Genomic DNA, 139,022 nt, shown 5'->3' on the forward strand with positions numbered 1-139,022 from the left:
ATACCTAGGTCTACTGTGCATCTATTTATAAATATGATGTTCGAAGCACGTCTGCATCTGCTACTGACTGTAACTGTGACATGACATGTAACTGTTAAGAATTCTAAGATACTGTTGGCAGCCCTTACTGACTGTAAGACTCGTATCTACTTTTGTAACAATTATGCCCTATAAAATAACATGTACCGAAAGTTATACAGGTCATGTTTCTATTACTGAATTTTAGATAACACATGTATATGTTCCTATAAGACACCACATGTATATGTTCCTGTAAGACACCACCATATGTATGTGTTCCTGTAAGACACCGCCACATGTATATGTTCCTGTAAGACACCACCACATGTATGTGTTCCTTTAAGACACCACATGTATATGTTACTGATTAAAGATCCTCAGTTTATCTGTTATCTATTACTGATTAAAGATATTCCATGTATCTGTTACTGACAGATATCTATACACGATGTGAATAAATTACTGATTAAAGATTCCCTGTGCATCTGTTACTGTAATAGACCGTGTGTAACTGTTATTGACTGTAAGTCAATGTTTTGATAAATCACCCCTCGAGCCTGTTACACTTTGTATACTTGTGACCGTAGGACACAGCATGCACCTGTTACTACTGATTGTAAGATTGTAACCGTGTTATAATTTGTAAGACACCCTGTGTACTTGTATCTGTTACTATTCATACAACACAACATGTAAGTGCTGTAACTGTCACATGACATGTAACTGCTACAAATTCTAAGATATTGTTGGCAGCCATTGCTGACTGTAAGAAATGCATCTGTTGCTTACTGTGATACACGACATGTGTATGTTACTCCGTTTATCTGTTACTAACTGACGCATCTATTACTAAGTCCCTGATACAGATTGTAAAACATCACGTGTATCTGTTATTGTAAGACAACATGTTTATATCTGTTACTGATAAACACAGCATGCATATATATTCATAAGTCACGAGGTGTATCTGTTACTGACTGTAAGACACAGCATTTATTACTAGGAACCAAAACATGTATCTGTTAGTGATTGTAAGACACTATGTACCATGAATATTATGTTGTATTCGTTTTCACTTACTATCCAAAGTGGCGTACGTCACTCTGTGAACTGACAGTCAAGTGACCATTTGTGTGTGTGTTGTGTAACCATTAACCGAGGACCTTGTATTAATTGGCATAAATGAAGACACGACAATTTTTCTTGATAAAAAAAACGCCAAAGACACCGATACACCCTGACGGTACAGAACCGCTTTATCGAAGTATGAATTATAATCAAGTGATTTTTACAGATATATCTATTTTGGGGCTTCTGAGCATGCCTGGATAGCCATGTCCGCAAATAGAAGGTTTAAATCCTTATGTATGACACACACATAAACACACATGCATGCACACGCAAACACACAGAGAGGGGCGAAGGCATTATGAATGTGGACATATAAAAATCAATTGTGGATAATTTTCCTTCTAGGAATTCAATTGGATCAAAAATAGGCTCTGGCTGCAGTGGATGCTCAATGTATTTTCAATTCATCATATGTTTGTTAACACTGAATGCTGAAAGGAACAGCACCCTTTTTGGACTGACATATTTTCTTTTAGAAATTTAATTTTCACAACTGTAGTTTGCAAAAGATTCATTAATAATCTCTATCATGATGATCAGAGACTATAATGACTTGTTGAATATAGCAATTTTAAGATTAAGGATAGACTGATGTTAATATAAAATACAGAATAAACAAATGTATATGTATGTATTCTGAATACCAATCTGGGTGTCTCCATAAGCCCAAAGCACATAGGGGATGCTCGATTGAACGTTCCGGAATTGAATTCTCTCAATCCCAAAAATAGTGTCAATCGAGTGAACAGGAGAATTTCGGAATACAACGCATGTGCCGACTGCACAAAAAATATCTCAACCAATCATGGCAGCTGAAACATATTTGCTATTTAAAATACGTCACGATTCTACTCACACCACCTCAGCTGTTGGGACTGGCAGAACTGTGACAGGACTTAATTCCGTATCACTTGATTGCGATTCTGTCAATTCGGGACGTTCCGGACTGACAATCGAGCACCCACATAGTTAACCAACCAATTTTCAACTGTTAAATTTTACAATACCTGACTGAACCATTAAATAAAACTGGATCTTGAGATATTATAGATAACCTTGACCTCAGATCATTTAAATGAACATCTCGTATATCTAGTCCATCTATTAAGATTTGACCTTTAGCTATTTCTAATGCACGGAATAAAGCCAGTGTTAGAGATGATTTACCACTTCCAGTTCTTCCACAAATACCAACCTGAAATAAACAATCTATTTATTTCGGTATACATCAACTGTAATCAGTCCATACAGTCCATTCTTTAGCTATTTAAAAATAAAACATGTTTACTTATTCATAACTTTTGTCGAATATAGCAATACTGAGATACAACACCTTTTTTCGGTAAAATATATGTAGTAAATCCTTATTAACTTGCTCAGTATGTCAGAAACAATAGGTGAATTAACGAACAATTTACAGGTATTAAACATAACAGACCGAAACTTGTTGCAATGCATTTTAACCTTGCAGTACACATGAGCAGAAAAGTTAGGATAAAAATGACTGAGATTTTCAAATTCAAGACAATTTCCTCATAGTGATGTGGCAAAAACGATGCCACTAGAAAAGCCTATGAATTCAAATTGATCTGACGATGGAGAAAATTCATTTTTTACACCACTGAAATGTTACTTTACACTAACCTTTTGTGATGCTTCAATAATTAAGTTGATATTTTTAACAACTGGTTCTAATGTAATATCATAAGTTAATGTAACATCTTTATATTCTATACAGCCTTTATCTGGCCAGTTATTCTCCATACTCTTACATTTATCTACAATTATACAAAGCAAATTTACAATTATACTTTTACATTTATCTACAATTATACAAAACAAATGTAGTTATACTTTTACACTTATCAACTAATACAAAAGAAATATTTTATTTCCACACCTAGCTACGATCAAATGAGATGATGATTAATGTCCTACTGTTCTGCACCAACTAGACAAATGCACTACAATCAAACAAATAATATATTTACATAGTTGCTATCAAAAATCACAGAAAAAGGAATGAACACAAAAAATGGATGTGAAAAAGTAACATACCTTCATCTTTAAATTCTGTGGGTATTTCTGTATATTCTAAAACTCTTTCTACAGCATTCATAGCCATTTCTACTTCAGCTGATGTACGTACTATCCAGTTTAATAAACCTGACATCTGATATACAAATAAACTACATTTAATTTATTGCTATCCTTGGCTGTACTCATAATTAATGTATTCAATACAAGAAAATGAATATCCACTTTATTGTGAACAAACTTCTTAATAAATGGTAATTATTATATGACAATTTCTTTTATCCTTGCAAGATAAAATTATATGCAACTTATACCTTTCTAAGAAACAATCTATGTAAATCAAAAGAACTTTTATAAAATGGCATACATCCACACTAAATAGACAACAATTACATGCCATATTTTAGAGTCCACAGTGTGTCCACACTGAATCAAAATAACACACTGTGCATACTACATGTATATTATCTAACTTTATACAACATATGGAGGTTACAATCTGTCCACAGATATATCATCAAAAGTCTTTCATCTTTATATTTATTCCTTACAATAAAATATTTCCACTTCTGCTTATAATTCACAGAAGGCATTTCTTACAACAAACAAATACCATGGACGTATAGAATGTATTATTTTCAATGTAGGTCTTAAAATTTTGACTAAGATTCTTGTGGGTGTTTATTTAAACTCGGTCACTAACGAATAACTTCAAAGTAAAAAATGCTGTTAGTTGATTGTATGATGTCCCCCGCTAAAATCCCAAAATAAATAGATAACACATATTAATTAATTGCACATTTTTAAACAGTATCGAGCAATCAAACTGATCATCTATAGTTAGTCTACGAGCAGAAAATGTTCACAATCAAACTCAGTCAGGTTTCAAAGTACCTTGTAGTGAAACTACACACTAAGTTTCATCACTCTCCATTAGTTAGAATCAAAGATATCTTATCCCAAAGCATCGACAAATGTAATTGCTTAGCTCTGGTTAGCTTCAACGGGAAATATTAATCACTGAACTCAGTCAAGACATTCGCCTAATAAACATCTATACCTCAATTAAAACCAGAGTTGTTATGTTCCAAAGTATTGACCAATCAAATTGCTTATCGCTACATAGCCTACGCAGAAAATTCTCATCATCGAACTTAGTCAATGTATTAATATAATGAATCTATACTCAAGAGTTTCATCGCTCTCACCCAATTAGAACCAAAGTTCCTAAGTCTCAACCAATCAAATTGCTTATCTCTGCTTAGCCCTAGTGGAAAATGCACATGATCGAACACTGTCAAGGTATTCACCTAATAGACACCTACACCAGAGAGAGAGAGAGAGAGAAATGGGGTTTAACGTCCACGTCATAATCCAGGTCATTTCGGGACAAACATATGGTACAATTTTATTTCAATAATTCGCTTGCACATAGGGGTCTTTAGCAGTGGGAGGAAACCAGAGGACCCAGAGAAAACCCACGAGGTTGGACAGGCGACCCTACCCCTTGAAACATACAACCCGGGAATCAAAACCACGCCAGTCAGTTGACTTGATGACAGACCTTATGATACAACACACACCTGCTAACCATTCGGCCCTCCAACCCCCCACACCTACACCAATTTTGAACATTCTACCTCAATTAGAAGGAGAGTTATTGTGTTCCAAAGTCTCGACCAATCCGATTGAAACCTCTACTTTGTTAAGGTATTGGTTTTGTGACTATCCCTCAATTAGAATCAAAGCTGTTGAGCTCCAAAGTTTCGACCAATCAAATTGCTTATGGCTCTGCTTACCCTGAGCAGAAAATACTCATTATCGAACTTGGTCAAGGTATTGATGTAATGAAACTATACACCAAGTTTCATCACTCACTTAATTAGAACTAAAATTATCGTGTCCCAAAGCATCAACCAATCAAATTGCTTATCCCTGTTTACTAAGTAGAAAATTCTCATCTTCGAACTCCATCAAGGCATTCACCTAATGAATGCCGACACCTTGTTTGAACATTCCAGCTCCATTAGAAGGAAAGTTATTGTGTCCCCAAGAGTGTGACGGACAGACCTATTTTAATAGTCCCCTGCTTTGTTCGAAAGGTGGGGGACAATAAATCACATATATAAAGTGCTATTCCACAAAAGAATTCTGACTATTTAACGATTCAGAGACAAAAGATAAGCTGAAAATGCTTCTTCATTATCATATTTGATCTGCCTGATTTATGACCTGTATAGAGTATCAACATCCAGGGTATTCCAAAATGCTAATTACTAATTGAACAATTTAATTAGAGAATATGATGAATAAAAGGGTAAAATAGATGACCAGAATTTTTTGATGAATGGTTTTATTACAAGTGCTAAAAACTACACATACCAATAATGAATAGGTAATAGATAAACCTATAAATGCTGGATTGGTATTTCCTAGTATACCTGATGTCAAACTGGCTATAGAAGATACAAACACAAGTAAACAGCCTAAATAATCCTACAAATAATAATATATTATAAATTATAACAATATCTTTTGTCTAGATCGCTACAGCCATAATTGTATCCACTTTGACTTGCAATGATTATTTGTCTGGACAAAAAAGCATCAAATGTGTATAAAGTAACTAGCCGTCTGACCAGCTAACAATAATTCTGCATATTTCTAGCACAAGATAATGGTCATTTTCCTCTCGACTGATCGTAGGATGTACAGAAATCTCTGTACAAACTTTGACATAGACATTATTTTATTCCATTACCCAGATCAATATTTGTTGTCATCAGATGGATAGAGACTTGGGGCTGCAGTGACAAAAACAACATAAATTGTCTATTGATATATTTTCAGTTATTTGTACATATCAGTCACTTGAAAACCAAATTTGGTGTCTCATCATCCAAGCTGATTAAATACAGAGTGTTAAACTCTATATCTCCCACTAAGATTATGAATAAAGTACTTACTAATCTGATACCAAGCCATCTATTAGTTGTATGTAAAAATAGAAATGGTATAACGTTATGATCTATTGAAGTCATAGCGCGTTGTTGAAATTCCCCTTGAGCTCTGAAATTATAATTTCATAACATTTTACATATAGAGATTTATTATGTTCATGTGAATCATGAGTATTAAATTAATGTCTGTGGTAATATTTATTCCTCACATTAAAATCAATTTGTCCATTCAATGTAGAATGACCATATTCAATATAGAAATACAATGATCTTTTTCGATAGAGAATGATCATTTTCAATATAGAATGATCATTTTCAATACAGAATAATCATTTTATATGAGAATGACCCTATTTAGCACAGAATGACAGTGTCCAGGATAGAAGATCGTACCTGTCAAAATAGAATTAACCTTTTCACTACAGATTGACTTGATCTGTCATAGATGAACCTTTTCAATACAAAATGACCCTATTCACCATAGAATATCATGTATCTCTGTATCACTGTAAAGCTACATTAAAAGATCTAGAAGTAATGTATTGCAACTTACTTGTATGCTCGAATAGTTTGAAGGCCAGATAAAGTTTCAGAAAAATGAGCAAAAATGGGTGACTTTGAAACACTATCTAATCGTTGAAGTTCTCTGGAAAAAGAAAGTAAGTTCTGATCAAGTTTGGCTGATGTGAAGCATACAAGGTCAGTATTTTTCAAATAGAGAAGTCTAGATTTGTACTAATTTCAACACATTAAAGATACATTGTCCCTAAAGTATTTATCGGGTGGTTATTTCCAATAAAAGTATGGAAAATTTGGTATATATGGAAAATATAGACCCCCCATCTTACTGGAAAAGGAGGGGGGGTTGGGGGGTTGGATGGTCGAATGGTTAGCACGTGCGTGCTGTATCATAAGGCCTGTCATTGAGTCAACTGGCGTGGTTTCGAATCCCCAGTTGTACGTGACAAGGAGTAGGGTCGTCTGTCCAACCTTGTGGGTTTTCTCAGGGAATTATTGAAATAAAATTAAACCATGTTAGTCCCAAAATGACTTGGTTTGTGTCGAGTGGACGTTAAACCCCATTTCTCTCTCTCTTACTGGAAAAATACTGGACTACCCGAAAAACACCCACGGGGTAAGCACAAATGTCAAGGTATCACTAACTGGCCTCCCGACTGTTGTCTGTCAGCTTATTGTGTGCTGGCTTGACTGAGGGAGCGGTTGTTATTTCTTTATCAAATGGTTAGGTGGTTTTGGGAACATTGAGGGGTGTCAACGTACAAAAGACTCTGCAATTAAACCAAGGAAAATAATTAAGAATTCACTTAAGTCTCAATATGTATGATAAATCGATAGTAAGAAACGAAAAATACATTCTGAAACACGGACCCTCCCTAAATGAATTGAGCTGATTGACATGGTGCCTAACAACAGTTTATTTATAGCATGAAGTATCTCAAGATGAATACAATGTTTTGAGAGGGATTTGAAGCAAATTTTTGATAGATTGATTAGTTTGAATATGGTTTTAGTCCAAATATATCATTAAATCGCACGGTTTATAAGTGGGAAAGTATCTTTAAGTTTAAGGTGATCTTTGAAAATGTGTAACTTTAATATTGCTCATAGGCTGAAGCATGATCAAGCTAGGGTTGTCACGATTAATCAGTTTAGTCGAAGTCGATTCAGTTTCTAGCTCAAACCGATTCACATTTTGAAAAATCGATAGTCGTTTCATCCAATTTATATTGATACAATTACATATATTATATATAATGTTTGACTTTTACTGTCTGCTAAACACACTGCTGAATTGCTGCCTATTAAAACTGTATTGAAACTACATCTTTTAAGACTCAATACAGCAATTTCACACAATCTAGATATAGCATGTAATTCTTCACCTACCATATTAGGCATGACTTGCTACGAAATGTGTAAAATAGTTGATTTTGGCACCGATAGCTTTAAACGGTCATGTCCAACGATAACATGGACTGAATGCATGCCAGACAAGACAGGGAAGTTGGCTATGCCTTTTTACCAGTGATTAAACTACCAATGTAATTTTAATAAAATACCATTTAATAAAGAAGAAAACATTGTGCCAACAATATAATGAAAAGATCCTCTCAGACATTCCTCCTGTATAAATTAATTTTAAAACCAGTTGTAATATATTATTCAATTCACAGTCAGAATGTGTTGTTACTGTGTACTAGGCAACGAATATACGAGTTCCCAAACCTGACATTACCAGTCAGGAGACTCTTCTATTCATCTCACTTCGGCATATGTTGTTGCCTTTTTAAGTGACACAAGTTTTTTTTCTATTTGTAACGTCTTCTCTTGTTGCTTTCCGTCAATATGATTATCGCTATATATATTTTAAAATATTATGTACAGGAATTTTTATACTAGTGAATTGTAATCTATTGCCAGTATTGGATTTTTAATTAGCAGTTAAAGCTGTAGGGGTAAGTCTGAACACGAGAATGTCTTACTCAGCTCAACCGTGTAACTAATATCAAAACTAATGACTTAGTGTTGTTTATTGCCAATTTAAACGATTTATTCTAACATCTCTTTAGCACAAACTCAAAGACATGTCCTAAAAAAATATACAATCAGCTATTCACACATCATTTTATAATTTACTTATCAACAAACAATCAAACGAGAAAAACCTCATAACTCAGTACAGACAATGACATTATTAGCCAATGAAAGAACCATTTATTTTACATTATTATAGAATTTATACAGCATCTGATAAAATCCACAACGATACGATTTTTGGCTAGCCGATTCAAGAATTTTGTGATCGTGACAACACTAGATCAAACAGATAATATACTTACCGAGCTGAACTTCTAAAGAAACGTTGAAGACAATAATATAGAAATATTAATGGAATGGCAGCTAACAGGAAATACGGTGTGGCAATAGAATTGACAACAATAGCAGAGAAAGTATATAACAATGTTCTTAATACTCCTTCAATATTAGCTGCTAATTTCTGAAAATATAAGAGATAATGTAAAATTAATTTTATCCATTCCTTTTCAACAGTTGAATATAAAAAAAACAATGCTTAACCATTACAATAGCATTTTGTCAGTGAACATATTCGAAAAAATTTGAATTCTCTACATTACATACAGATATGTTTTAAGGTTTTTATCTTACCTGATCAATATTTGTAACATCACCAGAAAATCGGTTTAAAACTCTACCACTGGGATTGGTATCAAAAAACCTATAAATATAGATCAAACTTATAAATATAGATCATACTTATCAACCTAAAAATATAGATCAAACTTATCAACAATAAAAACATCTTTTAACTCATGCATGCTATTATGATAACAGATGAGATTTTGAGATGAAATGAAATGGTGTTTAACGTACTACTTTCTGCTCCGACCGGCCAATTGAAGACGGGCAAATGCCATACAGTGTGCTATGAGGGGAATTTTGCCCGGACATTGGCACTATGCCCGACTCATATTCTGAAATTCCAACTGTTAAGGGTTCTTGTAAGTGCACCCAATATGAACATGGGACTTCAGTTTTTGAGACAAGTATGTTTACCTGGATACATGATACTAAATCACAAAATGAAATGATTGGGTATCATTGACAGGTTCCCATTTAGGAAGTCCATTTACTATTTACTCAAATTTACCATTTTTATTGTATGGACTCCCTGTCTTTGATTCCCCATTAGAATTTATTACGGACAGTTTTAGTATACATATTATTTTTCTGTTTTTTAAACCAGCGGCTGCCAGGTAGGATACGCCCACATTTTGGAGAGACGGATAGAAATGAAATGAAATGGAGTTTAACGTCCTACTGTTCTGCTCCTAACCTGGGCTAATGAAGACTGGAGATGGATAGAGAACAAGCTAAAAAGAAAGTGATTTTTCCTACAATCAAGGGCCATAATTCAGGAAATTACAATTCGATATGCGCAAATATCAAAAGGAACCGAGGTCTTTGGGTTATAAACTTACATTTTAAGTTTCAACAAAATATGATAAAAATTGTGAACTCTATAGGGTCCACAACCTTGATATACCATATTTTTACGCTATTTGAGAACGAAGGGCGGCCATTTTGTCTGTTAGTTTTGGGCCGAGTAACGGTGACATAATAATACATTTTTTTAAATCGGATAAAAATTATGACCTCTATAGGGTCCACAAGCTAAAAACGTGATTTTTCGTACAATCAGGGGCCATAATTCAGGAAGTTATGTTCCGATATGCGCAAATATCGACACTAACTGAGATCTTTGGATTATAAACTTACATTTCAAGTTTCAACAAAATCGGATAAAAATTGTGACCTCTATAGGGTCCACAAGCTAAAAACGTGATTTTTCGTACAATCAGGGGCCATAATCCATGAAGTTACAGTCGGATACATGCCAAAATCGAAAGGAACCGAGATCTTAGGGTGATAAACCTATATTTCAAGTTTCATTGAAATCAGATAAAAATTGTGACCTGTAGACTGTTCACAAACAATTGTGGACGGACGGACGGACGGACGGACAGGGGCGACGACAATATACGCCCACATGAAAATGTGGGTGTATAAAAAAACTTTTTAATTCAAATCCATCATAAATTCCCACATTGTTATATATGATATTGAAATGATGTTGGTGACAATGGTAATGGTGAATATAATGATGATATGATCATATGACTATGATAGCAAGGATCACAACAGAATATAATACTTTTACTTCAAAGTATGATGTTTTAAATTATATATCTGATAACACCATATGCAATAAAGTATCATATGGAAACTGATTTGCATAGGCTTTGCTTTAAAGGAGCTAATTCGCTAATATTTGGGACCTAGAAATTGACACAAATAGGTTGCAATGCATATGATAATGTAATGTGAATGTACATGCATATAAAATGATTTACATTCAATCGTTATGTTCAGTTATATTCAGCGAAATACGCCAGAATTCTCAAACGAATGGCTATCTCTAGCGTATGGTTACTCCAGTCTACACCAAAAGTATTTACTGCACATGCTCTCCAGATAAGAATATGGTGTCGCGGTTTGACATGACATGTCTAGCCTTTTTCTTCGAGTCCCTTGTTACAAATGGCGGTGAAACGCATTATGGTACACGATTCATGTACCAATGGTAAAATGTTTATTTTGTCTTAAATATTGGATATCAGAAGCCCATCTATTCCCAGTAAGATCACAACATCAATGTTGATTTAAATTGACAAATAATTCGTGTTTTCAATGTCGAAGACAATACATGATATTAAGTTAGAGACTTAGCTACTTTAAAACTTGTTTCCGAATCTATAACATTTATTATGCACTTTATAATGTACAAAGACAAATCAATGTTCTATGGTAATAAATATTTTTTAAATCAAGATATATCTCACATATACACAGTCATTTCACCTGATTTTGTGTTGCTTGTTTTGGTATCTGTATATTTATCTTATAATAATGTATATAGATATAAATATAATACTGTATATATACAAACCTAATTGGCAAACTGACAACATTCTGTAACATGCCATTATATAATACTCTAGCTCCAAACAAGCATGCATAATGTAATACTAATGTTGAGATCAAGGCAACACCAATAGAACTCATTGATAATGCAGCATATAATTTTACATATGGACCATTATCAAAATGCTGTGGAGAAAAGAAAAGTAATTTCAACAATCATTATTAAAAGAATCATATTTCAGCAAGAAAAATACTGTTAAACAAAAAATTAAAGCTTACTGAAATTAATCCTACCTACGCCAGTAATAACATCGCATAATTTTTAAAAAAAACCTACAAGGACCATTTATCACAACTTTTACTTATCAATTTGTTTTAAGGGGTGTTAAAGATGGGTTCCCACAAAAGTATTTATCGGGTGGTTATTTCCAATAAAAGTATGGAAAGTAGAGATATCCAATCTTACTAGAAAAATACTGGATTCCTCGAAAAACACTCATGGAGCGTATACAGGACAAAAATGCAAGGGTTCCCCTAATCGACAGCCCGACGATTAGGAATTTCTGCACGCGTGATGTCAAAGGTCATAAGTAAACACTGAACGCTTGATGTACAAGTTGATAAACTTTATGAAGAGTTAGACGTACAACACTTTCTGAGATAAAAATGACGGAAAAAGACGTAGGTAGTGGATAATCCGAGAATTTAATTAGGATTCAATATTTGTAATAAATAGTAAGCGATTAAAGACAACATTGTCTTATGTATACAATGAATTCTCCTCTGACTTCCAAGAGAGGTAAGTCACGTGATGTAAACATGACCTGGTTTGATCGAATTTTTATAGCAGGGCATTCATTCGCAATTACAATGTTTGAGAAGGATTTGAAGCAAAATTATGACAAATTAATTAGTTTGAATATGTTTTTAGTCCATATATACCATTAAATCACCCAGTTTGTACGCGGGAATGTATCTTTAAGTTTAATAATACTGTTGTTCTGTGGTTAATCGCATGCATCTAATTCATTTTGTTGCGTTATAGAACAGAAATACATGCGATTGGTAGTGACAACATAATATGGTTTTGAATCGACATATCGCCACTTTTCACCTTCCCGCAATACACACATAGAAATGTGTGAGGTTGAATCAGTATTTATTGTACAAAAACGACTCACAATGCGCTGAAACACTCTCATGACACATATTCCAGTTCTATTAACACCCAAAAATACCTATATTCATGTATTCAGTACTTAAATTACATTTTTGCATTGCAGAAAAGTAGGACATTAAACCCCATTTCATTTCCTTTAAATTTGTGCAATGTGAAATAATTCGTATCGTGACACCTATATAATGCAATACATATTGTATCATAACTATAATCACAATAAATAAACTTTCTGTTTTACAGTAGAAGGCTGATTACAAAATTAAGTATCAGTCACCCAGAGAAAATATTAAAGTTAAATTTACCGTTATATTGGTATTATTTGTACCAGAATATTTTGATGATTTTATTCGATGTAATTCACCTTCACTTGACCACACACTTAGCCAAAAGTTGGAACCAACAAGAATACCATGATATAGAAGACTCAATACTAGTGATAAAATACACATTGTTATGGTACATGCTTTTAAATAACTCAAATAAACACTAGCACGAACAGCTCCTGTTTCTTTATGTTCTTTCTTTACTAGAAGTCCCTTCTCATTCTCTTTTATACCATTCACTGACAGAACAAAAATAAGACAATACAAACAATCACTTATAATATATCCATAATTAATTTCACATGTTAAATAAAAAAAATAGTCTCACAAGGTTTTTTGGCAGTAGATGAGAATTATGGCTTAAAACAGGGTTCTTGATCCATTAGGTCAAATGATGTCCCGGTAGGAACTGGGTTTTAAAATTTTAAGCTTCCATTCCCTTTAATATAACCAGACTTCAACAAAAATAATTCTTGGTAATTTGTTTTGAGGAATGTGGTAATTCTACTGTATGTAATTACCACAAAAATAACAACAAATAGGTACACCGTTCGGAAAAAGCAATTCCTAAGACCTCTACCTTTGGTATGGTTTGTAGTTGTATTGAGGAGAGATTACATATATTATATTATGACTGATATTTAAGAAACCAAACAACTTTATTGCAAACAATATTATAGACCGGGAGCCCAGGGGGTCAATCCAGCTGAAAAGTGTACCAATTTTCTCCTATATGGTATCAATGTATGTATATCTGGTATCATCAGAATGTAAGTCTGTCAGGTTTCTGGTGGTGGGTGGGATATTCCACGCCCTAAATGCCATGATCCCAAACTAGGCTAGATTAGCTCAAAAGTGTACCACCAAAAATCTTACTGCAGTGTACCGTACATCTTCAGGTATTACAAAAACACTCTGACAGACATTTCTAGTGGTGGGGTACCCTTGACAGAGCTATGTAATTGCCAGACATTTGTAGTGGTGGAGTATCCCTGACAAGAGTTATCTAATATTTAGACCAAAGCTAGGCTAGATTAGCTGAAATCTGTACCACAGGTGTCATGAATGACCACTGCCAGACATTGGCACAAGTTTATTTCTAAGGATCTGGATAAGTTCATGGATGTTAAAATCTATTCTTGGTATTGCAAGGAATTCACCTACCCATTTTATCACCATCACCCTTATCTTCATCTGAACCCGATTCATTTTCATTTGTAGCTTCTGTCATTACGGACATCTGTGATACTTGTCTACTCATGGCTGGTGGACATAATGTCTGCAATATACAAAACAAATTCTCAAAATCAACAAGTATACACTCAGTCGACAGTGCAGTAAAACCCTTTAAATACATTCAAATATATTGTTACAAATAGCTTATTTGGGCGAAAGAAACACCAGTAGAAGATGGAGAAACATTAGCAGAAGAAGGAGATACACTGTTAGAAGATGGAGAAACACTAGTAGAAGAAGGAGAAACACTAGAAGAAGATGGAGATACACTAGCTGAAGGAGAAACACTAGTAGAAGATGGAGATACACTAGTAGAAGGAGAAACATTATTAGAAGATGGAGATATACACTAGTAGAAGAAGGGATATAGATACACTATGTAGAAACACTAGTAGCAGATGTGTAGATGATGGTAGAAATATAAATACCTGCGATTTACCATCATTTGATAATGTTCCAGTACTTTGTCTTCTTTCTATGTCTTCTTCAACAGATTCTTTTAGTTTGTGTCTGAAGTAAAATATATTACATACATTATACATGTATTCAAATATGGCATACACATCAATTAAATATGTTTCCTTGGTGATTTTTAAAATAAAAATAGCTACAGTACGTCATAATCATTATCCTTTTAAAGACTAGCTAATAACAATTGTTCTTTTACCGTCAAAGTCCAACTTATCACTTATCAGAAAAGTAAATTATGTATTTTTTAAATCCAACGAAGTTTTTATAAATCGTCAATGGGGAGTTTGCGTAATATAATACAGTAATATACATTAACATACAAGTACATAAAAAGAAAGCGATTATAAACATATTCAACATTACAATCTGTTCATACTGTTTGTAAACTTAACAAGCTCAACAGTTCGAGGGGGATCAGTGAATTTCCACTTTGCAGAATTGTCCTTATTTACTTGTGAGTCTATCTTTGCGTTTGACTTTTGATTCTTTAGAATTTCTTTACACATATTTTCATCCAGTTGTCAAATTTTCAAGCCATTGTTACGAAATTGGAATTTTCAACCGCACGTTACCATTGTTTCTGATAGGTCATTTAAAAAAAGGATCTGAGAAGGCCTGAAGTGTCATTATTACTTCAAATGATATATGTGGGAATTTCCACATTGTTTATTACATTATGTATAGTCACACCAAGAGATAGCGATCCAATGAATGCAATAATTACCATTGGTCTGCATATAATATAATTAGTCCAATGCTTACTACCTTTTACACAAAAAGTCTGAATTACCCGCCAAAGAATGGTGATGTTTCCTTTCTCAGTCATATTAGAATATTATCGCGTGCTGACGTCATAACTCATTCTGCCTAACAGTTGGTTAGTTGTGTTAAAAAGAAATAGCTGTTTGAATAAGCAGACGTTGAGTTTACAAGGTGGTAAAGGGAAATCCATCATGTCATCAGTATGTTTACATTAGGCCTAATTTAAGTGGGCTGTGATGGTTTGTAGCGTTATTCATTTATTAATTATTCAATTGCTAGTAATTGTTCCTCATTCACGTTGATAGAGGGCTGTTTGGCATTTTTTTTTTAGGCTATCCCATATTTGTTGAGTTTTAATGACTTGTGATTGCCTGAACTTAGCGAGTTTTCCCATGACCAAGTAGATCTAATTGGAAGTAAAAAGCTTCACCGGACAGGAGACATAGTACCATTATAAATAAGCTTTTCTGACTAAATAATAACAGATAGCAAGGCCTTAGCCCTTAATTACTATTGTTATAAATAGGCCTGAATTAAACTAATTATAATATTAGGATTAGTTTTGCCCGTGATAATTAGGCCTATTATTCTTATGCCTAATATTAGTACTATTATAAATAGTAAGTCTATAGATTAATTAAATTGATTGCAGAGCAGTGTTGGGATTTCGCCCATATATTTTGGACATGTCCTACACTGTTTTTCAAACATCCAAAAACATCCGACCAGGAATATGCTCAATCGGACATCAAGATATGGTGAATAATATTAAAAATTCCAAAATTAATATAGTGTACTGAGTGTATAGCTACCACTCAACGTATTTATCGTATTATACCGCCTATACACCTACCTTGATTAACTACTTAATCTGCCTTGATTGGCTGACTTAATCCTTTGTCGGACAATTCATCAATCCAATCCTGAACAGAAGTCATTGCTTCTCTTTTGTTGGACAATGTATCAATCCAATAAGAGTGATTATAAACTTAATCTACGTGATTAACCTGTGATTTCTCAATTGTTGGACATTTTAATCTCCTTGATGTCAGCGACAACACGTAGAAGCTAGTCATACGATGTCACACCCCAAATCAATATACATTGTATCCAATAACTTGTCTGTGATATCACTTTGGTGGAAGCAAGCATTAAATAAAGCTATTGGAATAGTGTAAGTAGTTAATTGTTTTAGACGATAGAACGTGCAAGAGTTGATTGCGATTATTTAGCAGATGATGTCACTAGCTCGTTGTGGTAGAGCAACGGTTACTGCCCAAAAAATTTCAGGATGTCATTTTTTTTTACGGAGTATAACAGACTTATACCCTGAAAAATGTACGGGATTGGCAGTAGTCGGCACTTTTATTCTATCATATTACGACAAACAACACGTAATTTTGTAGGAATATTACTGACATACTGACATAAATTCGAATACTGCACAGGAATTAAATATGAAAAATAGCGAGGTGCACCTATTTTTCTTTACGTACGAATTTGAATATTTTATCGAAACATGATTTTTAATTGTGGCCTGAATCCGTCACTCAAGACTCATTATTCACCCGAAGATCACCCGTCAATCAAGTCTCACCCAGGACCAAAGACTCACACGTCACCCAAAACTGATTCATCACCCAAAGATCACTCATCACCCAAGACTCATTCTTCACCTGAAGATCACCCGTCACCCGAGTCTCAACCATTACTCAAGATTCACCTGCCACCCGATTACAAGTCACTCGCTCTTCAACCGAAGATCACCCGTCACCCAAGGTTCACCTGAAGATTACCAGTCACCTTGAGGTTCATCCATAGTGACTTGTTGAAAGTTATAGACCCCCTATTAACATGTGCTGTAACCCATTATATAACCTGTTATGCAGGACTAGTTGACCATTTTATAAGTAATCACCAAGTAGTTATTACCTTACACTTACCTTAATTACTAAAAGGAAGAGTGGAAATCACGCCTTTTATATAACAAAGGGGAATAATTCCCGTTCGGTACATTTATTAACGTAAATAACTATTTCTATTAATCATATATTATATAAATATATGACCTATAATTGAACAGATATTGTACAAAGTATTAATATATTTATTCATTGTATTACGTAAGTATTAATTATAAATTTTTGTTGAATAAAGTTTATGTAATTTATTATTGATTCTGTTATTCTTTTGATTCATGTATTAGACTTAGACAGAGACGAGGCAAAAACGCAACACCATCAAATAAAAGGGGTTTTAAAAAAGATATTACCTTATTTCTGATACTTTTGCTTCTTTTATTGCTTTTCTCCACGATTCGTACAACTCTAGATTAATTTTCTTTACTTCACTTACTCTACTCTGGAGTTGCACTCGACCTTCTTTCATTACAATAACCTGCAAATATCGTCTACATATTATACACATGAAAGTGATAAATCTGCTTATTGCAGGTCCTTTTTTTTGGCTTCAAATATTACATAAACTATTATTTAGACATTTATTCACTTGCCAAGAATATAATCAACTCTCTAGACCAGTAGTGTTAAGCATGCGGCCCGTGGGCCAGATCTGGATCGCCAAGGGGTTAAATGTGGCCCGTGGACATGTCGATAGTTCTTAGAAACCAACGATGGAAATCATTTATGATTGTTTTCTGGTTTCAGTAAAACTCTGACATCTGTACTGTATGTCCTAGATATGTAATACAAGCGCACTTTGTGTTCAATATTACACCTTATTCCATTATAATATGTAACGATTTTAGTCAAATATTAATAAATCAATAAAATTTTCTTTATCTTGACATTTTTGTATAATTTTAGTTCATGTGACCCCTGAATCGAGTTTGACACCCCTGCTCTAAAACATTGGATGGCCGCAACTTTAACAGATTGAAACACGATTGCCATTTAATAATTCAATTTTAAATGGCAAGTACCATTGCTACGATAATAAAAACCTATACTACAACTTTAAACACTGATAACTTTGATAAGAATAAACTAATTTGAATGATATTTTCAATATATTCATCTTTTATTGTCTATTTTTGAACTAGTACAGCAAGAACAGACAGGTCTTTGTCTAATCTTATATAATGCAACCTTAATGTAAAACTACCGGATTATTTACACACCAAGTATATGCAGCAAGCAACAGCCAATGTTTACTATTTCTATAAAACTAGGTAGCATTCTACATAGGAACTCAAAAAGATTGTATATGTATTTGTTTAGTGTTTTGTAGGTGAGTAATGCTCTTATCAATAAAAATATCAGAAAGTCCACAAAATTGTGACTGTTTTTTCTGATTCCAATATGTCTATTGAACAATTGAGACTAATGAACTTACCTGATTAGCATAACTTAAATACTGTAAATGGTGAGTAACAAGTATAACAGTACGCTTACGACGTATTAAACGATTCAAAATGGCTTCATCAAATACATGTCGAGATACATGTGCATCTAACCCTGACAGAGGACTGTCCTGTTAAAATAAAATATAACATTTAAAACATACAAACTGTCATTCCACTTTTAAGTGAGTTAAGCCAGTTTGAAGATATTTTTCACATAAAATATATTTTAATTAATGTGTTGTATTATAGAGATTTCTATAGGAAAATAAAATAAAGTAACGTACCAGTATGACAATTTCAGCTTCAGAATAAAGAGCTCTAGCTAGACTTACACGTTGTTTTTGTCCTCCAGATAATGTTATACCCTAAAAATATACAAGAATACACTATATTAATACACTAGTATATGTTTTTAATTTATACTTGGACACCATGCAGATGGAAGGTTAGCCTAGCAAGCAGGATAAGTTACTTTTTCTTCATTAAGATTTAGAACTGGATAATCCTTGATACATAAACAATCTATAAGCTTTGTATAGTTCGAAGAAATGTCATTCATCTATTATACTACTTTAGGCTTGGCTTGAAAGAAGTTAGATTCAATTCTTTATACCTACATAGGCTTATACCAGTATACAAAAACCTTATTAATTTTATTTAAATGGGAATGCTTCTTAACCATTGTCATCCAGTAGTCACTGATATATTGTAATTCAACCTCTGCAATATATATTGTAATTCAACCTCTGCAATATATATTGTAATTCAACCTCTGCAATATCATGGTAGGATATAATCGGCAAACAACATGCTGTTTCACAAACCAAGAGTGTTCATATTAATTTGAAAAGTTGAACTATTTTTATATTGAGATATATCTAGATATATTTTTTACCTTTTCACCTATTTCTGTTAAATCACCAGCAGGGAATGATTCTATATCATGATTTAAACTACAAGCATGTAAAACTTTACGATATCTACACAAACAAATAAAAAAAAACATACAGAAATTATAAAATATCCTCTCTCTAAATGCTGATGAGATGTGGGTACCAAAATAATGAATTGAATTGAGAAAGCAGATGGCAAGTATGCCTGATTTTGCAACAATTTAACACTTTTAGTGTGATGCTGAGATAGTACTATCATTCCTGGTGTATTACTTATTATACTATCATTCCTGGTGTATTACTTATTATATCACCAGTCCACTCTGTATTTAGTTGTACATGACCTCTAATCAGTTGTCAAGTGTATATTGTTGTTGCATATGCTATATATATTATTAGTCTCCACATATTTGTATTACTTGCTTGATATAGATGACAGTAACCGTGATAAAACTTCAACATTGCAAAGTAATAAATCCAGTAATTGTGTATCTATAACATTGTCTAATATACTTACTTTCTCCAGATGTACGGTTGACCAAATGTAATATTATCTCTAATAGTAGCATGTAACAACCATGGTGACTGAGCACAATAAGCTATATTACTATCTCTGAAATTTTACAACAGAATAAACTCATACATTTAAATATAACATTTTTATAACTTACTATTTTGTACAAATATATGGATGATATCAGGTTTAAAAGTGAATAATCACTGCTCCTAAATTTAACAAGACAATATAATAAACAAGATATTCCTTACACAATATATTGTCATGAACCAAGACCAAGATTAGGCATATTTCGATTTGACATCATATCAGAAACCTGACTCGGTCAGTCGATGCATATGACTTCTATGGTAGGGTGACCCACCATAAATAAATATCTCCATATATCTCCATATATCTCGACAACTACGCCACAATATTTATATATATGCCAAGCCTCAAATCAGTTTCACACAATTATAGTCACTAAATAAACGATCATGTTGTACTTAATAAGCTATGACCATTAATCATCTATATATAATAGACTGAAAACTGGTTCCAAGTGTCGTCCATAACATCCAGACACTTTTGAGTAAAAGATAGGTTACGTGCCCTTGTTTTGAAATTAGTCTCGCTTAACCAGTCTATCGACCATTCTACGTCTGATTGACAGGTCGGGATAATCAAGACTACTTTTTTTACGAAACATAACAGAAAGCTAGAACAAGAAATTGAATTTAGAAATAAGCACGTTAGGTAACTCAACAATCGTTTTAAGAACCTTGTAAAAGTAAAATGAAACTACTGCTAGTATCATGTTCCTGTCTAACCCGAGTGATTCAGAGATATTATTTGTACTAAACCAAAAGATGCCGCTCTTAACGGTACAGTTAATGATAAAGCGATTTAAAAAATGAAACGAACGTAATTTCTAAATCTGCTGTAATAACCAAGAAGCTTAATTTCACTGCTATTCAAAATCGTCAACAATAAATTTTTTACGGCTGTAATAGTTGATAGATTTGTAGAGAATTGCACGTGCCATGGCTATTTATAGTATCATACTGTCAGAAAGTTGGTCTCGGCACGGCGAATGTGCACGCTTCAGTGGTAGTCTCGAACTATCAGCGGTGGACTGTATTTCTGTAGAGTACATGGGTCACCCTATCTATGGAGCATTCATTAGTCATGGTCCATGACGTCATTGTAGCCATCTTGAAATTGTGACATATCCAGCATTGATGCACAATTGTCCAAAGAACAAGCATACAAAATTTCATACTGGTTGTAAATTATTTGGCAGAGCCTTAGGTTTGTTTTTTTTACTAGAGCATCACTCCATCAACAAGACGATGCTATTTCAAAAACTATCATTACATTATATAAATATTATGATATCTTACCTTGCCCATTCTACATGTCCTGATAACTTCACCATTTCTCCTAACATTGCTGCTATCAACGAAGACTTACCACTACCCACAGGTCCAACAATAGCTGTTAATTTACCTACAATCATATATTATTATTACACCACAGTAAAAAGTAAGTAAATTTACTTTAACATACATTCAATACCAATTTATATTTCTACCAATAAAAAAAAACTCACTCGTACATCTCAGAAATGTACCGTGTATAAAAACTTAAAGGGATATCAGTGTTGTGCAGGTCTTCACTGGTTGCATACATAATTACATCAGACGTGTTTACAATATATATTATTAGATTGCATGTAAATTTTGAGATATCGCTCTGATACACATGTTTTATTTTTATATATAAATATACCATTCACTCTACTAGTAAGTAGGTTGCTTGTGAGCAGAATCAAAGGTTCTTTTGAAATGAAATGGGGTTTAACAGTACTGTTCTGCACCAAGAAGATTGGCATATGGGTCATTCAATGCCAACTGGACCAGTGCTTGTAAAGTGACCCCCTCAGAATATTATGAAACAAGCGGCTGCCAGACAGGATACACCCACATTTTGCAAGTGATGGATAGAGAATAACCTAAAAACAAACACAATTTTTTGTACAATCAGGGGCAATAATCCAGAAATTTATGCTCTGAGATGTGAAAATATCAAAAGGAACTGAGATCTTTGGGATATATAAATGCGATTTTTTGAACAATCAGGGGCCATGATCCAGGAGGTTACGTTCGGATATGCGCGATTATCAAAAGGAACCAAGATCTTATTGTGCAACGGTGATATATTCATACGTTTTTTTTTAAATCAGATAAAAATTGTCACCTCTAGAGAGACCACAAGCTAAAAACATGATGTTTTGTACAATATGGGGCCATAATTAAGGAAGTTACGATCCGATATGCTCGAATATCGAAAGGAACCAAGATCTTTGGGATATAAACATGCATTTCAAGTTTCATCAAAATCGGATCAAAATTTTGAGCTCTAGAGGGTCCACAACCTTGATTTACACTATTTGCGTACAAGGGGCAGCCATTTTGTCTGGCAGTTTTGGTCCAATGTTCACGAAATTCGAACTCAACCAAAATTACGGTGTAACGGTGATATAGAGGGATCACAAGCTAAAAACATGATTTTTTGTACAATCAGGGGCCATAATTCAGCAAGTTCCAATCCGATATGCGCAAATATCGAAAAGAACCAAGATCATTGGGTTATAAACATGCATTTCAAGTTTCATCAAAATCGGGTGAAAATTGTGACCCCAGAGTGTCCACAAGCTAAAAACGTGATTTTTCGCACAATCAGGGGTGACGGCATAATATGTCCACATGAAAATATGATGGCGCGAGGTTGTTAATAATTTTATACATTAATTTTGATTTATGATGTTGATGTCTTTCCGAGAGTGGAAAAAACACAGTCTCTTTATAGAGTAAGGCATGGCTGGTACCTGTAACCGCCCCACAGATAGTGCGTATTGCATCTAATTGTAGGGATTCTAGTTTGTTAGATAAATAATCACTGCACCCATCCCAGATAATATCGGCATAATCAAAGTGTGGAAGGATAAAAGAACAGTATATTGTGTTTAAAGATTTTCTATTCAGTCAATATATTAGAGAGCGAAGGCAATTTACTAGTTTAGATACTTTGCTTACAATGCTATCTATATGATTATTACATTTACAGTTAGTTTGATAGATTAGACCTAGATGTTTATGTTCACTTACGAGCGTACTTCTTTGATTTTTACCTGGTTCATAAATAATTGTGGTTTAACTATGTGGGATTTAGTAGTAATAGTCAGTGTCTCTGTTTTAGGGGTTTAGTAGTAATAGTCAGTGTCTCTGTTTTAGGGGGTTAAAAGTTACCAGCCATGTCTCTGCCCAATTTCTGTTTCGATTTAAGTCATCGTTGATGGTAGCAGCACTTGCCTCTGGGTCTCAATTTTTTAGTATAAAGAGGTATTGTCGGCAAATAATCTGATGTTTAAATTTATATTGTTCACAATGTCATTTATGTATATTAAGAATAAAAGAGGGCCTAGTACAGATCTCTGTGGTACACCAGCAGGGATGATTCTGGGGTCCGAGGAGGTGCCATTGATGGTTATACATTGTTGTCTATTTTTTAAATAATCTTTGAACCAGAGCAGCAGTCTTCCTCGAACCCCGCAGCATCCAGCTTGTGACAGCGTTCGGCAGGCCAAAGCCTGTCAAAGGCCTTGCTGATATCACAGAAGACTATTCTAGTATACTGATGTTGATCGATGGCTCGACAGAAGATTGGTTGGAATATGGTAGAATCATTAGGAAGAAAGTCACTCTGGACAGGTGTTAGTATGGTGTTATCTCTAAGAAAGTTAAAGTCATGTTTGTGGATGATTTTTTCAAAAATTTCGACTATTATACTTAAGAGGGAGATTGGTCTATAATTACTACAATTGTTTGGAGAGCCTTTTTTGAATATAGCGACCATGTTTGCAAATTTGCAAATTTTTGGTACAATGTGTAGATCTAATGATAGTGTTAATTTCGTCAGGTCCTGAGGCTTTTGTGGTATCTAGGCTGTCAATTATGTGTGGTAGAGATTTATTGGTGTCATCTAGTTGTGATTGTTTGATAAAGAATGAGTTTAAGGCATTTGCTTTTTCGGATTGAGTAAACAAAGTGTTACCGTTAACTGTTAATGGTGGTGGTTCGTTTGTAGAAGCAGCATGTGTTTTGGTATATGAATTAATAAGTTTCCACCAGGTTTTTGTTCCAAAGTTTTCTGTGTCACTAATTTGTTTGTCTATTTTGTCAAAGTAATGGTTTTTGCTTTTTCTAATTAAGTCTATGTAATCACAATCTGATTAAAATACAGATCTATATTTCGTTTCGTTTTTTTATACTTTCGATGGCCTACACTACATGAAGATCTGACAAGTTATAGCGATATGTCGCGTCAGGGGTCAAAAGACTGACTTATGACCCTATGACGTCAGACATTTGATTAACCAATCAGCATTAGTGTTACTAGTTGATTACCCACAGTTCCGTGAAACACACGCCTAAATCTCGCTGTAACAGACCGTTTCATTGACTTATCCCTGACACCATTCAGAACACGAGTTAAATAACAACTCTTCCAGACCCAAGTGTAGTAAAGACAAGTAAAACGAAATTTTGAACTATAAAAACGAAACGAAATAGGATCTGTGTTTTAACCAGATTGATGTTATCATTTTTAATTTTCCGGAAGTTATGACAATCAGTCTAAATTCCTATTCACCGCTTTTTTGTGTAATCTATTTTTCTTCTTTTTCATACGTCTTATTGCGCCATTCATCCAGGGTTTATCATGTTGCCTAATTGTCACTATTTTGCAAGGTATATTTGCTTTTGCTATATTGATCAATGAGCTTGTAAATTGGACACACGATGCTTAGACTATATTTGAACTATTGATAAGATTGTACCATTTAGTAGCTATAACGTTTCTTTTTATGGCCCAAGGTCTACGTTTTCGCACTTCCATACGTTCGCTTAAAGCTGCGGTTTTTTTGTACGTTAAATGCCAATTTGCAATATACCGGACAGTGGTCACTACAGAAGTTGTCAAGTACACCATTTTCTGTTGTTCGTAATGTAGAACTGGTTAATATCCAGTCTATTTTAAAGAAGTGTGGTTTTTGCTAGAATAATGAGTAGGTTTATTTATCAGCTGAGTATGGTCAAATATATTCTCTTCAAAAAAAAAAGTAGGGGATATTCAGAAACAATACAAAACTGCGGAAATGCACTGCTGTTTTTATTAGAGGTAACCAGTGTATGTTAATAACTATAATAAGGGCAGAACTATCGGTGCCAGGATGTGGTCACGGTAGTACACACCAGTGACCGTTCCTTCAACAATATGCAAGTCCGTTCTGCCATGGTGATTCCTCCCAACACCATAACAGACCCACGCCCGAATCTGTCATGCTGTCTGACGTTAACGTTAGCATGATGCTCATTTACACGCCTCCAAACGCGAGCACGTCTATCGGTGAAATCCAGAGTAAATCTGGACTCATCTGAGAACATTACATGTGCCCATCGATGATTACACCAATTTCTACGCTGCCTACACAATTGACACCGGTTTGCCATGTGCTGGCGAATTAATGGAGGCACAACATGCGTTCGTCGCGCATGCAAATGGGCTGCATGTAGCCGATTTTTAATCGTTTGGGGTGTAACTCAAATTCCTGTAACCTGGTACAAGTTAACAGAAAGCTGATTGGCCATTTGTCCTCTATTTCACAGGACCTGTGTACAAATGTATCGATCCTGGGCTGGTGTAGTGGCTCTAGGACGACCTGAACGAGGTCTATCATTAACATTGTGTTTGTTGGTACCGGTTCCACAGTCTGCTGATCACAGACTGTGACACATTAAGCATGTTGGCTATTGCTCGCTGTGTAGAACCCATTTGAAGCATACCAATAGCACATACTGACGTAGACGTTCATCACGTTGAAGACGTCTCATTGCAAATTAAACATAACACACTAAAGCAAAGATACACTAAACAGTAAATCTTATGCAAGAACCGATAGGAAAGCAAACATGGATAGGATAAACCAGCGCGCGGCTGTTTTCATCAACCCTTCCTTGAAGTGTCAAATTTGACAATGAACCCCTCCCACGTGTATGGCGCTATTGCGTGTTGCATGTGCAGCTCAGTGGTTCTGTTGGGGCGATAAGCTCTTCATCTGTGAACATACTCTCAAAGCATTTCAAGTGTCCATGACTATTTATCATATCACAACCTGCATTTCAATATCCCCTACTTTTTTTGAAGAGTATATTTAGATTTTTTTAACATCAATATTGAAATCACCTAAAACTATGCATTTGTCCAAGGGGTCGGTTACAGTGTTTTGAAGAGATAGTGAAGTAATATTAATCTCCATTAACCACATGTTTTGAATTTGACTATTGCTCACAAGTGCACTAATCTTTATTATGTTTGTGTAAGTCAGATAACAACCTATGTCCGTAGCTGTTATTTGAAATAAAACCTGTAGACTACAAATAACAAACTTGAAAGCAATCGCAATCTACTACACAATTTGTAATTATATAGTTGAATTAGTTTTACCTGCTCTTATTTTGATGTTAATGTCAGACAAATATGCTGTTTTTGATTCCAAATTCCACGAAAAATTGCTGTCTGCTATTTCTAGTACTAGTCTTGGTTCTATTAATAAAATTTCTTCTGTTCCCTCATCTTCATCTTCTGTTGACACCCCACTGTGATGACGGCGCCTCATTTTATTATCATTATTTTCACCATAGCCTAGTGAAGGGGCACTGGATTTTCTTGCCAAAGGAGCATGCTTAACATCAAGATAGTGATCACTGGAGTTACGACCCAAACTATGACGTTTGTTATCAAACATTTCAAAAATTGAAGCCCCGCTGTTTTGACGACTATGGGTAGGGGTTCGTGATTCTACTGTACTATGGCTACCATATCTATCATCATTCAGCACGCTTTTCTTGCCCAATAATCCATGAGCTGTATCATCTGTTGACATGTCTTCTAGTACGATATCCTGTAACATTTAACAACATTTAGTACAATAATACTTCATTCTCTGTCTCATGGATGGATGGTATGAGCTTTAACGTTTAAGTTAGGTCATTTTATGGGTAATTTGTGGTTATAAAACTTATATGTGCAATGAGAGGAGGAAACATTCTGTATTATTGACGATGCACCATAACTGTTCAGCAACACACAACAGTACGTGAACATAGCCCAGACATAACAAAATGTTCAAGAGGGTGACTTAGCCCTTTACAATCCACACAGTACCAGAATAAATAAATTCTTAAAGCTTATTTTTTAGACCTCTGCCCTATACACAAACCATTCTACTTGGGTCTTAAGAATAATGTCCAAGTGATATACAGGTTACCTAGAGCTAGATCTGGGTAATATTTCGTTTTTTCAATATAACACCGTCACAGAAATAAAAACCGTCAAAAATACTGCCTTCAGAAAAATATTGAAAAACGGATTTTTGGGATTCTAATCCAGTAAATATCGCAGGCTAGCGATGACATCGAGAGTTGATTATGGTCTGGATAAGTTAATTAATGTCTAATAATTTAGATAACATTTTAGGCCTAAAGAAAAACCTGCAATAGGCAGATTTAGCTCTTGCATAATGTATGTTTAATAAAGGAGAAATATAAATAATGCCAACTATATAGAGAGTACCGGTAGACTGATTATCATTCAGCGTCGGAAATGTTATGGCAGTCCGTGATCCCAAAAATCGCTATTTGACTAAATCAATCGATACTTTTTGACATAGTTTTTATACGCCCACATTTTCATGTGGACGTATCTATGCCGTCGCCCCTGTCTTATCCGATTTTAACGAAACTTGAAATATAGGTGTATCTCCAAAAGATCTCGGCTGCTTTCGATATTGGCATGTATCGGATCGAAACTTCATGGATTATGGCCCCTGTTTGTACGAAAAATTATGACCTCTATAGGGTCCACAAGCTAAAAACGCGATTTTTTGTACAATCAGGGGCCATAATTCAGGAAATTACGGTCCGATATGCGAGAATAACGAAAGGAACCGAGATCTTTGGGTTATAAAAATACATTTCAAGTTTCAACAAAATCGGATAAAAATTGTGACCTCTATGGACTATAGGGTCCACAACCTTGATATACCATTTTCTTACGCTATTTAAGAACGAACGGCGGCCATTTTGTCTGTCAATTTTGGGCCGATTTTCACGAAATTCGAACTCAGTCATCCTTAGGGTGTAACAGTGATATAATAAAACGTTTTTTTAAATCGGATAAAAATTATGACTTCTATAGGGTCCACAAGCTAAAAACGTGATTTTTCATACAATCAGGGGCCATAATTCAGGAAGTTACTGTCCGATATGCGCGAATATCGAAAGGAACTGAGATCTTTGGGTTATAAACTTACATTTCAAGTTTCAACAAAATCGGATCAAAATTGTGACCTCTATAGGGTCCACAAGCTACAAACGTGATTTTTCGTACAAACAGGGACCATAATCCATGAAGTTTCGATCCGATACATGCCAATATCGAAAGCAGCCGAGATCTTTTGGGGATACACAATTGTGGACGGACGGACGGACGGACGGACAGGGGCGACGGCATAATACGTCCACATGATTTTGTTGAAAATTGAAATTTAAGTTTATAACCCAAAGATCTCGGTTCCTGTCGATATTCGCACATATCGGACCGTAACTTCCGGAATTATGGCCCCTGATTGTACGAAACATCACGTTTTTAGCTTGTGGACCCTATAGAGGTCAACATTTTTATCCGATTTAAAAAACCGTATTATTATATCACCGTTACACCATAAGGACGACTGAGTTCGAATTTTGTGAAAATCGGCCAAAAATTGACGGATAAAATGACCGCCGTTCGTTCTCAAATAGCGTAAAAATATGGTATATCTAGGTCGTGGACCCTATAAAGGTCACAATTTTTATCCGATTTTGTTGAAACTTGAAATGTAAGTTTATAACCCAAAGATCTCGGTTTCTTTCGATATTCGCGCATATTGGACCGTAACTTCCTGAATTATGGCCCCTGATTGTCTGAAAAATCGCGTTTTTACCTTGTGGACCCTATAGAGGTCATAATTTTTATCCGATTTAAAAAACCGTATTATTATATCACCGTTACACCATAAGGACGACTGAGTTCGAATTTTGTGAAAATCGGCCAAAAATTGACGGATAAAATGACCGCCGTTCGTTCTCAAATAGCGTAAAAATATGGTATATCTAGGTCGTGGACCCTATAAAGGTCACAATTTTTATCCGATTTTGTTGAAACTTGAAATGTAAGTTTATAACACAAAGATCTCGGTTTCTTTCGATATTCGCGCATATTGGACCGTAACTTCCTGAATTATGGCCCCTGATTGTCTGAAAAATCGCGTTTTTACCTTGTGGACCCTATAGAGGTCATAATTTTTATCCAATTTAAAAGATAGGTTGCCAGGCAACGAAACATACGCCCACAGCAGCTAAATCGTCCGGGCAGTCAACAAGAGTTGTCGCATATTTTTACTTTTTTCGGTAATGAAACATTTATCATAAACTAAAATCTGATTAAGAGCAACAACTCAGAAAACCATTAGAATTTGTTTGGTTTTTATAAAGTTCTGCCTCATGCTAACGTTTTGTATACAAAACTTTTAATACCGTATCATGGATTTAGCTGTTCCAAGTCATAAAAATTCATTGAAAATCAATATACTTGTTCGTCTCAAGATCTTAAACTCTGTGTATCAATCTGAAGTCAATCGGATATTAACTTTGGCCTCTAGAGCGTGCACAAGAGTTTTCAAAGTGATCAAGGGCCATAACTCTGGCAGTAATTATCGAAAATCACTGAAAATGAATAGACTTCTTCGTCTCATGACCTTAAACACTGTGTATAAATTTAAAGTCAATCGGATATTATCTTTGGCCTCTAGAGCGTCCACAAGATTTTTTGAAGTGATCAAGGGCCATAACTCTGGCAGTAATTTTCGGAAATCACTGAAAATCAATAGGCGTCTTCGTCTCATGACCTTAAACACTGTGTATAAATTTAAAGTCAATCGGATATTAACTTTGGCTTCTAGAGCGTCCACAAGATTTTTTGAAGTGATCAAGGGCCACAACTCTGGCAGTAATTATCGGAAATCACTGAAAATGAATAGACTTCTTCGTCTCAAGACCTTAATCACTGTGTATAAATTTAAAGTCAATCGGATATTAATTTTGGCCTCTAGAGCGTCCACAAGATTTTTTGAAGTGATCAAGGGCCATAACTCTGGCAGTAATTATCGGAAATCACTAAAAATCAATAGGCTTCTTCGTCTCATGGCCTTAAACACTGTATATAAATTTAAAGTCAATCGGATATAAACTTTAGCCTCTAGAGCGTCCACAAGCAATTGTGGACGCCGGACCGACGGACGTCCGGACCGACGAAAATATACGACCACATTTCAATGTGGGTGTATAAAAACTGTATTATTATATCACTGTTACATCCTAAGAACGACTGAATTCGAATTTCGTGAAAATCAACCCAAAATCGACAGACAAAATGGCCGCCAAGTGTTCTCAAATAGCGTAAAAATATGGTATATCGACCCTATAGAGGTCACAATTTTTATCCGATTTTGTTGAAACTTGAAATATAAGTTTATAACACAAAGATCTCAGTTCCTTTCGATTTTCGCGCATATTGAATTGTAATTTCTTGAATTATGGCCCTTGATAGTAGGAAAAATCACTTTCTTGTTAGCTTGTTCTCTATCCATCTCTCGAAAATGTGGGCAAATATCAAAAGGAACCAAGATCTTTGAGTTATAAACTTACATTTCAAGTTTCAACAAAATCGGATAAAAATTTTACGCAATTTGAGAACGAGGGTCGTACTTAGGGTGTAACGGTGATATAATAATACATTTTTTTAAATCGTATATAAATTATAACCTCTATAGGGTCCACAAGCTAAAAACGTGATTTTTCGTACAATCAGGGGCAATAATTCAGTAAGTTACGGTCCGATATGCGCGAATATCGAAAGAAACCAAGATCTTTGGGTTATAAACTTACATTTCCAGTTTCAACAAAATCGGATCAAAATTATAACCTCTATAGGGTCCACAACCTTGATATACCATATTTTTACGCTATTTGAGAATGAAGGGCAGCCATTTTATCTGTCAGTTTTGGGCTGATTTTCATGAAATTCGAACTCAGTCGTCCTTAGGGTGTAACGGTGATATAATAATATGATTTTTTAAATCGGATAATAATTATGACCTCTATAGGGTCCACAAGCTAAAAACGCGATTTGTCATACAATAAGGGGCCATAATTCATGAAGTTACGGTCCGATATGCGCGAATATCAAAAGGAACCGAGATCTTTGTCTTATAAACTTACATTTCAAGTTTCAACAAAATCGGATAAAAATTGTGACCTCTATAGGGTCCACAACCTTGATATACCATATTTTTATGCTATTTGAGAACGAAGGGCGGCCATTTTGTCTGTCAGTTTTGGGCTGATTTTCACGAAATTCGAACTCAGCTGTCCTTAGGGTGTAACGGTGATATATTAACACAGTTTTTTTAAATCGGATAAAAATTATGATCTTTATAGGGTCCACAAGCCAAAAAACGCGTTTTTGCGTACAATCAGGGGCCATAATTCATGAAGTTACGGTCTGATATGCGCGAATATCGAATGGAACCAAGATCTTTGTGTTATAAACTTACATTTCAAGTTTCAACAAAATCGGATAAAAATTGTGACCTCTATAGGGTCTACAACCTTGATATACCATATTTTTACACTATTTGAGAACGAACGGCGGCCATTTTGTCTGTCAGTTTTGGGCTGATTTTCACGAAATTCAAACTCAACCGTCCTTAGGGTTTAACGGTGATATAATAATATGTTTTTTTAAATCGGATAAAAATTATGACCTCTATAGGGTCCACAAGCCAAAAAACGCGTTTTTACGTACAATCGGGGGCCATAATTCAGGAAGTTATGGTCCGATATGCGCAAATATCGAAAGGAACCAAGATCTGTGGGTTATAAACTTACATTTTAAGTTTCAACAAAATCGGATAAAAATTGTGACCTCTACAGTGTTCACAAGCCAAAAACGTGATTTTTGGTCCAATCAGGGGCCATAATCCATGAAGTTAAGGTCCGATAGATGCCAATATCGAAAGGAACCGAGATCTTAGGGTGATAAACCTATATTTCAAGTTTCATTGAAATCGGATAAAAATTGTGACCTGTAGACTGTTCACAAACAACTGTGGACGGACGGACAGGGGCGACGACAATATACATCCACATGAAAATGTGGGCGTATAAAAATGTTTTAGTGATATTGACTAGAAAGTGTCAAGTGAATACGCCTGGGGTATTTCCAACTTTTAGAACATGTTTATTTACATTCAAAAGGTGATAAACTGAAATTATTGACATTTTATAAAATATCGTAATATAGTGATTATATCGCAATATTTTTAAAAAATATCACAGTATCTGTTTCCAGGGACATTGCTCTACCTAGAGCATTGATATTGCATGGAACTTTTTAAAAAATTTTCCAAAGAGTAACACAAGCAGTTCAATCAGTTCAATATTTTAAAATAGATGAGAGAGTATCAATGTTATCAGATTTGTAAAACTTTGTTTTAAATACCCACATAAAGCCATTGTTTGTGTCAGAACCCTTTCCAACCTTGGGAAAGGTTGGGACATTTTTGAATAAAGTGAGGATAAAGTACAACTACCTCATTTTCTGTTTCAACAGCAACACTTTTTTTATCAGGTTCTTCTTGAGCTTCAACTTCTGTGGCAATAAGAAATGGTATTAGACGTTTGGCGCTGACCTTGGCATTAGCTATCGCATTTGAGCAGACTGTCAACAGTTGAAGAGGTTGTGACAGTAGATTAAACAGAGCCAAAGCTGACAGAGCTTTACCAGCAGAAAGAGGTTCATTCTCAATGTATGGATAGGACAAAAATGTCTGAAAAAAACACAACATATATCAAAGGCTTATAATTCCTGCAAGAAATCATGTCTAGAAAATCTTGTAAATAAAAAAATTGTTCTATATTCAAAAGTACATTATAAATCAGAAATTGGTTTAATTTAAAGACAAGTATGTTTCTAGCTTTAGTCAATTCCATTATATTTACTTCAATTAGTAGAAATACTTTATCTGGGGTCTGGGAAATGAAATGAAATGAAATGGGGTTTAACGTCCTAGTCCAAACTGGGCTAATGAAGACGGGCATATGCCATACAGTGTGCTATGAGGGAAATTTTGCCCGGACAGCGGCACTACAGCCTACTCTTATATCGAATTCCAACTGTCAAGGGATCTTTTACGTGTACGCCAATGTGTACACGGGACCTCGGTTTTTCGTCCCCTCAGAACGACAAGACAGCTGTCCTTGTCAGGCCCTCCATCCTGCATTGGGGTCTGGGAACATCACAAACAATTTGTTACTTCTAACAGTACAGATACATAGTTAATCCTTACATAATGCTTTGCAGATTTTGTTACCATAATTAGAAATAATTGTATTAGGTATATACAGATTTTCAGTCTTACCACCATAGCTCCAATAGCTGGTGTTGCCATACCAACAAAACCCATGAGTCCACGAACACAGGATTGTGGGTAGAGATAACCAATTTCTGTTTTTCTTGCATCCTCTATTTTATTTACAAATGTTTTTTCCCATGCTAATAATTTAACACCTCGGATACAGTGTATTAATTCATTTACCATCTTTACTCGTATATCAGATTGTCTCTGAAAATGTATAATAAGAGTTACATCTCTTTGTACCATACTAAATTTCTAAGAGACTTAGTTAAACGACAGCTTTTTTTTTTTGGAGGGGGCCAACTAACCGGAAAAGTGTGTATTACTTTTTATGGCCTTAGAGAATCCTTCCACCAATCAAGAGCACTGAATGAAGTCAACTTAACGGAGAAAAGATAGTGCATGCCAGTTCTAAAATAAATAATCTATTTGACGGTTTAATGATGTTTATAACAATACAAATGTTAGGCTACTTACCATAACCCGTTTTTGTAGCTTGGACATAGCCAGCCCCAGTCCATACATGATAGGTGCCGCCAATATAACTACTGATCCTCCTATCAATGCACTAATACCTAGTTTATAATATAGAAATCCTAACGCTAATATTACCTGAAAATATATCACAAAATAAATATTAATAAAAATATTCAGACCAGCACTCTAGGATTATGGCTGAAGCAATACATGTGCCCTACACTAAAATTAGTCAGGTGTCTTCATTAGCCGAGTTGGTGAAGAAAAGTAGGACATAAAACCCTATTTCATTTCATTTTTTTAAAAAGATGTATTTCATATCAAAGACCGGGAACAAGGTGAAAATCGGTCAACTATTTTTCATCGGAATCAGTAAACTCAATTAATGATAGAGTGGTTCAGTGGTCAATTAATTGTCCTTATATAAACATACACAGTTATCTGCCTGACTGCCCCGTCCGTGAGGAAATAAATATTTGCTAGCTCTAAATATGCAGAACTATTTGAGACCAGAAAATAACCGAAACAAACTTTTTATTGGTAGTCTTTATTTTCCAGACACTTTTCAATAACTTGGTGTAAATTATTTTCATAATCATAGTATCTTATTTAATTATTCTGTAGCCATAAGCCTTGATCGACGGACTTAGTTTTTTTTCTAGATCTGAGACTGAGTCCTGCAAGATGACGTCCACCGATGATTTGCTATCAAGCATTGGATTTGACAAGTACCCCTATGATTTGAGCACTGTAACCCAACTACCTATGGCAAAAATCACAAATAGGCTTATACTAGGCATTGTTGGTAAATTCCCGACAACTACGGAGCATCAGTCTATCATAACTGCTTTACATAACGACTGTGTGACGTTTGGTGACAATTACATTCAAAATAGACCGGTCAGACTGAAGACTAGGAAGCTGGGTAAAAGTAAGGCTAAGTCCAATAAATGTATGAAATCATACAACAATTTTCTTAACACCCCATTGTTTCCAGGAATAGTGGACGAGACTCCATCGGCAGATACAAGTGAAATTAATTTAATAAATAGAGAGACTCAGACATCTGCCAATGCGACCTTGACTGATTTAAATAGGAAAAATAGGTAATTGCGGCCTAGTTAAAAAATCGACTTCGGAAGACTAAAAAAGAAATGATTCGCATGAAGGCTAATAATGAAAAACCAGCGGCTGCCAGGCAGGATACGCCCACATTTTCGAGAGATGGATAGAGAACAAGCTAAGAAGAAAGTGATTTTTCCTACAATCAAGGGCCATAATTCAGGAAATTACAATTCGATATGCGCAAATATCGAAAGGAACCGAGATCTTTGGGTTATAAACTTACATTTCAAGTTTCAACAAAATCGGATAAAAATTGTGACTTCTATAGGGTTCACAACTTTGATATACCCTATTTTTACGCTATTTGAGAACGAAGGACGGCCATTTTATCTGTCAGTTTTGGGCCGATTTTCACGAAATTCGAACTCAGTCGTGCTTAGGGTGTAACGGTGATATAACAATACGGTTTTTTAAATCGGATAAAATTTATGACCTCTATAGGGTCCACAATCTAAAAACGTGATTTTTCATACAATCAGGGGCCATAATTCAGGAAGTTAAGGTCCGATATGCGCGAATATCGAAAGGAACCAAGATCTTTGGGCTATAAACTTACATTTTAAGTTTCAACAAAATCGGATTTAAATTGTGACCTCCATAGGGTCCACAACCTTGATATTCTATATTTTTACGCTATTTGAGAACGAAGGGCGACCATTCTGTCTGTCAGTTTTGGGCCGATTTTCACGAAATTCGAACTCAGCCGTCCTTAGGGTGTAACGGTGATATAATAATACGGTTTTTTAAATCGGATAAAAATTATGACCTCTATAGGGTCCACAGGCTAAAAACGCGTATTTTCGTACAATCAGGAGCCATATATCAGGAAGTTACGGTCCGATATGCGCAAATATCAAAAGGAACCGAGATCTTTGGGTTATAAACTTACATTTCCAGTTTCAACAAAATCAGATAAAAATTGTGACCTCTATAGGGTCCACAACCTTGATATACCATATTTTTACGCTATTTGAGAATGAAGGGCAGCCATTTTATCTGTCAGTTTTTGGCTGATTTTCACGAAATTCGAACTCAGTCGTCCTTAGGGTGTAACGGTGATATTATAATATGATTTTTTAAATCGGATAATAATTATGACCTCTATAGGGTCCACAAGCTAAAAACGCGATTTGTCATACAATCAGGGGCCATAATGCAGGAAGTTACGGTCTGATATGCGCAAATATCGAAAGGAACCGAGATCTTTGGGTTATAAACTTACATTTCAAGTTTCAACAAAACCGGATAAAAATTGTGACCTCTATAGGGTCCACAACCTTGATTTATCATATTTTTACACTATTCGCGTACAAACGGCGGGCATTTTGTCTGTCAATTTTGGGCCGATTTTCTCGAAATTCGAATTCAACCTTCCTTAGGGTGTAACATGGATATACCAATACGGGATTTTAAATCGGATAAAAATTATGACCTCTATAGGGTCCACAAGCTAAAAACGCGATTTTTCGTACAATCAGGGGCCATAATTCAGGAAGTTACGGTCCGATATGCGCGAATATCGAAAAGAACCGAGATCTTTGGGTTATAAACTTACATTTCAATTTTCAACAAAATCGGATAAAAATTGTGACCTCTATAGGGTCCACAACCTTGATATACCATATTTTTATGCTATTTGAGACGAACGGCGGCCATTTTGTCTGTCAATTTTGGGCCGATTTTCACGAAATTCAAACTCAGCCATCCTTAGGGTGTAACAGTGATATAATAATACGTTTTTTTAAATCGGATAAAAATTATGACCTCTATAGGGTCCACAAGCTAAAAACGCGATTTTTCGTACAATCAGGGCCCATAATTCAGGAAGTTATGGTCCGATATGCGCGAATATCGAAAGAATCCGAGATCTTTGGGTTATAAACTTACATTTCAAGTTTCAAAAAAATCGGATAAAAATTGTGACCTCTATAGGGTCCACAAGCTAAAAACGTGATTTTTCGTACAATCAGGGGCCATAATCCATGAAGTTTCGATCCGATAAACCTATATTTCAAGTTTCGTCAAAATCGGATAAGAATTGTGACCTGTAGAGAGTCCACAAACAATTGTGGACGGACGTCCGGACGGACAGGGGCGACGGCATAATACGTCCACATGAAAATGTGGGCGTATAAAAAACAATTGGCAGGTAAAAAAAATGGTTGCAAGTCCAACCCTTTTAGGAAGAACAAAGTAATTTTGTATGATTTCGAAAATCAAAGATACACAGCAGAATGCCATCATTTGGTCATGGAACTTAAAAATCTAAACGTTTCGAATGGTAACATAGCTGCGGTTATAACCGCATGTTTGGCTGTAGCGGGACTAAAATCTAATTACACTCCTTCAATATCTACAGTTCAAAGAATATCATGTTATCGTGTCCGTGTATCTTTAAAACATGTTTCTGAAACCTTAAAGTAGGCGAAAATACCACCCTTTATACAGACGAAACTACAAAATTTGGCTCTAAATATACGCAATGTCCGCTGACTCGACACATATGCCACTTATTCTTGGTCTTCGTGAAATGGCTGATAAATCTGCGCAAACTATATTTAGTAAATCCGTTATTTTCAAAATTAAAAATACCATGTCAGACAGAGCCAGCACAGAAAAGCTTTTGAATTCTTTATTTACACAATACAGAGGCAGTATTTGCGCTAAATTAGTAGAAAACTGGTCAAATTTATCAGATTCAGAGCGAAATATTCATATGAATATTAATCATTTCTTTTGTGGTCTTCATTTATTAACTGGTTTATCCTACAATGTGTTCTTTTTTCATAACAAACATCATACGGCACAATATATTTATTTATCTGTGGGACAAGAAATAAAGTCTTAAATTAATATATATTTATAGAGGTATTTATCCCTCACTCTCCATATTACAAGCCATTATATTTTCCTCGTACTATATCCGACAATTTATTTTTCATAACAAACATCATACTGCACAATATTTATTTATCTTTGGGACTTACATTAAAGTGTTACATTATTAGATTTATAGACGTCTCTCTCCCTCTCTCTTTCGCTCCCTCTGTTTAACATGCCATTATAAACAGACCCGGTGTCTGTGGGTATACAGAAATGAAAGCACTGTCCTTTTTAATACATGTATTAGGCTAATCTTTAAACAATTCAAGTCAAACGTCGATCTTTTCATATCCAGCTAAAGTGTGTTTTAATTTCCACAGTAGCATTATAAACAGTTATAAAGACATTGAAAGGCGTGGGTATATTGTTAAAACAACTAAGCTTTTGCGCATGCGCACACATGTCAAATTCAATCGTCTCGAGTGTATTCCGTTACTTTGCAGCAAGGAAATAAACAATGTTTTCCGACTGCGATAAATAAATTTTGTTTCAGGGGCGTGCGTTACAGTTTTACGGCGACCAAGGGACATAACTCATATTCTCACTAAGAGTTATCTGCATTGATTATGGAAGCCGGGTAGATTTTGAAGCATTTATAACATATTTCCAAATGGTTATATCCTCAAAAATCAAATGTGGTCAGACTTCCATTGTTGATGAATGAAGTTTTTTACAGTAAGTCTTATCACATAATGTTAAAAAATAAGCCTGAAATAGTGTCTGTTTGTTGTAAAAAAAATCGAGCATGAACCACTCTATTAATGAGTAACATTTAATTATACGATTTAAACTAACCTGTATAGGTATTGCCCATAGATAATGTATAAAGAAGAATAATAACATAAGAAATAAAGAATCTACAGCTAGATGATTTATAATCTGTCCTACAGTCATCTTTCCACCACTTAATACTAACGTAGACATCTTTAACGCTTTATCATATACCATATTCTAAAATATATAATAAAAATTAATATTTATAATATAATGGCACAAAATACTACTTTTACCTCAATCACATAGTTTTCAACAATTTATATTTCATCTTGATGGTTCCAAATTTCTACTCAAGATCTAAGTGGGCCATTAAGAAAAGTTGTTACCAGCTGTTTTATGCTTCAAGACTTTAGTGAATTTATTAATAGATTAGGAGACGATGTCTTGGTGTGATTTTTTTTGATTTTTCCAATATTGTTGGATCTGGATAAGTTTTTAAATAAACAGTGTTCTGTTTGATGTGCAGGATTAGGCAATCAAGTGGTCTGTTTAGTCAAGCTTTGTGCAAACTGTGTTACACAATTCAGGTGGTAAGCTTTTGAGTGGGTGAAAACAAAATTCAAATAGTTTAGGTCTTTCTGTCATAGTTCTACTATTTCACCCCTAATGTGACCTCCTACGCAAACCGGTTAGATCTTCATTTTAAACAGATTGAGAATGATTGAAAGAGCAGCATTTTTAAATGATAAAACTTGTCACATTATGTAAAACGGAGTTTAGTCAAATATAAAAATAAAATACAGAATATAATAAAATAAAAAAAAAATAAAAAAGACTTGAAAAACATATGATTGGTACGTTTTTTTACCATGTTAATGGTCTAACAAAACAATCAGAATATTACTTCAGCTTTCTTCGCAAGAAAGAAGCTGGTACAAAGACTGTCACAAACAAATATAGCAACAGATACTTTATACGGATATAAAATGTACAGTTTAGTAAAAATTGAAGATTACCTGAACAGCTGTTCTTAGTCGTATACCCTCTCTAATTACTAGATAATGATGATTCTGTAATAATGTATTCTGTATAACTAATGCTAGGAACATGATAACAGTTAATACGTAACCATTCCAAATGAACTCACTAACTTTTACATGTGGTGATACCTGAAATAACAGAATATTTAAAAATATTACATCTCCTTATGATGATTTGTCTTTGAGTTTTATAAATAGTTTATTCAATGTTCGCTATAGTTCCTCTTATATTACATCACTTTGTCAAAATTTATCTTGATACAAAATCATTTGCATGTATTTACCTACCCTTTTCATTGTAGAATTGGGGTTACTTATGATCTCTCTAATATCATATGCATAATCTACGATATATTCTACAGAAACAGGTCCAACAAATGCTAACAGATCACCAATCAAACGATAAACTGCTGCCAGCAATAACATTTTCCAAAATGCTCTCAGGTAACTTTTGGTAATAGATGGCACGGCTCCCGGTTTTTGGCTGGCTTTAAACTAAAATAGATATTAAGAATTATTATAGATACATCACCATCTAATCTCAATAACGATTTTTCTCATAAAAGAATTACTAAGAAATGTCTTCAATGAATACAAAATAATTTGTGGCTGTCTTAATGTCACATTATAGATACTATATGTCTCTTTTTCAACAAGTGATTGTAAAGTATCATGTCAACATTAATACACTCACTATTATAAATATGTTCAGTAAATGGTAATCATATGAAAAAACAGATTTTGATAAATAGTAACAACTAATATTACTAGCCTTCTCTTGTTCAAAAGCATCTTTTAATTTCTTCAGTTGTGTTTCTGACCGTTCACTCTAAAATATTCAAATATTAAAAATATAGTATATATGTCTATATATTTATCAATTTACACAGTCAACTAACATTGTTATTGGAAACATATGGTACATGTATTAACAGCCATTAAATTGTATGATCAATTTAATTGTATGGGGACAATGTTCTGTAACAAAGGGCATCCGCCATAGTGTGCCATTGGAAAATTTTGCATGGACAGAGGCGCTATGACTTACTCTAATATTGAATTCGAACTGCAAAGGGTTCTTTTATGTGCATGTAAATGTGTACATGAGACCTTGTATTTCGTCCTATCTAACTGACTATATGTTGCCCCTTGGAGGCTCTCTGTTCTGCACAACTGACAAGGGGGAACCACGCCTGAAAGTCCTGATGAACTTTCTCTGCCAACACCAGGATCGAACACGGGACCTCCAGGTTAGCAAACCAACGTCCTACTCAAAGACCAATGCGGCTCCCCTTGATATCCATACAGCCTTAATATACATATAGACCGGAGGCTCAGAGCGCGGGGGTGTCCATCCAATGGGCACAAAACCAGACCCAACTTAACTATAGTAAAATTTTGCGTAGAATACGATGCCGAGTGGTAATCAGTCTGTCTTGGGCATTTTCGAGATATTCGGGTTAAAGGTCAAATAAGGTCATTTGCACTGAAAGTGAGTGCACAGCCATTCTTGTATCATGAAAATATGCTGAAAATGATCGAAAGTAATCACTCTTTCAATAAAAATGTAAACTTGCTAAATTCACCTTTGGTCTTAGTGACCCTGGAGGTCAAAAGGTGAAATTTACCATTTTTGCACTAGGAAGATTTAAAGCAATTAAATGTAAACGTAAAATATAAAAACTAATGAAGTTTTACTATAAAAATGTTGGGTCTGGTTTTGTGCCCATTTGATGGACACCCCTCCGCACTGCGCCTCCAGACTAATACGGTATGTATAAAGTGTATCTGAAATATGTATTATGCTGTTATATATATATATGATAAAGTGAAAGTGATGAGAGGTAGAATTAATGTTATAGATATTTAATGTACTATAAAGAGGTTGATAACATTCCTACTCTATCACAAGGTACATTAACAAGATAATAATTCATGGATGATGTATAATTTGACAGCTATGTTTTCACTTTCTTCAACATCTTACCTTAGTTAACATACAATTTTAAAAAAATAAAAATTATAAACAAACAAATTAATTACCACACATAAATATTTTACTCAGGTTACAGAAAGTAGTTCTATAAAAAAAACTTTGAATGAATCCAGAAATGCAGCATAAGCACATTTATCAAGTTCACATCCCTGATAAATGTCACTGACAATAATAAATGATACTGAATAATCATACATTCTTGTACATAATTAGATAAATGTAGTGAATTGAAATTTGATGTTTATAAGAAGTCATTTAGCCTTGACATAATAAAAACACAAAAATAAAAACCTCCCATCCCCATCAGATTTTTGGTAAGGATTATCTGAGAATCAGAATATTTTTTTTGTATGGTCTAACTAATCAGAATTATCTGTTTGTTTCAATGTATTTGATAGAAGTACTTTACTTAGCCTTAGCAACCATTAAGAAAATCAATATCATCTAATTATTCCACACTATATCATGTAATCTGTCAATATTTCTATACAAATAAATTGGTGTGAAAAAAGATTATCTTGGAATTGATAGTGACTTGGTCAGACAGTAGTGATACAACGTTATTTATTACCTTAAACATACATTATGCAAGATAGGTTCCCAGAAAAGTATTTATCGGGTGGTTATTTCCAATAAAAGTATGGCAATTTTGGTATATATGGCAAGTAGAGATATCCAATCTTACTAGAAAAATACTGGATTCCCTGAAAAACACCCATGGAGCGTATACAGGACAAAAATGTCAGGGTTCCCCTAATCGACAGCCCGACGATTAGGAATATCTGCACGCGTGATGTCAAACTTTATGAAGAGTTAGACGTACAACACTTTCTGAGATAAAAATCACGGAAAAAGACGCGGGCAGTGGATAATCCGAGAATTTAATTAGGATACGATATTTGTAATAAATAGTCAGCGATTAAAGACAACATCGTCTTGTGTATGCAATGAATACTCCTCCGACTTCGCACCCGTAAGTCACGTGACACAAACATGACCTCTTTTGATCGATTTTTTATAGCAAGGGTATTCCTTGAAAATTACAATGTTTTGAGAAGGATTTGAAGCAAATTTATGATAAATTAATTAGTTTGAATGTGCTTTAGGCCAAATATATCATCAAATCACCCAGTTTGTATGCGGGAATGTATCTTTAAGTAGATACTTTCAACTAAACATTGGTGAACATCTTGAATCACAGCATTTAAATTTAATTATAGTTGTCTTCATTCTCGGTATAGTCAGTGGTATTGTTCTGTTCTACTCCACTAACCTCTGGGTCCATCCACAGGGTTTTCACGAAATCAAATTATCTGCCTTGATCGTAGCTTGATTCTACAAACCAATCAAAAAACAGTTTACATACCAGTCTTAATGTCATTGTTTACGTTCACCACAATAATCTTAGTTGCAATAAAATGCACGTCACTTCCTTTCGCCCACTTGATTGGTCGATAAAATTAGCAGAAGTATCAAGGGTGGATAATCTGACTATGTGTCTCCCCCATGGATGGACCCAGAGTCCAGAGGTTAGTGGAGTAGAAGGAATGATACCACTGTGGATACCAGAATGAATTGTCTTTTGATTTATTTAACCATGTATCTCATTTAACCAGAGTAGATGATAATTATCAATGATGGTATGTTCTGTTGTAATTATTCTCTAGAGTGTAATACCTCTGGTAATTCTCCTAAATCTTCTATCTCTATAGGACGTTTATAACCTTCTATCATAATATCTGTTACCCACCAAAAAACAGCTTTAGATAATAAATTAGCATATGATTGAATATATCGTGTGTTTTCCAAATCTTCTGGAGCTTTCCTTCTTCTGGGATTTTTAAAGAGCGCATATCTCTGGAAAAAAAGAGAAAGCATTTCATGATTCTATGTGCATGAATCAATATCCAGTACAAAGAGAACAGTATTAATGACATTAAGGGTGTGGTCATGGCTAATGTGTCACAGATCACTTTTGATTTAAATGAAACAAAGTAGATTTAGTTTGGCAGGAATCAACAAGATACTTATCTAAGCCAGGTTTTGGTTTATTGCAACCATGAATGTTTGGGAATTGGATAGTTTTGTCACACTCACAGTCATGGATTTTAGTAAAAGCTTACATTAGGAATTTTGATCTTTTCACAAGTAGCATATATGAAATTGTTTATCATAATTAGCTTTCTTAAGCAGATATATAACAATTCCTAGTGTATGATTGAAGAGATGCAATTTGTCTGCAGAATTGAGACCAAGAAGCTGAGTTATATTGTCCCAAAAAGTGTGACGGAATGATGGACTGACAATTAAATATTTCTCTGCTCTCTTTGTAAGGCAGCAGAAAATAAAAGATATCAGCTAACTTACACAATGATGTTATTTGTGATTACTGTTTCTTAACTAAATCAAAACTACTGTAAAACATATAGTTAATGCTACATGAAATGAATGTGACCAACATGTTTAACATAAAGAATGGAATGGGCTTTAATTTTAATGACTTTAGTTTAATGTCTAGTCAACTTAATACTTCAGTCATTTGGTTGACAAAAGTTACGTTTTTATTTCTATGATTAAGTTGAGCATTCTACTTGCTACATGTAGCTTGAATAGTTACAGATTATATTAGTTTATGTCTTTTGAAGTGAATACAACTCAAACTTAAAGCATTTTTTTTGCATGTATTAATTTCGTACATGTAATCACAGCACTATCACAATATTTTTAAATTCACTAATTCAAATCTTGCAATATTAATTATGTGAAGATTACAAAGGAAAGGAACAAAATATTTAACATACTATTATGCATGTGAAAGTGACAACTTAAACTTTGAACTTCTATTATAACAGGGAAGGAAGAAGATCTATTTAAGCAATAAAACTCCACCCAAGAGATACATGTAATGAATAATTATTGATTTTAATGGTAGATCATATCAGTTTATTAAAAGGTCATCAACAAATTTATTTAGATTAACCTGTATTAAATTCCAACTGATCATTATACTGTATACCAGTACTTAAAATGTTGCATTTAACATTTACATACTGTATGTCATAAAATCAATACCAATACCAGTACAACTGGAAGTGTAACACTCACCATACATGTTCAGTATAATATATTGAATTGTTCATTGTTATTGAATTATTATTAAAAACTATTTGAGAACATAACACATTTAATTCTTATATTACATCAGTAATGTTTTAAAGGGTTGCCAAGAAACAATACATACACCCACAGTAGTTCAGTGTTTGAAACAGTCAATCAAATAATAACTTATAGGCCTATATGTTTCAAGGTGATCAAGGCAAGGGCAATAACACAAAAATCACTGAAAATAAATAGGCATTTATGTCTCATGGACATAAACACTATGCACAAATTTCAAGTCAAATCAGAGATAACTAGCTCTAAAGTGTCCACAGGCAATTCAGGACTATTTCTTATGTATGAAAGGGGGAAGCGAAAACATATCAATGGAGCATTAAAAGTCAGAAATAAAATATTACCTGAGCTCTTAGTACATTGAGTTCTACAAGAAACAGCAAGGCATATCCAATTATAACCATCCAACACAACCATAATCGTAGATCTTCTAACGTCATATTGTTACGATACACTGACATCAGTTTCAAGACTTTCAGGGCCATGGCGCCAGGCCAGTATACCATCAAAATGAGTAAGAATCGTGGAGAATTCCACATTTCCACATTGTGATAATAAACAATAGATATAATGGTTCCAGTAAAGGCGACACATTGAGGCACAAATGAGTGGTAGTTGACGGTATCCGGATCGTAGGAATCGGACACAAAACCTTCTCCAATTTCCACAATATTTATTAGCATAAGAGTTAGTGTCAACAACCACCTGACATTATGACCCTGAAAGTGCACCCATGTTTTGACATTAAGTTCTCCAATAATAGAATGATTCCACACAGTTACCACAAAAATACAAATCAGCAGTAATAAGGCATGGGGTATAATATTCATAACATCCACAAAACATTCATTGTGCACAACCCCTTTCTCCACGCTAAATGCATCTGAATCAGAACCACAGAAACCCATGATCAACTTCAGCTAACTTTACCTCATTGAGCTCCTACAACTCACAAATGTGCAGTGGTAGCATGGAGTCAATAACAAGATTACCAATATCGTATTTCACTTTATCTTATTTAATACATGTATATACAAGGCTATTTTAATGAGATTGATGTATAAAGTGATTCACATTGATGACAACTAATATCACAATAAACAGATAATAGAAGATGGATGTCACATGATAGATGAAAGTACTTCAGTTCATTTATAGTTCATGTCTATATTTCCTGAACAAAGTTTAATTCCATAGTCTGGATGGTGCAAAATTTTAATAATACATTGTCACCAATAAAACATCTGGTTACCGGTATCTGAAAGAAATATATAATATTATACATTGTATTACATCATTGACACTTGTAATTACTGGAGATGATCAATTGCAACAAGAAATACTAGACCAAGTCAATTTCATCAGCTGATGATTTCATGGCTTGGAACAAGAACAAGAGACATCTATGGTGGCCCATGGTCGCAATAGCGTTTTTTGGGTTACTTTTGGTATTTCATTTAAAATAATAAAAATATTAGTACAAAAAAAAAAAAAAGAAACATTTTTTTTTTTTTTACAAAATAAAAAAAAAATAATCTTTTAAAATTTAAAAAAAAAAATCTTTTTAAAAATTTAAAAAAAAAAAAAATCTTTTTAAAATGAAAAAAAAATAATCTATATATAAAAAAAATAATAAAATATATTTTAAAAAAAATAAAAAAGAAATAATATTAAAAAAAAAATTAAATGAAAAAAACAAATTGAAAAAGAAAAGATAAAAAATAATTCTCGACGTGGCCCATCGTCGCAATAGTGTCTTGAGTATCCAGACCCAGTATACAGCTATCATTAGACTAGAGCGACCAGAAACATTTTGTGGCCCATTGTTGCAGTAGTATCTCGATTATCATGTGTGGGATCTATGAAGAACGTATAAACTCGAACGACAAGAAACGAGTCTGTAGTTATCTCACGTCAACATAATTGTAGATACTTCAATTTTGATTGGCTAAGCACTAAAATAAATCTAATATTATGTATTATCCAATCAAATACTAAAATTTGAATTTTATCTTAGTAAAACAGGCCCCAGACGAAGTCCACGTAGGCTATCATGCTCTATTTTGTCTTTGAAATTGATGTTGTGTGCCATCGCACTTTCGCACCTCTTACCCGTTCCTGTGGTCGTAGCGGGGGACTAGCGATGACCTCAGGGAGAGCAGGGGTTTCACAAAAACTGAAGCTAAAATCACTAACATAGATTTTAAAATCAAAGTGAAATTTTAAATTTATGCGTTTCACGAAGATCGATTGTAACTTAAAATTTAATTTTAATAGATTTTAGTTAAAATTACTTGTGCCTTGATGTGAGGTAACTATAGACTCGTTTCTTGTCGCTCGAGTCTATACCATACGTTCTTCATAGATCCCACACAGGGTAATCTGAACGACAGACCCACGATGTTTGACAGGTCACCCTACTCCTTGTCACGTACAACCGGGGATTCAAAATCACGCCAGTTGACTCAATGACGGGCTTTATGATATGACAGGCTTTATGATACAGCGCGCACGTGCTAACCATTCGCCTCCCCCCCCCCCCCGGCTACTTAGTAGTAGTAGGCCTATACTTCGAGGATTAGTTTCAAAGTTGTTAACTACTTTTGAAATTCAACCTCAGGGAGACCAAGTGTTTTAAAAACATTACATAACCTTTTGGGGGGGGAATAGGCCTTGCGCACTAGTAGGCCGAATGGTGTCATTAAAGTCAATGACTTTAAACGTCATTATGTATGTAGGCCTAGTTCTAGTTAGACTGGATAAACTAGTCTAAATGACGCTAGGCTTCTATAGTCTATTAATTATACATTTCTATTGACTTGCATATGTATAAATACATATATCCAAGTCCATAGACGTCATGGGTGGAAAAATTGTGTTTCACGTGTTGATGTCTGTTTACCTTTTTCCTTTCGGAAGGGGAGATAACTACAAACTCGTTTCTTGTTGCTTGAGTTATGCCACATAGGATAATCGAGACACTATAGCAACAATGGGCCACGAGATATTTCTGGTCACTCGAGTCTAATGATAGCTGTCGTAGGCTGATTTTATACTGAGTCTGGATAATCAAGACTCTATTACGACGATGGGCCACGTGCAGAATTCTTTTTTTGATTTTTTCTATTTCACTTATTTTTTTTTTTTAATTAAAATGTTATTTTTTCTATAGATTTTTTTAATCTTAAATATTTTATTAATTTTTTTTATATAGATTTTTTTTTATTTTAAAAAGTTTTTTTTTTCTTAAATTTTAAAAAGATTTTTTTTTCTTTTTAATTTTAAAAAGATTTTTTTTTCTTTTTAATTTAAAAAGATTTTTTTTTCTTTTTAATTTAAAAAGATTTTTTTTCTTAAATTTTAAAAAGATTTTTTTTTTATTTTGTAAAACAAAAGAAAAAAAAAATGTTTCTTTTTTTTTACTTTTATTTTTTATGATTTTAAATGAAATACAAAAAATAGCCCCAAAAACGCTATTGCGACCATGGGCCACCATAGACATCAGTTCAAGGATTATTTGATTAAATTTGCCGCTGAGATTCAGTTATTTTGAATTTGAACAAGTGATTTGGCTTGATCTAGCTGTCTTCATACGTGTATATTATCATCAAATGCTAATAGAACAACATATATTTTCTTGACAGTCATGATCTTTAATACAATACTAAATTCATTTCAGCTGAAAAACATATCCAAACTACCAAGAAAAATGGCCAAAAACACAATATCTTTCAAGATACTGTGTGTAAAACTTTAACAATCAACAATTTTAATATAGCTGCCATTATGTATTACACTTACAAAACAATGAATGGACAAGTGCCTGGTAAATTATATGTTATACATAACTAGTAAACTAGCAACATCAGACTTAGTGGACGTACATCAGGCTTAAGTTAAGAATTTACTCAACTTTCAATCACCGTTTATGAGAAATACATGTATCTTTGATCCAGAAAAACAAAACTTTGCACATAGTTTCTTATTAATGTATTTGATACATTGAAACAACACAAGTTTTATAAAGGGCTATACTTTAGTTAAAATAAGGCGAACAATTTTGAGTAAATTCTTAACTTAAGTCTGAGAATACTTTGTGAACTCTGGGCCAGGACTTTAATAAACATACCCAGTCAAATGTTGAGACACAACTTTTGCCTAACTATAATTATTATTGGTTAAATTAATTAATCAAGCATTAAGCTGTATATTTCACTGATTTTGACAGTTCATTCAGATAGTTATGATGCACTATACATGTACCAACCAACCAGAGACAGAAATACTGTTACTGACGATAAGTCAATGCACCTCCTTCAATTTGGACTAGTTATGAAAATTGAACTGGACATTGAATGGCTAATATATACAAACAAAACAAAAACGAAAAAATCTGGAAAATTCTGAAAAAAACATTCCTGAATCTAATTACCAAAAAAATCTGAAAAACTCTTAACCGAAAAATTACAAAATACCGAAAAACCAATACTAATTACTAAAATATTAGGGACCCTAACCCATGACCCACAATGAGTCCCCCTCAACTTTTATAAGTGGCTTAGCCTGACACATGACCTATCTACAGTGCCCCACAAATCTTATGTGTGATCTAGCATGATCCATGACCATCCTAGAGTGTCCCACTGTATTTACGTGTGTCCTACATGTAGCATGACCCATTACCCACCTAGTCTAACAATGACCCACATACATGTACAGTGCCCCACAAGTCTTATGTGTGACCTAGCATGATCCATGACCATCCTAGAGTGTCTCATTATATTTATGCGTGTACTAGCATGACCTATTACCCACCTAGAGTGTCCTACAATTTTTGGCGCTAATGCACTTTCGTACATGTAGTACTTGCCATGGTCGTAGAGACTTGAAATTTGCTGAGGGTGTTCAGGATGTCCAATTGTGATCTCACACCAAATTTCAGACCAATCGGTCAATAACTTTTGATTTTACACAACTTTTACTTCTCCCATTTTCTGACACACAGAGCTTGTCGTGCGGCCATGTTGTTTACTATTGAGACTCGAATACCAAGACACTAAATTAATATGACTTGCTGAACACCAAGCAGGCTTCTACCATCACTGATCATAAATATTAATATTAATAATACTAATAATAATAATACCGTAATAATAATAATAATAATAATAATAACAATAATAATTTTTGTCATTTTGTTAAAGCGATAATTTCATATTTTCTAAGAAAATCAAAACATAATTATTTCTATGTCTTTTGCTCAATAGGTTATCAACTCACTATTATACGACCATGGGCATTATTTCCCACCCTTAAAAATCATTGACACAGGAAATAATAACACAATTACCTCCCTTGTTTTCCTATTGCCTCCATGCATTAGCTACCTTCAAATGTTGGAATTTGAAGTTGAAAATGATAATTTTGCCAATTTCTCAGCTGGCAATAGTGACTTATAGGATTAATAGGATTATTCTTTAACAAGGTAGGACGGTTTATGGATACCATCTATTTTAAGGCTTTATTTTAATAAATTTTAAAAATATAACTTAAAAATATGAAATTGCAGCTTTAAGTAGCTGTTCTTTACGAATATAACTAGCCGCAGTAGCTCAATGACAAAGTGCTGGTTCAATAATCAGACGGTTCGATCCTGATTTTTGATGAAAACAGTTGTTATGCATGAGACCATGTCACATACCTCGATGGTCTCTTTATCAGGTGTAATGCATGAAATTATGTTGTATACCTCGATGGGCTCTTTAACAATTTTAATACATGAGACCATAATATAGCACCTTGATGGTCTCTTTAACAGTTGTAATAGATGAGAACATGTATTGCTAATGCACTTTCGTACACCTAATATTTCCCGTGATCGTAGAGTCTTAAGATTTGCTGAGGGTGTTCAGAGTCACTGATTATGAACTCGCACCAAATTTCAGACGAATCAGTCAATAACTGTTGATTTCACACAACTTTTCTTAACTGTTTGAAGGTGTACCTTGATGATGGTTTCTATACCATTTAATGCATGAGACCGTAATATATCACCTTGATGGTCTCTTTAACAGTTTTTATATATGAGACCATATATTGCTAATGCACTTTCGTACACCTAGTACTTCCTGTGATCGCAGAGACTTTGCTGATGGTGTTTAGGGTCACTCATTATGAATTCACACCAAATTTTTGACGAATCGGTAAATAACTTTTGATTTTACTCAACTATTCTTTAACAGTATGAATGCGTACATGTACCTAAGGTACCTTGGTGGTCTTTATGACAGTTTTAATAAACATGAGACCATAATATATCACCGAGATGGTCCCTTTAACAATTTCGATACATAAGACCATAATATAGCACCATGATAGTCTCTTTAACAGGTTTAATAGATGAGACCATATATTGATAATGCAATTTCGTATACCTAGTCGGTCAATAACTTTTGATTTTACATAACTTTTCTTTAACAGTTTGAATGCATAACTTGGTGGTGTCTATACCATTTTTAATGCATAAGACAATGTCATACCCTATCTTGACGGTCTCTTTATGTATTATACGATACGGTCCAATGTAATTAAAACTGATGAAGGGACCACAAACTTATAAAATATTCCTGTTTATTACACGATGTGGTCTCATGCAATTAAAACTTTTAAACAGACCACTACAAGGTACAACAATATGGTCTCCTATTTTAGGGCATGGTAGGGTCTCGTGTATTAGAACAGTCATGAGATATGGTCCCATGTAATTAAAACTTTGAAAGAGACCATACAGGACAATGTGGTCCCTTGTCTTATAGCATATGGTCCCATGAAATGAAAATTGTTTAATAGACCATCAACATACATAATTATCCTGTGTATTCAAAGTTATGCATTAAAATTGTGAAGGGTCCATGAAGGTACATTACGGTCTCTTTATTTCATCGGATATTTTTCAGGTTTTTTGTATTGAGATATGCAGAACGCATCTGTGAAAAGGAAAGTGTTTAGCTTAGCTTTAAATGTATTTCAGGAGTAAATGGTTTGTAATGTTTTAAGACAATGAATTCCCCAAGAGAATAGGAAAGAATGTAAAAGATCCGTTTGTAATTCAAGATTCACTTATCCTTGATGCAAAAATAACCATTCACAAGTTCTCATGTGAGATTACACTTAATAGACGGAGAGATATAAAAAAAAATACCAAGAACAAATTGCAAAAGAATTTCTTTCACTGGAATCTAGTAAAGAGATTTCTAAAGGACTTCCAACTCAAAATTGTCCGCTGAAACCCTGTAGTGTTTTTCATAATTAGCATAAATCCAAGATGGCCACCAATTGGACTTTCTGGCCTCCATATCTTGGAAATGGCTCGTTTAGGTAACCCTTTACTAAATTCCAGTGAAAGAAATTATTTTGCAATTTGCTCTCGGTACTTAAACATACATTATGCAAGAGCTAAATTTGTCTATTTTAGGTGTTTCTTTAGGCCTGAAATGTTATCTAAATTATTAATTAGACATTAATTAACCTATCCAGACAATAATCAAGTCTAGATGGCATTGATAGCCTGCGATCTTTAGTGGATTATGAGCCGATTTACTGCATAACTTTCCTTCACAATTTAACGATTAAATGGATAATCGAGACTATGCTGTTTATCATACTGACTTTAGTAATGATGATCGAGGCTAGGCGGAAATTTCAATAGCTTAGTTCTCAGTTCATAGTGGATCAATTTGAATGAAATTTTCAGCAAATTGCCTTTACATGTACATTAACTGCCAACTCGTTATCGAATCTCCCATAATGTTTCTTTAACAAACAGAAACGATATCTCTCCGTCTATAAGTGTTTAATTATAATGGTGGTATGGTATATATATATATTATTACAAACTAATGTCTTGTATAGTTTATGCCATTATCTTTGATAATACGTGCATTTAATGAAGAGATACATGTAGTCTATATTTTCAACTATAGCATTACAAAAATCACAGTAAATTATATGATGGATATATCTAAAACGAAATGTTACTATTTTTTAATCTTTCGTTATTCTTGTATCAGTGTAAAAAATATGTTGTACTTGATCTTCTTACAGTAATCTTTTTTTTTCCATTTGGCAATAGCTATACGTTTTGTGTAGTTATTTTGTATAAGCGTTTCATAAATATCTCTGAAGGCCAATGTCCGATATATAAGGAAAAAAATAAAATATTATCATTAATTAATGTATTCATAATTTTGGATTTAATTGTAATTTTTAAATTATGATTATTTCAGATCAATTGATTTTTGAAGGGAAACAATTTTTCAATATAACATGTGTATGTTATTACCAATTCTGAAATATGTTTGTGTAGAAAGGGTTGAGACAATGTCCCTAATATTAAAATTAGATTGGTATTAAATGTTGATTACAATTTTGTGGAATATATTCATAAATAATTTTCCATGGTTATTTTTGTTATGAGTGTAATTTCTTTATCCAAAAGACAATTCGGCTCTTCAACATTTCATGGAAATCTACCATAATGACATTTTGTTAATTTTTACAAGGGCCTGACCACGAGTGGTTGAATATAATCTTATTAAACTATGAAATAATAATCTGGATTAGTTATCGGTAACGTTGGGTAAAATATTAAATTTAGAGATACAGAATGCTTTTGTAACCAGGCTACGTTTCCCTACTAATGTCAGATTTCGTTTTGTCCACCTGTTCATTGTGTTCATACAAAATTCTTTATGAAATCGATTCCCAACCCAAAATCTTAATATTTTCTTTCTGTAAAATTATTCCCAAATTCATTACTGCTATTTTAGTCTGCTATCTCACTATCTCAGTTTTGATTGCATTAATTACATTAAAATTTCAAATAGGTGTGGTGTTGAAATCATTCAATAAACAAGTTATAGTCATTTGATGATTTTTTTTCCAAATTCTATGCCATCAATATATTTACAATTTCTAATATTCCTACATAATGTTTCTAGAAAAAGATTAAAATGTTTGAACTGAATGGACATAGGCAAATCTTAGGGGGCAGAATCTGAATGCCTGAAAAAGCATCTTCATAGCCTAGTTCGGGCAGAAAAGCAGGACGTTAAACTGTTCTAATGCATGAGGCCCTACTGTGGCCTAAATCAAAAGTCATTGACCTATTCATCTGAAATTTTGGGTCAGTTCATAATTAGTGACCCCAAACACCCTCAGCAAATTTCAGGTCTCTGCGATCACCGGAAGCACTAGGTGTACGAAAGTGCAATTAGCAATATATGGTCTCATAAATTACAATTGTTAAAGAGACTGTCACGGTGCTATATTATGCAATCTAATTAAAGATACATTATGGGAGATAAGATAAAGAGATGGCAGTTCTCGCTATAATAGTTAAAAACTAGATAGTGTAAAGGTAATTTGCTGAAAATTTCAGTCAAATTGATCCACTATGAGCCGAGAAAGAAGCGGCTGAAATTTTTGCATTGTCTCGGTCATCATTACTAAAATCATTAATATAAACAGCATAGTCTCGATTATTCATTTTTATTGATTAATTATCAATAGCCGTTAGCGGCATATAGGAATCTAATCCAGCCAACATCGAAGGCTAGCCTTCACATCGAGAGTTTATTATGGCCTGGATAAGTTAATTAATGTCTAATTGATAATTTAGATAACATATCAGGCCTAAAGAAAGACTTGTAATAAGCAGATTTTGCTCTTGCATAATACATGTTTAAAATATAGATCTATATTTCGTTTCGTTTTTTTATACTTTCGATGGCCTTACACTACATGTAGATCTAACAAGTTATAGTGGGAGTTCAAGTTCTATGACGTCAGGTACCAAGCAAGTGACATTTGACCCGATTACGTCAGTCATTCGATTAACCAACTAGCGATCGCCATGTATTTTTTTATCTACTTTTGCTTTGTTTTGATCTCTATTGCCGCTAATGTCTACCCACAGTTCCGCGCAAAAACAGGTTAAACGCCCGATTCGACAGACCATTTGATTGGCTGACCCCTCATTTCAAGCAGAACACGAGTTAAATAACAACGCTTCTAAATCCAAGTAAAATTGAAATTTTGAACTATAAAAACGAAATGAAATTGGATCTGTGTTTTATTCAGATTGTATATTATGGTCCCATATCAAAATTGTTAAAGAGACCATCGAGGTATACGGCATTGTCTCGTGCATTACAAAAGTTATAGAGACCACCCAGGTATGCTTTCAAACTGTTAAAGAAAAGTTGTGAAAAATCAAAAGTTATTGACTGATTCGTCTGAAATTTGGTGCGAGTTCATTTTATTAGTGACTCTAAAACCCTCAGCAAATCTTAAGACTCTACGATCACATCACATCATAGGAAGTACTAGGTGTACGAAAGTGCATTAGTAATATATGGTCTCATATATTACAACTGTTAAAGAGACCATCAAGGTGCTATATTATGGTCTCATGCATTAAAACTGTTAAAGAGACATGGTCTCATGCATTAAGGATGTTATAGAGACCACCAAGGTACGATTTCCAAATGTTAAAGAAAAAAAAAGTTGTGTAAAATCAAAAGTTATTGACCTATTGATCTGAAATTTGGTGTGTGTGAAGTCATAAGTAGTAACCCTGAACACCCTCATCAAATCTGAAGTCTCTACGATCACGGGGAGTACTAGGTGTACAAATTATTATAGTCTCATGTATTAAAATTGTGACATGGTCTCATTTCTCATGCATTTACAACTGATAAAGAGACCATTGGTCGTATAACCGTTGACCATTTTCATCAAAAATCGAAATCAAACCATCTGATTATCCAGCCAGCACTTTTTCACTGATCTACCGCAGCTAGTTACAGTCGTAAGGAACAGCTACTTAAAAAAATGACGAAAATTGTTATTATTATTATTTTTGATCAGTGATGGTAGAAGTTTGCTTGCGTTCAGCAAGTCATATTAATTTAGTGTCTTGGTATTCGAGTCTCAATAGTAAACAACATGGCCGCACGACAAGCTCTGTGTGTCAGAAAATGGGAGAAGTAAAAGTTGTGTAAAATCAAAAGTTATTGACTGATTGGTCTGAAATTTGGTGTGAGATCCCAATTGGACACCCCACAGCAAATACTAGCACCCAATTTTCATGCGTGACTTACATGTATAGTTCCCCCCAATTTTTATGCATGGTCTAGTCTGAGTGGCCTAGGCTAGGGTTTTCTTTTCAGTAATTAGTGTTTCTTTTTCGGTAAATATTAATTTAGTGATTTTTCAGTAGTTTTGTTAGATTTCTTCGTTAATTTCGATCAAAAAATTTTGTTCAGTATATTTCGGTACTTTTTGGATTTTTTTCGGTATATTGTACAGCCACATTGATTGAACAATATAGATCTACGATTGAAAAAAACAATTTTCAATCGTTGACAATATGAGACAATTGATTTGATACAAACTATGCAGTGTCTGATTCGAGGTAAAAAAAAAAAAAAATGAAAGAAGGTGGTGTAATGTCACTAGCCTATCACTAGCCTATCACTAGCCTACTGTACTGTGTCTGTAGTACTGCTATTAGTGCTATGACAAATTAATCATTAAACCAGACACAAAACAATGCCACAGTAAAACAATAATAACCATTGCATTGCCATAACGGCATTAGTCCGATAGGCCTACCGTAATAAAGCATTTCACACACACAAAATAATGATATTTAAAATTACCGGGTGTCAATGAAATAGATATCAAGGAACGGTCACGTGTATTTATAGGTAATCATACTAATCTGTGCGTAGACGGTCGTCTTGAGATAAATAGTAAACAATATAGGCCTAGAAGCCCATAATCCAGTCAAGCGCGACTGAACCAAACAACTGCCTTATAGCAATAGTAACTTCCGGTAAGAAGTGCGTTATAAATTACTATATTTCTTACAGCTCGAGAGATTAATGTTTAGAAATGTACTTGTAATTATGTTGGATATCAACAATCCGGTTCGTTTATTTCAATAAAACTCAATTACGTCGTCATATTTTTTTATATAAGTTCTACAAACTGTATTCATCCATTTTTTCCGGTGTGACAGTTTGAATTGACTCCCGGTGTGTGTTTGCTCAGGGGCTTTTGCGCATGTCTGAAGCTGTTGTTAGCGTTAACAACGAAATTTACTTCCGGTGATGTGCGATGGTTCCTGATCACTGATCAGTTCGGGAAAAAGTATAACGTATTTGGTTAGAGTTTTGTCATTAATAAATACACTTGTTATCGTGATTAGCTGTTGTTTTAGTGATCAGTAGTTACACGATCCACGGATCTGAGTTGATTGGCTTGAAAATTAAATTGATAGTTCTATCATCCGTGATTAATTGTTGCCGTTGTTTTTATTTTCGTGATTAGTCGTTACACTTTTTGATGTTTTAATAATTAACTATTTTGTAGATTGAATATTGGCCTTTATATGATTGGGATTTCTCTGTATCATTGTTATTTTAATTTTGTACTTCTTATTAAAATTTTTACAACTTCACAAAATATAGTATAGCCTATCTGTTTTATTACTCGTAGTATGGGTTTCAGGTCACGTGACTTTAATAGCGTGAAATCTGACAGCCGGCTGAAATATAGCCCACTTCCATCTATGATTCTAAATTACTATTTTATTTAAATGTATTACTAGCTATAGCAATTGTGTTGTAATAGTTTAATATCAATCTCAATAGCCTATCTGCAAAGATTCAGACTCAAAAACTATCGAAATGTAAGCGAAACTATATGGGCCCGAGTAATCACTGGAATTCACATATAATCACCGGAATTCACTTGGAAAACCCCCATTCCTCCCACAAAACTAATTTATTTTAAATGCATAATACATTATAATATAATGAATAACTATCTCTCCACAGGCCAGATGAAGGCGCTGTAAAAATTTATTTGAAAGACTACCGGAATTCATTTCAAATATTATGCATCATATTATGATAACGTAGGGCGCGTCGAATTACCCGTAAACTCCAAAAATGTTGACTGTGGAAACACAATGTGGAAACACAAAATAACAATTTAATTGAGTTTAAGAAGCCTCGCTGCTTTGGGCCCAAAATCGGAGGTTCATGAGAGATAACTCGATCGTGCCCTAAATATGTGATTTTTGTTGACAAGAAACTGTATAATTTCGTTGCAATTCGTTGTAATGTATTGTAATTAGTGATTGATTAATAGTTTATTGAAACTGTAATTATATGCATCAAACATATTATGATACATAGCATATAGTGCAATAAACAATTCAATATTATAGCTATATTTATTTATTTATAATTGCAAATTGTGTCGATTGTCACTTTCGGTCATCGACATCGTAACTTGTTTTGAAATAAATAAATGAAATCAATTTAGATACGTAATTGTCTCTGCTCAGAGTATTCTCGTGTTATGATAGTTTATTGTGTTGTGATTGTGATTTGTCACCTTTTACAATGACAATATTTAAATTTAATATGATTCGTAAATCCGATATTTTGATCATTAAAGGGAGATTACTCGACATAATATGTGTAGAAAATCTTGTAACTCGTCAAATTTGAGATATTTTAAAACAGTTATGTGTAGAACCTATTTAAAATTCATCAATTTTATCAGTATTTCAGTCCAAACTTTAACTTACAATATTATTTGACCAAAGCCATACACCGGAAATCATTTAATTACAATCACCGGAATTAACTTACGATCACCGGAATTCACTTTGAAGATATCAGAGAGAGAGAAAGAGAGAGAGAGAGAGAAATGGGGTTTAACGTCCACTCGACACAAACTAGGTCATTTCGGGACTAACATATGGTTTTAATTTTATTTCAATCATTCGCTTGCGCATAGGGGTCTTTAGCAGTGGGAGGAAACCGGAGGACCCGGAGAAAACCCATGAGGTTGGACAGGCGACCCTACTCCTTGTCACGTATAACCGGGGATTCGAAACCACGCCAGTCGACTCAATGACAGACTTTATGATACAGCGCGCGTACCCTAACCATTCAGCCATCCAACCCCCCTGAAGATATTCGCCCGTAAAATCTTCCTATTTTCTATTAATTTTAATATTGAATTACCGTAAAACACATAAAATCACCGGAATTCACATTGAAAACATATAAACACCGGAATTCCCTTTCAACATATCGGAATTCGCACTGAAGACCTTCGTATTTACTAATATTTTACATTAATAATAAATTACTTTAAATCACCGGGATTCACTTTGAAAACATATAAACATCGGAATTAACTTTCAACATATCGGAAATCGTACTTAAGACCTTCGTATTTACTATATAATATTTTACATTAAAGGCTCAATACCACTCTTGTTGTAACTGAATAATATGTCCCAATCTTTATTCAGGTCAACAAATTGCACTATTTTACAATATTCCAATTAATTGATGATACAAATTTCATCTTAACACACCTAATTTAAAAAATTGGAAAAATTCAACTAAATGATTTGAAAAGCTTGATGTAAAGCTTTTCAAATGTGACTTGGATTAAAATATTTTTGAACCCTCTGGACAAGTAAAATAGGATTTAATGGATAATTTACACAACAGGTAACTAGGACACTAACACATCTAGTACTTAGAATAAGGCTATTTTTTTTTTTATTTTCTGGATCTGTCAAGCCAGCAAGAGTGTTATTGTCTCTTTAATAATAATAATAAATTACTTTTAAACACCGGAATTCACATTGAAAATATTATAAACACCGGAATTCACTTTCAAAATATCGGAATTTGCACTTAAGATCTTCGTGTTTACATGGAACTTATGTATTATAAGGTCCATGGTATTTACTATTATTTTACATTAATAATAAATTACTTTAAAACACCGGAATTCACTTTGAGAAAATCGGACATTGAAAACATATAAACACCGGAATTCACTTTGAAAACATTTAAACATCTGAATTCACTTTCAACATATCGGAATTCGCACTCAAGACCTTCGTATTTACTAATATTTTACATTAATAATAAATTACTTTAGAACACAGCAATGACCGGAATTCACATTGAAAACATAAACACCGGATTTCACTTTCAAAATATCGGAATTCGCACTTCAGACCTTCGTATTTGTAATATTTTACTAAAAAATTAATTTAAAACACCGGAATTCACTTACAAAATATCTGAATTTGCACTTAAGACCTTCGCATTTGCTAATATTTTACATTAATAATAAATTACTTTAAAACACCGGAATTCACTTTGAGAAAATCGGAATTCGCCCCAAGACAATTGTATTTACTTATATTTTGCATTAATATTAAACTCGGATGTATCTGCTGTAAAACGATATTTCCAGATGGTCATCTCGGGGAAACACGATATGATAAGAACACCGCAGTAATCCATGTAAAATGTCAAACCTAACATTTCTTGAAATAACGAGACGCAAAAACACAGGGGTCACGCAATTTCGGCTTAATCCTTACTGATTATTGCTTAAATCAACACTAACGTGTTTCGTAGTTATTTTAATAATTAATTTGCAGTGGATATGAAGTTCACATTTATGTTTAACCTAATTATTATTTTTGACACGGCCCTTTTGTTGATTTTCTCTAGAATCATATAGCTATAATATTAAATTGTTTATTGCACTATATATATATATATATATATATATATATATATATATATATGTTTCATGTACATATTACTTTTTCAATAAACTATTAATCAATCTCTAAGTACAATACATTACAACGAATTGCAACGAAAGTATACATTTATTTTTTGTCAACAAAAATCACATACACGAGTTATCTCCCGTGAACCTCCGAGTTGGGCATATAAAGCAGCGAGGCTTCTTAAATTCACCTTGTCTGCGATATCACCTCGGTGGAAGCGGACGTTAAATAAAACTAACTCACACACTTAAATTCACCTTTTGTCTGCGATATCACCTCGGTGGAAGCGGACGTTAAATAAAACTAACTCACACACACTTAAATTCACCTAAATTGTTATTTTGTGTTTCCACAGTCAACATTTTTAGAGTAATTAGGTGTTATTTTGGAGTTATTGGGTAATTTGACACAAATTGTTATTTTGTGTTATTTTGGAGTTAGGCCTATTGGGTAATTCGACGCATCCCCCGACGCACCCACTCCCAGCTACGTTATCATAATCATGATGCATATATTTGAAATGAATTCCGAACCGATATTATAGTCTTTCAAATAAATACACTTACAGCGCCTTCGTCCGGCCTGTGGAGAGGTCAAAATAGTTATTCGTTATATAATGTATTATACATTTAAAATAAATTAGTTTTGTGGGAGGAATCGCGGATTTTCGAAGTAAATTCGGGTGATTGTAAATGATTTCCGGTGAATTCCGGTGATTCTAACCGCGAATGGGCCAATTTATACCGTTTATAATACGGCAGACGCTCACGGAAAAAATATCGCTCTGACGTCACGGGAGCGGAGATTTTGGATCAACGCAAATTGAAATTGCTACGACTCCCTTTATTGGTGAATCCGCGCCTTAGACACTTTGTATTTCTACTTTTTATCGATATAAACAAACTATAGAAACTCGACACCCTCTCCTTGATGATACAGTAATACTGTAAAATTTAATACTCCTACAACTGCGCATGCGCAAAAGGGTAATCACACACCAGGAACCATCTCACACTGTTACACCGGAAAGTAACAGAGGGGGTGATAACTCCGAGAAGTCGCTGTGTAAATTTTAGTTTTTAAACAAGCAAAATTACAGAAAATGTCTCTTGAAACTGTACCGAAAGATTTGCGACATTTACGAGCATGTTTAATGTGTTCGTTGATAAAAGTAATTGATAATCCATTATTTTGAGTTTTGCTGAGATATGACCATTGAATGTATAATACTAAAATTGTCCGGTGGCTGAAGGAATCTGGGTGGTGATCAGGCGTTTGAGGGGGTGTTTGCGAGATATGGGGCGTCCAATGTCTACAATTGGGGGGCTATGTAATTTATGTTGACATAAAAATGATGATGATCATGTTATATTTATATTATTATTAATAAAACATAAATTTCTAGGACTGCCCATCTCTAAAGAAGTTAAGAAATGTGGCATACACACAAAGACTAAATAAATCTAATCAATTCCATTAAATGAAAGCAGAATAAGTACTTCTCAGAATTCTCGAAATATACTTAGTATTTTCGACTAAAATCATCAATTTAGGATTCAAAATGTCGGTTAACTAGCTTAGCCTTAGGGTCTGTTCTCAAGTGGAGCTAACTGTAGACAGGCAGCCTTAGTTTAGTATGGCCGCCCATATGAACTGTATGTTCATATGTAGACAATTGGCCTATTATTAACATACACTGGTTACCTCTAATAAAAACAGCAGTGCATTTCCGAAGTTTTGTATTGTTTCTGAATATCCCATTACTTCTTTGAAAAGTATATTTAAACAAAATATCGATGTGGTGCTACAGTTATACAAATCATGTGTCCTGGAGGCATAACAACCCAAGCCAACCTGGAAAATTACATGCTGTAAAGTGTAGTTGTAATTCAAGGGAATTCAGTAACTATTTTAGTGGCCCACTCTTCACAATTTGTGATATAATTACTTATTTCAATACAGATTGTGATCTTTGAGAATTATGCGTTTAAAGCTATTTTTTAAATTTTTACTTGTAAAGCCTTGAAGGATGGATGAATTGTAGCAGCAGACAATACAAGATGCAGCTACGCTATTGAAGCTAAGAGGAGATAATCCTCAAATTTGGAATTTAGTTGTGGGGATATTTTTGATGTATCATCCACTAAATCCCATTGCATCCGTATTTAGAAAATTATTACCTAAGGATCGGATTCAGCATAATTTATATGAAATATTGTATTCCATGTTACATATATAGGCCAATACACGTAATCAAACTATCTGTCATAATAATTTTAATAAAATATTTTAAATCACCTCTGTAGCTGTATTATATCTTATTTCATTCAGACATTTGAGCAGTTTGAATATGATGGATGTGATAATTGTGAAGAACATCTACATATGAAGAACAATAGGGACAATGTTTATGAATGTACAAGTTCCAATTTTGATGGGTAAATAAATACATGTAACTTTGAATTATAGAATTGATAAAACGAGGAAACCACATGTATACTAGTGGAAAATATTATCACCAGCAAAGTTCTGCTTGCAGGGACCAGGGTATGCTCACTGATTCAAAAACATCTGATAACACTTCTTATTTAATTAGGAAGTTCATCTTCATGAGTCTAACCATTTGTTTTTATACGGCCACATTTTCATGTGGACGTATATTGTCGTCACCCCTGTCCGTCCGTATGTCCGTCTGTCTGTCCACAATTTGTATGTGGACACTCTACAAGTCACAATTCTTATCCGATTTTGACGAAATTTGAAATATGGGTTTATCTCCAAAAGATCTTGGTTCCTTTTGATATTGGCATGTATCGGATCAAACTTCATGGATTATGGCCCTTGATTGTTCGAAAAATCATGTTTTTAGCTTGTGGACACTCTAGAGGTCACAATTTTTATCTGATTTTGTTGAAATTTAAAATGTAAGTTTATAACCCAAAGATCTCGGTTGCTTTCGATATTCGCGCATATTGGACCGTAACTTCCTGATTTATGGCCCCTGATTGTACGAAAAATCACGTTTTTTAGCTTGTGGACCCTATGGAGGTCCCAATTATTATCCGATTTAAAAGAAAACCTGTGAATATATCACCGTTACACCTTAATGATGGTAAAAATATCGTATATCAAGGTTGTGGACCCTCTAGAGCTCACAATTTTGATCCTATTTTGATGAAACTTGAAATACATGTTTATAACCCAATGATCTTGGTTCCTTTCGATATTTGCGCATATCAGATCGTAACTTCCTGAATTATGGCCCTTGATCGTATGAAAAATTGAGTTAACAATTTTTATACAATTTAAAAAAACGTTTCATTATACCACCGTTACACCCTAATGATGGTTGAGTTTGAATTTCGTGTAAATCGGACCAAAACTGCCGGACAAAATGGCCGCCACTCGTAATCTTATCGTGTAAAAACTAAAAATAGGGTATATCAAGGTTGTGGACTCTCTAGAGGCTACAATTTATAAACATCTGGTATGTCATGGTTGTAGACCCTCTAGAGGTCACAATTTTGATCCGATTTTAATGAAACTTGAAATGCATGTTTATAACCCAAAGATTTTGGTTCCTGTCGATATTCGCACATATCGGATCGTACCTTCCTGAATTGGGCCCCTTGATGTTACGAAAAGTCACTTTTTGTTTAGCTTGTTCTCTATCCATCTCTTGAAAAATGTGGGTGTATCCTGCCTGGCAGCCGCTGGTTCACTTTGTAAAAATTAGTAGCAGAGAGCAATAGGACAATCATCTGAATTGTCCACATGATACTGTAAACTTTAGGGAATAAATTTATAGAAAACGAACTTGTAAATGTATTGATCATTGATATGATGTAATTGTTTATTACAGTATGGTTGCTATGATGGGAAATGAAGATAGTTGGGTTGCTAAATGGCAAAGAATAGGTAAGTATCATTTAATGGAGATCTGAATAAATTGTCTTCACAATTTTTTTCACAGACTCCATTCACGTTTCTGATCGATTCAGTTGTTGTCATAAAGGTAGCATCAGTTTGTAGGTACATTATAAAGTATAGATGTTATTTGATAGATATGCTATGGGTTATATTCCAAAACATTGTGCTATAGATCTAGGGCTGTAATCACTACAGGCTATGATGAGTGCAACTACACTAGGATTAGAGTCATCATTTGCCACTTTCCCCAATTCTACATTTTTCTCTCACTACAGAACAGTTATGCATGCTTAAACAACTATGAAATAAAGCTCTACCTTGTTAGTCTCAATCTGATCGAGATGTATTAATTGGATCTTAGTTAATTTTTAGTTTAAAGTTTAAACTTATTTTATTGTATCAACATTACATCGTACAATACATTAGATATTAACAAAAGTACTAACAACTTATAAGTGTCTTCTATTTATTAACAGGTAGATGTGCGAAGGGTGTTTATGCTATATCAGTAACTGGTAAATTACCTCCAGGAATTGTCAGAGATTTAGGAAGAAAAGGAATCGCTTATAGATCTCGTGACACAAGTATTAAATCCTGAGATCGATTCATGTGAACAATGTGAAAGTGTGAATATAAACAATGAAGAAGACATTTTTAACAGATTGAATACGATTTATTATGGGTTTTATGGTGTAAATGTCATTTCATTTTATTTAATTTTCATTTCATTGTGAATGGTTAGAAGATCGGTCATGTCAAATTCTAAGAACAGACATTTCGCATAGAAATCATTTGAGTAAATGTTACAACTGTACAATCAACACTAATTGAATGAAATTCAATGATAAGTGCAAATGCAAAAAATTATGAGATATAATTTTTGTACCTGTAGTGTAAAGGTGCCTGTAAATAAAATATCAATATCTTTTCTGACTACTGTAATTAATTTCATACTAGCACTTATTAAAGGGAGATATGTTGGTTAAGTTGTAATTGTATGGAAGAATAACGTTGCTAATATTATTTTAGTGTCACTGTACATAATGCATATGTCAGGAGTTCAAAATACGTCTTTTAGTTTTATGGTTGTATGTGACAAGGAGTAGGGTGAAGGGTCGCCTGTCCAACCTCGTGGGTTTTCTCCGGTTTCCTCCCACTGCTAAAGACCCCTACGCGCAAGCGAATTATTGAAATAAAATTGAACCATATGTTAGTCTTGAAATGACCTAGTTTGTGTCAAGTGGACGTTAAACCCCATTTCTCTCTCTCTCTCTCTTTTAGTTTTACAGTTTGCAATTTCCATTGCTCCACAATACCATGAACATTGAAATAATATTGTCTCATAATACTTTGGTCATTTTTATACACACCCATTTCAGTGTCAATATATTATATCATCACCCATGTTTGTCTGTCCATGTACTCATCAACATCATAGAAGTATGGGACGCATGAAAGGACGCATCCTATTGATTTTCACCATTCTGCAACCTTCCATTCTAGAGTTACACCCCCTTTTTATATAAAAACCTGCGGCTGCCAGGCAGGATACACCCACATTTTGCAAGAGATGGATAGAAAACAAGCTAAAAACAAACAGGATTTTTTGTACAATCAGGGGCATTAATACAGAAAGTTATGGTCTGAAATGTGCAAATATCAAATAGGACTGAGATCTTTGGGATATAAAGATATGTTTTAAGTTTCATTAGAATCAGATAAAAATTGTGACCTCTAGAGGGTCCACAACCTTCGTATTGCATACTTTTACACAATTTGCATACAAAGAGCGGCCATTTTGTCGGGCAGTTTCATTTCGATTTTCCCGAAATACCAATTCAACCTTTATTATGGTGGAATGGTGAAATATTTAAACTGTTTTTATACGCCCACATTGAAATGTGGTCGCATATTGTTGTCGCCCCCGTCTGGCGGTCCGGCGTCCACAATTGCTTGTGGACACTCTAGAGGCTAAAGTTAATATCCGATTGACTTTAAATTTATACACAGTGTTTAAGGTCATGAGACGAAAAAGCCTATTGATTTTCAACGATTTTCGATAATTACTGCCTGAGTTATGGCCCTTGATCACTTTGAAAAATCTTGTGGATGCTCTAGAGGCTAAAGTTAAAGTAGCTAAGTCCGTAACTCAATATCATCCAAAATCTTCGACATTGAAAACACGAATTTTTTGGCAATTTAAATCAGCATTGGTGTTGTGATCTTACCTGGAAAAGATGGGCTTCTGATATCCAATATTTAAGACAAAATAAACATTTTACCATTGGTACACGAATCGTGTACCATAAGGCGTTTATGCGCCATTTGTAACAAGGTGCTCAAAGAATGAGGCTAGACATATTCCACAAGTCCTGTCAAACGGTGATATCATGTTCTTATTTGGAGAGCATGCGCAATAAATAATATCGGTGTTGACTGGAATAACCAGACGCTAGAAACTGACTTGCGGTTGAGACTTCTGGCGTATTTCGCCGAACATAACTGATGACAATTCACAGTAAAACGGACACGATTGAATGTAAAACAATTTATATGAATTCATATTACATTATTATATGTGTTGCGACCCATTTGTGCCAATTTCTAGGTCCAAAATATTAGCGATTTAGCTCCTTTAATATCCGATCGACTTTAAATTTATACACAGTGTTTAAGGTCATGAGACGAAGAAGCCTATTGATTTTCAGCGATTTCCGATAATTACTGCCAGAGTTATGGCCCTTGATCACTTTGAAAAATCTTGTGGACGCTCTAGAGGCTAAAGTTAATATCTGATTGACTTTAAATTTATACACAGTGTTTAAGGTCATGAGACGAAGAAGCCTATTGATTTTCAGCAATTTCCGATAATTACTGCCAGAGTTATGGCCCTTGATCACTTTGAAATATCTTGTGGACGCTCTAGAGGCTAAAGTTAATATTTGATTGACTTTAAATTTACACACATTGTTTAAGGTCATGAGACAAAGAAACCTATTGATTTTCATCGATTTCCGATAATGACTGCCAGAGTTATGGCCCTTGATCTCTTTGAAAAATCTTTGTGGACGCTCTAAAGGTTAAAGTTAATATCCGATTGTCTTTAAATTTATACACAGTGTTTAAGGTCATGAGACGAAGAAGCCTATTGATTTTCAGCGATTTCCGATAATTACTGCCAGAGTTATGGCCCTTGATCACTTTGAAATATCTTGTGGACGCTCTAGAGGCTAAAGTTAATATTTGATTGACTTTAAATTTACACACATTGTTTAAGGTCATGAGTCAAAGAAACCTATTGATTTTCATCGATTTCCGATAATGACTGCCAGAGTTATGGCCCTTGATCTCTTTGAAATTTTTTTGTGGACGCTCTAAAGGCTAAAGTTAATATCCGATTGTCTTTAAATTTATACACAGTGTTTGAGGCCATGAGACGAAGAAGCCTATTGATTTTCAACGATTTCCGATAATTACTGCCAGAGTTATGGCCCTTGATCACTTTGAAAAATCTTGTGGATGCTCTAGAGACCAAAGCTATCATCCGATTGACTTTAGATTGATAAACAGAGTTTAAGATTTTGAGGTTAACAAGTATATTGATTTTCAATAGATTTTGATAACTTGGAACAGCTAAATTCAAGATATTAAATGTTTCGTACACTAAATGTTACCATTGGGCAGAACTAAAAGCCAAACAAATTCTTATGATTTTCTGATAATTAATTAATGACTTGTTACTTTTAATCAGATTTTAGTGTATTACAAATGTTTCATTACTGACAATAGAACAAATATGCGACAACTCCTGTTGACTGCTCGGATGAATTAGCTGCTGTGGGCAAATGTTTCGTTGCCTGGCAACCTATCTTTTTATATGGCCTTAGAATCCACTACAGAGATTTAATCATATTAGACCGTGATCAATTGAACACGTCCATTGATTTTTATCCTCGTGTATTAAATCATTGACATAAGTCTTTTTTTTTCACAACAGTGTTCAAGGTATTACAAAAAGTGACCGACAAGGAAAGATATGTTTTATACAGACTAGACGCCATTTCAAAAATTTAAATTATTTCATAAAAAAAATATTAACGAAACAGTGGATAATTGAAATTTTGACAGAAACAGTGGATAATTGAAATTTTGACAAAGATGGATGAGAGAGAGAGAAATGGGGTTTAACGTCCACTCGACACAAACTAGGTCATTTCGGGACTAACATATGGTTTAATTTTATTTCAATAATTCGCTTGCGCATAGGGGTCTTTAGCAGTTGGAGGAAACCGGAGGACCCGGAGAAAACCCACAAGGTTGGACAGGCGACCCTACTCCTTGTCAGGTACAACTGGGGATTCGAAACCACGCCAGTCGACTCAATGACAGACTTTATGATACAGCGCGTGCACGCTAAACATTCAGCCATCCCCCCCCCCCCCCCCAAAGATGGATGAACTATATAAACCGTTTACAAAACTCACAGACAAGAATAAATGTCTGATATACCACAGTAAATAATATTTAAGAAAGTTGTATGGCTGAACAAACCTTTTTTTTCACCACTGAGCCTGATACAATCACAAAGCCCCCACCCCCCTAACAAACACACACACATTTTGGGTTGAGTACAAAATTCTGAATGATTGGATTGACTGGGGTTCGTAAATGGGTCGAATTTTTTCTAATATAGCCTGTATTATTTACTGCTTGGGATTCGTACCTTGATTGGTTTGTTCTAATACAAAACCAATGTTCAAAATTTATATTTTATTTAACTTGTGTTACTCGCCAAGTATATATCCCAGAATGCACCAAATTGAATCTATTTTTAAACATTTTCTGTGAGAGTACCCCCACATCCCTCGTGGTGCGATTCACGGCGCAATGGACCCTACGCCTTTTTATACGTCGACATTCACAGTTTGGACGTATATTGCTGTCGCCCCCTTCTGTGTGACTATGTGTGGTCTACAGACCGCAGTTCTTAACTGATCGCCTTGAAGCTTTCTATACTTATTCCTTATACCCTAAGGATGATCCCTATTATATTTGGTGCATGCCCGACCCCAGGGACAGAGCCATGCCCATTTTCGTTTGTATATGTTTGTCGTCTACATTAACGGATCCACTTCAAACTTTGCATACTTATTCCCTATACCCTAAAGATGATCCGTATTGTTTTTGGTGAAATCCCGAGCCCCAGGGGCAGAGCCACATCCATTTTTCTTTATGTGCCTGTGTGCTGACTACAGGTAACAATTCTTAAGGGATCGTCTTGGAACTTGGCATTTGTATTCCTTATAACCCAATGACGGCAACTACTGATTTTGGTGTATGTTTCTCTTTGTGTGTCTGTGTGTCGCCTACTACAGGCCGCAATTTTTAATGGATTGTCTTGAAAACTTTTCATACTTATTCCCTATACCCTAGGAATGATCTCTTTTATTTTTAGTGCATGTCCGAACCCCTGGGGCAGAGACACGCTCAATTTTTGTCTGTGTCACCTATAGGAATGACCTCTTTTATTTTTGGTGCATGTCCGAACCCCTGGGGCAGAGCCACGCCCAATTTTTGTCTGTGTCACCTATAGGCCGCAATTCTTAGAGCAGATCCTTTTGAAACTTTGCATACCTATTCCTTATACCCTAAGGATGATCCCTATTGGTTCTATTGAATGCCCGACCCCCAGAGACAGAGCCACACCCATTTCTTCTTTGTGTGTCTGTATCTTGCCTACTTTCGAAAATTCTTAATGCACCGTCTTGGAACTTGGTATATGTATTCCTTATAGCCTTATCGTTATCGGCTGCAGGCTGCAATTCTGAATGGATCATCTTGGAACTTGGTATATTTATTTCTTATACCGTAAAGATAGCAACTGTTTATTTTGGTGTATGCCCCGACCCCCTATCACACCCACTTTTTTGTCAATAATTAGTCTGTAAATTTTGGCAAAACAAACCCAACACCTAGCCTTCTTTGCCTCTTGTCTAACTTCTCTGCTTCAAACGGGATAATCAAGAGAAATGAAGCAGTATAAAATAAGATAGATCTGTTCTTGTTACTGATAAGATAAATCTATATATAAGCCATGCTTACATATCCAGCATTGGCTCCCTTTGGATAATATTTAGTGGATATATTCCAAATAAAACTCACAATCAATTCTGTATACTATGGTAAATTTATATTTAGTTGTAGAACACGCTATGCTAATAACACAAATGAGTAAATCATTAAAAGGATTAATAATAAATGACTATATGAATTTAATTATAATGATTTTTTCTGTACCAATTTTATCTCCTTATTTGTGAGTGAGATGTATGGTGGATTTACCTCTAACATTGGCGTGGTGATGGCCTTTTGTTAAAAGTAAACCTGGCGTCTGGTTCCTTTACTATATAGGCCTACATGTAATAACCCTGGTTTGTAATGCTACCTTGCTGTAAGTTTCGTTAAATTCAGACCCACATAACGTTGAAGAGGTTTTCTCTTTGAACTAGTTTTATATATATATAATAAAATTGGACATTGTTACATGCTCGGGACTGTGCAGTATTGCGCAGTGGACGCTTACGACTGGCCTCCGGATCCATTCACTTGATTTGATTTGATATTTGCTCATATTTTGCAATATCTGTTTTCTGTCTTGTCCGCAGGTTTATCTCGTAGATTTTTTTGGCGTGTAATGCGGTCCTCCTACACTTACTGTTAGACTGAAGTTGAAAATGAACATTAAAGGTGATTACATAATTGTCAACCGCCTTTCGAAGAAAGCAGGCGACTATTAAAATGGGTTCGTCCGCCTGTCTGTCTATCTGTCCGTCCGTCACACATTTTTGGGACTCAATAACTCTCCTTCTAATTCAGCTAGAATGTTCAAACTTGGTGTAGGTGTTTATTAGGTCAATGCCTTGATGTGCATTTTCTGCTTCTGGTAAGCAGAGATAAGCAATTTGATTGGTTGATGCTTTGGGACACGATAACTTTAGTTCTAATTAAGTGAGAGTGATAAAATTTGGTGTATAGTTTTATTACACCGATGCCTTGACTAAGTTCGATAATGAGCATTTTCTGCTTAGGGTAAGTAGAGCGACAAGCAATTTGATTAGTAGAGACTTTGGAACACAATAACTGCTACTGGATTCTTCGTTAACCACAGAGAAACAGGTCGAACAACTTTGTCGTACGTTCTATTACCATCTCTGATGTATTGGCAAGATTCGACACCTCTTGACAGTTGAAGTCGCCTGTAAGCTGCTTGTGCGTTCCTTGGTATTCTCTAGACTCGATTACTGCAACAGTGCTTTGATTGGAATTCCCAAAAAACTTCAAAAAATTCAAAACACCGCCAACAGAATAATAACAAGAACACAAAAGTACTCTCACATAACTCCCTTCTTAAAATCATTACATTGGTTAATCATAGAAGCCCGGTTAACTTTCAAGATTGTAACATTGGTTTATATGTGTCAACATGATCTTTCCCCATCTTACCCCACGGATCTCATTCAATCATATCAACCAAATCGACCACTTCGCTCACAAAATGTTATATTCTGGAGATTAGAATTCTTGTAGGTCGAGACAGGTTCTTTGTGTTATTGTTTTGAGAACAGAAATCTTGTAGGTTTCACAAGGATGAAATGCCGAGACAGCTAGTCCTCATACATAAAATTTCCCTCTCTAATCCACATACACAACATAAACAATCTGAATTTCTTGTATTCTGGTGGCTTCTAGCTAGACAGTTTCTATGTTATTATCTGGATATTAAAATTGGTTGTAATGGTTGTAGGCTGTAGACTTAACCATTACGTCTTAAAACAAGTACACAAACACATCCATACCTATTTGGAACTTTGGGAACTGTGATCAACAATTACAGAGCTGAACTCGAGGTTTATGACATTGTTAATCTAACAGGATTGTGGCTGATTTACATCTATGAGATATACTAGAGACTTTTGTCTCGCTTCTATTGGGTTTTCTGGTGCGTACACCTCATTCATTGGTCCTCGACGCGGCCAGTTATCGTTGATGACTTGTGGTTGGCCACTCAATATCTTTGATGACTGGTAGTTGGCAACCATATTAGGCTGTGGGCTTTTGATACAGAACAGAAAAAAGATCCATTAAAGCTCGCGCATTAGGCGATGATTGTGGTGTATGGTTTCATTGTGATTGTGAAAATTTGACTTAGTTGGAGTTTAACTTTTTTGGTCAATATTCCCTCTATTCCCTTTACCTGCTTGTCCTGTTATTTTGGTGGTACATCAATTGATACATACATGTATTGGTATTCACAGAGATTATCTAAGATAAGCCATGCTTCCAATAAGTGTACACGTATCTTGTACTACAGTGTACACGTATCGTATACCCCGGTGTTGACCGCTTCGCGCCTAAGGCGCTCGCAACGTTCGGATTCGCCTCCCGTGTGCTCCCCACCCCCATCCGCTATCCAAGGTCTCTGGATCCGCCCTTGCATTGTTTATTGAGACGAGTAGTAGTAGTAGTTTTCAAGTGAATTCCGGTGAATAATAATAACTTGAGCGGAGAAACCCATAACATTATTGTGTGTAGGCGTGTATTTTTGTAATCTGTGGAAAGATCGAAATAGTTATTTATTAGACAATGTAACATACGTTATCATATACATGTATTTCAAATGAATTCTGATAGTCTTTCAAATAAATCATCTACAACGCCTTCATCGGGATCGTGGAGAGAGTTATTCATTATATTAAAATGTATTATACATTTAAAATAAATTAGTTTTGTGGGAGGATTTAATGCAAAATATAAGTAAATACAATTGTTTGGGGGCGAATTCCGATCCTCTCAAAGTGAATTCTGGTAATATTCGGTGTTTTAAAGCAAAATATTACATAGGAATGTCTTAAGTGCGAATTCCGATATTTTTGAAAGCGAATTCCGGTGTTTATATGTTTTCAAAGTGAATTCCTGTGATTTTTGGTGTTTTTTAAGTAATTCATTATTAATATATTAATGCAAAATATATGTAAATAGAAAGGGTTTGCGGCTGAATTCTGATCTTTTCAAAGTGAATTCCGGTGTTTATGTTTTCAAAGTGAATTCCGGTGATTTTCGGCGTTTTTAAGTAATTCATTATTAATATTAATGCAAAATATATGTAAATAGGTAGGCCTTGCGGGAAAATTCTGATATCTGCAAAGTGAATTCCGGTGTTTGTAAGTGAATTCCGGTGATTAGTCTACCCGTTATTTCGGACTATAAACTATAAAGCGTCTTTTGGTGGTTTTGGCTGGTAAAACTTTACCGTAATAATCTAGCTAGTTTTGAGAGAAAGGCATTAAAGATGCATTATGTAAGATTTAGATAAACACTTGACCGTTCTTGCTATAATAGCTTAAAAGTGTATGATGAAAAATGAACATATTACTCCATGAAATGAGCCAGCGAATATTTAATTAAAGGGGCATTATGGGAGATTAGATATAGTGCTGTCAGTTCGCACTATAATAGTTAAAAACTAGATAATGAAAGGGGAATATGCTGAAAATTTCAGTCAAATTGATGCACTCTGAACCAAGATATTAGCTTTTAAATTTTAGGACTAGCCTCGATCAGCATTACTAAAGTCGGTACAATAAAAAACATAGTCTCGATTGTCCATTTTTGGATTAATTCATCAATGAGCGTTGAGCAGCAAATCGGATTCAAAGCCAGTAAATATCGCAGGCTAGCGACGACATCGAGAGTTGATTATGTTCTGGATAAGTTAATTAATGCCTAATTAATAATTTAAATAACATTTCAGACCTAAAGAAGGACCTGCAATAGGCAGATTTAGCTCTTGCATAATGTATGATTAACGTGGTTGGGTACACCACCAAGTGGAGCTGTACACATTACCGCCTAAATTGGTTTTGTAACTAATCTCTAGTACATCCACGAAACCTGTGTCAAAATTTTCCTTGTGATCCCCAGTGACAATATCAATCCTTCTGAGTAGTCAATTGCTGGGATTAGCCCACTTCTGAGTATGTCAAAGGAGAACTCACATATCGTCAAAATTAAGAAATAAATCTTCGTCTACAACAAAAGGCCCAAGCAGTAAATACTAACAAATTTAACGAATCACAATGGTGGTCATTAATTAAGGATATCTCTCTAAAACGAGGAAAACCATCTAATACTATCCCACCTTTATTTCATAAAGATACTATCTACTGTGAAAACCACGAAAAGGCTGACGCATTAAACGATTTTTTCATTTCTCAATGTTCGGTTTCCGGGAAATGCGAGAAACTACCAGATATTCCTTGTAATGACATTTCAATTTCGGATCTCCCCACAAGCGAAATCCAAATAGAACATTTGTTATCGTCCCTTAAGTCAAAAAAGTCAAGCGGTCCGTACAATGTCCATAACTTTATTCTTAAAATATTATCGCAACCACTTAGCCAACCACTCAAACGACTTTTCGACCTACTCATAGCTCAAAACGTTTTTCCAAATTACTGGAAAACTGCAAATGTAGTCCCAGTTTATAAAAAGGGTGACCCTCATTTATGTTCAAACTACCGGCCTATCTCGCTCCTATCCTCATTAGGCAAAGTTTTTGAAAGGCTCGTTTACAATCACATATACAATTTTTTATTAACTCAAAAGTATATAACTCCGTATCAGGCTGGTTTCCAGAGGGGTAACGGTGCTACTTACCAACTTATTGAAATGTACGACTATATCTGCAAGAGTCTTGATAGTGGAAACGAGATAAAAGCTATATTTTTCGATATAAGCAAAGCATTTGACAAGGTCTGGCACGACGGTCTAATTATCAAATTAAACGCGGCTGGAATTCGTGAAAACATTCTTGAACTTTTAAAGATCTATCTGTCTGATCGTCAACAGAAAGTCATTGTTGGTGGTAGCTCTTCCGCTGAAAAAAATATTATTTCTGGCGTTCCACAGGGTTCAATTTTAGGACCCCTTTTGTTTTTAATTATTTTTATTAACGATATTACCACTGATCTAGAAAGTAACATGCGATTATTTGCGGATGATACCTCCCTCTTTATGATTATTGACACTCTTCCAACTACACAAAATATTTTAAATAATGATATAGCTAGCATTTTTAATTGGTCATTAAAATGAAAGGTAATTTTTAATCCGGCAAAGACAATTAGTTTAACATTTTCCAGGAAAAAAAGTCCGACATGCTTTAACCTTGTTTTTAATAGCACAGCGATTTTAGATTCTGAAACACATAAACACCTTGGTGTCATTTTTAATCCAAAAGGAACTTGGGATGCACATATAGATTATGTCATCTCCAAAACGAGTAAGATGATAAATTGCCTACGCTCTCTTAAATACAGACTAAATCGCAAAACCCTAGAAATTATTTATAAATCTTTTATCCTTTCAATATTTGATTACGCTGACATTATTTGGGACAATTGCACATCAGAACAAGCTAGTAGACTTGAATATTTGCACCTTGACGCCTTGCGATCAATTACTGGTCTTCCAAGAGGCACGTCACATGCGATTCTGCATAGCGAAACAGGAATTTGTTCATTACAATTACGCCGCACTCAGCATAAGCTGAATAACTTCTACAAAATTATTAGAAATGAAGCCCCTAAAGCTCTTACTGATTTAAAACCACTACAAGTTTCAATTGACCAACCCTACCATCTTCGCAACTCAAACTCCTTTATTGGTGTTAGATGTAGAACAAACCTATATCAAAGATCTTTTCTACCCTCAACTTTGGAATAAACTAGAACCTGAAATAAAAAAAAATTCGCCAACGCTTTCTATCTTTAAGTCAAAACTAAAAACAAAATTCAGTACAAAATGTAATGACTTATATTTTCTTGGTAATAGAAATCTCCAAATAATTCATTGCAAACTCAGCAACGGAAAAAGTGACCTTAACTATCACAAATTAGTAATGCACATTAGAGATGACCCAACTTGCAGCTGTGGCAACTCTTTTGAAAATGTCGATCATTTCTTCTTTTATTGCCCCCACTATAAATCTCAAAGATCAAGTACAATTGATCTATTAGATACAAGATACAAAACATCTTATACATTACTTTTCGGATTAAAAGATGATATTCCAAATTCTACTAAGATCTTCCAAACAGTGCAATCATATATAATAGCTACTAAACGTTTTAAATCTCGTGTATAATTATCCAAAGTACACTTTTAAATTACTAAAAGGATAGTAACAAATAATTCATCAGCACCCTGATGATGATCATTAGTATTATTCTTACCTATCTTGGTCTTTATGTATTTATCTATGTTTATCATAGATCTAAAATCAATTTAGTCTTTGGAACTCACAGAATAAGCCAGTACCTCTGAATATTTGATCCAGTATAAACAAACTAGTCTTATTAATATCTTGAACTTGAATCCTAAATGTTAGCATATTAAACTTTTTCAAACGCTATATTGCCATTGCTAATCAAAATCAAATGTTTATTTTAACTAGTAACTCTATCTCTCAGTTATGTTTGTTTCCAGTATTGATGACTCACCTTGTATATCCACCACGTACTTTACATACTCTTACACTATCCCTTAATAGACCAAGAGCCAGTGACGAAAAAACTGCCTCATAAGTAATAGAAGGTTTGACCATATTAATTGGCAGCTATTGATAGGGCAAATTCAAAACATCCAGTCTTACAAGGTTCCAGTGGGGCATTTGGCTGGGAAGGGCAGACAAAAAGGGCCAAAAAGGGCTAAAATTTGCCTCATAAGTAATAGGATCAGAATTAGTTCTAAAATGTTGCCATACAATGTATGAATATAAAAAATATAAATCTGACCGGAAAAAGTGGGGCCATGCCCTTTTCTGACTGGCTTAAAAAGTGCCGACGGGGGCCAAAATTTGCCTCATAAGTAATATAGTTGAAATTGGCAGGACGTTGTTGACGTTGACGTAACCTCTGTCCAAGCATGTCCCAGACATGCTCGATGGGGGAGAGGTCGGGACTCAGTGCTGACCAAGGTAATGTGGTGATGTTCTGTTGTTGGAGGTAACCTGTAACGATCCTGGCCCTGTGACATCTTGCGTTGTCATCCTGGAAGGTGAAACGGCGGCCATGACGTCGTGCGAACGGCACAACATGGACTGCCAAGATGTTGTCCCGGTAGTACTGGCCTGTAACACGCCCTGCAACAACATGTAAAGCCGTTCTTCCAGCAACAGTGATGCCTCCCCACACCATAACAGAACCACCCCCAAATCGATCATGTCTGATGACGTTAACGTCTTGGAAGCGCTCGTTTCGACGACGCCACACCCTCCTACGTCTGTCCAAAAAATCAACAGTGAACCTTGACTCATCTGAAAACATCACATTGCTCCAGCGTCGATTATCCCTGTGTTGACGATCCCTACACCAACGACGTCTTGCCTGAATGTGATGATCTCTCAAACAAGGGATCACGCGAGGACGTCGGGCGCGAAGGTGACCCCTATGCAGTCGATTCCGAATCGTCTGGCCACTCACTCTCACACCAGTGTCTGTTTGAAGACGAGCGCTGATCTGATTTGCTGTGATGACACGATTTCTCAAGGCCAAGGTACGGATAAATCGATCCTGGGCTTGAGTTGTCGCCCTTGGTCGACCTGAGCGTGGTCTGTCCTGTACAGATTGTGTATCACGGTATCTGGACCATAGCCTGCTTATGACAGACTGAGAAACATTCATCGTCCGCGCCACAACCGCCTGTGTTGTGCCGATCTGTAGCATGCCAAGGGCACGTAACCTTTCATTTTGGGTAAGCCGACGCATATCAAAATTTGTTTTCTGGTCACTAAAACAATTAAACTGATGTTTCCACCCTGGAATTCAATGCCACAATGACTGTAACATTCAAAGTCAGAGTCGTGCAAATCTTGGGTTGGACCCCCATGATGATCCCAAGCATCACCTGCATTCCATGCGGTAGCTATTGGTGCGTTTGGGCGTCACATGTAACTGGAAATGTTTCTTCTGTTAGGTTCTATAGTGACTTTTTTCGTAGTCATTTGCATATTTTAGTATTATGCCCCCAAAATCAAATATCCCCTACTTTTTTTGAATAGTATAGTTATTTTACACATTACACTTCTCTATTCTGCATTTTGCATAATAGACAAATGCATAATAGAACTTCACATATTAGAACATATAACTTATACGGGATCTACGACGAAGCTCATTAATTTGCATACGGAAAAATTTAGGAGCAAAACAGTAGGACGTTAAACCCAATTTCATTTCATTTCATACGGAAAAAAGTCCGGACTAGGAAAATATGACCGGACAACGGCGCTGTATACGGCCTACTCTTGTATCGAAATCCAACTGCAAGGGGATCGTTTACGTGCACGCTGATGTGTACCCGGACCTCGCTTTTTCGTACCATCCGAACGATTAGACTGTTGTCCTTGCCAGGCCCTCCTGCATCACAGACAAGCGGAAAGAAAACCGATTATAGTCGGTGGTACAAAACTCTATTAAATGACGGGGATGGGGTATTTAAAGTAAACATGCCTGTCTTAATACGAATTCCAGATATCATGTTACATATCACTAAAAAGCGCGTTCACTTCTCTTTTCAAATATTTAAATAATTTTCTGGCACATTTATATTTACATAATTTGAAAAAAAAATGAAATGGGGTTTAACGTCCTACTGTTCTGCTTCGACCGGGCATACGCAATACAGTGTGCAATGAGGGAAATTTTGCCCGGGCAGCGACACTATAGCCTACTCTTATATCGAATTCCAACTGCAATGGGATCTTTTACGCGCACGCCAATGTATACACGGGACCTCGGGTTTTCGTCCCATCCGAACGACTAGCTGCACCACTGACAAGATGAAACCACGTCGGAAAATACCGATGAACTTTCTCGGCCAATGCGGGGATCGAACACGCGACCTCCAGGCTAGCGGGTGGGATAAGGACGCTTTGTTACTGTATCACCTTTAGATATTAATCTAATTTACGTCATGTATAAATCATGTATGCCATATAATATAAATTTTACAAGCATATAATGATGCTCCATCTTTTTATTTTACACATTGGGGACTCCTGGACGTTTTTCTCTCCTTGTTACGGTGGCATGGTTTAACCACGTAGCCATCGTGGCTTCATACTTTGAAAAAAAAATGATGGGGGGGGGGTAGGAAGTAAAAATGTGGGGCTTATTGAAGGCTCGGATTAGCCATACCGAGCGCATGATTTCACAGAAATCATGGTCATCCGGCGAATTCCTTATTGCATGCTAGCGTGATATCGCCCTTATTTATAGTCACTAAATAAACGGTCATGTTGTACTTAATAAGCTATGGCCATTTAACCATCCATAAATAATAGACTTAAAGGTGGTTACGAGTGTCGGCCATAACATCCGGGCACGTTTTAGTAAAAAATAGGTTACGTGCCCTTGTATTGAAATTAGTCTCGCGTAACCAGTCTATCAACCATTCTACGCCTGATTGACACTCAACAATCGTTTTAAGACCCTGGTAAAAGTAAAATGAAACTACTGCTAGTATCATGTTCTTGCCTAACCCGAGTGTTTTTAGAGATATTATTTGTATAAACCAAAAGATGCCGCTCCTAACGGTACAGTTAATAATAAAGCAATTAAAAAAATAAAACGAACGGGATTTATAAATCTGTTGAAGTATCCATAAAGCTAAATATTACTGCTTTTCAGAATCGTCAACAATAGATTTTTTTTTTACGGCACTGAAGCATGCACATTCGCCGTTTCGAGTTCAACTTTCTGTAGGGAAAATTTTCGCTGCACGGGGCACCCTACCTTATTGCATAGTAAGCCGACTTATCGTATGGTGACTGATTGTATGCCAGCTTCATCTCTACCCCTTCTACTGACGTTGACCATGTAGATTAATCGCGTAAATTATTAATTTCCGTCCTAGACCGGACATTTTTCCGTATGCAAATGAGATTCTTCGTAGATCCCATATAAGGTATATTATGTTTTAAATATGATAAGTTCTAGTATGCATTTGTCTAATGCAAAATGCAGAATGGAGAAGTGTAATGTGCAAAATAACTATTATACTGCATTTTGTATTATTGAAAAGTGTACATTTTAACAATATTTTAACACTGTGAGATTGGTATTGTGGAGCAATGGGAATTACAAATTGTAAAACTAAAATACGTATTTTGAACTGCTGATATATGCAGTTTGTATTGGCAACGTTATCCTTCTATAGTATGTGATATAGTACGGAGGTCAGAGTTTTGCTGAAACCGGAAAAGAATAATTAATGATTTCAACAGCTAGTTTCTAAGAATTATTGACATCAGTTTGTTGAAATTGGTTTCACGGACCACATTTAAAACCTTGGCGGGCCGCATGTTTGACACCCCTGCTCTAGAGGGTTCAAAACTTTCGTATTACATACATACTTTTATACAATTTGCGTACAAAGAACGGCAATATTATTTGGCAGTTTCGTTTCGATTGTCCCAAAATTTGAACTTAACATTCATTACGATGGAACGGCGATCAATATAAACGTTTTTTTTTTTTGTTTTTTTTTTAAATCGGATAAAAATTGTGAAAATGGAACATCCACAAGCGAAAAATATGATTTTTCTTACAATTAGGGGTCATAATTCAGGATGTTATGATCTGATATGCTCGAATATCGAAAGGAATCGAGCTCTTTGGGAAATATACCTATATTTCAAGTTTCGTCAAAATCGGATAAAAATTGTGACATGTAATTGAAATTGGCGTCATGTATTAGGTTGTCCGGGGTCAAACTTATATATGGCCTGGTTTTCATACATGTCTGGTGCTCTCTTGAACCATTTTCTGGGATTTCATTACTCCAGAAACGTGCTGCCCCGAATTCAAATTTGTAAAGGGGCATAACTCTGCATTGTTTTAACATAAAAAAGCAATTTTAGTTTCAAAATTAATATTTTTGGGGCTATTAGTTCGTTTGAAGATACGCCCAAGTGGTTCCTTATACCATTTTCGGGAATCCGCTACCTCAATACATGTTGACGCGAACCCAAATTTACGTATATTCTAACTCTACACTTTTTCATCACTTACCGACATATTTGGTATGTATATGTTTTGGGGTCAATGCCCCTAATAACCTAATGTCATGAAAGATTAGTGAAGCAAGACACGAAAAATAGAATGAAGGGTGACGCCGTCTATACGATTTCTACGACACGAGGGTGCTTTTCGTTACTACTAACTGGGTGGTTCATTATAACCGTGAATATGATAGTGCTGAGATAGTATAAGACCACCGAGGAGTGGAATAATATCAGATAGCAACGTAAAATATACAACTGAGCTTTTAATTATTTGAGACTGGGCCTGAAAATTTTAGTCACTTCCCTGGAATTTGAGTTCATTGATGGGAGCAAATTCTTATGGACGAGAGGACAAGAAATGGGACAGAATCTCGGGCCTCAGGCCTGCCTATCAATTCTACCTGTTTTGTGAGAGTTGACAGACCATTTATACAGTCGGGTGCCGCTCTGACAGACTATAAAATTATCCCGACCCACTCACTAGTGGTAACACTAACTAACTATAAGCGTAAATATGATAGTGGTAAGATAGTATAAGACCATAGAGGTGTGAAGGAATGATGACATTATGGAATCGAGCGCCATATAGGTGTTAAAAACTTCAGATAGCGATAAGATAGTATAAGACCATAGAGGAGTGGGATAAAGATGACAATGGAATCGAACGTTCTCGGTACGAAAGATTTTCAGATAGAGACGTATAATAACTGAGTTTTTGAGATGTTTTGTTTACATTGGTTAAGCAAACTTTTCCCCATAGTACACAAAATGGGGTTTACCATTCAGTGCAGAATTTAGGTCCGCTTCCACCTACGATGAATTCACAAAGCCGAAATAGAACACCATACTTACATAATCCTTATAAGACATATAGAAATAGATTCACTAAAAATTAGAACCCTTATATGGATGTACGACTTCTGAATTTTATTATCATGCTACGTTTCAACACTCATACAGGTATCGTTATCAAGCAAATAATGATTAGTTAACAGTCGGTCGGTCCTGGCGTTTAACTAATAATTATTTGCTTGATAACGATACTTGTATGGGCAAAGACGGAAATTCTAGCCAGGAACCTAACAGTGTGGAAAAACAGAATTCTCCGAGAAGCACTAGAAATCCAGAAAAATAAGCCCAAATTAAACAGAGACTCAGGACTATTTGTCCCAAATCTAAGGGTAGATTTACTTAATCCCTAATTGGTTATGGTTTCTGCGCCCCCCCCTTTCTTTCTTTCTTTATGTTGTTAAACTCTCCCATCTTGTTGATATATCTACCAAATGGTTTCTTATTGTTATCTAAATATTATATCTTTCATTATGGTTAAATAATTGTTGTTATTGCTTTATCTGTCGAATACTAAATGGTTTCTTTTTTTTCATCTTGTTAATTAATTGTTGTTATTGTATTATCTGCTAAATGCCTTCCAATAGAATTTATCTATATATTGCACCACATTGCGATATCACTTTTTTTGTCTACGATATCACCTTAGGTGGAAGTGGACGTAAAACTCCAGAAACGAACGAACGATATCACTTCTGTGGAAACACACGTTAAAGCACCTGGTAGTAAGTGACTAAGCAGATCGTGCTATTTACTTTAAGTCGCCATAACTTGGCATCTTAGTCATCTTTCGTTTTCGTTAAATGGCACTATCACACTCTGTCATATAAACAAAATACCCATACACCCACCGAAATAATTGTATGTTAAAAGAAAAATAGAAATTCATTAATAGAGTTTTAAACATGTCAACACTACCCAAGTGCCAAGTTTTACCGCTATTCATTCAATGTGATCAAAACACAACTCTTATCATGTCGGCCATCATGACATCCCACAATTCTCTCTGCAAGTGCTTTTTCTGAGGGAAACGGTATGTCACCCTCTTTCAACCAGGCGCTAAACCGATGACAACTTAAAATGTATATTTAACTGTCTATACTTCAAAATAGGAATGTAAATATAGGAATGTAAATATTATATTGTAGTTCATTACCGATTGTACATATTGTTTCATATTATGTAAATAACGATTGTAAATAAAAATAAATAAATAGTTTAGCGTACAATACAATTATTATATTGAACTGCATATAGGCCTACTGCATTAAATTATATAAGTCTACACATCTTGAGTCACATCGGCAATTATATAAAGATGAAAGAGCCAGAGTATCTAAAACTATCAGAGAGGCTAAGTCACGCTACTGTCTTGACAAACTGACTGAAGATGTCAACTCTCTTGATAAGTGCCATTTCTTCATGAAATCATTGCTTGGTACCAAATCCACAGCCACTCAGCCACATTCAGATGATCGCGAGGAGAAAGGAGTTTACTGATCATGGAATCCTTAGTGATACAAATACGTGTACACCCGTGAACTTGACTGGTGTCGTGTCACTCAACGAGTTTGAGAGTTTTAGTCAGGATGACATTTTAAAGATCATCAAATCCGCCAACAAAACGACATGTCCACTTGATCCGATACCGTCCAAGCTAATCATTCAACTTCTAAACATTCTGCTTCCTGTTGTTACTTTATTAGTCAACTTAAGTTTAAGTACCGGATGTTTCCCATCGGTGTTCAAACAGGCGGTGGTGAGACCACTAATAAAAAAGGAGTCTCTTGATCCCAATATTCTCAAAAACTATAGACCTGTATCTAACTTGTCATTCCTTTCCAAAATTGTTGAAAGAGCTGTCAATCTCCGTCTTCAATCCCATATTTCAAAATATGAGTTGTTGGATAAGTTGCAGTCTGCTTACTGACCCCATCATGGCACTGAGACCACTGTGTTGAGGGTCCTCAACGACCTACAGTGTGCAGTGGACACAGGGAATGTAGCATCTTTGACTCTTTTGGATTTGTCTGCAGAGTTCGACACTGCGGACCATCAGATTCTATACAATAGACTTAAAAAACAGTTTTGGATTTCCGGTACAAAGCTTTTATGGATCATATCATATCTTAGTAATAGACATCAAACAGTTCTACTTGGTGAGGCTAAATGTCTACCGTTTAAACTTGACTGTGGCGTACCGCAAGGCAGTGTATTAGGACCCATGTTTTTTGTTCTTTATACAACCGCTTTGGGGTCTGTGATCGATGGCTATGATCAGAGGCACTACTCTTACGCCGATGATACTCAACTCATTAGTGTGTCTAGTCCTATGCTAATCAGAGATGCCTTACAAAAAACTACCGACTGTTCGCTCGCAGTTAAACAGTGGATGAAAGCGAACAAACTAAAATTGAACGACGATAAAACCGAAGCTCTTTTAGTAGGCTCACCACAACAACTCAAGTTAATACCTGATCTTAAAATCACCATTGGTAATTCAGAAATAAATTTCTCCAAAACTATTCGAAACCTTGGAGTGATATTTGATCCTTCTCTGACAATGGACACTCAGGTTGATATGGTATGCCGTAAATGCTACTATCATCTACGCTGTATACGCAACATCAGAGACTATCTCACTGCTGACACTCAGGTTGATAACATGCTACTGTCATCTACGCTGTATACGCAACATCAGAGACTATCTCACTGCTGACGCTTGTAAACTACTTGTGAGATCACTAATTTTATCAAGGATTGATTATTGTAATAGTTTACTCTATGGAATCCCACAATCACTTCTAGCCAAGATCCAGAAAGTTCTTAATATTGCAGCCCGAATAGTAACAAGGACACATAAGTTTGATCACATCCAGAATGTGCTAGCTTCGTTACACTGGTTACCTGCTGAGACGTGAGTCAAATACAAAATACTAACATTAGTGTATAAATGTCGCAATAATGCAGCTCCTCAATATTTTTCTGAACTCTTATATGACTACAACCCTATTAGATCACTTCGCTCTCAAAATAAACAGTCACTGGTTGTTCCAAGATATAATTTAAAGTCATATGGGTATAGGTCTTTCTGTTCAGCTGGTCCTAGATTATGGAACGAACTTCCACAACAGATCAAGAATCAACAAACTTTTAATCAATTTAAATCCGCACTAAAGACTTTCCTGTTTCGACAGTTTTACCAGTACAGCCATAACTAAAAGCGTTTTGAGCATGTGTCAACATGGAGAAGACGCTATATAAAACCTCATTATTATTATTTTTATTAAACACTCATGTTTTTGGTCGAATTAATATATGTTCTCTTTCCATCTGCTTATTTCGCAGTAACTGTGGGAGTCAGAAAAATATATTAATATTGTTCTATGTTCATGATATTTGCATCATTTGATACCTAGTGCGACTCTTCATTATTGTAACCTTCTTGTAATTAGAAATGACGTCATTTTGGTACAACTTGTACTTTTAACAGTTATTAAACAAAGTTTTATGTCAAATGTACCTGTCTCTTTATATTTAAATTTTGAAACTTTAATTCCAATCATCGAAAAGCACAAATCAATGCGAACATATAGATATCAAATGATAGTTTATAACTTGAAAAAAAAACCTATATTATTTTCAATATTTTCAACCCTTAAAGCATAAGAGTATTATTCTATACACTTCAATAATAATGTTTACCAATTTCCTTCAAGTAATATTGTGTAGATATACGATCAAGCATTGGTCACTTTGTAAGGGTTTCACAAATCAACATGCTATCATAAATGGTCATTTCGTGTAACTTTTTTTACACGTGTATCATGCTCATGGGAATATGTTAAGTAACGTCCGTTAAAGGATAACGGGCACCGGCGAAACCCGTCATGACTGCATATCTGAGCTGTTTAAAAACCGTTTTTTATTTGCAAAATAAATGCCGGTATTTCAAAAATTCCTCACAGTTCACTGAATCACAGATATTCTTAGTATTGCATTACAATAAGTTAGAAAAGACAAACAGCGAATTGTACAATAAGTTAGAAAAGACAAAAAAAGCGAATCTTAGAAAATATATCCCCTTAAATAATTGATTATTGTTATCTACAATTTTTTATTTCAAGATGAAAAGTTCAAAAAATGAGATTGCCTACGCATTAATTACATCCGTAAAACCCGTTTGAACGGAGGTTCCATCTACAAAACCTCAAAAGGACAAAATTATATAATAAATGAGGCCATCCACAGCCACATATGCTGTAATCTGCAATGCATAACCTTGATTGAAGAAATGAAATGATGTAATTGATGTTTAATCAACTGGGCGATAATGCGTCAGACAATTATTATATAAAAATCGTTTTTGCTTTTGTTGCAGGCTTCATGAGAAATTAGGTTACGTATACAATTAGTTTGATCATCACTCCAGCCTAAATTCAACTTTAAAATTGCCGGGGGTTCTCAAGACAAAGTTTTAAGCAAGAGAATAACTATGTAACCCGCGATTACTTTCGCATTATTATTATGGACCAAGTTATTATTGCGTACGCCTGTAGCCTCCTTTCAAATTTCCATCACGTGTCAGTTCAGGATAAAATTTGTATGTAGTTTATATCAATATCAACCAGCGGCTGCCAGGCAGGATACGCCCACATTTTCGAGAGATGGAAGGGCCTAACGGTGATATAATAATACGTTTTTTTTAAATCGGATAAAAATTATGACCTCTATAGGGTCCACAAGCTAAAATCGCGATTCTGCGTACAGTCATGGGCCATAATTCAGGAGGTTACGGTCCGATATGCGCGAATATCGAAAGGAACCGAGATGTTTTGGTTATAAACTTACATTTCAAGTTTCAACAAGATCGGATAAAAATTGTGACCTCTATAGGGTCCACAACTTTGATATACCATATTTTTACGCTATTTGAGAACGAGGGGCGGCCATTTTGTCTGTCAGTTTTGGGCTGATTTTAACGAAACGAACTCAGCCGTCCTTAGGGTGTACCGGTGATATAATAATACGGTTTTTTTAAATCGGATAAAAATTATGACCTCTATAGGGTCCACAAGCTAAAAACGCAATTTTTCGTACAATCAGGGGCCATAATTCAGGAAGTTAAAGTTACGGTCCGATATGCGCGAATATTGAAAGGAACCCAGATCTTTGGGTTATAAACTTACATTTCAAGTTTCAACAAAATCGGATAAAAATTGTGACCTCTATAGGGTCCACAACCTTGATATATCATATTTTTACGCTATTTGAGAACGACCGGCGGCCATTTTGTCTGTCAGTTTTGGGCCGATTTTCACAAAATTCGAACTCAGTCGTCCTTTGGGTTTAACGGTGATATAATAATACGTTTTTTTTTAAATCGGATAAAAACTATGACCTCTAAAGGGTCCACAAGCTAAAAATGCGATTTTTCGTACAATCAGGGGCCATAATTCAGGAAGTTACGTTCCGATATGCGTGACCTCTACAATGTTCACAAGCTAAAAACGTGATTTTTCGTACAATCAGGGGCCATAATCCATGAAGTTACAGTACGATACATGCCAATATCGAAAGAAACCGAGATCTTAGGGTGATAAATCTATATTTCAAGTTTCATTGAAATCGGATAAAAATTGTGACCTGTAGACTGTTCACAAACTTGTGGACGGACAGGGGCGACGACAATGAATATACGTCCACATGAAAATGTGGGCGTATAAAAAGCTACGATTAAATATTCAAGTCAGTTGGACAAACAACTGTGGTCTTAAATATTCTACTGGGCCGAAACAACTTCTTTAACATCCAAGTAGGCCGAAACGACGCAAAGCCCAACCAGCGCCCGTGCCGAAATCGACTATTCCAGATAACTAGGTCAAACATGGCTGATGTTCAGTAGCGCGATGTAAACAAACCACGATTTTTTAAGATAGAGGTTGTATAGCTTGATCTGAAATTGGTTCCCTCGTGTAAGAAAATAATGGGATGGAAATTCCAGGTATGTCACTAAGTTTTAGCCCTTTTAATTACAAATGGCAAACAATTTTCGCGTCGTAGTGTCACATGGAACAGACAGTAATCATTATTTGCTTGATAACGATACCTGTATGAGCGTTGAAACGTAGCATGATAATAATATTCAGAAGTAGTGCATCCATATACGTGTTCTAATTTTTACCATACATTTGTACTTTTTTACTTAACGAGACAATGTTATTTCAATAATTGAGGTGAGTGATGGTCGTATTTAGCGTTAAGATCACAATGTGAAACGTTTTGACAGAGTTGTAAATTGATCGTTAAAACATACCGCTTGTCAACATCAGTTTATAAACAAAATAATTTGTTTTGTCATGCGTTATCAGTTACGATAGTATATACCTTTTAATGACTTCATCAAAGAATCGCGCATGTCCATTAGGACCTGTCACACTCAAGAAGGCGATTGAAATAGCACTTACAAAGAACAGTCAATACCTGTAGTGTAAAGGGTGTTTTCTGATACCAAATATCACCCTGTGTAGAAGCAGACATTAATTAAGCCTATCGTCAGACTTTTATCCAGTCCCAAAAATGGAGATGCTTGCGTATATTCTTCATCGTTGTTTTGATTTGCAAACAATCGGGATTTTTACCACAGTTTTTCTTTTATTTGTGTACCTTTTGTTGTCAAGGGGTAAGTTACCCCCCGGTCCACCGGGCTATCCCATAATTGGTAATTTATTGTTAATGATGTCAATTAAACCGGGCACGAGATATAACTTTTATCGACGTCTCACCGAGAAATATGGAAATATATGTCGTATTCGATTTGGCCACAGAAATATGTTTATTTTGAGTGGTTATGATACAGTTCATGAGGCTTTGGTAACATTCGGTAATGTATTCGGGAATCGACCCAACTGGCTGCACACTATTAAGATGGCCACCAAGAATGGGAGAGGTAAGCAATTCAAATTCTTTTCGAAATGACTTATCTTTTAGCTGGTAAACCTTGTTGTTAGATCTATTTAATAAGGCCAACTTCAAGTTTGGTCAAAGCTCACGAGATATAAACAGGGCTAGCGCTAATCCCAACCCTAACCCTTGACCTAGCCCTAATGCTTACCCTAAGCCTAACAAAATTGAGCTGACCTTAACAAATATATTTAGCAGTTATAATTGGGGGAAATCGTCAAGTTTGTTGGCACTATTGCACTTTCACACGTCCACCAGTTCCCGTGGTCGTAGGGATTTGAAGGTGGCAGGTTGTCTCACACCAAGTTCCAGCCGAATCGACCGATAACTTCTCATTTTACCGACATTTTTGTTTCTGTCGAGAGATAAGTTCAAGCGATAACCACCATTTTGTTTGTTGACTATTTACACTCGAATAACAAGACACTAAAACGAATCCGACGCATTGCGCTTCCCGCCTAACGCTACAGTGCATAATATGATAATAATTTTCGTATATTTTAATTTTTGCGCTAAGGCACCATTTTCTATCAACGACTATTTGGTGTTGATCAGTTGAATTGGCCTTACGTGTGAATATCGCCGTGACCTTGACTTTGACTTCAAAGCTCGGGACCTTTGTGCTTATGTGTGCTATGTCCCTATTTCTTGCTGTATTATCGAGGTTAATGTCCGGGGTGAAAGCAGAGAAGATGCCTTTCACAAAGGATGATTGGGTCAAAGTCATGTTACAGAAAACTAAACTTAAACTTACCAAAGTCAGTTTTTGGACACTTGATCTTGACTTAAAATTACGACCTTCACCCCAAACAAAATTTTAAAGCCGCCGTCTTGGATTGGACCACCGACCTTTACCTTGGTCCTTTCACACACTGCTTGGCCAGAAAACGGTCAAATGCAGAGGGCCCGTGTTCGAAAGGAAGTCAATGGGCGTGGTCAACATGAAAGGTCATCGTGATTCCCCAGACATCAACGCTAACCAACCGTGACATCGACTTTCACCTGGACTCCAAAATTCCCATCGAATTCCGGGTCTTTGCATTTATGCGTGCCATGACCATAATTTCTAGCTGTCCTATCGAGGTCAACTTTCGAGGTGAAAGCAAAGAATATGTCCTTCAGAAAAGAAGATTGGGTCAAAGTCGTGTTTCAAGGCCATACGGAAAATTGAACTCAAACTCTTCAAATTCAGTTTTGGGACATTTGACCTTGACTTACGACCTTCACCCAATACAAAATTTTAAATAGCCAGCATCTTGTATTGGGTCATGGTCATACAGAACACTGAACTGAAACTCTTCAAATTCAGTTTTGAGACATTTGACCTTGACTTGCGACCTTCACCCCATACAAAATTTTAAAGGCCACAACCGTGGCTTTGAACACCGACCTTCACCTTGGTCCTTTCAAAAACGCAGAGATTGGGTGGTCGAAAGGAAGTCAATGGGCGTGGACAATATGAAAGGTCATTGTGACCTCCAGTCATCAACGCTAACCAACCTCGACTTTGACCTTGACCACAAACCTCTCATCGAGCTCGGGAACTTTACGTTTATGCGTGTCATGACCAGATTTCTTGCTGCATTATTGAGGTTGATGTTCGAGGTGAAAGCAGAGACAACGCCCCTCAGAAAAATTAATTGGGGCAAAGTCGTGGGTCAAGGTCATGTTACAGAAAACTAAACTCAAACTTTTCAAATTCAGTTTTTGGACATTTGACCTTGGCTTAACACCTTCCCTTCGTAACCATTTTAAAAGGCCATCTTCTTGGCTTGGGCCACCAACCTTTAACTTGGTACTGTGGTATTGGGGTGTATAGGCCGATGGCCTTGATTGTTTACGACAATCAGAAGGGCTAATTAAAAACTGTCATCTTACATTTCACCCCAACTAGGATCAAAGCCTTTTATTAACCATTCACATTCACGCGGTTTGTCGTCATTATAAAGTTTATTAACAATTGTAGATTTCCACACTTAATTCTACCTTTCTTGATGTGAAAAACATTATCATTATTACTGACATCAACTAGGTAATTTAATTGTTCTTCCATCTGTGTGTGACATAATTTAGATATTGAAGCTCAATTCTTATTATCATTTAGAAAACTCACACATTGAGATTATAGTATAAGGTGTAGTAACTCTATTAAATACAACATTTTTATCAGCAAAGTTTGGTAAAACTAAACTATTTTCATCGGTGTATTGGTAAGTCAAATCATTATCTACATGAACATTATCATTTACAGTTTTACCAAGATATTTTCGTAATTGATCAATATGACGTTCATTTGGCTCATTAAAACGAACAAAGCATGGTTTAAGTCTATTTATAGAATAAACATCTTGTAATATCTTTCCGTCCAAAGTGGAAAGTATATAATGCGCTCTGTCCAAGATTTAGTGAACCATTCAGCCTTCACCTTCCTAGAGTTACAAGTAAGAGATTAAGAAGATGGTTTTAATATGAGAAATCCTTATATACTATTCAAAAAAAGTAGGGGATATTTGATTTTTAAGTGTTATTAAAGTCACCTAATGAAACTGACGAAGAAACAAATGACAAAATGAAATGAAGTTCACATTCATCGATTTATTCCAAATGATCGTTAGACTAAGTAAGGCACAGACTGACCATTATAAGGGTAAAATGATACCCGGGGTCAAACAGCAAAGTTACCACAGCATCACAACCAAGTCAGTAACGGGTAAATCCTCCTCTGTTTGCCAAACAAGCATTGATCCGACGTGGCATACTCCTAATGAGACGTCTAAGGTCATTTTGGTCCAGATTGTCCCATTCCTGTTGCAACGCAGCAGCAAGTTCTTGGACATTGGCAGGACGTTGTTGACGTTGACGTAACCTCTGTCCAAGCATGTCCCAGACATGCTCGATGGGGGAGAGGTCGGGACTCAGTGCTGGCCAAGGTAATGTGGTGATGTTCTGTTATTGGAGGTAACCTGTAACGATCCTGGCCCTGTGACATCTTGCGTTGTCATCCTGGAAGATGAAACGGCGGCCATGACGTCGTGCGAACGGCACAACATGGACTGCCAAGATGTTGTCCCGGTAGTACTGGCCTGTAACACGCCCTGCAACAACATGTAAAGCCGTTCTTCCAGCAACAGTGATGCCTCCCCACACCATAACAGAACCACCCCCAAATCGATCATGTCTGATGACGTTAACGTCTTGGAAGCGCTCGTTTCGACGACGCCACACCCTCCTACGTCTGTCCAAAAAATCAACAGTGAACCTTGACTCATCTGAAAACATCACATTGCTCCAGCGTCGATTATCCCAGTGTTGACGATCCCTACACCAACGACGTCTTGCCTGAATGTGATGATCTCTCAAACAAGGGATCACGCGAGGACGTCGGGCGCGAAGGTGACCCCTATGCAGTCGATTCCGAATCGTCTGGCCACTCACTCTCACACCAGTGTCTGTTTGAAGACGAGCGCTGATCTGATTTGCTGTGATGACACGATTTCTCAAGGCCAAGGTACGGATAAATCGATCCTGGGCTTGAGTTGTCGCCCTTGGTCGACCTGAGCGTGGTCTGTCCTGTACAGATTGTGTATCACGGTATCTGGACCATAGCCTGCTTATGACAGACTGAGAAACATTCATCGTCCGCGCCACAACCGCCTGTGTTGTGCCGATCTGTAGCATGCCAAGGGCACGTAACCTTTCATTTTGGGTAAGCCGACGCATATCAAAATTTGTTTTCTGGTCACTAAAACAATTAAACTGATGTTTCCACCCTGGAATTCAATGCCACAATGACTGTAACATTCAAAGTCAGAGTCGTGCAAATCTTGGGTTGGACCCCCATGATGATCCCAAGCATCACCTGCATTCCATGCGGTAGCTATTGGTGCGTTTGGGCGTCACATGTAACTGGAAATGTTTCTTCTGTTAGGTTCTATAGTGACTTTTTTCGTAGTCATTTGCATATTTTAGTATTATGCCCCCAAAATCAAATATCCCCTACTTTTTTTGAATAGTATATTTTGATATATTTCGTTGTCTACGTTGAAGATTAAGCATAGAAGATGATATGGCATTGAATTTTTGCTTTAAATGACTTAAATACTCCTCATAGGATTTACTAACTCCATCGAAGTTCCAAGCTAAGGAAGTAAGATTCTTTGGTGGCTTACCAAAGGCAAGTTCGTATGGACTAAAATTTCCCAATTGTGGGGAGACAAAGGAATTGTATGCATATGTGCAAGTTGACACATATCGAACCCAGTCGGTACTATATTGGTTCAAATTTAACTTGATTAAGTCTACAATTGACTAAATATGTCTCTCCACCATGATTAGACACAATGATAAGTTTGTGATCAATCTGTAATGCAGAACAAAGAACCGAGACAAGTTTTCCTGTAAGCGATGGAGCGGCATCAGTTATAGTGGGCGGTTAAGGCAGAATTTTTGGTAGAATCGTGCATTTTGGGTTAAAAGCATGAAACTTGGCACATAGATGGCATCAACCCTACTGAATATTTTGAGATGTGGATCCACCTCAGCAGCCCCCCCCCCCCTGGTGGTCGTTACGGCGAATTTTCTCAAAATGACCGCCAATTTATTGAAATACATATATATCTTTAGAAGTATACATTGTAGAACCGTGATCTAGGTGTCTAAATGTATTGCTCTAAGGTCAACCAAGCCAGCGGACACAAAAACATAAGATATAATCAATTACATCAAACAGCACATTCAAAATGAATTAAAAGCATATTTTGTTTAAACTTAAAAATAAATAAATATTGGAAATAACTTTTCAAGCTCATTTCACTCTTTGGTATGGTTTATAATATGTAATTTAAAGTATTTTCAGTGTCACTGGACTTAAAATTAATCTAAATATATAGTTTCCAAAATCCAAGATGGCGGAAATTCAAAATGGCGGCCAGAATTTCCCTAAAATGTTCTATTGTTCAGATAATCGTCATTTTTATACGTCCACATTCATAATGTGAACGTATTATGCCGTCGCCCCTGTCTGTGTGTGTGTGTGTGTGTATGTATGTATGTGTGTGTGTGTGTGTGTGTGTGTGTGTGTGTGTGTGTGTCTGTGGTTCGCCTACAGGGCGCAATTCTTCATGGATTTTCTTCAAACTTGGTATACTTATTCCTTATACCCCAAGGAAGATCCCTATTGTTTTTGGTGCATGCCCGACCCCCCGGGGCAGAGCCACGCCCATTTCTAGTATTTGTTTGTTTGTCGTCTACAGGCCACATTTCTTAACTAATAATCTTGAAACTTTGCATACACATTCTTTGTACCCTAAGGAACATCCCTATCGTTTGGGGTGCATGCCCAACCCCCAGGGGCAGAGCCACGCCCATTTTCTTTTCGTGTGTCTTTGTGTCGCCTACAGGGCGCAATTCTTACTGGATTTTCTTCAAACTTGGTATACTTATTCCTTATACCCCAAGGAAGATCCCTATTGTTTTTGGTGCATGCCCGACCCCCAGGGGCAGAGCCACGCCCATTTCTAGTTAATTGTGGTATGAATTCTTCTGCTTAAATAACGATAAGAGTTATGCCCCTTTATTTTCGGTAAAATGTCCGACAAGAACCACATCCCTATAGTTTTTGGTGAATGTCCAACCCCCAGGGGCAGAGGCACGCCCATTTTCTTTATGTGTGTCAGTACAGCTTGCAATGCTTAATCAGTCGTCTTGAAAACTTTTTTATACTTATTCCTTATACCCTAAGGCTGACCTCTATTATTTTTGGTGGATGCCCGACCCCCTGGGACAGAGCCCCGCCCAATGTTTGTGTGTCTTGTGTTTCGCCTACAGGCCACAATTCTTAACAGATCCTTTTGAAACTTTGCATACCTATTCCTTATACCCTAAGAATGACAACTGCATGTCCGGTGACCCCCAGGGCCAGAGCCACACCCAATTTTTGTGTTTATCGTTTACAGGCCGCAATTCTGAATGGATTAACTGGGTACTTGGCATATGTATTCCTTATAGCCTAAGGGTGTCAACTATTGATTTTGGTGAATGCCCTTACTGAAAGGATTATCTTGGAACTTGGTATACTTATTCCTTATACCCTAAGGATGGCAACTATTGATGTTGTCATTTCAATAACAGGGTGGTGCCTATTTATATTGTTCCATTTTCAACCCCCAGGGGCAGAGCCACACCCGATTTTTGTATTTATCATCTACAGGCTGCAATTCTGAATAGATCATCTTGGAATTTTGCATATTTATTCCTTATACCGTAAAGACAGCAACTATTTATTTTGGTGCATGCCCCAACCTCCTGGGGCAGTGTCATACCCACTTTTTTGTTAATATTTTGTCTGTAAATTTGGCAAAACAAACCCAACGCCTAGCCTCCTTTTCATTCTCAATCAAAGCTGGAACGTGGACGTATATTCCAGCGTTAGCGATGCTCTTGTTAAGTTTGATATGGCTAGTGATATTCGATTTATAGGGTTTTCTGTGTCACTGAACTTAAATACAATCTCAAAAGAAGAGTTTCCAAAATCCAAAATGGTTCAAAATCCAAAATGGCGACTAGAATTTCCCTAAAATGAAAGATTTTTCAGATAATCGTCATTTTTTCGGTTTTGTATGGCTTGTAATAATGTCCTTTATTAGGTTTTCAAAGTCAATGAACTTGAAAATAACCTCAGAAATGAATTTTGAAAATGAATATTACCTCAAAAATGAATATTACATCAGAAATGAATTTATAGGGTTTTCTGTGTCACTGAACTTAAATACAATCTCAAAAGAAGAGTTTCCAAAATCCAAAATGGTTCAAAATCCAAAATGGCGACTAGAATTTCCCTAAAATGAAAGATTTTTCAGATAATCGTCATTTTTTCGGTTTTGTATGGCTTGTAATAATGTCCTTTATTAGGTTTTCAAAGTCAATGAACTTGAAAATAACCTCAGAAATGAATTTTGAAAATGAATATTACCTCAAAAATGAATATTACATCAGAAATGAATTTTGAAGATGGTAGTCACCCCCCCCCCCCCCCCCCACGATTTCCTCTTTTCTAATGTGTTGTTCTTACATGTAGAACTTGTTGTGAATTACGTCACTGACGAAAATGACCTGTGGATAACACATCTAGACTATACCAAAAAAGTTACTGGACACAGAGTCTTCGATGCAAAAACGGATCACATTACCATTTCTGAACGAATAGGAGAACTTAAATTCGTAACAACTGCATATACCATAAATGATTCTCACTCCGGTAAAATGGTGCAAAGACAAAGTAGATGAAATTAAAAATGCCTCAGTAAGCCCCGTGGTATTGTTATGGGGTGGAGGGTCGGAATAACCAGATATTTTCTCCAGAGAATGCGTCAATTCTTAACATTATCATTAGCATCATTATGTTTTTATGCATAAAACAATTAAACTACATTTATTGTGTCTAAAGGTTAAATTCTTTGAAATTCTAATTAGCTTACTGGTAAGTTCTGCACATGGTTAATTGACTGACAGGAAGATTCCTGAGTCCGGTCAATTTCAGTTGCCCTCAAAAAACTATTACACTTTGCTATTAAAGACCAATCCAATAGAAAGATTGATGATTGTTCCTTTTTTCTAAAACAATCATCTACAATTATCAAATTCAGTGACTCTGAAAACTTAATAGAGGACATATTACAAGCCATATCAAACAGAAAATTAACGATTATCTTAAAATTTGATCATTTTAGGAAAATTCTGGCTGCCATTTTGAATTTCCGCCATCTTGGATTTTGGAAACTATTTTTTTTTAGATTGATTTTAAGTTCAATGACTTTGAAAACCCTTTATATTACATATTACAAACCATATCAAAGAGTGAAATGACTTTTATCTGACAAATCGGCCATTTTAGATAAATGTTGGTTGCCATTTTGAATTTCCGCCATCTTGGATTTTGGAAATTATTTTTTTCTTTAGATGAATTTTAAGTTCAGTGACAATGTAAACCCTTTAAATTATATATTACAAACCAAATCAAACAGTGAAATGATATCAATCTGACCAATCAGCCATTTTGGGTATATTTTGGCCGCCATTTTGAATTTCCGCCATCTTGGATTTGGGGAAACTAGTTTTAGAGATTTTTTTTCAGTTCAATTACAACAAAAACTATATATTTGATAAAATATTACAAGCCATACCTTGCGTGATAATCACCCATCCTATCTCGAAATTCATTTTTCTTCATTTTGGCGGCCATTTTTGAAATCAGACAAATCCCAATCGAAAATGACGTCATAGATAAATCTTTTTTCGAAAATCGTGTTCAGCTAGCAATTTCGCTTCTGGAAATTGCTGGCCTGAAATGATTTGTACAAAAAATTTCTTATTGTGACACCCCTAGTTATATGTATATCAATGGATAGGCGGCCATTTTGGAAAAGATGGCCGTAACGACCACCAGGGGTAGCTGCTGAGGTGGATCCACATCCCAAAATAATCAGTAGGGTTGATGCCATCTACGTGCCAAGTTTCATGCTTTTAACCCAAAGTGCACGATTTTTTGCTTAACCGCCCCACTATTATTAATACTGACGGCGGACCAAATATACATATAATCTTCTGTATAATAGCTTCGCAAATAGTCTCAGCATTCTAATGTTTTGAGGGGAATACAGATAAGAAAACGAGTTATTTCATCACAGACTACCTTAATACAGGGTGACCCCCCCCCCCCTAAAAAAAAATGCCACTCATGAAAACGTCAATTACATGCAAAGTCCTTTTTGCATTTATTCATATTTGCATTTATTCAGGTCTGCTTGGAGCGCAGAGGTGGACATTTAGAGCATATCTTGGAACGGACATAAAAAAATGATGATCAAACCAAAATCGTTGAAACTGGGTAGAAATGTCAGGCATAGACTAAAGTTTATTTGTACCAAATATGAATAAAATACAAAAAGGACTTTGCGTGTAATTGACGTTTTCATGAGTGGCATTTTTTGGGGGTCACCCTGTATGTTTAAATCCAGTTGTATTGGTGATGCAGGCATAAATTTGAAATCTAAACATATTTTATCAAAAGTACAATACTCTGTTGGTATACGTGGATTATACATCCGAACATTGTCTGTTTTCCCTTTAAATTGTTGACATTCATGAAAACTAGTGATATATGATGAGATGGTAGAAAACATACCAGGGAAATAAAATAACTTTCGCATTGCGAGATATGTCCTTACAATACCTTGGTGACTAGATAATAAACTATCATGATATATGGCAATAATATTATGACATAATGATTCTGGAATGGCAAGCTGAAGAGAAAATGTATTATCATTATGTATGGGAAGACGAAACAAAATATGATCACATATAATATATTCTTCACTTTTGTGTTTGACTGATTTTGCTGCTTTACGGTTTGAAGGCAGAATACCATGACTGACAAAATCATACAAGTTTGAAGAATGGAGAAGTTTCTTGTTCTAACCGTAGTTGATTTTCATCTACAGGTAAATTACAATCACATATTATCTTTTTCTTGATAACTTTTAATAGTCTATCTAGCTGAGCATGTTTAGGAAAATGTGTGCGAATAACATTATCCGCATTATGAACTACAGGTGTAGGTAGGATACATAGTTCAATTGGTATCTCGATTTCGTCAGGAGATTCAGACTGAAAAGCGTTATCCACAATCCGTGGGGCTTGTGTGATAGATGATGCTTTGATAGAACTATTATTTGATATCCTGATATGACTGTAACAACCGAATTGTGTGATACTGTCTGATGTTGGGCAGAAGGGAAGATTGCTGGTACAGAAATATTATATGTCTTGGCCTTATTTAGCAGTTACAGGTCTACCATAACTGGATTGAGAAAAGCGAATGATGTGGGGACAATACTGTCGATATCCGAATCACTCTCGGATGGGCTTCGTGAGACAAAATCAGCTAGAACTAATTCGATGCCCTTTAAAGGAATAATGACTAGGTTTGACTAGCAGTTTCTGTAATTGGTTGGTACAAGGCGGACGTTTGAAGTTACAGACGTGGACAATGGCAGCACGATCAACATAAGCATCAAATTCAACTCCTCTTAGTAGATATTGGAAATTAGAGAAATTGATCAGAAGACCAAATAATTAAAAACTTAAATATTTTTATTAACAATTAACTTTATGTTAACTTAGCAAAATCATGTGATACAATCGTTTTCTTATAATATCTCACAAATGTATTATCATACTTCCATCCAATTGTATTTAAAATCGTTTAAACATACACACTATTAAAGCTTTCTGTGACGATGCTGATCCGGAATCTTTCAAGACCAATTTGGTCACCAACAATAATTTGGGTAAGGTATGATCCTGTAGCTGTTCTTGAGGTGTCACTATAAAGGGTAATCCTACCACTATCATTAGGCATGTACAGGACAGGTGGTTGCACAAGTAGTGACTTAACCTTAACGAATGCTTCTTCTCGTGCTGCGGACCATTTAAATGAGGATTTCTTGCTTGAAATTTTATGCAAGGGTTGTAGAACTGACTGAGTGGTAGAAAATTGGAAACATAGTTAACAGCACCTATGAATTTTCTTACATCTTTACTTGACGTAGGTCTTGGGATATTTTGAATTGAGCGACATCTATCAGACAAAGGCTGCAGTGTGACTAAACCCTGTTTATTAATCGCAATCTTATGACCCGTATAGACCACTTCATGACCGAAAAATGAGCATTTTCTTGGTGTAACTTTGAGTCCATTTTGAATTAAGGCACTGAAAATTAACTGTAAATGCTTCTTGTGAGCGTCGTTGTCTTTACTGAATAAGATAATATCGTCATGATGGGCTATGCAAAATGAATAACTACCAGAAACTGTTAATAATATTTCATCAATTTTAGATTGGAAAACTGCTGGCGAGACACTCAAGCCTTGCGTTAACCGTTTAAAGTAAAAGTGTTTGCCTCCAGAATATGATGAAATACCCGTATATTGTTGGGCTCTATGGATGTGAAAAGAATGCTGATTTCAGATCTATGCAACTTATAATATTAGGTTTATCATGACCAATCCTCTTTAAGGTGTCCGATAATAGAGGAAATGGGTGGTTAAGACGTTTGATTTTTGAATTAAGATACCCGAAATCCACAACAACACGCTTTTCTTTAGTACCTTTCTTAGGTAGAATGGGAACTGGTGATGTATATGACTGGTGACCAACAGCTAAAATTCCTAGTTTGACAAGCTTTTCTAATTCCTGATCCACAATCTTTTTCTGAACTTCTGTTTTTGGATAAGGACGAATGTAGAAAGGGCGATTGTCGTTTACTTCTATATCAACTTGTATGTCAGGGCATTTTCAAATTTCACCATGAAGACTGAAAGCTTCCCGATTTTTACACAATATATCGTAGAATCTGTCTTTTTGAGAAAGATCAAGCACACTTTTGGACAAATCAATTTGTGACTTGAAAACAGACTTAATATTACTTGATGATGTAACATTATTTTGATCAAACTCAGAAGTGAAGTTAATATTATCATAACTTACAAAGCCTTTTATTAATCAAGGGGAGTAACTCAATTAACGCAAAGAACTCAAGAAGGTTTCAGACCACTATTCCTTAATAATGTGAATAAGTTGGTTTAGTAAAGGAGTATATGACAGTACTTTCACACACTGCTTGGCCAGAAAATGACTAAATGCAGAGGTTCCGTGTTCGAAAAGAGGTCAATGGGCGTGGTCTATATGAAAGGCCATGGTGACCTCCAGTCAACAACGCTAATCAACCATGACCTTGACTCCCAACTTCCCATCGAGCTCTGGACCTTTGCGCTTAGGTGTGCCATGGCCAGCCATAGCCCTGTTTCTTGCTGTATTATCAATGTTTATTGTCTGCGTGGAAGCAGAGAAGATGTCCCCCCACCCCCGGTAAAGATAATTGGGCCAAAGTCGTGGGTCAAGGCCGTGTTACAGAAAACTGAAACCCCATAACCATTGTGAAAGGCCAGCATCGACCTTTACCGATGCTAGGGCACCACCCTGCAGTCTATTACTTCTATCGTTCCTAACTACAAGAGTCAGTTAATCCGAGTACGTATTTCTAGCATTAAATGCACATTTAAAGTCCCGTATATAGGTCAATCCTTTATCACGACCTTCTACTAATATTGTAATTTGTTCTTCAGACTTTTTGCTATTTTGTCAACGACCCATAAATCTGACAGTCCGCCCATTAGTGCGAAGGGTTACACTTTAGACGTTCTGGAAGATGAACCATAAATCTAACAGATTTCCATCGCCATTCACATGAAAATCCGTTAATCCGACCTTCTTGTATTTCTATTATAATATTAATATACACAGTTACCTTTCCATACAGCGTTATCAAAAAACCCTAGTACTTTCGTACAATATAGGCTTGTTACAGGCATATACACGTATATATATTTTTTCACTAATCCTATTTTTTATGATTATTACTTTGTAAATGATTTATTTCCATATATAACATGTAATTGTCAGCGATATCACTTAAGTAGAAGCGGACGTTAAATAAAGGTATTTCACACACACACGACATAGCGATACGCAATACGCTTTCCCTATTTCTTTAGCTGACAGACTGAACTTGCTCCCTACATCATCCAGAAAAGAAGTTTTGTAAATTAATGTGACGTTATGAAAATATTATAAATTCCCTACCCCTCCTTAAGACATAGGGGCATAGCACGTAAGCGCAAAGGTCCCGAGCTAGATGTAAAATTTGAGGTCAAGGTCACGGCGATATTCACACGTAAATACCAATCCAACTGATCAACGCCAAATAGTCCTTTATAGAAAATGGTGACTTATCCCAAAAATTAAAATTACGAAAATTAATATTGTTGTAATGAACTGCCGCGTTATAGACCAGGAGCCCAGTGGGTCAACCTAGCTAAAAAGTGTACCAATTTTCTCCTATATGGTATCAATGCATGTATGTCTGGTATCATCCGAATGTACGTCTACCGGGTTTCTGTTGGTGGGTGTGGTATTCCACGCCCAAAATGCAATGCCCCCCCCCCCCCCAACTAGGCTAGAATAGTTCAAAAGTGTACCACATGAAAATCTTACAGCAGTATACCGTACATCTTCAGATATTACAAAAACACTCTGACAGACATTTCTAGTGGTGGGTTACCCCTGACAGAGCTATGTAATTGCAAGACATTTGTAGTGGCGGAGTACCGTTGTAGACCGAAATTCCAGAACGTCCAATGGAATCCCCCCGAAAAACCACTTGATCCCAATTGAGTATTCACCGTTGATCATAGCTAGTCTCTGGTTTTACCAGACACGCCTCCCTTACTTCATTTAATATCTCTTTAAAGGTGCAAAATCTCTTTGGTTTTGGCAAAAAAAAGTGTAGAATCCGTTTGATTTAATTTTCGTCAGGAAAAACCTTAGTTGGTCTGTTTATTTATTTTGTATTTGTAAAAAAAAACAAAAAAAACCAACAAAAAACTCCAGATCACTCATATTATATCTCAAAAAATATTATTTTAATGTAACCACATAAATCACTGACAAGAGCAGTGGTTTTTTTGTCAATATTGCCCAAAGTATTGCAAAAATTTACCGACAAGGAAAGATATGTTATAGATATTCCACACACCATATTCAAAATTCAAAAGATTTCATAAAAAATTATAAATAAGTGAACATAGGCTGCAAGGTTTACATACGCTACTGACTGTAAAGTAGCTGACTGTACAATGATGGATCTGGATTTTATTGAAATTTTAGTTAAACATAATTCCTAAGCAAAAAATAGATCACGATATTTCGGCCCCTCGACCTTTCGGACTCAACACAAACAACCTTTCGGACTCGGCACAAACAACCTTTTGTACTCAACACAAACGACCTTTCGGACTTACTTGACGACCTTTTGGACTCGGTCTGACAACGTTTCGGACTTGGGTGAATAAATAAAAGACTAGAAAATTTGTGTGTATATATTCGTAATATGTGTTTTTTATACGCCCACAATTTCATGTGGACGTATACTGTCGTCGCTCCTGTCCGTCTAGACGTCGGGAGGTCCGTTCGTCTGTCCGTCCACAATTGTTTGTGGACACTCTATAGGTCATAATTCAATTCTTATCCGATTTTGACGAAACTTGAAACATAGGGTTATCTCCAAAAGATCTCGGTTACTTTCGATGTTGGCATGTATCGGATCGAAACGTCATGGATTATGGCTCCTGGTTGTACGAAAAATCACATTTTTAGCTTGTGGACACTTTAGACCGTATCGGACCATATCTTCCTGGATTATGGTGTGTGTGTGTGTGTGTGTGTGTGTGTGTGTGGGGGGGGGGGTTGGATGGCCGAATGGTTAGCACGAATGGCCGAATGGTTAGCACGCGCGCGCTGTATCATTGTCTGTCATTGAGTCAACTGGTTTCCTCCGGTTTCCTCCCACTGCTAAAAGTCCCCTACGCGCAAGCGAATTTTTGAAATAAAAAAATAAACCATATGTTAGTTCCGAAATGACCTAGTTTGTGTCGATTGGACGTTAAACCCCATTTCTCTCTCTCTCCCTGGATTATGGCCCCTGATTGTACAAAAAAATTACATTTTTTTTTTTTAGCTCTTTCTCTGTCCATCTCTTGCAAAATGTGGGCGTATCTTGCATGGCAACCCCTTATTTTTGTTTTATGTCAGGCTGATGGTTGTCTTTTGTTTTATTAAATTGATCGGCGATTGTTGAGAATGAAGCAATTTGACTGAAATTTTCAGTATGGGAGTATTATTTCACATAATGACAAATTTCACTGGAATATTCAATATATTCTCCCAAACCACTCGATGGCTTCAATCGTATTTGTAGATATATGATTGGCCCTATCGGAATAGAGCAAATAGCTGTCCCGCTTCGAATGCAACGAATATTAATGTACACATGGTAACTCATTTCGCACACATTGTAGGTATCCAGCTTATGGCAAATAAACGGTGAAGGTTATTCTCCTCTCAAACAACGATAAGTCGATCGCCAAATCTATAATATTATGTATAAAATATGCGCTTTTTGTCCAGACCATCATGACATGATATTATATGTAGTCGCATATTAGTCGAAGACAACCTATAGACAGCGAATAATCCCACTCGGACGATTGTTCATTTTGTTACATGTACGACTTTACCCAAAACAAGCCAAGCCAATATCCTTAAAGGACAATATTGGTGTCAGTCATTATCACATATGTGATAGAACTAATTAAACACGTTCCAAATATAATTTTAACACAAAGATCATTACTACCATAGCTGAGTAATAAAGGTTTCCTGAATCGGAAGTCACTTCCGATTCAGAAAAACCTGTATTACTCAGCTATCGTAGCAATGATCTCTGTGTTAAAATTATATTATTTGGAATGTGTTTAACCAGCTCTATCACATATGTGATAATGACTGGCACCAATATTGTCCTTTAATGTGGACGCGAAGAATTTATAATGACTAGAATAAAGTATATGTCATTGAAAATATTGGAATACATTTCATAAGTTTACCCCTTGATCTTTATATCCGTCTGTTCCAAACTATAAGTAGATTTACCTAAAATTCTATGAACACATTTCAGGCGTTATATTTGCCAACGGTAAAGAATGGGAGGCACTAAGAAGAATGTCGTTAATTACTTTGAGGGGTTTTGGTGTAGGTAAACAGACAATAGAAGAGAGAATAAAGGACGAAGTTAAAGCTATTATTGATGTTTTAGAAGAGACGAGTCGCCAACCTTTCCATATTAAATACTATTTAAGTCGCGCTATTACTAATATAACATGTAGTATTTTATTCGGACATAGGTAAGAAATTTTCATGTTTATTCCAAAATGATTTTCCATTGATTACCGATAATTGAATTCCCCACGCAATTGGTACACACAGAATTTCGACCGAAAAAGATATCCGCCAACTAATTATGGCACCATCTCGACTAATCACTATAAGTGAAACGCATGTTATCGTGACTGGTAGAATAGTCACTCAAATGCAACTTGGAACGTCCCACACTGACATTATTATGGAAGCCTATTGCGGCCATTTCATAATCTCAAAACAAGGCGAGAATGGAAGAATCTCGCCCCGAGAACACGAGATTATTTTGACCTCGTCTTCTTGCTTCCTCATCCCTCGACTTCTCACACCCTCGCATTCTCGCCTTTGAAAATCCTCGCGTTCTCGCACTCTCGCCCACGACTTTCGACTACTCGCCCTCGACTCCGCGACTTCTCATTCCCTCGCGTTCTCGCCTTTGAGAATCCTCTGCTTCTCGCGATCACGCCTTTGAATATTTCTCGACTTGTCGTTTCTTCGCTTCGTCGTAATCTCGACTTCTCGCCCCCTCGCGTTCTTGCCTAGGAAGTGCAATGTCCACTGACTACTGTATCGGCATTTATATTTGAACATGGATTCAAATAGACGGACACGTTTGGGGTTCTAGAAAGTTTAATAGTCCTAGCCAATTCTAATCTGTTCTTGGACAGATAGTATTGTATTCTGTACTCAATTTTAAGTATTCAGTAGAATCGTTCTTTGTTCTCTAACATCATCAACGTTCATCGGGATTTTACATGCGTGGTTCCACCTTGTCAGTGGTGTATTACGGATGGGATTAAAAAACCCGAGGTCCCGTGTCCGGAATCCAAATGAAGTGGGAGCTACGGTGGCTCAGTGAGTAGGACGTTTGCTCGCTAACTGCATCAAAATTCATCTGGATTAGTCGTTCGGATGGGAAAAAAACGAGGTCCCGTGTCAGAAATCGAAATGAAGATAATGGGAACTACGGTGGCTCGGTGAGTAGCACGTTTGCTCTCTTACTTCATCAAAGTTCATCAGGATTTTTCTGGATGGATTCACTCTTGTCAGTTTCCGGAATTGAAATGAAGTGGGACTACGATGTCTCAGTGAGTAGGACGTTTGGCCTCTTACTTCATCAAACTTCATCGGGATTTATCTGGTGGGGATCACTCTTGTAAGTGGTATAGGGCGGAGAGCCTGGCAAGGGACAACGTATAGTCGTTCTAGCCCCCCCCCCCCCACACACACACCTTTATTGACAGTGAAATGTCCAAAATAGACGATAAAGTCGAAATCCAGTTAAACAAGAAAGCCATTTGCGTAATTCCAGAATATAATTATTCTCAGGACCAATTTATTTCAAATATATTTCTAGAAAAATGGCAAGTTCAGACCAGTTATTAACAGTGGCGGCGCCAGCCGTCGGTGGTTGGAGGGGCCAAGCTGGGGCAAAGTCCAAGGTTAAGGGGGCAAACTAGGGGTAGGGAGGTCTCCTCCAGGCAATTTTGAAAAACAGGCTGCCGGAAATGTAGCCTGGCAGTATTTCATGCACTGATCGTTGAGGTAACGAACTTGCGAACCTCGACAAAGCCCAATCACGAGCGCCAAATGGGAGACCTTTCACAGAAAATTTTGAAAAATAGACTGCGGGAAATGCTGTCTGACGGCACTGTTCCCGTGGTCCAAAAATTTAAAAATTATGCCTGGATGCGTAGATTACTAATACCTAGCACGTATTGAAGAGGCAACCTCGTAGGTTTTCTCCGGGTCCTCCAGTTTCCTCTCACTGCTAAAGACCCCTACGCGCAAGCGAATTATTGAAATAAAATTTAACCATATGTTAGTCCCGAAATGACCTAGTTTGTTTCGAGTGGACGTTAAACCCCATCTCTCTCTCTCTCTCTCTCTCTCTCTCTCTCTCTCTCTCTCTCTCTGTATTGAAGAGGCGATAAACTGCGGTTGCAGGAACATTTTTTTTTTCAAAAACGTATTTTTAGCCCCATAAAACGTTTTTTCCCAAAAAATCATTTTCTTGCAAAGGCAGTTTATCGCCTCTTCCATAGGTGCTAGATATGAATATTTTAATATTCTAGGTATTAGTAGCGGCAGTTTTCATCAACCCTTCCTTGAAGTGTCAAATTTGACAATGAACCCCCTCTCCGAGTATGGCGCTATTGTGTGTCGCAGGTGCAACGCAGTGGTTCTGTTGGGGCGATAAGTTCTTCATCTGTGAACATACTCTCAAAGCATGTCAAGTGTTCATGACTATTATTTATCATATCACAACCTGCATAGGTATTTGCATTTCAATATCCCCTACTTTTTTTTGGAAGAGTATACATAGCCCGAGGGCTCGAGGATTTATTTTCCCTCCCTGAGCCCCCCCCCCCCCCCCACCCAGTGTTATTTATATTATTATTATTATTGTCAACAAAAGGTTCTTCAAAACGGTGAAGGTGAAAGTTGCCCTTATATAGTATAATGCCAATGCTATAACAGCAGACCTCGTTTTTATTATTCCATTCAAACGACTATACGTTGTCTCTTGTCAGGCCCCCCGTCCTACACCACTGACAACGGTGAACACCGCCAGAATAATTCCGACGACCTTTGATCAAGTTACCGAGCAAACGTCTTACTCACTGAGCCCCCGTAGCTCCCACTTGATTTCGAATCCGGACACGGGACCTTGGCTTTTTTTTTATCCTGTTCGAACGACTTTTCGTTGTCCCTTGTCGGGCTCTTTGCCCTACACCACTGACAAGGGCGAACACCGCCAGAAAAATCATGATGAACTTTGATGAAGATAGCGAGCAAAAGGTCCTACTCACTGAGCCAACGTAGCCCCCACTTCATTTCGAATCCGGACACGGGACCTCGGTTTTTTTTATCCCATCCGAGCAACTACACGTTCTCCCTTGCCAGGTCCTCCGTCCTACACCATGACAATTACTGTGAACCCCGCCAGAAAAATCCCGAGGAACTTTGAGGAAGTTAGCGGGCAAACGTCCTACTCACAGAGCCACCGTAGCTCCCACTTCATTTCGATTCCGGACACGGGACCTCGTTTTTTTACCCCATTTGAACGACTATACGTTATCCGTTGCCAGACCCTCCATTCTACACCACTGACAAGGGTGAACCCAGTCAGAAAATTCCCGATGAAGTAAGAGAACAAACGTCTTACTCACTGGGCCACCGTAGTTCCCACTATTTTCATTTCGACTCCGGACACGTTTTTTTTTTATCCCATCCGAACGACTATACGTTGTCTCTTGCCAGGCATTCGGTCCTACACCACAGACAAGGGGGAACCACGCATGAAAAATCCCGATGAAGTTAGAGAGCAAACGTCCTACTAACTGAACCACCGTAACTCCCACTTCATTCCTATTCCGGACACGGGAACTCGTTTTTTTGTATCCCTTGCCAGGCCCTCTGTCCTACACCACTGACAAGTGGGGGGGGGGGCACGCATGAAAAATCCTGCTGAACGTTGATGAAGTTAGAGAGCAAAGAAAGATTCGACTGAAGACTTAAAATCGAGTACAGAATACAATACTATCTGTACATCAACAGATTAAAATTGGTTAGGACTATTAAACTTTCTAGAACCCCAAATATGTCCGTCTATTGGAATACATGTTCAAATATAAATGCCGATGCGGTAGCCAGTGGACATCGGCATACATTGTACTACCAAGGCGAGAACGCAAGGGAGCAAGAAGTCGAGATAGTAACGAAGCGAGGGATCGAGAAGTCGAGAAATACTCAAAGGCGAGATTGCCTCAACTTCTCGCTCCTTCGACTTCTCGCCCTCGACTTATGAAATGGCCGCAATAGGCTTCCACACAATAAGCACCCGTTTTGTGTCGGCGACTGGAATTACATATAAGGTACTATAAGTAAATCACACCTACCGTGGTATAGGAATATTACAATAGAGCCATCTTGTTTAATCCCTAACTTCACATGCAATACATGACGATACCTTAAAAATAACGATTTTCCGATTCACGTTTTTCAAGACAATATGGTAACATTAAATCTCTTCTCTATGGGTAGCTGTGTGTAATTTAGACATGATAAACTCTCACATCTGATCTGAACTTCACTAAAAGATCTAGCATGCTCGGTTAAAATAGTCCAATTTCTTGCTTCGCTAGTAGTAGTGTGGCTGCTCGGTGTAGCCCCTGTACAGTACATACCTGAACGATTATGAATTTGTCGTCGATGATTTTATTGGTTCTGCGTTTGTAACATACTGTAGTCATTGTTCTCTAAATATTAGAAATTCACGATATACGATATATGTAATCTCAAAATCAAAGTCAACTATCAAACACGCTTCCTATACATGTTAGGATTTATTTCTCTTAAAATAGCAAGGTGTATTATTTATATTATTTATAGATTTGATTATGACGACCCCAAGTTTAAAGAACTTTTAGATGCATTAGAAATATATTTTAAAATGGAAAACACGTCATCTCCAATCAATGCACTACCATGGTTGAGATATTTACCTACAAAAAGACAGGTAACTAAATATAATATCATTGGCTTGGTGTCTTGTTAATCACGGACAAGAGCGCCTTTTCTCTATTGCAACCAAATTATGACAAAAAGACCCCGCTGAGGAAAGATACATGTATATTACAGATATATATATAGGTCATATCCAAAATCCATATAACAAAATTGATAGATATATAATATGTTCTAGATATGCAAATTGTACACATTATATCAACCTACATAAAAGTAGATCGTTAAACCCCAGTTCATTTCATTTGTATTTAACTGAAGGGCGCTCACTTCACTATCAAAGGACTACTTCTATACCCCCTATTCGGAAATGCTGAATTCGCCCCTGAGATATGCAATAAAAATTACAGCTCGGTGACTAATACGCTGGCCCACTAACCAGGCGGTGTCGGGCTGGCTCTCGATGTTGACCGAGAGAGGTTCTCGGGATTTCTTCGTGTGTGGTTTCACCTAGTCGGCGATGCAGGATATATGACCTGGAGAGTAAAGTATCTAGTCGTTCGGGTGGGACGATTAACTGAGATCCCGTAAAAGAATCCTTGATAGCTGGAATAGGCCGTGGTATCGCTGCCCGTCTTCATTAGCCCAGTCGGTGTAGAAAAAGTGGGACGTTAAACCCCATTTCATTTCATGAAATGAGCAGACATATTCCGTGACATAGAATTATTTTACTCTTTACTGCTTTATAATTAACAGGACGTTTCTACAATAATGGCACCTATCAAGGTATGGAGTGAATTTACAGTCGATCAAGTTGAAAAACATAAAGAAACCTTTGATACCAATAATATAAGAGATTTTATAGATGTTTATCTACAAACAAAAAACTCCCTTGAAGAAGATGAAGATATAATTACAGGTAATTTAATTGTATACCCATTTAAACAATTTCTACACAATGGAAGGGGCGGAACGTCATGTGGGATATCTCCAGGTTTGAAATAAAAGCACGTTAGTCCCGAACTGACCTATTTTGTGTTGATTGAATGTTAACTCCGACTGATATTCAATGACAGGGAATTGCTCTTTGCTCCGAAATCATCAATTACTGTTTAATGCAAACAATCGTTTTCTTGTTTTGTCAATTAACGCAAGTTACAATAGCTTGTGATCTTGCAAAATGGTCGCCCGACATAAATGATTTTTATCCATTGGATTGACTATTGCGTGTACGCTCGTACACATAATTGTGAATTTCACAGTATTGCTGGTTGTTGCTTCAGATCAAATTTAATAACTTTATTTCAACGAAAAGGCACATTTACTTTAAAAGGGTCATTTAAACTTCTTTTCTTGACATTTGTACTCTTTCTTGATAAATCTTGTCGGTGAAATCTCCTTCAAATAGTATAGCTATCTTATACACAACACCTACCAGAAACGTCAAGAGAAATCCAACAAGGCTTGCTTCTGTTACGGCATAACCTAAAAAGTTGAGCGTTGCTCCCAAATACATTGGATTATCTACTATATTAAATGGAAATCCAGTCACTCGCTCCTTCATTAGTATTCCAAAATAGTCACCGAGAAAAGTTCCAAATATGCCTAGAGAAAGGAAACTGGAAATAACTAATACACAACCGATGCTAATTATCGCGTATCCGGCTAATAAAATCCGACTGTCTTGAAAAGGTAGCCAGCGCGGTTGGGCTTGTACCGCCTTCCCGAAGAGCCAGTCTCGAAGAATACCTAATAAAACAATTGTCACCGCTAGCATGATACATGCAACACGCGAAGAACCTATAGCTTTAGAAAACCCCTTGGTGCGATATTCCCACCTGGCCACGATGTTCCAGAAGAGTGGATTGAAGACGATGTTAGCTGCTGCCATCCAGAAATATGCATCTTTAAAATCTGTCTCGTACATCGATTCCTTCTGTAAAAAAATAAAAGTGTGTAAACTATTACAGACATAATTATTCAGTTGATCGTTTACACCTTTGGACCAGAGTGTTTAAGGATATTTCAATTTCAAGGACAAAGCTACAACTAGACGACCGAATAATACCATTATATGATTACTCATCAAAGGAAAAATCCCAGTTATATGCTAATGAATAAAACAGTTTAATTCTGCGCGGAAAGCTTCTAATTTTATCCTAATCCCAAGCGACTAACAAGACTGTGGAGCCTGTGAGTATGGTTATAGGCTTGGGGGCCCTTAGAGAAGTTAATGTTCTCACGTAGTTTGGGGTCCCTTTGTAGTCTCGATCACCCAGAATCTCCTAGTTTTCAAAGTACGTAGGGTCTGGGACCATTGCCTATGCGTAACCAATATATTTAGCCAAGTCAAGTAAGAGTTGCACCCTTTCCCGCAATAAATCCGATAATTCTTGCATTATTATAAACAAACATGAATCGTAATTAAAATTTAAAAAAAACCCATAGATATGACCCATGAAGATAGAAATTTTACAATAAAATGTTTTAAGAGTGTTGGATATTGTTGCAATCAAATGGATTTTCTGAAATGACATGGATTTTCTGAAATGGCATTCTTAAATTAATTTCATTTTGTTTTAGGACTAGTTACCCCCCCCCCCCTTACACTTTGTTTATGATAATATCAAAGACCGGATAATCTAGCTAATGACCTATTATATAGAAGCCTATAACTACCATTCGTAATTTCTACTTATCGCCCCTTCAAAACACGAAAGTACGAAAGTCGAAAGTATAAGTTACGACAAAATGTGAGGCGATAGCACGCTATACAAGCCAAAATCGACTCGAAGAATAGAAAATTAAGAAATATTACACCGCGAGAAAAAAACGCCCCTCGTTTTTTTCATAATTTCTTATTTTCGGCTTTATTCATATTATTGTATCTATTTTTGTCAGTAAGAAGGCGCCAACACGCATACCAAGCCATAATGCAACTCGAAAAGTAGAAATTAAGAAATAAACACACGCGCTATTAGCGACCTATCATTTTGCTTTGCTGTCGTACTGGCGACTTTTCGAGTTTCGCCTCGGAAGTGGTTGTAGTCTCAATTTGCCAGGTCGCACTAACCTTATGCCTGTCACCCTTTTAGCAGCCATTTATCCGTGGATACACCAGTCTGTCTATAATTCAGATACGTGCACCCTCGCTTTACTTTTGTTGTGGGGATCACGGTGACTAAGTGGGTAAGACGCTGGCTCTCTAGCCTGGAGGTCAGGTGTTCGTTCCCTGCATTGACCGAGAAAGTTCATCCAAATTTTCCGGCGTGGTTCCCCCACGTCAGTGATGCAGGACAGAGGGCCAGACAAGGACAGATGATGTCTATTCGTTCGGATGTGACGAAAACCCGAGGTCCCGTGTGCACATTGGCGTGCACGTAAAATATCTCTTGACAGTTGGAATTCGATGTAAGAGTAGGCCGTATTGCCGCTGGCAGAACAGTAGGACGTTAAACCCCATTTCATTACATTTTATTTACTTCCGTTGTTATTGTCGGTTTCCCGCGAGTATTATAATTTTCTCGGTTTAAATTAGAAATATAGAAAGGACTTGACTTGGTCCATTATAACAAAATCTCACCTTTAAATGGTTAGTTTTAACGTCTATTGAAAGGACATAAAAAAGAATTTAAGCTATAAAATGTTTCAGCTGTATAATCAATACCTTTGGATCTGACAATAAATGTTTCCACCAAAAATAAAACATCTACAAGTTAATGTATTTATTATGATGTGTTGACAGATTCAGTTAACCCCGATCATAAATTTTCCATCACTGGGATCGAAAGTCCGACACACTTGTTGATAACAACTATCTTGACCTGATTTGATTGAAGTGTAAGACACGTTTATCAAGCTTACTATCTTCCAAAAGCCACTGTCCGGTCAAAATTTCCACGTCTACATTAGTCCGATTGGTGCAGATACTTATAGGTCGTTACCCCCCCCCCCCCCCATTTTATTTCAATTCAATTCATTTCCATAATGTTTTGTTGTGCATCTGTCACGAGCTTACTATCGACTGTTTTATCATATCAAATAATATTGTAATATACCACATGGACTCGACGTTAATTACGCTACGGTTGTTTATTTATCTGATTGCAGTGTTGTTCAAATTAACGATGCCTACCTGTCAGTAAATGATATTGTCCGTTTGCTCTCCTGATAGGAATACACATTTATAAAGACCCCGGGCATATGCAGTAGTCAGTTACTATTAATAATACCCATTCGATATCAAGTGGGTGTAGTTTGACCTATATAGCCATGTGTAAAAACGCCGTTAAGCTATTCAGGCGACAACCGTGAGCAGATAATGAATTTCACTTTATTAAGCAATTCGGATGTGACGACAGCGTCGGGTTTGTAGACATTACTATAGCAAAAAACAGACATTTTTGATACTGGTGGATTTTCCTTCCTTTTCTTTTTCAGTTGGAAATATATTTCGAATGATTCTAGATCTCTTTGGTGCTGGGACAGAAACAACAGCTACGTCATTAGATTGGGTGTTCTTGTATATGATTGGTTATCCCGAGATACAGAGAAAGTGCCAGGAAGAGATTGCCAAAGTTAGTCAGACATAGATATTATTTAGTCGGTTGGGCTCTAAAATGACGCTAAAGACCAACAAAGCGCGAAAACGGTGTATAGTAAAATATAGACGTGTCAGGTTACCTGATTTTAGGCCAACCGACACCTCCCAGGCAACTCTAAACGTAGACGGCCAAATAACTCTGACATTTACCCTTGAAATATTATGAATTTCTCTGTTTAATCCCCATGCTCAACCAGAAATCCGGTCGAGTTTTAAAGAGAACTGTAACGTATATGACGTTCACAAACCGTAAAGATACCTTCCCATGAACAAAATGTTTGATTTGATGATATATTTGGACTAAAAACATATTTCAACTACTTTATCCTTCAAAAATTTGCATTAAAAAACGAGTAATCGCGAGGAAATACCCCAAGGTATATAAAAAAAAAATTTAGGCGCCATGTTTGTCATGTAACTTGATTGAGGGGGGGGGGGCATTTACAGAATGTATTTGTCGTTACTTACTTTCATTTGCCATACATATTGAAGCCTAAGTAAATTCCTTGCTTATCTTCTGTCAATTTCTTTTTTGGCTGTTTATTTGCAGAATTATTTGTACCTTTAAACCCCTCAATGTTCCCATAACCGCCGAACCCCTAATCATTCGATCAAAAAACAAAATAACAAGCGCTCCCTATAAGTCAAGCTGGCAGACAAAAAGCCGTCGGGTTGCCAGTTAGTGATACCTTGACATTTTGCCCAGTGTTTGCCTCATAGGTGTTTTTCTGGAATCCGGCATTTTTTTAGTAAGATTTGGGGTCACTACTTTCCATTTATACCAAATTTGCCATACTTTTATTGGAAATAACTACCATATAAATACTTTCGTAAGAATGTATCTTTAACAGCGAAGATGTAATCCGAAACAGAAAATGTTACAATTCCTCATGTACCAATGAAGTTCAACATATACTATGAAGAGACTATAAAAATATCGAAATATCACCAAAATATCCACAAAAAAAACGTACATTGAAATGTGACTGCATTATGATATTAATCATGACTTTTGCAGGTGGTAGGAAATGGTTGCAGTGTATCTCTAGCTGACAGGCGTAAACTGCCCTACGTTCATGCAACCTTAAATGAAATTCAGCGGATTTGTAACGTTGGTAAGTCCTTCATTCCCCCTACCCGTTCGGAGCACTTGATGTATCGCAAGATCGGGACAACGCTCATTAAGGAATAATATTTGAATACTTGCTTTCATATTTTATACCATTATAATATTTTATACCATTGTAGTATTTTATACCGTTATACTATTTCATACGTTATACTATTTTATACCATTATACTATTTTACACCATTTTACTATTTTCTTTTTAGCACCGACTACAATTCCTCATGGTTTAACGGAGGATGTCATATTTCAAGGCTATTCATTACCTAAACACTCTATTGTTATTATTGATCTAATGTCTGTCCATAAAGATCCCAAATACTGGCAAGATCCTCATTTATTTAAACCAGAGAGATTTCTGGACCACAATGGACACCTAATTTGTAGAAAGGCTTTTATGCCATTTTCTGAAGGTTGGTAATATCTCAGTATCAATAAGGGAGCCATTATAGTTTCTGTCCACCAGTGCCCTGGGTGTGGGACATCATTCAAAATAATCTAGACTAAATCGTATTAACGAAGCCGCACTGATTACTCAGAACTAGGCTATCGCGGGGGGTGGATGGTCGAATTGTTAGCACGTACGCGCTGTATCATAAGGTCTGTCATTGAGTCAACTGGCGTGGTTTCGATTCCTCTGTTGTACGTGACAAGGAGTAGGGTCGCCTGTCCAGCCTAGTGGGTTTTATCCGAGTCCTCCGGTTTCCTCCCTCTTTCTAATATGGCATAATTATTATTTGTTTTATTATTTTAGGACCACGGAAATGTTTGGGTGAAAGTCTGGCCAGAAGTGAACTCTTCCTAATTTTCAGTAATCTACTACAAGTGTATGATTTTACACGAGTCAATGGAAATGAAGTTAATTTCCATGGATTCCATGGAAAAACATTATCTCCAAAACCTTATGAACTGAACATTGTATCAAGATAGGATAATGGATAGGCCTATGAACTTTTTTTCTTTTCTGACAGATTAGCTCACCGTTGAACTTACCTACCAGAATGGGATTTTGTGAATTGTATATAAGAATGCAAAAGTTTGTTAGTAGTGAGAAGAGATATCAAGTATTCTGGAAAACTAAGGCGCCAAAAACAGTATATTATTATGTGAATCTGTAAAATAAATATATCATGGCAAAAGAATAAAGACATTTAACAAGTCAAGTTTTCATTTTTTAAACGGGGTTTGGGTGGGGTTTTTTGTTTGCATTTTTGAAAAAATGGATTACTCTTGGTAAAATCTGCTCCAGCCATTGCTGCACTTGGAGGCGAAAGTTGGGGCTTTGACCGAGTGTCTATTTTATCGTCCAATCAAAAGTTGCATTTTTGGAAGTATAGTTCTATGCAGTTTGTTGAAACAATAAAATGACACATTAACATGACAGGTAGTGTTTTTTGATATGGGGTCTTCCCTAAAACATTGGACAGTTGATTAAATGTATGGCCCCTGATTGTACGAAAAATCACGTTTTTAACTTGTGAACACTGTAGAGGTCACAATTTTTATCCGATTTGGTTTAAACTTGAAATGTATGTTAATAACCCACAGATCTCGATTCCTGTCGATATTCGTGCATATCGGACCATCACTTCCTGAATTATGGCCCCTGATTGTACGAAAAATCGCGTTTTTAGCTTGTGGACCCCACAGAGGTCACAATTTTTATCTGAAAAAAAAAAACGTTACACTATATCACCGTTACACCCTAAGAGTGGTTGAGTTCGAATTTCATAAAAATCGGACCGAAACTGATGGACAAAATGGCCGCCCCTCGTTCGCAAATAGTGTCAAAATATTGTGTATCAGGATTGTAGACCCTCTGGAGGTCACAATTTTCATCTGATTTTAATGAAACTTGAAATGCATGTTAATAACCCAAAGATCTCGGTTCCTGACGATATTCGCGCATATCGGACCATAACTTCCTGAATTATGACCCTTGATTTTACGAAAAATCGCGTTTTTAGCTTGTGGACCACAACTCACAATTCGTCGGTAGGCAGACGATTTAAAAAAAAAAAGCATTTGAATATATCACCGTTACACCCTAAGGATGGTTGAGTTCGAATTGTAGACCCCATAGAGGTCACAATTTTTATCTGATTTAAAAAAAACCGTTACACTATCCCTAACTGACCGAAACTGACGGACAAAAAGGCCGCCCCTCGTTCGCAGATAGTGTCAAAATATTGTGTATCAGGGTTTTGGACCCTCTGGAGGTCACAATTTTCATCTGAATTTGGTGAAACTTGAAACGCATGTTTATAACCCAAATAATTTGGTTCCTTTCTATTTTCGGACATATCGAATCATAACTTCCTGAATTATTGCCCCTGATTGTACGAATCACAATTATTGTCCGATTTAAAAAAAAAAAAAACGTGCAAAAATATCACCGTTACACCGTAATGTTTGTTGTGTTCGAATTTCATGAAAATCGGGCCAAATCTGCCGTACACAACTTTTTCCGATTTTAAAAACGTTTAAATACATCACCATTCCACCATAATGGAGGTTGAATTCGTATTTCGGGAAAATCGAAATGAAACTGCCCGACAAAATGGCCGCTCTTTGTACGCAAATTGTGTAGAACGAACGCTACGGGGAGTAAGGTAAATGGGGCTCAATTTGATTTGTCTAAACCCGGTGTGATGTTGTCGAATCCCGGGTACAGTTCTGGTAGCCCTGAGCACGATTAGTTTAGAGGAATGACTCGGCAGCCCAATTTACCGAATACCAACAATGTAACTTAGACGTTAACAAGCAATTTCAATGTTTTAATGCGAATTAACATAGTTTGTGATGAGTAGTTGGTGTGGTTGTCTCCCTTCAACTGGGGTATAACTTTGTCAATTATTTCAAATGCCATTTTTCTTTGTTTGAATCGATCTTTGAAAAGATGACCGTGGCACGGTCTCAAAAATGTGTGCTAATTTTTTTTTAACGCACTTGTCTGAATGTCGAATTTCAAATAACAGATTCTAGAATGTTCACAATACCATTAGGGCGGCAAGAATTCGGCCAAGACAGGCCTTCGCATGACATTATTCATGCACTTATTTATCTATGAAGCAATATAGGCGACTAGATAAAGAACTGACAGTTCTTGCTATAATAGTTAAAAAAAAAACCCCAAAAAAACAGATAACGTAAAAGGGATATTCTGAATATTTCAGTCAAAATACTTCACTCTGATCCGAATTATTCTCGTTTCAATAACGCCATAACCGTCCATTATCCATTTTATCACCCGTTCCAATATTATTACCGCCTAGAAGGGGATAATGACAACGAAATAAATTGGCCTATAAGGGGTAAACGGCAACCCGTTTTTACCGTGCGGTAAATTTATGACCTCCATCATGGGGAAATAAAGGCTCGCTTTCAAAAAACACAAGTATGTTTTAGGCTCGGTTATCCACAATAACTTAAAAAAAAAAATCTTTTTGTGCAGTTATCACGACTGTCCCTGGGTTTAAAGCTTCCGTAAGATAACGTAAAGGCAATTTGCTGAAAATTTCATTCAAATTTATCCACTATGAACCGAGAACTAAACGAATGAAATTTCTGCCTAGCCTCGGTCATCATTACTAAAGTCAGTACGTTAAACAACATAGTCTCGATTATCCATTTAATCGTTTAATCGAGAAGGAAAGTTCTGCAGTAAATCGGATCACAATCCACTAAAGATCGCAGGCTAGCGATGCCATCTAGAGTTGATTATGGTCTGGATAAGTTAATTAATGTCTAATTAATAATTTAGATAACATTTCAACCCTAAAGAAAGACCTGCAATAGACAGATTTAGCTCTTGCATAATGCATGTTTAAATTATTGCGGTTCAAAGGGGCCAAGTTAATAATTCATAACTTAATTAAAATTTATTACTTTTGAAAAAGGGTTATTGAATTTCAGTTGAGAAAGTTACAGCCAATCGAAGGGGAGTTATAGGTATAACGTCATTATTATAGGCTACGGCGAAGACTGATAATACCAGGGGCTACGACTTTGATAATAATAATTATAATAATAATACGAATAAGACTGATTAAAGGCCTACTGATAATACTATAAGGGCAGAGGTGGGTGGGTTTAATTTTGACCAAAAAACACCCGATTACCCTCTGTAAACACCCACATGCACGCACGGGTTCGGTATTCTTGAAGTATATCGACCTCGGGGAGTCGCCCCGGTCCCTCAGAAGTCACCAACTACGACCGGAAGTGGGTGAACTCGAGATTTTCTTTTACACCAAAAGGCCTCGAAGGGTCTCTGAGCCTGACCAGAAGTAGATTCTGAGAGCATGTCCTGATTCGCAGGGACCAATTATGGGGCGGTGGAGGGTTGTGGGGTCCACTTCCGAGACCCTTGCCACCTTTCCTGAACTTTGACCTGGAGAAAGCAGCTGCAGGGCATTTTTTTGTCTTTTACGGTCCTATTTCAATCATTATTTTTTCTAATTTTTGGGTACAGATCCGGGCTGACCGTGTGTGTCCCTCCGGACCCAGACCGGGGGCGTGGGTCAAGGTCGTCCGATCGGGTCGGAACACGGTGACCTGATAGATCGACACAACATTTGTTCTTCATTTTTTAAAATCGTCAACCTTGATCCGCCGTTTGATTTTTGCCGCTAGCGAGCCCCAGATAAGGTCATGCCCACCGGACTTTGACCTCTTTTCCTACATGACTTCGGTAGGTCAAGGTCATCTGAAAGATTCAAGGTCACCGATTCATGGGCCGAATTCGGCCCAATTTTGCTCGGAAAAAGGGTCTGTACTCGGCCCCTATGGGCCCGAGGGGATCCACATTTTTCTGGGCGAGGGGGCGATTGGTTGAGGTACCTGCTCTAATAATTTAGTGTCAATCACCCCTCTGGAAGGGGTCGGGCGTAGCGATAATCCACCTGAAAACACCGCACAGAATTTTTAGGCAAAATCCACCCCTCGGACCAGACAGTTACTGTATCAGTTGAACAGAGCGGCTTTTGCCAAGATTTGTAATGTATGCATCTAGCGACATTTACTGCCAAAACTCATCCCTTTATACAAATATTTAATCCATGCGTCTAACAGGGCTACCCTTGGCGCCCAATCTAGATATTTTACGTGTGCATCACTTTATGCCTCCAACAGAGCCCCCGTTTACAGCCCAAAACCTACCTGTCCGTTGAACAGAGATATTAATACCTACCCCTATCCAGGCATTTGATATGTAGATATGAAAATCCACCCTTTATTCGAAATGTTTAATATTCCAGTCAAAGTTTAGCACAGTACTGCTAATGAGATTAACCCTAGCGAAAGTCTTAAAGGATAAATCCTCTAGGTTTTTGTGGTCATACAGTAAGTAAAATCCTATGGGTTTTTGTCATGTGACACAGTTAGCAGAAATGTAAATAAGCCCTTTCTTGCGTCTATGATAATCTTAAGATTGAATCGATCACGGTACGCTTTGGCGGTTGAAATAAAAAAATAAAACTTTGTAACGACCCGGCTGAGTTCACTAGCTCATGTATATGAAAATGTGGCCATATAAAAATTAAATAACTATAACTATACACTTAAACTTTATTAAACAAATATACCTTTCAACACATGTATCTTTAAAATATGAGTCATTTAACAATATGCATCTTTACACTAACATTAGACTAATCAAAATATGTATCTTTATAATAACATAGTCAACTTTTGAGTCTTTGATCATTCCACACACATGTATCTTCATAATAACATTTTACACTCAAAAGATGTATCTCTGCATGAAATCTGCCAATAATAGCATTTGATTTATCAACACATTATAATAACATTTGATGAGCAAAAACAATAGATCTGCCAATAATAACGTATAACCAAACCTACATGACATATGTCATTGTATCAGAGGTTGCTTGACTAGAACACATTATGTAGAATTACATATAGGCCTACTCAATAAACCAGCGGCTGTCAGGCAGGATACGCCCAAATTTTGCAAGAGATGGACAGAGAACAATCTAAAAAAAACCTAAAAAAACAGGATTTTTTGTACAATCGGGGGCAATAATCAAGAAAGTTATGGTCTGAAATGCGCAAATATCAAAAGGGACAGATCTTTGGGATATAAAGATATGTTTTAAGTTTCATCAAAATCGGACAAAAATTGTCACCTCAAGAGGGTCCACAACCTTCGTATTGCATACTTTTGTACAATTTGCGTACAAAGAGCAGACATTATGTCGGGCAGTTTCATTTCAATTTTCCCGAAATTCGAATTTAACATTAATTATGGTGGAATGGTGATATATTTAAACGGTTTTTAAAATCCGAACTCAATCAAAATTACGGTGTAACGGTGATATATTCAAACTTTTTTTTAAAATCCGGTACTAATTGTGACCTCTAGAGGGATCACAAGCTAAAACGGGATTTTTCGTACAATCGGGCCATAATTCACGAATATCGAAAGGAACCAAGATCTTTGGGTTATAAACTTACATTTCAAGTTTCATCAAAATCAGAAAAAAAAGTGTCACCTCTAGAGGGTCCACAACCTTGAAATACCATATTTTTACGCTATTTGAGTACGAGGGGCGGCCATAATGTCTGTCAGTTTTGTTCCGATTTTTACGAAATTCAAACTCAACCATCCTTAGGGTGTAAAGGTGATATATTCAAACGTTTTTTAAATCGGATAATAATTGTGACCTCTAGAGGAACCTCAAGCTAAAAACGCGATCAGGGGCCATAATTTAGGAAGATACGATCCGATATGCGCGAATATCGAAAAGAACCAAGATCTTTGGGTTATAAACTTACATTTCAAGTTTCAACAAAATCGGATAAAAATTGTGACCTCTATAGGGTCCACAAGCTAAAAACATGATTTTTCGTATAATCAGGGGCCATAATCCATGAAGTTATGGTCCGAAAGGAGCCGAGATCTTAGGGAGATAAACCTATATTTCAAGTTTTGTGACCTGTAAAGTATAAAAATTATACCTTTAAGTAACTATGGAATGGAATGTGGAAAAGTAATCAAACCAAACACAAACTAGATCTGGACCCATAGCCTCACAAATTTTTAAGTTTCATAAGAATATAACAAAGATTTTAATCATAATTTTCGATAAAAGGTAATATAACTTTTGAATTGAATGTTTGAGTACATTGAACAGCAAACTCGCTCTAACAACAGATCATAAATATCCGACATTAGTGCTAACAATATAATCTAAACATTTTGAAAGTAGACATATAAATACAGTTTTAAATGTTTGGCACAAGATCTTAGTATTTCAATCATATCTTTCTCTCTTTGCCATGAATCCGTGGATGATGAACAATTTTTCCACCTTAAAAGGTACTCCCATTTTCCTTTTCTCTTTAGTATTTTTTCAACTTCAAGTTCTGAAAGAGAAACACAGGTTACAACATAATTTCAGGCCCGTACCTAGTGGGGGGCTAGAGGGGCACGATGGTCGTTGGTTTCGTATTGCGGTAACCGATTCTTTCCCCATTGAGTAAAGGCACCCACTGGGTGCCCGACTTTTTTTTTATTATCGTAACAACGGTTACAATGCCAATCGAAACTACAGTGTTCTGCAAACGACGATAACTCCACCGAGAATGAAGCAATTTTACTGAAATTTTCAACATGCTTCCTTTACATTATTTTTTTTTTTTTATCGTTGATTCCATAAAGTAGTAAGGTTTTTAAACATTAAATACTGTGTAACCATGGCTCCCGAGGAGTTTAATATATTTAGGTATGAGTTAGTACGGTACCAAATAGTTTTTTTTTATATGAGAGTCAAGGTCTGGACTAAAATGCCTTGGAAATCAGAAGTGGGAGGCAACTAATATGTGTTTCTCCTTTGTGGACCGAAGTGATACTCTTCGTTGTCTAAACTTGACGGGTAGGCCTGTCATTCTTCGGTTATGTGGCTTCTTTTCAACCAGATTGGCTCTGGACCGATTTGATTCTACCGATTCTCTCGTAGCTGAGAGAATAATGTTTTTTTTTTGTAGCCGATCCATTTGCGCCAATTTCTAAGTCTCAAATATTAGCGATTCAGCTCTTTTCAGTAGTCACCAGAATTTATTTCGATTGTATAAATTTATATTAACTTTGGCCTCTAGAGCATTCACGAGATTTTTAAAACTGAGCCACTACTCTGGCAGTTATTATCGGAAATCGGTGAAAATCAATCGATTTCTTTGTCTCAAAACATTAAACTGTGTAATAATTTACAGTCAATCGGATATTAACTTTAGACTGTAGAGCGTCCACAAGCAATTGCAGACTTTGGACCACCAGGCGGATGGCCCGACGGACAATAAAGACCACATTTCAATGTGGGCTTATAAAAAATATAAGAAAACAATATTTTATAATGTAAACTAAACTATGTAAATTTAGCCTCACCCGAACACATTCTCTATTTGGTAAGTAAAAGATGGTGACGGTGGTGTATTTCTCTCCACTATTTCAATTCCATAATTCCTCAAACTGAATAAAAAATGGCCACAAAATGGTTGGTAATACACACACACAGTAGCTATAATTAGAAGGGAACTTTAAAATCATATCAAGGGCCAAAATGCGATTGCACCCATTTTCAATCCCAATCTTCCTCGAGTCAAAAGAAACATTATCCGAAGTTTTGAAACAATTCTTTGACAAGTGGTTGAGATTATGCTCACATTTTAGTAGTGATGATTGGAGAATAGTGAAAACTAAGAGGACTCATCCTCTCATTGCCCCAATGCACTCATTGTTACAATGCATTATACATTGGGTGTATTAAATTATTTAATAATTATCACATTTACTAAACATTATGGTTGCAATGAATAAAATTTGTGAACTCTAGAGAGTCCACAAGCTATGCTATGTAGCTGATTTGCGTAAAATCAGGAGCATTAATCTATGAAGTTATGTCCGCTTTGTGTCAAAATACTACTCATCAAAGATTTATTAGTTATGGTAAAATCGTACATTTTAAATTTCATCATCAAAATCGAATGAAAACTTTGACATCTAGAGGGTCCACAAGAAAATTTGAACAAAATTCAAGACATGGGCAACGACAATATACGTCCACATGAAAATGTGGACATATAAATATTTTCTTATTATAGGGAGTGGACAGGTCGTCGTCAATCTGGCGAACATGCAAAATTTTCGTTTTGACGTTTTTTGTAAGAATTCAATACGTTATACCTTAAATTTCACACTAACAAAGTATTGTGTTAGTCTTCCATTTAGATTTAAAACTATGACTTACTCTATGCAACGAATGCCAAATCCAATGAGAAATTCTTATCTAGCGAAGTGGCGAATAGATAAATTCGCCACTTCGCAAGAATATTTTATGAACAAATATAGCATTACGTAAATTTAGCGAATATGGCGTCATCCGAACTTAAGACGTCTGATGAAACTATGGAACATTGTTTGTAACAAAGACTTTACTAATTTGGTCATTTTTGGAGTTTGTTTCGACAATATGGAAGGGAATTTGGATGTCTTAGTAAAATGGGACAGTGATTCAACGGTCAACGTTGTGAGTTTGAAAGATATATCAATAGAAGATGGAAATGATTTGAAGAAAGGATCTCGAGTGAAAATGTGGTGGAGTAAAGACAGAACACGGTGGAAAGTTACGGTTTTAACATTTGAAGGCGACAGCGAAGAAGACAGTGATGAGGACGATATGCCATTGTCACATTTGCTAAGAAATGGTAAGTGATAACTGCAGTATCGATCAGGATTATGAACCATCATCTTTAGATTCAGAAGATAGTGCAGGCCTATGCGAATTAGGTATCTGTAAAGAAAAAATATTTGCTGCCTGCCCTTTCTGCCTAACAATGATGTGTCACTCGCACTTCATTGTAGAATGTCACTGTCAAAAGAGCAGAAAACATCCTGAGAATTTCACGGTAGAAGGTATATCTAGGGATGATACGGAGCCAACTGAGCCAAAAAAATCAAGAAAAGCTATAGTAAAAAAAAATCGCAACGCAGGGATTTCGTACATTAATGAAAACGGTAGATCTGTTCCACAACGACATATATTAAAAAGCCGATGTAACTCAAACTTTTGCAGTAAAAGGGGTTTATCGTGCGATTCTTTGTCAGAATCCAGACGTCAAGTTATTCTCACTGCCTATTTTGCTCTTCCTACACTCCACGATAAAAGAAAATGGCTAACAACACATGTGGTGTCAACTGCACCCTTCCGTACTACAGTCAAGGAAGGTAACATGAGCAGAAAAGGTAGAACTTTGCATTATTATGACAATAGGGAAGATGTGGCAGATGTTTAAGGAAGAAACTGGTAGATCAGACATCTCGTTATCCACATACTACAGAGTGTTTAAAGAAATGTCTTTAAAGTTTACAAAACCTAAAAGGGATCTGTGTGGAATCTGTGAAGGATATCGTACTGCTACTGCTGAAATGAAATCCACCATGAGAGATAGATATGTGCAGCACATCCGAGAGAAATTGCCGTTAGAGAGTTAAAAGAAGCCATTAAGTCTGATGATGACCCCGGTCATGTTTTGGCATCTTTTGATTTACAACAAGTTATATACCTGCCCAAGTTCAACAGATGTGGAATATTCTACAAGCGGAGATTTTTTCTGATATTCTAGCCCGTGTAAGAAACTCCAACAGTATCCAATGGTTTTGTAACCTAAATCCCATTTTGAATTCCAACCATTCAATCAGACTGTTCCAGCTGCATTCACAAATAATAATCGATGCCCGAAAAATGTCGCACAAAGTAGAGTGGCTCCAGACAAAATGTTTTAATCACTTTACAGTCTATGATATTAAATCAAGCAAGTTAGATGTTATCTGTGGCATGAAGGAATAGCTACTCGTGGAGCCAATGAAATTGCATCTAATGTGTTTGATTGTCTTCTGAGTATTGACAAAATTAGCACTCGGAAAGTATCTTTGTTTGCCGATGGATGTTTCGGGCAAAATAAAAATTCTATAATGCCCGCCATGCTTCATAATTTTGTTCAAACATCAAAGTATATTGAGGAAATATCATTACATTTCTTTGAAACCAACCATGGTCAGAATGAGGGGGATGCAGTTCACAGCACCATAGAAAGAAGTCTTAATAAAGTATCTGAAATAACTGTTCCATCACAGCTCTGTACACTAATACAGATGTCGAGGAAGGATCCCTACACAGTCATCTGTATTAACACCACCGATATAGTTGACTGGAAGCTATACTCTCGGCAGATGGGTATTTTAAGAGTTCGAGAATCCGAGGAAGGGGATGTCATCAGTTGGACAGGAATAATGCAATTAAAAGTTAAAAAACATGACTGCCTGAAGATTTTTTTCAAAATGTCTCACCTTCAAAATACGTTTTCTACTCTTAAGATATCGAATGAAAAATACACTGATCTGAAGTCTCTCTGCACTTGTGATAACCCAGTGATTAGATCTCTAGAAGCTAGACTATTTTACGAAAATTTACCCCATTAATTAATTAAATTATTAATACATGTGTTTCATCATACTCGATGATTGTTTAAATTCATTTATAGACAATAAAATCTGTATAGTAAACATATAATTTTGTTTATTAATTACTGAAATTGTTTTGTAACTTTTTATTTAATTGAATACACTGCATGTCTACTCCTTAGTAAATGTTTTTCCATAAGTTGAAAATGTACTTTTCATTAAATGGGATATTGTTTATTGTTGTCTCGTGAATGTACACAATATCGGAGCTTACTCAACAAGTCTACAGTGAGACAGGCGTCACCAGCCTTAATCCGAAATTAAATAGATGAAGGTTATCGTGCTCCCAAGTCTCTGACAATCAAATTGCAGGCACGGATTCGGGAGTGTGTGTGTGGGGGGGAAGGGGTCTTCTGAGCCCAATTGGCGGGATACGGGACATGAAATGGTCGGAATTGGCATCTATAGAGTCTTCCATTTTTCACATTTGCTGAAGCAGGTCATCCAGTCGCCCCACCCCCACTCCTTAAATTCCATGATCCGCCCATGAATTGCTTAACAATATGCTTAACCCGAGCAGAAATTTCTGATCATCGAACCTGGTTAAGCTGCTGATGTAATGAAACCATAACTCCTCAAATTTGATGACAATCAAAAAAGTATGTGACAACACCGATATAGTTATTATTTTGGATAATGCCTTACTTAAATAAAGCGTAAACATCAAATCTTTATCAAAGGTTTTATAGACGAATATAGACAAAGAGAGAAATATTTTTCTCTCGAACAGACGAATGTGTGACGAATATGATTTTCATCATTTTAAAAAATTCTCTCAAAGTGGCGTAAAGGACCGCCATCATACTATGTCGTTGCCTTGGTAACCAAGTACCACAGAACATTAAAGTGCCTTGAATATCTTACGTAGACAGTGATGGTTTCATAAATCATTGCATTATATTAGTCCTTATAATTAACTTATGTAACATTTTCAGTTTAATTTTTTCAAAACTAGTGTGACCTCAGATTTGCCAGTTCGCCAAAATGACGACGAGGTGATAACTCAAGGCCAAAAAATATGCCACTGTACCCATTTTCAATCTCTAGCTTCCCCTAGACATAAAAAAAAACATTAGTCAGAAGTGAGTTAAGACACACGCAAATTTTATTTGGACAAACTGACACATTTTGTAAAAATATGTGCAAAAAAAAGTGTTTCTGAAAACTAACCCCACTTTAAAAGACAGCTGTAGGCCTAACTGTAAAATCTTTTTAATGGCCATTACTCCATAGCTACTTGCATCTTTTAATTTAAAGGCGTGTCCAGCTGGATGTTGAACTGTTATAATGCCTCCACCATACAGTATCTCTTTGTAGGGCACTCTTGTATCTTTTCCTGTTCATTTAATTAGAAAAGAAAGAATTGATTATTAAAATTTCAAGTCTTATCAAAACAGTTGCTCTAAATGCACCATATACTAGCCTAAAGAATATATTGAAAGTGACATATTGACATCCTGAACATTAACTTGATGAAACGGCTGAATGAACGAGTCAATTAAACAAAGTGGCTATTTTTACGAACCCGTAATCCAATATTGGCAGGCTATTTTTACGGCACTTCCCGTCGCGCATGCGCATCGGGAAAATGATGGACAATGACGTACATTAACGTTACGGACCCGCGTAATCCTATATTCCAAATGCGCACTTCAATTCCTGAAAATGGCCGACCTAACAGTTGGGCAGAAGTTCGATACTTTTGATTGTCTTTCGGCCTCCATAACAAAAAAATGGGAAGCCTTGAACTTCGTTTGTTTATATATTAGACTATTGAGGCAATTTCAAAACGGGCGACGAAGTGAATATTTAATTCAAAATTGAAGTTTGGTGAACTGGACTATTCGTGCATTCACGGTGGCAGGAAATTGAAGTCCAGGTCCAAAGGCGAGCGCCCAAATCAGATGTAATTAAGTGACTTTATCATGTTTATTATATTATATTATTCACCTATGTTACTATGATTAGTAATAAATCGTCGAATATGCTTTAAGGCAATCTGGTTAAAACACAGATCCTATTTCGTTACGTTTTTATAGTTCAAAATTTCGTTTTACTTGTCTTTACTACACTTGGATCTGGAAGAGTTGTTATTTAACTCGTGTTCTGAATGGTGTCAGGGCTAAGCCAGTGAAACGGTCTGTTACGACGAGCTTTAGGCGTGTTTTGCACGGAACTGTGGGTAATCTACTAGTAACATCATTGCTGATTGGTTAATCAAATGTCTGACGTCATAGGGTCATAAGTCGGTCTGTTGACCCCTGACGTGACCTATGGCTATAACTTGTCAGATCTCCATGTAGTGCAGGCCATCGAAAGTATAAAAAAAACCGAAACGAAATATAGTCTAATCAGATTGGCTTTAAGGTTGAGAGGGTTTATTCATTCCGTCATTATAATTATGGTTTATTCCCACGAAGGCACATTTATTGACCGTAACAGATTAAAAGAGGTCGTTTTTGACGCCTTCGTGGGAATCCAGCTCCTAGGGATTAAAATTGATTAAAAATGTAACAATGGAGTTATAGATTGTTATGATAAGAAATTAATATTTCATAATCCCTAATATGACTAATTAACTAACATTTTAACATGTTTGGCAAAGGACTTTAAGAAATAAAAACAAATTAATTTAATTTCGCCTAACAAGACACCCTGTCTAAATACTCGACTAAAGTTAATTCCTCTTCTTCGTGTCTTCTTTTTAATTTCTGGAGCTGGCTTTGGGCATATTTATGTCTCTTCCTTGGTGGTTCCCGTCCCACGGCATACTGTGCAATTCTAATTTCATTAATATTTTGCTCTTGTAAAAATGCGACCATTTCAGAAACATTCGGATAAGCTTTAACAACTAGCTTCTAGATCATTGAATGTCAAGCTTCCAGAGTGAACACTACTTGGATGAAGTGATGATATTCATCATTAGTTGCCAATTGGTGAATAAAATTTAGAGTAAACATAAATTCATAAAATCTTTTAACACCGTTAATTGGGTCCTAATCAGAACATGCCTCTCTTCAAACGAAAGCCGATATCTGCGCCTTCGTGGGAAGGATTAATTTTGGTCACGCTCTGTAACGGCGCCTTCGTGGGAATACACGATAATTATATTATTAATATTGGTGGCCATTCTTTCCTGCCAGGCAGTGTCAGTGTACGTCTGTGTATGTCAGACGTCAACCAAAACATAGACTCGATTAAGCAGATAAAACGGTCTACCATAGTTTTCTCTGGACGAAAGAGTCTTGTTTACTCAAATATCATTCATGTATGCAACTGGTGTAATTGTGTCTACTTTAACTTTGCTACTTAAATTGCATAGAAACAGTGAAAATAACCTGTAGGCCTACGCATGTATAGAAGGATAATGTTGCCAATATGTTCACTGTACAAACTATGTCAGCAGTTCAAAATACGTATTTTAGTTTTACAATTTGTAATTTCCATTGCTTGACAATATGGCACAGTGTTAAAATACAAAATACAGTATTAATAGCCTATATTTTTAACATTAGTGCTCTTCTGCATTTTGCATGCATAGAAGTAGGACTACTAATGTCGAGTATAATGCTGTAAATAGAGCGGGAGTGAGGCAGTGGCAACATTCATCACTTGACCCGAAACGTGTTACATTATCAGACACAAGACAAGGGGTCTTGTGGACCCCCCCCCCCCCTTTCTTTTCAACATTTTGCTAATTACATGTGTCTAATCTGTTCTGTGCTCTGTGCTAGCTTTGTATTTGGAATCTTTCTTACTACTGATGATATTGTGTTGGGTTCTATATGTGGTTTATAATGTGATGAATTTACGGTAACAATCTTTGGAATTCATTCAGAAAAAAGCAAACAACCCTATGGTTACCTTATGGTTAACTACATAAATGGCACAACGTGATGTGATGGATCGAATCCTGTTGGGTTGCACGTGTCGATTTGTTTTTAGTTTTACAGTTGTATAATGAAAGACTCATTGGGTTTCATATGTGGTAAATTGCTCAAAACACGGTAATATTTTAAAGAATTAAAAATGAAAAGAATTACAGTAACAATCTTTGGAAAAAAGCAAACAACCCTATAGCCTAGCTTATGTCGCCCTACGACGAGATAAAACTGACGCCGAGTAACCGCAACTGACAGTAATGTCGCTACGACTGAATTTATCCACGACTGAACACAATCACAAGCAACCAGTTGATCATATTCGTAAGTGCTCTCATGTCGTCCGGCATCAGTTGAAGAATCGGAGCCACAACTGGTCACATGACTGACACGTGATAACTTTCAAAATGGCTTCATTCCACTTGTCCCCGCCCCCGGAGTACCACGTGACTAATTAACCGAATGTTATTGGCTACGTCAGCGAGGCGCCGACTCAAGCCAGTCATAGGTGCACTGTCGTAAACCAGTCGCCGATTTCGAGTCGCCGTCAGTTTTATCGCGACATAAGCTAGGCTTATGATGACCTTATGGTTAACTACGTAAATGGCACAACGTGATGTTATGGATCGAATCCTCTGGGTTGGACGTGCCAATTTGCTTTTAGTTTTACACATGTATAATGAAAGACTCACTGAAAGGCAAGGCCGATTGGGTTTCATATGTGTTAAATTGCTCAAAACACGGTAATACTTTAAAGAAATAAAAATGAAAAGAATTACGGTAATCTCTGTATCAATCTAAAGTCAATCGAAACGATTATATAAAGACGTAAACACGGTGTATAAATATAAAAATCAATCAGATGATAACTATCGTCTCTAAAGCATCAACAAGATTTTTCAAGGGCCATAACTCTAGCAAAAATTACTGGAAATCGTTGAAAATCAATAAGATTCTTCATCTGATGACATTATAAATTTAAAGTCAATCAGATATTAACTTTAGCATAGAGCGGCCAAAAGATTTTTCAAAGTCATCAAGAGCCATAACTCTGGCAGTAATTATCGTCTGATGACCTTAAACACTGTATAAATTTAAAGTCAATCTGACTTTCTCTAGAGTGTCCACAAGCAATTCTGGACAACGGACGGGGGCGACGACAATATACGACCACATTTCAATGTGGGCTTGTAAAAAGCAAACAATCCTATGATGACCTTATGGTTGAATACGTAAATGGCAGAACGTGATGTTATGGATCGAATCCTATTGGGCTGAACGTGTCAATTTGCTTTTGTATAACGAAAGACTAATTATTGAACCCCAAGACCAATATGGTTCCATATGTGGTATATTGCGATGAATATCCCCAACAAAAATACCCCCCCACCCCCCAAAAAAACTGATTTAAATATCATTTATTTTATGAAAATTAATTGAAAAAATAATTCAAAATCTTTTATTGGTTTTTTTTGGCATTCATCATATCCATTTCTTTGCTTCAGCACCTTCTTGAAATATTGCCCATTTGCAATTAAAGTGAGATTATCAGAAGATGGACAACATTTATTTGTAAAAGAAATAGGGTTAAACACATCAACATGATATATTAAAAGTAAGTTGTCATCCAATCTGATTAAAATACAGATCCATATTTAGTTTTGTTTTTGCCCCCCGCCTTTCGAAGACAGCAGGGGACTATTTCCTGCTTAGGGTAAGCAGAGATAAGCAATTTGATTGGTTGATGCTTTGGGACACGACAACTTTAGTTCTAATTAAGTGAGAGTGATGAAACTTGATGTATAGTTTCATTACATCAATACCTTGACTAAGTTCGATAATGAGCGTTTTCTGCTCGGGAGTGATAAGCAATTTGATTGGACGAGATTTGGAACACAAGTACTCTCCTTCTAATTGAGCTAAAATGTTCAAACTTGGTGTAGGTGTTTATTAGGTCAATGCCTTGATGGAGGTCGAAGATGAGCATTTTATGCTTAGGGTAAGAAGATAAGCAATTTGATTGGTTGATGCTTTGGGACACGATAACTTTAGTTCTAATTAGGTGAGAGTGCTGAAACTTGGTGTATAGTTTCATTACATCAATACCTTGACTAAGTTCGATAATGAACATTTTCTTCTTAGGGTAAGCAGATCGATAAGCAATTTGATTGGCCGAGACGTTGGAACACAATAACTCTCATTCTAATTGATGTAGAATTTTCAAACTTGGTGTAGTCTTTCATTAGGTGAATACCTTGATGGAGTTTGATGATGAACATTGTATGTTTACGGTAAGCAGAGACACGCAATCTGATTGGTTGATGCTTTGGGTCACGATAACTTTAGTTACAATTAAGTGAGAGTGATGAAACTCCGAATAAAGTTTCATTACATCAATACCTTGACTAAGTTCGATGGTGAGAATTTTCTGCTAAGGCTAAGGAGCGATAAGCAATTTGATTGGTCAAGACTTTGGAACATAACAACTCTGCGTTTAATTGAGGTAGAATGTTTAAACTTGATGCAGATGTAGATGAGTTCAATGATTTACATTTTGAGCTGAAGCTAAGCAGAGCTAATCAATTTCTTTGGTCGATGCTTTGGGACAAGATAATCTTGATTTTATTTGATAGAGAGTGATGAAACTTAGTGTATAGTTTGATTGCTTGATGCTTTTGAAAAAAATAAATGTGCTATTAATTAATATGTGTCATTTATTTATTTTGGGATTTCGGCAGGGGACATCAGCCTCACTGTTGGCTTGTTTTATACTTTTGATAGCCTCAACTACATGAAGACCTGACCAATTATAGTGGAAGGCAGCATCAGAGGTCATAGAGCGGCTTTTGACTCTATGATGTCAGACATTTGATTAACCAATCAGTGTTGATGTTTCTAGCTTGTTTAATGATTTTGACAGTTAACTGTTACATTACAGATTGTGCCTTCATTAGATGTCTATGATCTTAATTCTTACAGGCTACATTTCAACACTTGCCGAAACAAAGACGGCTTAGCGTAGATGAGGCAGTGGATGTTGGAGGTATGCTCAAAGTAAAAGCCAACAAGAAACTGGTTCAACAGCATATACAGTCAATGACTGGAAAAAATGTAATACTGAAAGACCTCCACAACATTGTTTCACGTCATCGACCTGATCATCGTAAAAATTTTGAAGAGTTTCTTGCCGAGATGAAGAAAACTGCAGGTTAGTTTATGTGACAGACTGGGTTAATCAGAATTGTTGCACAAATGAGAAATGTCCTGAAGTAGAAAATCAGTCATAAATTAATTAAAACCGTTTTCAGGTATCCTAAAATACAAAATACAATTAATGTTAATGCAGCTTCTGGATTCAATAATTAAATTAGTAGACATTGATAATTTTGTGTAGGGTCCTAAATAATACTCCTAATATAATATTAGAGATGGCTACACAAACAAAATAATTAATAAAGGCTAAAAACTCACCGACGTTTATATGAAACTGTCAGAGGCGAAGTCATCTTTGCTGCCAAGAGTTACTCCTCTTTATTTTCGGTTAGCAGGCCGGAACTATTTCAACCACAGCTGGTACTGCCGACCAAAACACTGTAATAAAACTAATTTCCAATACTTCTAAAAATGTTCAAACGTTAAAAATATCTTTTTGGCGATATCATAATTCATTTAAGATATTTAAGCTACAATATCGATAAACATGTTCCTGTTTCGTATTTAGAGGGGGCTTATTGTCCATTTAACTATGCTTGAATCATTGTGTGCCCTGTTGCGAATCCTCTGCCAACGAGAGATTCGTCTTGTTTTGGGAACGCCTCTGAGCTAGATACGAGAGACCAAAAGAAAGGACAAGACAATTAACTCATAATAAAACTTTACTTAAAGGAGCTAAATCGCTAATATTTGGGACCTAGAAATTGACCCAAATGGGTCGTAACGCATATAATGTAATCTGGTTGTATATAAACTGATTTACATTCAATTGTTTCCGTTTTGACTCTAATTTCAAATCAGTTATGTCCAGCGAAATACGGCATGAGTCTCAACCAAGTGCCAATTTCTAGCGTCTGGTTATTCCAGTCTATTGCGCATGCGCTCCAGATAAGATCAACGGTCACCGTTTGACATCAGTTGTTGAATATGTCTAGCCTCGTTCTTTCTGGTCACTAGTTGCAAATGACGCAGAAACGCACTATGGTACACGATTCGTGTACCAATGGTAAAATGTTTATTTTGTCTTAAATATTGGATAGCAGAAACCTACCTTTTCCCGGTAAGATTACAACATCAATGTTGATTTGAATTGACAAATAATTCGTGTTTTCAATGTGTAAGATTTTGGATGATATTGAGTTAGAGACTTAGCTACTTTAACACAGAAATCAATAATACAACAATATAATTTGAATAACATGTACAATAATCTGAAATTTTGCAGTCTAGTAGTTTATTGATCCCATGATTCTGTGAAATAAAATACATTTTCCCACCAAACCTGGTTTGTGTGGTTTTTGACATAACGTGGGCGTACCCTCTGTTTATTGAACCCACGAACGTCGCCTCCAATCTGGGTGCTGTGAACTTTGCCGTAATATAACTCGATAATGCAAGATAAAGAAAGTTACTGAACGATGCCATGTCCACACGAGCATACCTTAGTCATCTATCGATTTCCTGATATAAACATCTGCGAGACACCAAAACTAGGTAAGAAGTTATAATGTGCGCAGTAAACCTACCCTAATTTACCCATATTTGTTTTAGCATGAATACGGTAATATATATCGACAATGCAAAATAGGAAGTCCATGAACTTTTGCATGTTCATACCTTAGCCATCTGTCGATTTGATGAAAGAAAGATCTTCGAGCTACCAAAGCTAGTTTCAAATTTATTGTTTGTGCCTATCCTTACCTGATTCCCCTATATTTTAGTATGTTTACGGTAATAATCTCGAAAATGCAACATAGGAGGGATCGGAATTTTTGCAGTCTTTAGTTTATTTATCCCATAATTCTGTGCCCAGTTATCCTAGTGTACGATATTTTAGTATGTTTACGGTAATAGATTTTTTTTGTATGCCTACTATATACTTTGCATGAACATGTCTTTAAATGTTGTTTTCTATTCTAAAGGCAACAATTATTATCGCTATACATATAAATACATTGATTTTATTGGCGCTAGGTAGGCCTATATGTTTGCTAACTTCATTTCGAATCCGGGTAAGAGATTCCGCTCAGTGTATTTCTTCCCAGTCAGCAGATACTCCACCTTGTGGTAACTATATGTATTGTGACATCACATCTTGTGGTAACTAGTCATATGCTTCATGCACGCACAGATAGTTCTTTATATAAAGAGACCGAGCTTCTTTTTTGAGTGTTATTAAAGAATTTTTTATGGTTATAGCATTGCAAATGTGTTAACTTTTTTTTTTATATTTTTAAACTTTTCCCATGTTTTCACTTAGAAATAAACATTTACCCAAAGATATGTTCTTCACTTAAGTTCACATAAACATCTTCATTCTGGCCTTTATTTCATAGAAATTGACAGAAAACTAGAGCAGGTAGGATAAAATTGATATAACGTCGGTGGCCATCTTTGATGACGTCATAGCGGAATAACCTACCATGTGGTGAGTGTCCACCCAAATTCAAATACTTACTTAGGTACCAACTAAACATTTCTACAAAAAGTTCTCCCTACTCAAACTTTGCTACAAAACCATAGTCAGTTTCCGACATTTTTACGCGACATCACGACATTTCCGGCGTGATTCCTCTTTACAGTGGAATAGGACTGCGGGCCTGGCAAGGAATAACGTATAGTCTTTTGGATGGGTCGAAAAATCAAGGTTCCTTGTACATATTAGCGTGCACGTAAAAAAAACCCTGACTGTTGGAATTCAATATAAGAGTAGGCCGTAGCGCCGCTATCCGGGCAAAGTTTCCCTCACAGTACACTGTATAGCGTATGGACGTCTTCATTAGCCCAGTTAGAGCAGAGCAGTAGGACGTTAAACACAATTTCATTTCATTCAATTTTCCTACTTTTCAAGAAAAATATTATTATTCATTCACTGTGTTTCGTGCACCATCCGGTTTTCTGTGTGGGTTTTATTCAATGAATATGGAAATTTACATTCTACAAATAACAGTTATATTTTTAATATCTACCTGGAATTCCTTGCGTTTACATGCCGTGATACTGACATGGAGTTTTACCTATACTATATTCATCATATTCCTTTCTTGGCTGCAGTTGTCGTGTCTATGAAATCATATTTCTTTCCTGTTTGTTTTACACCTTCAAAGCCATCGCGTTTTAATTAGCATGATAAAAAACCGAGGTCCCGTAATTCCCCTGCCGGGCAACATTTCCCCCATAGCCCACTGCATGGCGTTTTCTTTGGACGAGTAGCCATAAATATAAGATAAGGTACGATGGCAACAACTCTTTGCTTACCTTTGTCAGTGATACAGAAACGGCGACTTGTATACCGGCGTCGGTATAAGAGCAGTGGCGGCGCCGGGGGGGGGGGGGGGTGCAGGCAAGGGGGGCATTTGCCCCCCCCCCCCATTAATCTGGTCTGCCCTCTGTTTCCCCCCCCCCTCCCCAAATAATTTTAGAAAATAAAAAAAAGTATTTGTGATACGTTTCGGTAATCAATACCTTCTACGGTGAATAAATACCACATCCCCACTCAGTCATAAACTTGCATGTTGTAGAGCATTTCCGACAGTCTATTTTTCAAAATTTTCTTGGCGAGGTCCCCAATGGACTCGCTACTTTGGCGCTCCCAAGGGGAATTCGTTGAGGTTCGCAAGTCCGTTCGTTTGACATTTTGTTCTCTACTCGGATAAACTAGTGATCAGGCGACGAACGGTATCTGGGCAGATCTATTTATCTCGACAATCGGTGACTGACAGAATACTATAAGACAGCATTTCCGGCAGTCTATTTTTCAAAATTTTCTGGGGGAGGACTCCCTACTTTGACGCTCGTGAGTGGGCTTCGTCGTGATTCGCAAGTCCGTTCGTTGACACTTTACCTCATCGATCAGTGCCTGAAATACTGCCAGGCTGCATTTCCGGCAACCTGTTTTTCAAAATTTTCTAGGGGAGGCCCCGTACCCCTAGTTGAAGCTCGCGCCTTTGCCCCCTTAACCTTGGACTTTGCCCCTCCAATCACCGACGGCTGGCGCCGCCACTGTATAAGAGTAGGCCGTATGGCCGCTGTCCCTACACTGCATGACGAAAGCCAAGATCTAGCAGAAGAGTAGGACCTTAAAACCCATTTTATTTCATTTCATTTCTTTGTTTACCGTACCCCAGGTAAAGATGGGATATTATTCTGAAGCGTACTAAGTAAACATAGTGGGAGGGTTATCATTACAAGAAATGCAGCTCCCCCGACAAATCCTGCTCCTCGTATTGCACAAAAGGATTATTAGTGTTTACACAACTCGAAGCTTCATGCAACAATCAATCAGACTGAAGAT

The 139,022-nt window shown here is 36.1% G+C and overlaps 5 protein-coding genes across 8 annotated transcripts; 2 read left to right on the plus strand and 3 right to left on the minus strand.

Moving 5' to 3' along the window:
- Positions 1–1,806: 1,806 nt before the first annotated feature.
- Positions 1,807–40,759, minus strand: LOC126824345 (ATP-binding cassette sub-family C member 9). The gene is made up of 25 exons (XM_050553556.2): positions 40,573–40,759; positions 40,261–40,413; positions 39,323–39,478; positions 34,520–34,654; positions 34,046–34,249; positions 33,215–33,454; positions 26,971–27,427; positions 21,807–21,912; positions 20,422–20,517; positions 19,907–19,991; positions 19,296–19,376; positions 19,002–19,139; positions 17,920–18,044; positions 14,843–14,924; positions 14,343–14,457; positions 13,158–13,417; positions 11,701–11,861; positions 9,339–9,408; positions 9,011–9,168; positions 6,703–6,795; positions 6,156–6,258; positions 5,572–5,685; positions 3,211–3,325; positions 2,797–2,930; positions 1,807–2,347 (listed from the first exon to the last, which is right to left on the minus strand). Exons 1-25 carry the CDS (start codon positions 40,708–40,710, stop codon positions 2,144–2,146), a joined length of 3,723 nt encoding a protein of 1,240 aa, XP_050409513.2. The 5' UTR covers positions 40,711–40,759; the 3' UTR covers positions 1,807–2,143.
- Positions 40,760–40,774: 15 nt separating this feature from the next.
- On the minus strand, positions 40,775–57,125 carry LOC130013143 (ATP-binding cassette sub-family C member 9-like). Its single transcript, XM_056101739.1, has 5 exons — positions 57,092–57,125; positions 45,799–46,712; positions 43,958–44,137; positions 41,053–41,113; positions 40,775–40,779 (listed from the first exon to the last, which is right to left on the minus strand). The coding sequence occupies exons 2-5, from the start codon at positions 46,360–46,362 to the stop codon at positions 40,775–40,777; spliced, it is 810 nt and encodes a 269-aa protein (XP_055957714.1). The 5' UTR covers positions 46,363–46,712; positions 57,092–57,125.
- Positions 57,126–62,247: 5,122 nt separating this feature from the next.
- On the plus strand, positions 62,248–66,008 carry LOC130013228 (transcription elongation factor SPT4-like). Its single transcript, XM_056102015.1, has 4 exons — positions 62,248–62,319; positions 63,480–63,586; positions 65,011–65,066; positions 65,555–66,008. The coding sequence occupies exons 1-4, from the start codon at positions 62,251–62,253 to the stop codon at positions 65,674–65,676; spliced, it is 354 nt and encodes a 117-aa protein (XP_055957990.1). The 5' UTR covers positions 62,248–62,250; the 3' UTR covers positions 65,677–66,008.
- Positions 66,009–88,932: 22,924 nt separating this feature from the next.
- Positions 88,933–117,248, plus strand: LOC126823278 (cytochrome P450 2J4). 3 transcript variants are annotated; one of them, XM_050552017.2, is made up of 8 exons: positions 88,933–89,056; positions 105,651–105,876; positions 110,285–110,411; positions 111,116–111,278; positions 114,800–114,936; positions 115,981–116,077; positions 116,296–116,502; positions 116,844–117,248. In XM_050552017.2, the coding sequence occupies exons 1-8, from the start codon at positions 89,044–89,046 to the stop codon at positions 117,017–117,019; spliced, it is 1,146 nt and encodes a 381-aa protein (XP_050407974.1). In that variant the 5' UTR covers positions 88,933–89,043; the 3' UTR covers positions 117,020–117,248. The 3 variants fall into 3 exon arrangements, with proteins under 3 accessions (XP_050407974.1, XP_050407973.1, XP_050407975.1); XM_050552016.2 differs by lacking the exon at positions 88,933–89,056 and adding an exon at positions 89,412–90,001; XM_050552018.2 differs by lacking the exons at positions 88,933–89,056; positions 105,651–105,876; positions 110,285–110,411; positions 111,116–111,278 and having other exon boundaries at positions 114,681–114,936.
- LOC126823304 (phosphatidylethanolamine N-methyltransferase) lies at positions 111,644–114,630 on the minus strand. Of its 2 annotated transcripts, none has more exons than XM_050552064.2 (2): positions 114,495–114,630; positions 111,644–112,295 (listed from the first exon to the last, which is right to left on the minus strand). In XM_050552064.2, exon 2 carries the CDS (start codon positions 112,284–112,286, stop codon positions 111,699–111,701), a length of 588 nt encoding a protein of 195 aa, XP_050408021.1. In that variant the 5' UTR covers positions 112,287–112,295; positions 114,495–114,630; the 3' UTR covers positions 111,644–111,698. The 2 variants fall into 2 exon arrangements, with proteins under 2 accessions (XP_050408021.1, XP_050408020.1); XM_050552063.1 differs by lacking the exon at positions 114,495–114,630 and adding an exon at positions 114,027–114,083 and having other exon boundaries at positions 111,644–112,292.
- Positions 117,249–139,022: the final 21,774 nt, after the last annotated feature.

This window comes from Patella vulgata, chromosome 6 (genome assembly GCF_932274485.2).
Source record: "Patella vulgata chromosome 6, xgPatVulg1.2, whole genome shotgun sequence".
In the NCBI taxonomy this organism is placed as follows: domain Eukaryota; kingdom Metazoa; phylum Mollusca; class Gastropoda; family Patellidae; genus Patella; species Patella vulgata.

What these genes read in the sequence shown, in the direction of transcription:
- LOC126824345 (XM_050553556.2), bottom strand. Translation starts at nt 40,710, where the DNA reads ATGTTATTGCTGGCAGCAGTTTATCGTTTGATTGGTGATCTGTTAGCA. An exon ending in TATGGGCAATACCTATACAG is followed by an intron (nt 34,655 to 39,322) that starts GTTAGTTTAAAT and finishes ATATATTTTCAG; the next exon opens with GTAATATTAGCGTTAGGATT. An exon ending in CAACCGTACATCTGGAGAAA is followed by an intron (nt 19,992 to 20,421) that starts GTAAGTATATTA and finishes TTGTTTGTGTAG; the next exon opens with ATATCGTAAAGTTTTACATG.
- LOC130013143 (XM_056101739.1), bottom strand. Translation starts at nt 46,362, where the DNA reads ATGGGTTTCTGTGGTTCTGATTCAGATGCATTTAGCGTGGAGAAAGGG. An exon ending in TCAATGTACTAAGAGCTCAG is followed by an intron (nt 44,138 to 45,798) that starts GTAATATTTTAT and finishes CTTTTTTTCCAG; the next exon opens with AGATATGCGCTCTTTAAAAA. An exon ending in ATTTAGGAGAATTACCAGAG is followed by an intron (nt 41,114 to 43,957) that starts GTATTACACTCT and finishes TGAATATTTTAG; the next exon opens with AGTGAACGGTCAGAAACACA.
- LOC130013228 (XM_056102015.1), top strand. Translation starts at nt 62,251, where the DNA reads ATGTCTCTTGAAACTGTACCGAAAGATTTGCGACATTTACGAGCATGT. An exon ending in TAATGTGTTCGTTGATAAAA is followed by an intron (nt 62,320 to 63,479) that starts GTAATTGATAAT and finishes TATTTCATTCAG; the next exon opens with ACATTTGAGCAGTTTGAATA. An exon ending in ACAAGTTCCAATTTTGATGG is followed by an intron (nt 63,587 to 65,010) that starts GTAAATAAATAC and finishes TGTTTATTACAG; the next exon opens with TATGGTTGCTATGATGGGAA.
- LOC126823278 (XM_050552016.2), top strand. Translation starts at nt 89,632, where the DNA reads ATGGAGATGCTTGCGTATATTCTTCATCGTTGTTTTGATTTGCAAACA. An exon ending in GGCCACCAAGAATGGGAGAG is followed by an intron (nt 90,002 to 105,650) that starts GTAAGCAATTCA and finishes AACACATTTCAG; the next exon opens with GCGTTATATTTGCCAACGGT. An exon ending in TTTTATGCCATTTTCTGAAG is followed by an intron (nt 116,503 to 116,843) that starts GTTGGTAATATC and finishes TTATTATTTTAG; the next exon opens with GACCACGGAAATGTTTGGGT.
- LOC126823304 (XM_050552063.1), bottom strand. Translation starts at nt 114,068, where the DNA reads ATGTTTTATTTTTGGTGGAAACATTTATTGTCAGATCCAAAG. An exon ending in ATTTATTGTCAGATCCAAAG is followed by an intron (nt 112,293 to 114,026) that starts GTATTGATTATA and finishes TTTTTACAGAAG; the next exon opens with GAATCGATGTACGAGACAGA.